General features: G+C 42.7%; 11 protein-coding genes across 18 annotated transcripts; 4 read left to right on the top strand and 7 right to left on the bottom strand.

Moving 5' to 3' along the window:
• Positions 1-5622: 5622 nt before the first annotated feature.
• Positions 5623-7358, bottom strand: srrd (SRR1 domain containing). The gene is made up of 6 exons (XM_034541833.1): positions 7099-7358; positions 6973-7013; positions 6613-6803; positions 6429-6527; positions 6041-6192; positions 5623-5954 (listed from the first exon to the last, which is right to left on the bottom strand). Exons 1-6 carry the CDS (start codon positions 7239-7241, stop codon positions 5714-5716), a joined length of 867 nt encoding a protein of 288 aa, XP_034397724.1. The 5' UTR covers positions 7242-7358; the 3' UTR covers positions 5623-5713.
• A 44-nt stretch (positions 7359-7402) lies between these two features.
• On the top strand, positions 7403-12824 carry tfip11 (tuftelin interacting protein 11). 2 transcript variants are annotated; one of them, XM_034542415.1, is made up of 15 exons: positions 7403-7489; positions 8508-8715; positions 8955-9126; positions 9204-9360; positions 9466-9593; positions 9719-9880; positions 10028-10219; positions 10329-10508; positions 10624-10758; positions 10836-10939; positions 11065-11233; positions 11358-11601; positions 11734-11876; positions 12011-12176; positions 12318-12824. In XM_034542415.1, exons 2-15 carry the CDS (start codon positions 8510-8512, stop codon positions 12662-12664), a joined length of 2505 nt encoding a protein of 834 aa, XP_034398306.1. In that variant the 5' UTR covers positions 7403-7489; positions 8508-8509; the 3' UTR covers positions 12665-12824. The 2 variants fall into 2 exon arrangements, with proteins under 2 accessions (XP_034398306.1, XP_034398305.1); XM_034542414.1 differs by lacking the exon at positions 7403-7489 and adding an exon at positions 7830-8028.
• A 414-nt stretch (positions 12825-13238) lies between these two features.
• On the top strand, positions 13239-19951 carry thoc5 (THO complex 5). The gene is made up of 20 exons (XM_034542371.1): positions 13239-13359; positions 13603-13703; positions 14259-14402; positions 14620-14733; positions 15107-15204; positions 15339-15485; positions 15593-15707; positions 15972-16104; positions 16193-16270; positions 16420-16463; positions 17182-17281; positions 17996-18104; positions 18256-18357; positions 18442-18538; positions 18627-18738; positions 18829-18932; positions 19038-19125; positions 19218-19333; positions 19450-19640; positions 19744-19951. Exons 2-20 carry the CDS (start codon positions 13605-13607, stop codon positions 19805-19807), a joined length of 2055 nt encoding a protein of 684 aa, XP_034398262.1. The 5' UTR covers positions 13239-13359; positions 13603-13604; the 3' UTR covers positions 19808-19951.
• A 1123-nt stretch (positions 19952-21074) lies between these two features.
• LOC117736766 (neurofilament heavy polypeptide-like) lies at positions 21075-25886 on the bottom strand. 2 transcript variants are annotated; one of them, XM_034542308.1, is made up of 5 exons: positions 25113-25886; positions 23605-23804; positions 23361-23485; positions 22707-23263; positions 21099-22628 (listed from the first exon to the last, which is right to left on the bottom strand). In XM_034542308.1, the coding sequence occupies exons 1-5, from the start codon at positions 25861-25863 to the stop codon at positions 21697-21699; spliced, it is 2565 nt and encodes an 854-aa protein (XP_034398199.1). In that variant the 5' UTR covers positions 25864-25886; the 3' UTR covers positions 21099-21696. The 2 variants fall into 2 exon arrangements, with proteins under 2 accessions (XP_034398197.1, XP_034398199.1); XM_034542306.1 differs by having other exon boundaries at positions 21075-23263.
• Positions 25887-28310: 2424 nt separating this feature from the next.
• On the top strand, positions 28311-34397 carry fancg (FA complementation group G). Of its 4 annotated transcripts, none has more exons than XM_034542692.1 (14): positions 28311-28461; positions 29138-29240; positions 29405-29530; positions 29616-29788; positions 30381-30528; positions 30837-30967; positions 31066-31212; positions 31383-31543; positions 31665-31731; positions 31885-32204; positions 32290-32330; positions 32587-32760; positions 33180-33294; positions 34024-34397. In XM_034542692.1, the coding sequence occupies exons 1-14, from the start codon at positions 28393-28395 to the stop codon at positions 34124-34126; spliced, it is 1878 nt and encodes a 625-aa protein (XP_034398583.1). In that variant the 5' UTR covers positions 28311-28392; the 3' UTR covers positions 34127-34397. The 4 variants fall into 4 exon arrangements, with proteins under 4 accessions (XP_034398583.1, XP_034398582.1, XP_034398584.1 ...); XM_034542691.1 differs by having other exon boundaries at positions 29135-29240; XM_034542693.1 differs by lacking the exon at positions 29138-29240.
• Positions 34398-34765: 368 nt separating this feature from the next.
• On the top strand, positions 34766-42700 carry vcp (valosin containing protein). Its single transcript, XM_034541148.1, has 17 exons — positions 34766-35014; positions 36439-36550; positions 36694-36866; positions 36947-37089; positions 37207-37337; positions 37421-37552; positions 37933-38035; positions 38451-38584; positions 38839-38974; positions 39754-39866; positions 40131-40295; positions 40393-40515; positions 40619-40831; positions 40986-41294; positions 41471-41626; positions 41732-41886; positions 42143-42700. The coding sequence occupies exons 1-17, from the start codon at positions 34998-35000 to the stop codon at positions 42246-42248; spliced, it is 2421 nt and encodes an 806-aa protein (XP_034397039.1). The 5' UTR covers positions 34766-34997; the 3' UTR covers positions 42249-42700.
• akr1a1a (aldo-keto reductase family 1, member A1a (aldehyde reductase)) lies at positions 42623-45741 on the bottom strand. Its single transcript, XM_034541150.1, has 8 exons — positions 45619-45741; positions 45398-45517; positions 44924-45075; positions 44154-44349; positions 43997-44046; positions 43749-43898; positions 43496-43655; positions 42623-43217 (listed from the first exon to the last, which is right to left on the bottom strand). The coding sequence occupies exons 1-8, from the start codon at positions 45697-45699 to the stop codon at positions 43155-43157; spliced, it is 972 nt and encodes a 323-aa protein (XP_034397041.1). The 5' UTR covers positions 45700-45741; the 3' UTR covers positions 42623-43154.
• A 1263-nt stretch (positions 45742-47004) lies between these two features.
• On the bottom strand, positions 47005-57793 carry dnajb5 (DnaJ heat shock protein family (Hsp40) member B5). Of its 2 annotated transcripts, XM_034540601.1 has the most exons (5): positions 55529-57793; positions 55037-55267; positions 53806-54093; positions 52437-53092; positions 47005-49205 (listed from the first exon to the last, which is right to left on the bottom strand). In XM_034540601.1, exons 3-5 carry the CDS (start codon positions 54014-54016, stop codon positions 48972-48974), a joined length of 1101 nt encoding a protein of 366 aa, XP_034396492.1. In that variant the 5' UTR covers positions 54017-54093; positions 55037-55267; positions 55529-57793; the 3' UTR covers positions 47005-48971. The 2 variants fall into 2 exon arrangements, with proteins under 2 accessions (XP_034396492.1, XP_034396493.1); XM_034540602.1 differs by lacking the exon at positions 55037-55267.
• A 1132-nt stretch (positions 57794-58925) lies between these two features.
• epg5 (ectopic P-granules autophagy protein 5 homolog (C. elegans)) lies at positions 58926-77900 on the bottom strand. 2 transcript variants are annotated; one of them, XM_034540598.1, is made up of 45 exons: positions 77261-77900; positions 76191-76820; positions 75710-75970; positions 75407-75605; positions 75165-75280; positions 74933-75040; positions 74783-74856; positions 74524-74632; positions 74131-74245; positions 73907-74057; positions 73670-73831; positions 73424-73581; positions 73104-73255; positions 72768-72908; positions 72486-72647; positions 72278-72400; positions 71924-72186; positions 71701-71841; positions 71460-71604; positions 70896-71093; positions 70406-70513; positions 70187-70309; positions 68199-68365; positions 67861-68097; positions 67616-67739; positions 67329-67473; positions 67038-67209; positions 66717-66879; positions 66399-66541; positions 66150-66306; positions 65720-65914; positions 65410-65623; positions 64758-64942; positions 64420-64627; positions 64255-64330; positions 63752-63852; positions 63476-63651; positions 62662-62886; positions 62369-62578; positions 61250-61394; positions 60913-61155; positions 60378-60591; positions 60069-60287; positions 59855-59969; positions 58926-59763 (listed from the first exon to the last, which is right to left on the bottom strand). In XM_034540598.1, exons 1-45 carry the CDS (start codon positions 77312-77314, stop codon positions 59581-59583), a joined length of 7710 nt encoding a protein of 2569 aa, XP_034396489.1. In that variant the 5' UTR covers positions 77315-77900; the 3' UTR covers positions 58926-59580. The 2 variants fall into 2 exon arrangements, with proteins under 2 accessions (XP_034396489.1, XP_034396490.1); XM_034540599.1 differs by having other exon boundaries at positions 75165-75277.
• A 1987-nt stretch (positions 77901-79887) lies between these two features.
• Positions 79888-83646, bottom strand: LOC117735924 (protein limb expression 1-like). The gene is made up of 7 exons (XM_034540843.1): positions 83617-83646; positions 83362-83437; positions 82682-82887; positions 81697-81837; positions 81505-81600; positions 80413-80490; positions 79888-80298 (listed from the first exon to the last, which is right to left on the bottom strand). Exons 1-7 carry the CDS (start codon positions 83644-83646, stop codon positions 79888-79890), a joined length of 1038 nt encoding a protein of 345 aa, XP_034396734.1.
• A 1019-nt stretch (positions 83647-84665) lies between these two features.
• Positions 84666-88987, bottom strand: riok2 (RIO kinase 2 (yeast)). The gene is made up of 10 exons (XM_034542507.1): positions 88795-88987; positions 87937-88075; positions 87725-87841; positions 87099-87274; positions 86925-87013; positions 86617-86808; positions 86423-86515; positions 85791-86228; positions 85408-85507; positions 84666-85025 (listed from the first exon to the last, which is right to left on the bottom strand). The coding sequence occupies exons 1-10, from the start codon at positions 88858-88860 to the stop codon at positions 84864-84866; spliced, it is 1572 nt and encodes a 523-aa protein (XP_034398398.1). The 5' UTR covers positions 88861-88987; the 3' UTR covers positions 84666-84863.
• Positions 88988-105430: the final 16443 nt, after the last annotated feature.

Genomic DNA, 105430 nt, shown 5'->3' with positions numbered 1-105430 from the left:
ACGAAGGTGGTTTACAAATGTCTCTGTTAATAATTACTATAATACTAAATATTAAAACCAGTCTACTATTATTTATGGTAAGTCCAGTATGTAGTCCAGTATTGTCATGTGCTCCTCAGAAAATAGACATGAGGGACTGATGTTCTACTCCCTAAGAACTTAAAGGCAGCGTGGAGGTGTTGCAATGTTGCTTTGGCTGTCGACCATAAGCTATGTCAAAAAAATTCCTGAGTGTCTTGTGAAAAAGAAAAAAAATTAAATAAAACATTGAAAGCCACTTTTGTGCGATTATAACATATTTATATGTGCGATTATAACATATTTCTATAAACATTCACAAACAGAAGCAGAAATTAGATTAATGGTTTCGCGAGATAAACCTTAAGGAACACATAAACTGTTTTTCAATTTTTTTATTCGGTTAGTCTTTACAGACTACTCTTTTTTTTTTTGCGGAGGGAACACACTACACAGGTCTATAGTTTATAAGCATGTGAAATGTGAAAACATGGAATGGTAAATCAGCTCGCCATTTCATATCCATCATGCAACTCGTAGGCGTCAAATTCGCATACGTCCACGAATGTGGCGTCTCTTTACCAAAGCTTAAAGAGTCTTTGATTTGACCTCCATGCAGCGTCACGGCCACATTCCTCACACACGACTCATTACATGTAATATCTGTAAGATAAATGTACAGGTTGTAGCGTCAGAGATAAAACATTTTTTTTTAAAAGGTCTGCTACTCTTTTGAAAGACATCCAGGATTGGTCACTGTCATGTGGTACATTTATTGTCAGGTATTTAATCAGCCATTGAAGCAGTTGTCACGTGGACACTAGATGTCGCTGTAGACTACCATGTGAACGACATGTCAAAACAAACACACGAGTTTTACTGTAACTGGGCTTGTCGTACGTCACGTGGTCCCTGTCTGAACTCATGATTGAAAAGGAGAATGTTAATTTCACACATGTGTAACAGTGCCTGCATGACGAGTTATTTAGGGGCAATTCACTGCTACCATCCTATCAGGCTGATGTTACAGTCGGTCTGTAGTCACCTCAATTTGTTATTTAAAATATTCTTTACATTTTTTGTCTTGTAAAATGAATGCTGTTTCCAAGACAAGGCTGTTTATTGGATGTCAGAGTGTCTTTAGCCCACTTATCAAAGAAACTGGAATGAGGGAGAAAAAGAAAGAGTCCTCTTAGATTTTTCATAATGTTAAATAACATCCAGGTATATAAACATATTATAGTAAGAAGTTGTGAAAGGTTTACATCTCAGCTTCATGTATATAGGCTGTAGACCAGTGGTCACCAACCTTTTTAAGCCCAAGATCCCTGACCTCTGCCTTGGTGACAGGCAAGATCTCCCTATTGAGGCGTTGAGAGAAAAAAACTGTTCAGACTGTACTTACAACTTGAGGCTTTTTATTTGGCCTAATTTTAATTGAATAAAATCAAACACTTTGGTCCAGCTTTCAAATTGATGTGACCAAGAACACACTAAATGACTTAATTTCAGTGCAACATAAAAAGGAAATTATTTGTTAACCGCACACAATATGAACAAGAAAAAACACATTTGCAATGAGCAGGCTGGATGAACTATATTAACTGTTGTATTTATCAACTGAAGTTACAACACAATACTGACAAACGGGTTGGCGACCACTGGTGTATAGTGTATGTGTATAGTGTATGTGTATAGTGTATAGTGTATGTGTCTGTGTATAGTGTCTGTGTATAGTGTATTGTGTATAGTGTATGTGTATGTGTATAGTGTATAGTGTATGTGTCTGTGTATAGTGTCTGTGTATTGTGTGTGTGTCTGTGTATGTGTATAGTGTCTGTGTATAGTGTGTAGTGTTTGTGTCTGTGTATAGTGTCTGTGTATAGTGTGTGTGTATAGTGTATGTGTATAGTGTATAGTGTATGTGTCTGTGTATAGTGTATTGTGTATAGTGTATGTGTATGTGTATAGTGTATTGTGTATAGTGTATGTGTATGTGTATAGTGTATAGTGTATGTGTCTGTGTATAGTGTCTGTGTATTGTGTATAGTGTATGTGTCTGTGTATAGTGTATGTGTCTGTTTATGTGTATAGTGTCTGTGTATAGTGTGTAGTGTTTGTGTCTGTGTATAGTGTCTGTGTATAGTGTGTGTGTATAGTGTATGTGTCTGTGTATAGTGTCTGTGTATAGTGTATGTGTCTGTGTATGTGTATAGTGTCTGTGTATAGTGTGTAGTGTTTGTGTCTGTGTATAGTGTCTGTGTATAGTGTATTGTGTATAGTGTATGTGTATGTGTATAGTGTCTGTGTATAGTGTATGTGTATAGTGTCTGTGTATTGTAGTGTATGTGTATGTGTCTGTGTATAGTGTCTGTGTATAGTGTATTGTGTATAGTGTATGTGTATGTGTATAGTGTCTGTGTATTGTAGTGTATAGTGTATGTGTCTGTGTATAGTGTATGTGTCTGTGTATGTGTATAGTGTCTGTGTATAGTGTGTAGTGTTTGTGTCTGTGTCTGTGTATAGTGTCTGTGTATAGTGTGTGTGTATAGTGTATGTGTCTGTGTATGTGTATAGTGTCTGTGTATAGTGTGTAGTGTTTGTGTCTGTGTATGTGTATAGTGTCTGTGTATAGTGTATAGTGTATAGTGTATAGTGTATGTGTCTGTGTATAGTGTCTGTGTATAGTGTGTAGTGTTTGTGTCTGTGTATGTGTATAGTGTCTGTGTATAGTGTATAGTGTATAGTGTATGTGTCTGTGTATGTGTATAGTGTCTGTGTATAGTGTGTAGTGTTTGTGTCTGTGTATAGTGTCTGTGTATAGTGTATTGTGTATAGTGTATGTGTATGTGTATAGTGTCTGTGTATATTGTATGTGTATAGTGTCTGTGTATTGTAGTGTATGTGTATAGTGGCTGTGTATAGTGTATTGTGTATAGTGTATTGTGTATAGTGTACATGTATGTGTCTGTGTATAGTGTCTATTGTGTATAGTGTATAGTGTATTGTGTTTGTGTATTGTGTCTGTGTATTGTGTTTGTGTATTGTGTCTGTGTATTGTGTTTGTGTATTGTGTCTGTGTATTGTGTATAGTGTATTGTGTATTGTGTATTGTGAATGTGTATGTGTCTGTATTCTTGCACTCTGGAGCCGACAATCATGGTTATGCCCAAAAGCAAAGAGGTTTTTGTGATAAGTGTCTAAACCACAAACATGTATATTAGCATTATGTGGTCAAGATACAATATAAAGATAGAGATGAGATTAAGCCGCTGTGGAAGGAATTTGATGTTGAACTGATTTACCAGAGAAAAGATGCACATTCCACTTTCTCTTTTCCTCCTTTGTGGATAACAGAGATCACTGCCTCGCTCCAAGATGGAGGCTTGTTGTCATAGTTTAAAGTTGTATTGCAGGCCTTAAGATGGCTTGGTAATAACTCAAATCGAAATGCCTTAAACCACTCTGAAGGAAGGCTGTCCGGACCGGGTGACTTATTTGCTTTACGCCTGCTGATGGCGCTGTTTCGTTCTGTCTCAGTTATCGCTGCTGTTAATATCTGATTTTGTTCTTAATAAACAGGGAGGTTGAGGGAATTGAGGAAATCTTTAATTTGTTGTTTGCCTTCTAGTTGTGTATATAGAGATTTGTAATAAATAATTAATCTTATAATGTATAGTTTTAGAAACTGGATCCCTTCTTTTGTATAGTGTGCTATCCACTCGTGGTTGTTGCAGCTTTCTTGCCAGAAGTTTCATAATAAATATTATAGAATATTTTTTATTTGTTGTTATTTCCTGCAATTATAATATATTTATTTTGTTCGGGACTTTCTTAATTTTGGTCAACAAATTTGTCTTTTGTTCTCTTTTATGTTGTGTCTCAAAATCCTTTAATTCTTTATTACGGTTTAGTAGTCGTAAAATTGCACAGAAAGATATAATTCTCCCCCTGATGACCACTTTTAAGACGTTGCTATAGCTGAATCAACCTCCCCTTTATAATTTTTTTTTTTTTTTTTTCTGTGTCATTTTTTATTTCCTGTCTCATTTGGGTCTTAAATTGCAGGTTGTACCTATGTTTAACCTCCACATAACCAGTGCATATACTAATATGCACTGTGCATGACAGGTGCATGATCAGATGAATCAATACTTTCAATATCACAGCTGTGCATTCTATGGCGATCTGTCTTTAGCACAAATAAATAGTCTATCCTTGAGTATGTATCATGGGGGCATGAGTAAAATGTATAATCACGGCCTGGTGGTTAGAAGCCTCTCCAGAGACCTAATATGCAGATCTCCCATTAGAACACTCATTTATATGAAACGATGTAGTTAGTGGTGACATGTTTTGATGAATATAGTTTGGGGTTAAGATGGATATACCAATCTCCCCCACATATGACAATTCCTGGGGCCCCTATCAAATGTCTTTCTGTAAAAAACAAAACCGGGGGGGGAGTGGCGGGGGTATGTTACATAAAGTTATTGTAACGCCATCTATTTTTACAGAGACTACTATATATCTCCCCTCTTTCTCTGTTACCTTTGAAACTAATTCAAATGATACTTTTTGTGATATTAAAATTGCTACGTCTCTCCTACGGCCTGATTTATAAGATGAATAATATACCCTTGAAAACCCCATTCTCTTTAATTGTTCATGTTCTGATGGGTTGAGGAGGGTATCACTCAGGAATCTGTTACAACCTATCTGCATTTCTGAGGAGAAGCATGAGTGTCCTGTCGTGGGGGATCATCGCCTTCTGAATTTCTGGGGTGTATCCTTGTATCGACAGTGGTGGTTTTTCACGCTGATGATACAGTTACTGATGTGCACACAAAGAACAAAGAACAAGCTGCACTTAAGCTCACATCCACAATGACAAATGCAACTAAATGGCTTTCAGATTCCTGCCTTCACCTGAATGTTAAAAAGACTGTATGTTCTTCACAAAGAGGGCTTGCAAATATGATAAAATCACTGTGATTGTATCATCTCACATAGGTCAAGCTCTTTTAGCGAATCTGCATTTTCTGTGAATTCAGCTAACTCGTGGAATGCTCTTCCATCACACATACTCACAAAAAACACATACAAAACATTCAAACATTGCCTTAAGGAATGGCTTGTTGCCAATCAGGTGTGAAGCATTAATGTATCCTCTGTCCTGCTTGTTTGTTTGGTGTATATGTGCTCATACTGTAAGTACACTTTTCTTTTGCTTATATGTGAATTGTTTTTGTCCATACGTCACTGTGTCTATCGATGAATCTTAGTTGCGTTTTGTTATTGGAAATGTTGTAATTTCTGGCTGCCTTAAAAAAAATCTGGCCTGGGACAGCAGATGAAAATTAGCCTCTCTGGCTAACACTGGCTCACTTACAGGTTTACTGTTGATTGGTGTGCATTGTCCCTGTAAAATAAACAATAACTTTAAAAAAAGTGTGCCAGTGGTAAAGACAAAACACAAGAGAGGAGCAGCGAAACAAGGATGGGCCCTTCAGGCAGAACCAGTACTGGATGCTCAACAGTCCCTTTTGCTCCCAAATAAGACCTTAAAACAAACTACCGTGATAGTATCACAAGATTCAAGCCTCAATTTAAAGAAGGACTCATTTATTTAGAAACAAAATGCAGATAAAATAGAAACAGTAGAAAACATGAAGTAAAATGTCCATTTCCTGTATCAGCTCTGTGTTTCCCTCTGGATTATCTCCAAATCAGAGCAGTGTTGGTACTGTGGTTCAGGCGGCTCTGCCCAGGTGGATTGTGGGAGTCTTTTAAGGTTGCTGGTGGGAAAGGTGATTACTGCAGTGTCACTGAAGACGTCAATCAGACGGGATGGACAGGGCAGCTGTCTCTCCTCACACACAGACACTGCCTGAGTAATGTAGCTGTAGTCACGCTTGAACTCTCTGTCAACAGTTCTGTTGGGACGACAGACAGAAAACATCACCTCTGCCCTCCTCCACTTTAATAAATATCATCTCCCTCATTTTTGTCTTATACTAACCTGTCCATCAAGCCATTGAAGCTGTTTCCAATGATTCTCATCAGAGGAAGATGTTGCACACTCCAATTCTTCCACAAAAGGTTGTTGTACAGGGCTTTCCCACAATGCATCAGGTAAAAGAGCGTGGACTTAGTCGCCAGACACTTCCCCTCCTGCACAATACAGTGAGAGAGAAAGCACTGATTTCCTACCTTACCAGTAAACTGCGGCGACCTGAAACTTGCTTGAGATAAGTCACGTTAGGTTCTTTATTGTTGTAAGTTAATCCACTTGGCAGTACTGTTACGGGTTTGTAAACACACAACAGCATGTGCACTATTCATTTGTTCTCCATGCAGTATATCTGCTTACTGTTTTTTGTTTTTTTTACTTTTTGCCAACAACTGACCTCATTCTCTGTGAGTACAGTCAGACCCAGCTCTCTCAAAACAGCCATCTCTCCAGATGAGAAAGCAGGATCGTAAACAGAGCAGTCCTTCAGTGGAACCTAAAGCAGTGACACACAGGTCAGAAAATGAATAGGATCTCATTGAGACGGTTTCTTATCTCGTTGGATAAAAATATTCTCGAACCTGTCCTGCGTCCAGCAGCAGCAGTAACATGGCAAGCTGGAAGCGAGCTGACACACAGGAGGAAAAGGAGCCAAGGCCATAACACACACACTGTTGACACAGTCTGCCATCTTTGGTGCTCCCCAGCTGGTCTGCGGTGCCCTCGGTGTCCTTGTTCTCTGGAGGGTTTGATAAGGCTGAGGATGCTGCCTCTAAAGACAAGAGTACTGAAAGGGTCACTAAATGATTCCACAAACGAACAAAATGGGTATTAATAACGCCACTTGTCCAACTTACTCACACAATATGTATTAATAACGCCACTTGTCCAGCTTACTCACACAATATGTATTAATAACGCCACTTGTCCAGTTTACTCACTTTTCCAATCTTGCCAAAATTCCTCGCATCTTAGCTCAGACCTACAGAGTGGGAGGATGAGCATAATGACTGAACTCCGCATTAAACATAAATACTTATCCAGGAGACTGCTGCATAACTTCTTACACGGTGTCTCGTATTCGTTTCACAGACTTCCCGATATCCAGCTGCTCCTGGCTGCATGTTGAGGGCACCTGAAGGGATTTGGATTTCCGCGCTGCACCTTTTCGTCTCCGGGCCACCTGCCACTCCTCTCCGGGGTCCGACATATATGCTATTTCACAGTTGCCTCATGTATACATGAGCAGACATGTGACAAAATAAAAATATTCTATCGACAAAGTTCTTATAAGTGCAGCCAAGGGTTGTCGAGTCTGAGACCAATAGGACTGTTTTGAGTGTAACACACGCAGATCCTTTTCCGGTGTCATGAAAATGAGGTAGACTACTAGATGAGTTTCCCTGCATTAACCTCGTAGAATCAGTGGACATTTGAAGTTCAGCCTGACAAACACTGGTACATGCTTGAATTTAAACTGAAATGCTTTAAAAATGTTGTTTTGCCACCTGCCATTAATCAAAAAAACTAAACAACATGTAATCATATTCTAAATTGGTTTGTTATGTTCCGTGAGATTGAGGCATATTTACGCCTACATTTACTAACGTACGCCAGTGATGAGGACATGCTGCAGGGCTCTCTTTATTTTTCATAAAGATCCAGGATATATTGTAAAATATAGCTCTTTTTGTTTTTTTGTCATGTTTATTTAAAAACCCCTGGTGTAACACCCTGCGGTACCGTAGTGGGGCAGTAAAGATTGTATACGTTGGTTTGCGATTCTCCATTAAATCAGAGACGAGCAAGAAGCGCAGCAGCGGAGGTCTTCGTGGTATCAGGGTACAACGTTTGGTGCAACACCCGCAGTTACGTCGTCAACCGGATGTACTTGTGTGTTCGTAAAACATGGTGTGAAACGAATACGACAGTTTAACTTTCATTACTGCCACAGAGGAATTAACGTATAGCTGATTTCCGGATAACGAACGTTTCAGGTGAGTTATAGAAAACCGTGTTTCCATTATTCCCAACACGCACGCAGGCAAAGCGAGCCGTTGAACTACGTCAGCTAACGTGAGCTAGTGAATGGTGTACGAGCTTGCCTTCACATTGTGTTCCCTCCACAGAGGCAGATCTTTGTAGGTCCATGTGACGCTAGTTGTTCAGGATTGTTAACGAAAAGTGCGTTAATAGTGTTTCATAACCAGCCAGCTATTTGAGATGATGCTGTTTGCATCTTACTTTGAGTTAAAATACGAGCTAAATTGTTGTTGACTTTATATCTGGGCCAGATACAATGACCACGTGACCACAGCTAACGTTATAAATAAAACTTAAAAGACAAACCAAATTTACAGGATGAGAAAAATCAAGGAACCTCAACTCGTAGACGTCTTTGCGAGCTTTTAGCCACCTCTCGTGGCTTTCATCAGGACTTTAACCGCCTTGGTACTTTGTTTATTGTGATGTCCAGAGATGTCCATGTCCCATCTTTATGGGAAGAGAGAGGAGGAAGAAGATGGTGTTGAGGTGGAGAGCTTTGAGGTGACAGACTGGGACCTGGCCAATGAGTTCAATCCAGACCGTCGCAGACACAGGCAGACCAAGGACCAGGCGACCTATGGCATCTGGGCTGACAAGGACTCAGACGAGGACGAGAGGCCTAGCTTCGGAGGCAAGAAGTAAGGCATGGGTTTATTTCTGTTGCTGCCCCGATGCTCCTGTTGTGGTACTTTAATCAGCTCCCAACCATAACCGTAATTCCAACCAGTTATCTTTGCTACGTCTAACCTAAACCCTAACTCGAATGGGGGAAACATAAATCTTAACGGGGCAAAATATCAATATGAACACCAACTCCTGTATTTCTAAACAATTTTTCAACAAAATTGTAAATCGTTTGTGTTTTGTTTTTTTCGAGATCTAAAGATTACAGTGCTCCAGTAAACTTTGTGAGTGCTGGTCTGCGTAAGGCTGCAGCTGAGGAAAAACGGCAACAGCAAAAAGAAGAAGGAGGCTCTGATGACTCTGAGGATGATGGTCCTTCAGCACCTCCCCCTCCTCGCAGCACTGCTCCCCAAAAACTTCAGATGGTAAATTGTGTTTTATTTTATTTACCCATTGCAGTCTCACAGTATATTTTTTTTAAACAATGTATTATTTTTTCTAGGGTAATTTCCGGGGTAGCCAGTCCCAGAGGTTTGCAGGTGGCATACAGTCTGGTAAAGGCATCGGTAACTGGGAGAAGCACACAAAGGGAATTGGACAAAAACTTCTGCAGAAAATGGGCTACCAACCAGGCAAAGGCCTGGGCAAGAATGCTCAAGGTGGGTCTGAGGAGACTTTGTTGTAAACGTTTAGTAAAAGTATTTTTACAAGATTTTCAGACTAGACTTGATATACTCTGATTTTACACCCTCTTATTAATGCAGGTATTATAAACCCCATTGAGGCAAAGCTTCGTAAAGGCAAGGGAGCAGTGGGTGCTTATGGCAACGAGCGAACACAGCAGAGTCTTCAGGACTTTCCTGTGGTTGATTCAGAGGAAGAGGAGGAAAAGGTAAAAAGTGTTGTAGGAAGAAGAAAAAAAACTCCTATTTTTCCAGCTACACTCTCTGTTAGACCAAATTACATAAGTGATATTGTAGTCAATAACATTTTTTGGACATTATTCTCAATGTGTAGGAGTTTCAGAAGGAGCTAGGCCAGTGGCGTAAGGATCCTGCAGGGTCTGTAGGAAAGAAGAAACCCAAGTACTCCTACAGAACCGTAGACGAGCTGAAGGCTAAAGGCAAGCTGGCAGGGCGCAGTACAGTGGCGTCAGCTGGAGAGTTGGCACAGGTCAAGGTATGTTTGCAAAGTGTTTTATTAGCACTCCTTTGCGTCTGTCTTACAGGAATGATATCAGGGCACTTTTGAATTGTGTAATCAAATGGTCGGCTGCCATTTTTGTTTCTGAATCTTATTTTTCCTCATAACCGTTTCCATCTTCAGGTAATCGATATGACTGGAAGAGAACAAAAGGTTTATTACAGTTACAGTCAAATGTCCAACAAGCACAGTGTTCCAGACGAAGCTCCACCAAGCTTGTCCACTCAGGATCAGAAGGGATCTGGCTTTGCTCTCCCTGAACTCGAACATAACCTGCAGCTACTGATAGACCTCACAGAACAGGACATATTACAGGTATAAAGGAACCCCAAAAATATCTGACAACTCTGTACCCCTCTGCTGCTTCTTCTTCCACATACTGACACGCTGTCTCTTTTGCAATCTTATTTTCCACCTCCTGTAGTCCACCAGACGTCTGCAGCATGAAAAGGATGTAGTTGTGTCTCTGAGCCACGAGTCACGAGCACTTCAGAGCAGACTGGAGGCAGAGAAAGATGCCATTCAGAGAATTGAGGCCGTACTTGCATTGGTGCAGCGTTTTCCTTCTGGGGAGATGGCGCCTGGGGAGGCACCCACCCTGCAGGTATACAGTGAACACACAAAGACAAACCACAACAGTTATCAGGCTGTTTCAGTTAGTTAGTCCTTGCTCTGTTATTACATCCATATTGTGATTGTTTTTCCTTCTCTCTTTTCAGGAGTGCGCACAGATCTTTGAGACTTTACAAACAGACTATTATGAAGAATACAAGATTATGGGATTGGCAGACTTAGCCGTAGCTGTTGTTCAACCATTACTCAAAGATAAACTTCACTCTTGGGACCCGCTGAAGGTATGCTTTAGTAACTTTATACTTAAGCTTATCATTGATAAGCTACCACTCTTCAGACCGTTTTTTCATTATTTCAGGACAGCTCTTATTGTCTGGAAGACATCGGTCAGTGGAGAGCAATCCTCGAATCTAGAGAGCTCCATAGCAGTGCCCCAGATTCAAACATGGACCCTTACCACAGGTCATTTTAAACCCACAAACTAAGCTGTCCTCACATATTTACACAATTTATTTATACTAGCAAGGTGTTAAAGCTTATTTTTGATGTATGTTTGGGACATGTGCGTCCTGTCTTTGTCGGTCCAGACTGTTGTGGGAAGTGTGGATCCCAGTGATGCGGCCCTGTGTGTCAGGCTGGCAGCCTCGTATAGTTGGGCCTATGGTGGACTGCGTGGAAGTGTGGGCTCCTCTTCTCCCCCTGTGGATCCTGGAATACCTGATGGAGCAGTTGATCTTACCCCGGCTACAGCGAGAGGCAAGATGCATCTCCACTTAAAGACACACTTACTTAGATGTAGAGAAAATCATGTGTTTGTGATCATTTTACATTTGTGGATAATTGGCTTCTACATAGCGATCTGTTTTCATTCATTTGATAGGTGGATAATTGGAACCCTTTAACTGACACAGTCCCCATCCACTCCTGGATCCATCCTTGGCTGCCTTTGCTCCAATCACGTCTAGAGCCTCTTTACCCACCAATCAGGAGCAAACTATCCAATGCCTTGCAGCGATGGCATCCCAGTGACACTTCAGCCCGCCTCATCCTGCAGCCTTGGAAAGATGTTTTCACACCAGGTGCATGGGAGGCCTTCATGGTGAAAAATATCATCCCTAAACTCGGTATGTTTTTATCAGCCTTAAGTATAGCAAGGTAGTTGAAGAAAATGTATTTTCCCTGTAGTCTTTTCCTTACATGTCTCTCATTTTTACACTGGTTTCTCTTCATCTGATTACTTCTGTGCCTCTCCTCAGCTCTGTGTCTGGAGGAGCTGGTTATTAACCCTCACCAGCAGCAGATGGAGCCATTTAACTGGGTGATGGACTGGGAGGGCATGCTGTCCCCCTCCAGCCTTGTGTCCCTGCTGGACAAAAACTTCTTTACGAAGTGGTTGCAGGTCAGTTAATATACTTCCACAGAAAAGTAAATAACATGCACTTAACCGCATTTAATTATTGTATATATTAAATTGTATGAAATGTTTTGTTTTTGTAACTTTGGTTATATGTGTTTGGGTTTGGGTTATTTTAGGTCCTGTGTTCATGGTTGAGCAACAGTCCTAACTATGAGGAAATCACTAAATGGTACCTGGGCTGGAAAAGCATGTTTAGTGACAACTTGTTGTCGCAGCCGCTCATTAAAGAGAAATTCAACGAAGCTCTGGACATCATGAACCGCGCAGTGTCTTCGGGCATGGGTTAGTATTAATACAGTCTCAGAAAATAAACATATAAAACCAATTGAACAACATTCCTCTTTAATATTATGATAATGCTGCCATTTTTTCCTCTGCTGCAACATAACATACTACAGCACTCTTTATTTTTCATATCCACAGGTGGATATATGCAACCTGGTGCACGGGAGAATATTGCCTATCTAACACAGACCGAGAGACGAAAGGACTTTCAGTATGAAGCGATGCAGGAGCGCAGAGATGCCGAGAGTGTGGCTCACAGAGGCATCAGTGCTGGTGTGCCGACTAATTTTAAAGATCTTATCCAGACTAAGGCAGAGGAGAACAACATTGTCTTTATGCCCTTAGTAGCCAAACGGCACGAGGGAAAACAGCTGTACACGTTTGGGCGTATCGTCATCTACATAGACAGAGGGGTTGTTTTTGTGCAAGGAGAGAAGACTTGGGTGCCCATGTCTTTGCAGAGTCTGATAGATATGGCCAAGTGAGGGTGGACTGACTGATTCTTGGTTCTGTTATGCTTTAAACTGCATTGTTAGAGCAAACGTTTGTTTTTTAGGTTACTTCAGTATGCAGATCCTTGTCAGATGTGTCTTTGTACTTTCTTAAAGTGTCACTAGAACTTTGAATAAATACATTTAGAATGTATGTGGCCTGTTTTTTTTTTGTTTTAATCAGATGTAAAATGTTCAAGCACTGTACTTATACTTTTAGGGTTCATATGGGATGTATGTGATATTAGTTGGTTTTCAGAAGGTTTTGCATTTAACAGACATGGCACTTTCCTCTACCTACACTACTTTAACTTTAAATGATTATGGTTTTATAATTGTACTGTACCTTTTTATAAACGTTCAAAGTTGGTGTATCTTAAAGAGGACACAAGTGTGTGTGTGTATATGTGTATATATATATATATATATGTATATATATATATTTTTTTTTTTTAAGAGTAGTGCGTTTTTTTTTTCTTCATGAATTGCATTATAGGTTATTTTCTTTAAAGTAAGTGGAGTGCAGCTGCTGGTTTTTCTTTCTAGCCACTAGGAGCTTTTTGTCAAAGCAGGGCTTCCGTCCCTCTTCGGCGACTTGAGGTTTACCGAAGTAGCTAACGTCAGTAACGTTACATGTGCATTTGCGCACGATTTCTTTTTAAAAGCAGACGTAGTTTTTCAACGAGCAGGTATGTGGCTATTTATACACATTAGATCACACATTCAATACATTGACGGTTATGTAACTATGTTTGGACAGCTGCCTTTATGAGCCGACAAGCTAACAACCGTTAGCCAATGAGCTAACCTTAGTCAGATGGCGGAGAGCTAACGTTAGCTAGCATGCTAATCGAGAAACACTGGGCACGTTACGTGACTAGCTAGCTAACGGTTTATCGTATTACGCCTTTATGTTCACGGTCTTTATTCAGACATGTCGTCGGACGCCCTGAAGAAGCGAAAGTCCAAGGTTATCCGAAGTGAAGGAGGAACCCCAGAGATGAAGCGAGGTCGCGGAGAGGGAGAACCGCAGGTAACGAGGGTCACTGGGGCCAAAGTTTCCTGTCAGCAGCAGAAATACGCCTCAACAACGTCAATGAAGCCGAGATACAGAAATAAAAACGGTTTAACCAGTTTGTTTTTAAATTTAAACAACGTGAGACGCGGATATACAAACGTTTGGGACTTGATCAACTCCAACGAGTTACATTATTCACATCTTTCACTGTGTTTGTGTGTGTGTGTGAGATTGCGAGATTGGTTCTGTTTGTGTGATTTGGATGAAGGTATTCATGTGATTTGAAACGCAGAACTCTTGTTTGGCTTGATGTACCACTATGTCTAAGCACTAACTGTATATTGTTACCAATCAGATACAATAACATAATGAGTTATCAATGTTGATGTGTGTTCAAGTTCAGAGTGTGGGACCTGACTTAACTCAGTCACTCACCACTAGTTGTGATGTATTCAGCACTTTCACCCACAGCACGAAGAAGAGTGGGATCAAGTTGAAGCATGATCGACAGTGGTGTGATCAACTGTATATTGATGTCGGGTTTTCTTTTTTTAATTTTAAATTGTCTAGGATGTGCGTGTGTACAGTGAGGAGGTGGAGCTGGATGGCAGGGACCCTGAGCAGGACTTCCTGCAGTACAAAGAGTCCTGTGAAGGTTTGGCCACACTCATGAGTGAGATCCAGGAGCTGAAAGCCAATGGAGCCAAAGAGGGTGTAAGAATCAAACATCTAAGATAGTACGCACATCCAAATGACTCATTATAGACTGTTTTCATAGTCAGTTTTTGTCAGACTAGTTACACTCATCAAAGTGATAAGTCATGACCACAGTCATTTATACATGATAAATCAAATACATCACAACATCGTATATTTGATTCTGTGTCTACACCACAATGATGAAGTCTAACTAGTTTTTGTCTGTTCTCAGTGTGCTGAGGTCGAGCAGAGACGTATGCAGAGCTGCATCCACTTCATGAATCTAAAAAAGCTGAATCGTCTGGCTCATATGCGACTAAAGAGAGGCAGAGACCAGACACACGAGGTAACTCCCACGCAACTTTCAAAGGCTGTCCAACTTCCCTAAGATATTAAAGAAAATACCAGCCTTGCTTAAGTTCACTCCATTTCCTTTATTTACTACATTTACTTTTGTGCTGATGAGGAAAGGCAAGTTGAACACCATGAACGTTGTTTCTACTTTTAACACCTAACTGCAGTAGCTGCCACTGTCAGCAGATAAAACCTATCAACCCTCGGGTTTGTTTTCATTTGGACTTCATTAAACCATTTTCTCATCATGCTTATTGATCCTTGTTCTTATTGAGTCCTGGTTTCTGATTATTGGCATGTATTTATTTCCAGGGTCACCTGGGTTGTGTTTGTAAACCAACCGTAACCACCTTTTTTTTCTTCAGGCAAAGCAGAGAGTGGATGTGCTGCACCTTCAGTTACAGAACCTGCTGTATGAAGTTATGCATCTTCAGAAGGAGATCAGCAAGTGTCTGGAGTTCAAGTTAGTACAAAATATATCCTTCGACTTGAGGTCAAGCAAAATGACTACCCATGAAAATATGCTGAAGTTTAACCATTTTTATATACAACAAATATAGTTGAAGAAATATTTTAACATGCCTTTCCCTGATCCAGGTCTAAGCATGAGGAAATAGACTTGGTGCCTGAGGAAGAGTTTTACCACGAGGCACCACAGGACATTTCCAGGCCTCAGCTCACAAAAAATGATCCTCACCAACTCACACTGGCACGACTGGACTGGGAGCTTGAACAGCGGAAGAGGTATGCAAACATGCTCAAAATATTAGTGGCATGTTGCGGTGAAAACAAAAGAGTTTTAATCATTCGGGAGTATATAGCAGCGGTTAAAAGTTTGTGTTTGGATACAGATTGGCAGAGAAATACAAGGAGTCACAGACTACAAAGGAGAAGATCCAGAAGAGCATCGAGGTGAAGAAGGAACATCTGACAAGCTTGCAGCCAGGACTCAATGCCATCATGCAGGTATTAATGAAATGTAATATATAAAAACTGTTTTGGAGCCATATTACAGAGGTTTTGATGGGACCACACGATCACTCCGTCTTTGTTGCAATTGCAACAGCTTGGGGTATTGATTTTTAAAGTGTTAAAGCATGTTTTATTGTTCATTTATTATATTGACTGCTTAATTTCTTTCTTCGTTGAGGTCTTAACGGCTTTAACACCAATAGACCTCACATATGGACCCCTTGAATGACGATATGATTCCTGCACTCTCTTTGCCAGGCCTCTATCCCAGTGCAGGAGTACCTGTCCATGCCTTTTGAACAGGCTCAGATTCGGACAGAGGTTGCCCGCCACCTGCCTCCACCTCTCTATGTCCTGTTTGTTCAAGCTAATGCCTATGGCCAGGCCTGTGGTAAGTCGTCAATAGAGGAACACCAAGTAGAGTTTATTCATGAGATATAAGCCCTGATTGTCATGATTTAATTTTGTTTCCATGTCAGACAAGAACCTGTGTATCTCAATAAGTGGTGATGTGGATGAGGCCAAGGCCCTGTCCAAACCTCCAGAAGATTCCCAGGGTACAAACACTACTTTACATGCATACACTTAGCTTTGATCTGCAGTTCATCTTCGGTTTTACTCAATGCTGCTTAATATTTCAAGATGTTGAAATGATTTGTGAGTGATTCATCTCTAACATCTCCAATCTTGTCCGGATTTCCTCCAGATGATGAGAGTGACTCAGATGCAGAGGAGGAGCAGGAGAAAACGGTGAGGCTTTACTCCCAACACACACATAACGTATACTAATTAATACCCTCAGGTCAGTGAGTTTAACGATTTATTAATATACCCATCTTTGCAACGGAAGGACAAATTGTCCCAGCTGTCACGCGTTGTGGTCTGGCGGGTTGGCGTGTGGCCGCAATCGATCGCTTCCTCCTTCCCGACGAGTGCCAGCAGGGGGATTTGGGGAAATATTTGCCAAGAATGGCTAGGTGACTGTAACCTGAGCCCACATAAGACATGCACACTCGGCACCAGACCAGTGCTGTCTGTTGGGATGTTTCTCTAGTGAACTAAATGTGTTGTTTGAAGAAAATTTGTTTTGTTGCAACCTCTGTCTGGCATATCTGCATATGGCTTTATTGTCCACCTCAGTGGAAATCAGTCTTTTGCTCCTCCCAATTACAAGGTACATTCACTTCACACAACACATAATTTAATGCATACAAATATACAATAGTGCAAACGGGCCGGTAGCAGCAAATGCGCTATATAAACAATAGAAGAGAGCAAGATGCCTTCCAGCTTTTTCATTTGAACTGTTCCCTTCTTTTATCTATAACAATAGAAGTCAATATCATGTTTCAACTGGAAAAATATATAATATGCCAATTGTTTTTCTAATTTATTTGATATGTCAAACATGCACTTTTCCTTGCTTTCTTTATCTTCATCTCTTTTTTGTCTTGCTTTTTATTGACAGAAGAGAAGAAGGCCAACTACAGGTGGCCAGCTGGATGACAAAAGACGAGAGATGCTGAAAAGGCACCCTCTGTCCCTCTGCTTAGACCTCAAGTGTAAAGGTAACTCATTCTACAGTTCTACTTCACATTTATAGTGTCTGCACAAAATATATCTGTGGATTTTGTTGCACATTTACTAGTCATCTGTAATGTATCAATAGCTGTGCTGTATTTTGTGGTAACTCTCCACCTACCAGAGAGAAAGTAAGCTGACCCAGTCTGCTATGATGTCATGACATTATTTGACCCTTGTGTTCCCTCTGCTGGCAGTAAAAGGAATAGTGACTAAAGATGATAGGGAGATCTGCATTGCAGACGTAACTCTACCTAAAGTCGGAGGAGGGAGAGGGAGAGAAAGATGCTTGCATCATTGTGGGTCTGCAGCACCTACAATATGCTGTAAGCTGATTTTCTCATCACCAGTCGCTCTCTAACCTCTGCTTGTGTTTCTACTGGTTCTCTCTCCCCAGTCTTCACTGCTGCCAGCTGCAGCAGTCAGTTTACTGCAGTACAAGCAAAAGGTGTCAGGGAGTGTCAGTGTCACTGTGATTGCAGAGTGGAGCGTGAAAGATGACCATCAGCAGAGTGTGTATCCCCTGGGTGCTGTTAGCTGCCGTCAAGACCACACCCTGTTATTGTTCATCAATGCGCTGCAGTTCAAAGAAAACCCTGGTGGACGGTCACTGGGAGGATTAATAGAAAGAGGGGGATGGAGAGTATCGAGCCAGTAATGGATCAGTTAATCACCGTGTGTTATCCATCATGTCTCCTCAGATGACAGCATCCTCCATCTCTACTTCTACTACCTGATGAATCTGAACATTATGACCGTCAAGACCAAGGTCTCCACCTCCACAGACCTCACCACAGCCATCAGTGCAGGGTGTGTGTGTGTATTTTATCATCTTTGTCTATTGCTTGTGTTGTTTGTAAAATGTGTGTTAAGATGGATGCCTTGTCTACTGCCTGGTCTAAATACAGTAACCTGGACCTGTGTCCCTGAGAGGAAAGTCTAATGATGTCTTCTTTTGCAGGGACCTGCTGAAATCAGACACTCTACTCAGCTGTCTCTACACCAGCGACCAGGGACAAGAAACACCCAATCCAGCTAATCGCTACCAGTTTGATAAAGTCGGGTGAGGATGTCAAGTAATTAAAGGAAATGAGAAGATATTAAGCGAATCACAAGCCAGCAGAATTAACCAATGATTTCCTATTAGGATTGTTTCCTTTGCTGATTATGTGGAGGATCTGGGCCATCCCTACATGTGGGTTCAGAGTCTAGGAGGACTAAATTTTCCCAAAGATCCTTCTGAGGTGTGTGTTGAAATCTAGTATTATCCCACATGAGCACAGGTTCTGCATGTTACAGCCTCATCATGGTGGTGTATATATGTTTTTCCAGGGTGTACGTGTTGGCAGTTCTCTGAGTGCCAGCCACATGGAGAGCACCATGAAGCTGCTGAGGGGACGACTCCTGTCCCGCTTGGCTTTGCACAAACAGTTTGCCTCTCTAGGTACATTATTTTGTAAACAACCACACATCAAATACTCCTGAAGAAGAGATGGGGCATTTTGCCTGAGTTTGTTTGTGCTCCTGTCCTCAGAGCACAGCATCATCCCGGTCTCCAGTGAGTGTCAGAACCTCTTTCCAGCCAAGATCCTTTCGCGTTTAGCTCGCTGGACCACGACCACTCACCAGGAGTACATGGTATGCACACACACACACACACACACACACACACACACACAGCCCTGTTTTAAAAGCAAACAATACTCTTAGTGCAGGACATGTCTCACTGATCTTTCTTGGTAGGATCTGCCATATACTCGTCATGTGACTGCTGCTGGGCTAGCAAATGAGACTGACCTGTACTTCATGGCTGTGGTGGAAAGGGGCACAGGTAAAATACTAGCACTCATGATAGAATTGGCCATTATTTATACATTGATTTTTATGTGTCTCTTATAACACACCATCTTTTTTCTTCCTCAGCTCGCATCCAGGCCGCTGTGGTAATGAATCCCCGTTACCCAGAAATCTCTCCTCTTTTCTCCCTCTCCCTCAGCTGGAAGGGAGAGCGAAGTGGACGCACCGATGACAACCTTCGAGTATGAGCATTTTTCAATATTGATCAGTGTTTCATACGCTTGTGCTCTGTTGATGCACACGCTCATTTTACATCTAGATATTTCAGGCTCTAGCTGACTCATCTTTTCGTTTTTAGGCCATGGAGAGCGAGGTCAATGTGTTCAAAAATGAACTGCAGGGGCCACGACCAGGACACCAGCTCCTGACCAATCAGTTTTTACGCCTGTGTGTCTGCCTCGATGTGTATTTGGAGACTGAAATACAAGATGATAGTGTGGAGGGACCACAAGAGTTTCCCAGAGAAAAGATGTGTCTGCGCACTGTCAGGTACACAATCACAAGAAGCTATTAGTAGACACAATGTGGTCAGAAGACAACTTGGTATCTGAATAGATTTACTGTATCTCTGACATCTCATTCTTTGTCTCAGGGGTCCAAATCGTCTGAAGCCATTCAAGTACAACCACCCTCAGGGCTTCTTCAGTCACCGCTAGAATGGTCCATGTGATTCTCAATGCTGTGCTTCACAACTGTAACTTCCTTAAGCTTATCTTTGTGGCTCTTTGACACAAAGTATTCATTTTTAAAAGTCTTTTTACCTGTTTGAAAATAAAAAAACACCATGTTATTTTCTTGAATGAGTGTGTGTCTGGTCTATTTTAAGGTTATGTTGCACCCAGGCTTTGTTGTGCACTCCAAATGTAGTTGTATGTAGCAAAGATATCACTCATTTTCTTGCACATTGGAGTGCTGAATCCAGACATCCATGCCTCAAAGACTTATGGATGTATGTCATTGGAAGAAGCCACTGGGGCTGATTACTAGTTGAGTTATTGCAATCAGGGACTTCTACTTTCAGAAGTTTCACTTTTTTTTAAATTATATATATATATATATTTTTTTTATCTCATTCTTTTAAACACATTTACTTAAATTAAGGGGGTGTTTGATTTAATCTTTACCATCAAAATTACTTTTAATTGGAAAAATCAATATTATGTTTAAAGAGCACATTTAAATTGAAACCAGAGAGCTTGGCTCTACAACTTTATTTCCCAAAGCCTATCGAAAGCTGAAGTGACTAGAGACAAAGATATTTGTCGCTTCCACTATTTGTATTTTGTGACGTGGTGGATGATCCCATTAAAACAAATTCATCTATCACATGAAAGCAGATTGGATGCAAAGAGAACCCTGAAATCCTGCCAGGAGACAAATCCTTCCAAAGTCTGTCAAATGTCAGAACTGTATCCAACAAAAGATGATGAAATGCTTTGCTAACCGGCTGCTGCACTTGTTAATACCCCATATCAAAAAATGCAGCTACACATTTTCTGTGTAAGAATAAATCATGGCAAAGAAGGACAGGATTTTGTATGGTTTCAAAAGTGAAGGCCTGTTCTGTATTGTGGTACCGGATGGTGTTGAGTCCGTCTTCAGTGTGTGAACTTTCCTCTTTGGTGTGAGGCAGAGCTGGAAATAAAGAGGCAAAAGTGAGTCTCTTCTGTAGAAGCAAGCACACCGCTCCTGATTTATACATGAGTGTGGTCTCTGGGACGTGAGGACGGGTGCAGTGGCTGCTCCGCCTCCTCAGCCGCAATGCAGTGCAGTTAATCGCAGCATTTCCCTTTTAGGCCTCACGCCGTATATGATTACTCTCCACACTTCGCCTTCATAAATCCTTACTTGAGGTCAATAGATTGTTTTTGTGTGTGTTTTTTGCAGAAGTAAACAGATTCGCCCAAAAGCCTTTTGTGTTTGATTTTTCATTCTTTATTTATCTGTTTCATATTGCATATTCTCAGCAGTTTATACATAACACATATTCATCATTGTCCTAGCATTGCAGACCAAAAGAGTGAGACGCTGCAGTTCACCTGTCGGGAAAAGCTGCATTAAGGTGCACAACAAGCAAAATTCAAGTCTGTCTTTCTGATGTATCTGTAAATATAATATATAGACATTTGTATCTCCTTAAATATACGTTTTTATATTCAATATCTGTCACAATCTTTAGCCTGACATTATTTTGACATCTGTACCCTTGAAGGCGTGTGTAGCAGTCCCTGTCAGCGGGATTCATTTTAAATGCACTTGTTATTCATTAAGGGCAGTTGTCACATTCAGGTAAAGAGTTAAGAGCATTCTGCATTCACTACAGTCATACATCAGAAGCATCAGGGGTGTGTAATGGCCATACTTAGGGACCACGGGTTATTTGCTACAGAAATCACTATTGCTCACATACCGTCACCTGCTTTGCTTTGGACATTAAAGCGCTGTCTGAGCAGCTGGGTATATCCAGCCCCTTTCTCCTGCTCCTCATCCTCCCCTCCTCCTCCATAGTTCTTTGGCATCTCCACCTCTTCGTGCCTTGTCAGTCTCACTTCTTGGCCTTCTCTTCCTTGCTCTCCTTTGACTCTGTGCCAGAAGATTTCTCTGCCTTCCCTTCCTCCTTTACCTCCTTACTCTCTTCTTTGCTTGCTTCCTTTGTTGCCTCTGGCTTCTTCTCATCTTTCTTGCTCTCAGTTTTCTCAGGTTCACTTTTAGGTGCAGACTTCTCCTCTGGATTCTTCTCCTCCTTCTTGTCCTCTGTTTTTCCGGGCTCTGCCTTAGCGGCAGGCTTCGGCTCTGGCTCGGCCTTCTCTGACTTAGGAGCAGAGGGTTTCTCCTCCTTGGCAAGGAGAGCACTCTCTTTAGGCTCAGACTTGGGGGCTGGTTTGTCCTCTGAGGGCTTGCTGGGAGCAGCTGGTTTCGAAGCATCATCCATCTTTGGCACTTCATCTTCCTTGCTCTCTTTCTTTGTATCAGCTTTGTCTGCCTTCTCTGGCTCTTTATCCTTGGGCTCTTTCTTCTCCTCCTTCACAGGTTGTTCTTTCTCCTTCTTCTCCTCTTTGACAGGCTGAGGCTTCTCCTCTTTTTGCTCCTCTTTAGGTGTGTCTTTGGCAGCGGCAGGCTGGGCCTTCTCTTTCTCTGGTGACTTTGGTTCAGGGGTCTTGGGACGAGGAGATTTAGATTCAGGGGATTTACTGGGTGGGGACTTTGACTCATCTCCTGCCGGGGACTTTGACACAGGGGACTTTGACACAAGTGACTTTGACTCATCTCCCACCGGGGACTTTGACACAGGGGACTTTGACACAAGTGACTTTGACTCATCTCCTGCTGGAGACTTTGACACAGGGGACTTTGACTCATCTCCTGCTGGAGACTTTGACACAGGTGACTTTGACTCATCTCCTGCTGGAGATTTTGACACAGGGGACTTTGACTCATCTCCCACCGGGGACTTTGACACAGGGGACTTTGACTCATCTCCTGCTGGAGACTTTGACACAGGGGACTTTGACTCATCTCCCACCGGGGACTTTGACACAGGGGACTTTGACTCATCTCCTGCTGGAGACTTTGACACAGGTGACTTAGCCGGTGATTTGGGCATCGGGGATTTGGCTGCTGGGGATTTTGGTGGGGATTTAGAGACGGGTGATTTGACAGCAGGAGATTTAGGCAGAGGGGACGCAGCCTTTGCTGGAGATTTGGATTTCTCTTCCTCACCTGCATCTTCTTCCTCACCCTTCTCCTCTCCCTCCTGAACTGTCTCCTCATCCTTCTCCTCTCCCTTTTCTTCCTCCTTCTCTTCTTCTCCCTCTCCCTCTCCTTCCTCCTCCTTATCTTCTCCTTCCTCAACTTCTTCCTCTTCTTCTTTGGTTTCCTCGCCTTCTTCTTCTTCCTCTTCCTCTTCTTCTTCTTTCTCTTCCTCCTCGTCCTCTTCATCTGCATCCTCTGTCACCTCTGTCACCTGGGTCTCATCTGTCTGTTCCTCCACTATGACTGTATCTGAGATCTCCTCTCCTTTCACTTTCAAGTGGGAAGAGATTCTGCTCTCCAGGTAAGAGTACGGACCTCCTCCTGACAAAAAGCGATTCTCCTCTCCCTCCAGTAACTTCCTGTTTTAAAAGACAAAAGACACGCAGTCAGCAAACATAACTTTTTGTCATTACGAAGCCAAAACATTATTTTAATTATGTGTAAACTCTGACCAACCTATAAGCAGCAATCTCAATATCTAAAGCCATCTTCACATTCAGCAGTGCCTGATATTCTTTCAGCTGGCTGGCCATCTCCCATTTGGTGGTTTTCAGCTCATTGTCCAGCTGGTTGATGGTCTCCTGCAAAACAATAATGTAGCCTTACAGGTCAAATGTCATACAGATGGTATAAAGGAAAGTGCAATTATTGTGGTGTTCCCTTGTGTGGGATAAATGAAATGTTTGTGTTAATTCCCTGCCTGTAGGGAGTTGAGGTCATCGTGGTGTCTGTCTTCATTTTCCATACACTGCCTCTCCAGTGAATCCTTGGTTCCCCGAAGGGTCTCCAGCTCAATCGTGCGGCTCTGGAGCTGACGGCGGTAGTCTATGATCTCCTCCTGGCTTCCACGAATTGCACCTTGGTTGGACCTAGCGGCTTCAGACAGACGCTCCATACGCACTGCAGATATTGCATACAAAAGAATGTATTTAGAAGTCACCTTTGCTGTCTTATACCGTTGAGTAGCTTACAGTATGTCCAAAGACTCAAAGTTTGATGTGACTGTCGAGATGAATTCTGCATTCTTACTCGTTCATAGTTTGTCCATTTGTCTTTCCATTCTATAGTTCCTGAGACATTTGACATGTGTCCTCAGAGAGTCTCTACTGGCAGCCTGAGTAACCTTGGCAGTGTCCATCTGTCATTCAGTAGTCTGACTCAGCTCCCTCCCTCCTCCATGTTTGAATGAGCCACACTGCTGCAGTCAGCTGGACACCACACAGGAAGGTCATTCAGTGTGCACCTTTCACTGGTTATCAAGTCAGCATGTAAATGTGCAGCAAGGGTAAATCTATAGTTCATTAAGTTCTGCGACACGCAGCTCAGATAAAACCCTTCTTGGCCTTTACAGTTGTTGATTGTGTGTTTGTGTTGTAACACAAAGGTCAGTATAATCGTAAAGAGGATTCTCACAGGGCTTCATCTATCATCTATCCGTCATGTCTACTTGTATAGCTTAGCCTACTTCCATTTTTAGTGAACTCCAATTGCCACATCAGAAAGGATGCCGTGTCTGCTCACAAACAGTGACCTTGACCGTTTCTATTCGTAGAGGTTCAGAGAAACCCACTGTAATGCAGTCAGAGTGCAAATTAATCATAGTCTCCTCTCTGTGTGACACCTCTCTCCTGCAGTGGTAGCCTAAAATACAAATTATCATTATGCGACAGCGATGCACCCGCAGAAAGGTCCACTGGTTGAATTATTGATTAATGGAAATAGCCTACGGATCTCTGTGCATTTTATAATCACAGTATCTACCTTGACTTACTTAATTTGCCTGTAATTGGTTATTAAACGTCCTCTCTTCAGTTAAAGTTTGCAATATGGTAGGTTGGTGGGATAAAAGTTACCAGATCTGTTAATCTGAAGAGATTTAGAAGTCAGCATACTTAATAATAATAATAATAATAATAATAATAATAATAATAATAATACTTCGAATTTATATAGCGCTTTTCTAGATAGTCAAATATGCTTAATAGCTTGAGTGTCGATGGTCTCATCAAAAATGACATGCCCCTTGTAACCCTGATATGATATACTCATTCACTTTAAATCATATAAAGCTGGGCTACAATGAATTTAAAAGTCCCAGGGATGACTATAGACTTCAGCACCACGGACAGAGAACATGCACGATGCTGCACACGGAAGTTTCAATGTGTTTAGTTTACTTTAAACTTTTCCCTTGTTCACCCAACTCACCGTTGAACCATTCCTCCGCGTGAGTTGAGCTCTTGGATGCGTGACCGTCCAGCTGCGCGCGGATCTCTCGCAGTGCGCCGGTGACGTCCGTCTTGAGAGCGTCTCGCATGTCGAAGCTCACCTGCGCGCCATGAATCTGCTCGAGGAGCTCCGCCACTTCTTCCTCGTGGTTCTTCTTCAGGAAAACAGCCTCCTCCTCCAGGGCACACAGCTTCTTGTCCAGCTCCATCCGCGCCAGCCGGCACTCATCGACGTACTTTTTCATGGTGCGCGCGGCAGCCTCCACCTCTTCCCGGTTGCGCGCCTCATCATCCATCTTGACCCGCAGGTGCTGGATGTCTTCCTCCAGGTGTTCGTGCTCCAGAGTTGCACGTGTCTTCTCCCCGGTCAGCTGCTGCAGGAGACCCCTCAGGTCGCCCAGCTCTCGCTCGTAGTGCTCCCCAACGGAGGCGCGCCCCGCCTGGCTTTGCCGCAGAGCTGCCGCTTCCGCCTCCAAGTTGCGGTTGTGCATCTCCAGGTTGCGCACCTTGTCGATGTAGCCGGCGAACCGGTCGTTCAGAGTCTGCAGAATCTCCTTCTCGTTCCTCCGTGTCATGTCGCCATTGAAGGTGTCCAAGCCGTCCACGGAGGGTGGCTGGCTGTAGTTGAGGCGGCGGCGCTGGGAGTGAAAGCCGCTGGAGGACACGGCGGCAGGCCGAGCCTTGCGGTACGAAGTCGGGCCGAAGAGGTGGTGGTCTACCGTGAAACTCATGTTGGCTGGGCCGGATGAGAAGTGACTGCAGCAGGAACGAGTGCGCCGGCTTTATATAGGAGGGAGGGAGAAACTCACTAGTCAGCACCAGGACACACTCCTTTTAAAGAGATATCTGCCTGCGCAGGAATATATTGAATCAGTGTAGTTAAGGATGAGTTGTAATTTTTACTGAAGATGTTAATAAGGTGCGTTTCATCAAAGCAACCAAGCGAAATAATGGTTTTATAGCATGTAAAACATGTTCGAACATCAGTTTGAACTTCATTTAAGACATTTTGTGTACAAATACACTTGAAATAATATTACTGCGTTAAGTGATGAAGACATGCGTCATTTTAGGCATATTCCATACTGTCAATTACTATTTCTCTTTTTATAAACAGCCAATATCAAGTATACTTTTTCAATATGTTACACATTTGAAGACGTGCATTTATACTTTGGGTATGCAGTGGCTAAAATCTGTGTGAACTGATTGTGTGCACTGTTCTACTGATACTCTGTAGCTACTGCTGCAGTGTGAGTTTGCAGATCCAGCCAACCCCCCCAGGAGTGAACTGCTGGGCCATTGACAGACCCTCCCTTTCCCTCTCTTATTACAAAACACACACACAAGGTTTGTTTCTCCCGATATACTTGAAACATTACTTTTAATCTCTTTCTTCTTCTTTTTGTTGCGGCAGAGTACACAAATCTCCAAATGTGCACATCCTTTGGCAGCAGCATTAGCATGTGCACTGACATACGGTGATAAAGCACTCACACACAACCAAACTGAACTGCCTCTGCTGATCTAAAGAGATGTCTGTTCTCAAACAAGACCAGTTCTGAGGAGCACATATTTATTATTAAAATTTAGGGTGAGTGAGTTTACTCTGCAGGCCTTAAAGGAGCATAAACAGTGAATATGCCTTTCCCTTGAGACACATATTGAAGGCAAGACGGTTCAGCACACAGTCATTATGCTGTATCAGCCATTCTTCCTCCCTGTGAACACATGTGTTGTCAGCCCAATGACACCCAGGGGACTGCGTGACACTCAAGGCCCTATAGCCTGCATGTCCTCCAGCAATCAAGTCTGTTTAAGGTGCTAACATCTTATTTCTAATGTGAAACACATTACATTTTATCATTATATTTCTGAAATTTCTTAAACAGCGTGCAACATGTTAGTTTGCTATTAGCTAAATATGTAGAGTTCCAGTGGGATTTGCACCACATCTCACATGTTCAGCGGGACTGGGGGCCATGCGGGACAGAAATAACATGCTTCACATCCCCTCCCTCCACCAGCTTCATGTTTAATAAATAAGGGTAAGAGAGCAGAGTAGCCAGAATTCAGTTGTGATGTTATCAGGATCTTATTTACAGCATAGCTCGTGTTCCTCAATCCCTTGTTATTTGAACCAACAATAAGCAGCTGAAGTCTACAGAAAAGAAACTTCCTGTGTTAGAATATACCTGCGGGAGAATAATCTCAAACATGGGACACATTTGAGGTTTTATAAGTGAGAGTGCAAGAGTATATTCATAATCAAAATAGTGTTACCATGATGCTACCATGATGCAATTCATCACAGTAACAAGTTTGAAGTCCTACCATGTGAATGGCATTGGCAGAGGGACAGCATAAAAGGAGATGGGAGGCTCCTGCTATGTAATGACCTTGTCCTCGAAAGGATGGATGGACAGAGGGGAGACAGAGAGATGGAAAATACCGGGATCGACGTAAAGGAAAATGTCAAAAAACGTGAAACCCTTCCAAAAGGGGAAAAAGACGTCCAGAGCCCGCGACGAAAAACATGTTTTGTGTACATGCTTGTGTGTGCACGCCTGTAGCTGCACGTGTGTGAGAGTACATTGTGGAGCAGTGGTCAGGACTTTTCCTTGTTTGTCCATCGTGGTAATTTTACCGCTTTCTGTGATTTAAGACAATGAAAGAAAGAAGGAGCCGGGTGGTTGTGATGAAGACAGGCGATGGAGGTTGCAGTCAGGGAACAAGATGGTGCACTAACAGGGGGGGGGGAGGGGGGGAGGGGCCTGATAGAGGGATGAAAGGACAGGACTGAAATTGGGTGAGAAAAGAGAGAGTCACCTTGGGAGGGACAACTAGAAAAATGGCTGTCCTGGCAGTCTTAGGGATGACTCTGCAGCAATACAATTACACTCTTGGTTTGTGTGCACTTGCTTGGTGCTGAATACATTAAGGTGGTGCAATTTGTTGTGTCTGTATTTCTTTTTAAGGGCTACAAAGGGAATGACGAAACACAAACGGCAGAAGCACTTCACAGTTTCCAGAACACAAGTAAAATTAGCTCTGTCACAGCACCACCTGCCGGACAGCTAGCAGACTGATGGTGTAGTTTCCTGATTTAACCACAGGGGGCAACACAGCCCCACTGCGCTGCACTAAACTCCCTCATGTTTACTTCCTGTGTTAGATAGCTCCCTTTTGACCAAACGAGGGAAAGTTCAAATCAAACACCACGACCTTTTTCACAAAGCAGCGATATAAGATCTGATCAAATGCATCAAGCACTGTCTTTATTAGATAGATGGATCCAGGAAAACAACGAGTTGGTAAACAAGTGGAAGGTACGTTAGCAGAGTGTTTTCATACGTGTTTTAACGCGAGACTCTTATCTGACTCACGTTAATAAATAGACTACCTAATGTATATTTGTGGGGTCATTTCTATTAACAGATTGTCCTCTACTAATTGGTGTATTTATTATTTTAGCTGAACAAAAAATACCAGAGGTAGGAGAGGCATCCATATCTTTCCATTTAAAGTTAATATGGCAATACCATCGTATAACAACGCCTTAATTCAAAGAGTATTGAAAGTAACATGTACATCCAATATACAAATTAAAAGTAGTTCTTATCTAGAATAGCCTCTCTCCATAAATATCACACGCTATTTAATTATTATTATTATTACGGATGTATTAACATGTAAGCAGTATTTTAATGTTGTAGGTGGTTGAGATGGAGCTGATTTTAACTAATGTATATACTGCTGAGTAATGCTATTTATATGTATCAATTAAATACCGTTCATCCTATGTTTTGCATGTACAATATTTTTTGAGAAGTAACTTAAAACTTTATCTGATAGATGTTATGGAGTAAAAAGTACTCTTAGTATTTACCTAAATTATAGTGTAGTAGCAATATGATGTAAGTAAAGTATGAGTACCTTTTAATTTGTACTTAAGAGTACTTAAGTAAAGTTTCCAGTTTGCTTTCACTTCATTGTTTCAAGCAGCAAGAAGCAGGAGGCGATGCGTCGACCCGAGACAAGAACCAGAACCACACCCGTCTGATATGGTGTTCCTCTGAGTTTCACAAACTTTTAATCAAAATCCAAGGTGCTCCATCTCTTTTATAATGATCACTTCAACTTATTTTGGAGTAGTGGGATTTGATTGTAGCCACACTCGGAGGTCTTCAGGAACTCATGTGATGAGGCTTCACTTGGGCGGAGAGTTTAGCTGTTACCTTTATGCGTCCTTTCCTTTCCCCTCTCCTGCAGGTATCCCTCCTATTGCAGATCACACACGGGTGGAGCTGACAGTGGTGTACAATGCCTGTGTGTGCTCCATTGCTCGGTCTCAGTTCTCAGAAGCTGAGCTGCTCCTCACACAAGCCACAGAGAGACGTACGGAGGACCATACATTCAGTTTTATATTAGTTTGAAGGATCGCTCAACTCTGACTTTACCAGACTGTGCTTGTCCTCTACAGTTCTACAGATGAAAGGAGATGGCTCTGTTGCTTCAGACCCTTCGGAGTTTTGGAGAACAGCTCTCAAATCACTGGGAAACACAGCTTTGAATGCCTGTGTAATGAACCTTCTCTGTCTGCAGTGGGCAATATGGCTGGCTACATGCCAGCTGAAAACTATACAGGGATTTCAAGTAAGATGTTGTGTTTAGTCTGTGTTCCCTCACTTATTTGGTGTGGTTTAAAGGAACTGCATTTGTTTAGGCTAATAAGGTGGTTGTGATCTGTCCAATGTGGACCAAACAACTGGACTTAGTCCTCCTAAAACAAAGGATCACAGTTAGCAGTCCGCTTCCAAGTGAACTCCACCATGTTTTGTTTGTGATGTAACCAGTGAGAAGGCTATGTGATATGGATATGCTCATTATATATGTATAAATTAAAAAGCTACTCATCATGTTGGTATTCAGACCATGATGTCTACATATCATGTACCTTGTTATTCATGAGACAAATGCCTCACAGCAACTACCATACCAAGTGTAGTTGGTGCCATTTACCTTTTATATTCCAATCCCATAAATACCTTGAATATGTTGTGCTTTTGTTTGTTTGAAGAAATACATTACAAAATGCAAACTTTATTCAATGGAAGTGCAATTTCCCTCAATATCTCTTTTCCTGTCTCTGCCTGCAAAATGTATATTTGCCGGCATTCAACAGTGTCCAGGCAAACAACTGTGTGGGATACTGTAAAACTATACTTTATTATTTCCTGTGATGCAGGATGAGCTGTTCTCTGTGTTTGAGGCACTTGGAGTTTGGGGTGCGGAGTCGAGCGTGCCAAGGAGCGAGTCTTCTGACGTTCTTCTACTGGTGATGGACCAAAGAAGGCTTATTGAATTATTGAAGATCTGTACCTTCATTGCCCAAGGTCAGCAACATTCATGTTTTACATTAACCCATATTGAGGGAAAAGATTCAGTTAGCTATGACCAGATTAATATATTATATGAAGCTTAAGCAAAGTCTTTATTTTTGTTAAATACATATTTCTCCTTAGTCTAATATATTCACTTTCTTGCACCTATTCTATTGCCACCAAGAGAGAAATGAGGCACACAAACTCAGCACAGGAACGATTTTATCTGACTCCTAGCATTTATATTATTTCGTAATTAATAATGATATAATAAAACTAATAATTTAGTAGTAATGCTGTCCTCTGTATGTTTCATGAAGGTGCAGAAAGATTGAGTGAGGGCCAGAGTTCAGAAGCGCTGCCTGGTCTGCAGACAGCTTCCTCCCTGCCTGCTCCCAGAACCCTGATCGCATACACACACCTCCTCTCAGGCTCCTGCCTTGCCCATATGGTACACAGCTGAGTCTCGACAAACGGAACAGAAACGGAATATGAACTTCTATTATTCATTGGCATGCAGTGAGAATGTGTGTTTATTGTTGTCTCCAGAGCCGCCCTCAGATGGCCTTGCAGTGTTACAGGATGGCACTGGAGACAGACCCCCGGTGTGTGTGTGCTTTGTACCGGAGCATGCTTATTTACCGCCAGCTTGGCAACACACAGGCTGAGATACAAGCTCTTCGTTTGCTCCACTCTGTGAGTACCACAGAGCAAAAAGATGCAGAATGTCTGTTAAATGTGTCTTCATGTTTTGTCTTGTAGAATTAAATACATTAGTGTTCTTGTTAGAAATATATATACATATATGTAGAGCTAGAGCTCAGAAGGTGAGCACACTAAACCATGAAGCCTCTCTTGTCCCACAGACTTTAATGTTGCCCTCTACCACAGAGTCTGCTCTGGCTGCTACTCATCTCCTCCCTCCGTCCTTACTGCTGCGCAGCCAATCACTGAGCAGCCTGCTCTTAGTTCCCTCTGCCCTCTCCGTCCTTCACAGTCTTGCCCTGAAGTGTGTGCTCCATGAGAGGTGAGAAGAAAGATCTGTTACTGGCACCTCACCACTGCTAAAACCCAGAAGACGGACATGGAGATGAGAGCAATGGACACAGTGCACATTGTATTTGTTAAATGTGTGCTTTTCCTTTCAGAGTGTCTGAGGGTGTGGAACATTATTTGGACCTGCTGGCTACACTTCACTCAGAAGATCAACATGGAGTAAGATGGAAAACAAACACGCAACATTATTCATGAGCTTTGGATATTTTTATATTTATATTTATATATGCATGTCATAATGTGTTTGTCCCACGGAAGAATACCTTATTGATACATTAATTGACTTCTGTTTGCCATATACCGCCATCTCAGGTCCATGCTGAGGGTTCTCCCCTTCCCAAGTTGCCTGAGCTCTACCTGCAGGCTGGTGCTGCCTTGCTCATGGCCCGACGGGCCGCTGATTGCATGGCGCTGTGCGATGAAGTCATCACTACGGCACTGGAGCTGCTGCCTGAGAAAGTAGTGTTGGAAGAGCAGCCGGAGGAGAAGTGTGAGGCTGAGACCAGGGCTCTGTGTGCTGAGGGTGGAGATAGGGTGGGGATGCTGCTCTGGGTGGGTGCTGCCTACCTCCTCCAGGGTCACTGCCACACTCACCTGAGGGACTGGAAACAAGCTGTGACTCACTACACAAGGTATGTCAAAGGAAATTGCTCATAATTCCTAAAAACTAATGACATAAATAAAGCCAGACACACAAGACTCTGCTCTGCATTACAGGTGTTTCAACCTGCTGGTGAAGGTGCATTTTAAAAAGAGAGGTGAGTACTTTACTGACTTTTTAAAAATACTTTGGAGAGAAATTTCCCTTTTTACACAGCCTGCAGCAGTGATATTCAACTTGCAGCCTGCAGCCCAGATGGGGTGCTGGGTGGGTCGCTGACCATTTTCTAAGTCACGAATAAGTCAAGTAATAAGCAGTGGGGATTTATTTTGTACTTTCAATGTAAATAAAGTGCCAGAGTACATACAAAAAGGATCAAAATAGACTAATGTTTGTTGTTTGTTTAATTACAGGTTGCCAACCACAGATTCCCAGTACAGACATGGTGGGAATGCAGGGAACAGATCTGTGTATCCTCCAGAGGTTAAAGGGGCTTTCACTAGCTGGAAGGGGCATCAGCTTAACCCAGACAGACCAACTGAGAGAGGCACTGAGAGACCTGCAGCTCAGCATGCAGGCATTCCCAGGTAAACGCCACAGCTGTAACCTAGCCTACAATGTAACGGTATTAATGTCAATGCACAAAGTCAGTTACGGTCAGTCATATGGACTTTAGTGCTCTACTTGAGAATTATGAACAGTGTTTATCTGTAATGTTCGTTCAAAATGGGTTGGTAATCACAGTACAGCAGAAGGGTCTAAATGAATGTGACACTAATTTTCCACAAATCATATCTGTTCTTTTATGAGGAGTAGATGGTTAATACATGTTTACTGAAACTACAATGTTCACATCTTATCTTTCAGGTTTTTACACACCTATAGTTCTGCACATGTATGAGCCAAGACCTGTGTCAATTTGACATGAATGTACCGTAGAACTGTAGTTAATCTGTATTTGGTTTACGTGGTCCTTTGTGTATTAATGCTGCATGTACTGTCTCAGAGTGCACAGGTGCAGGGCTGTGGTGTGGTGAGGTGCTGTGGAGGCTTGGCAGGAGACGGGAGGCGGTAGCTTGTTGGGAAAAGACCTGGAACTTCACCCCACAATCCTCAGTACAGTAAGACATTGATGTTTTTATATTCACTGTCCTTGCTAATGTTGTGGTTTAAAGTGTACAGTATGTGCACACTTCACTCCTGTCCACACAAAATGCATCTCCGGTGACCTGGTTACACGTGTACAGCTCGAAATACAGGTGTGAATGTGCCCAAAACTGGAGAATGGGATGAACGCGGATACATCCCCAACCATGCTTAAGAGGTTTTTTGCTCAACTTAATGTGCATAAAAGACAAATGCTAAAACAGCTCTCTTTTTTCACATCTTACAACCAAAATGCATGATTTGTGGTGGTGGTTTACCAGAATATTATTCTGATTATATTCCACTGTACCTACAATATATATTAATAAGAACACTAGAGATTTTAACTGTAGGTTGATCCATCACAGAGGGACTACTATAATGTCCACTAGCTGTTTGGTCAAGATTGCCTAAGCAGAGGACACACTTTCCTACAGATGAAGTCATATATGAATAGGGAGGCTAAGACCTGGTTACAAGTTGTTATACAAACTGCATTTGAATCGCATTCTGATGCCACATATGAACTGGAGTCTGTCACATTTGGATCTAGATACAATCCGATAAGATGCTGATTTAAGATACTAGTTTGGTCAAGACTAAGCCACTAGTTGTTTAATCAGTCTCTCACTGTTGTGAAGCACATTTACTATGGTTTGATGTTAATGCTCTTTTTTTACTGGTTTATGCCCTCTGTTTTGCAGGAGTCTATCGGTGTACCTACAGGAACCTCAGTCTGGCCCTTTGTTGGACTCCACAGAGCTGCGCCGCAGAATACAGGACGTTGGTTCTACCGTGTCAGTCTAGAGAGACAAAAGAAGAATACCCTAACGCTTACTGAACAGGAGCAACTGTCTCTGGCCTGTGAACTGAAAGCCATGCACACAACCAACATGTATCTACTGGGACAGTGAAATAAAGCATCTGGAAAGGGCGTACAGTGTTTGAGACTGAGAACAATGTGGGTGGTAAACCTAGCAGGTGGTTTATGGATGAAATGAACATTACTTGACATACTGTAGTTTGGTCACTGAGGGTCTGGCTTGTAAAAAATAAATTGTGTATTTTGGAAAGGAAAGAGTACTCAAGACTTTAACATTAATAAATAATGTTCAAGGTAATGCACAATACATAGTACTTCAGAAGATACATACAATAAGCTGTGATGCTGCTCTAAAACGCCTTTTTATATCGATGAATCGATTGTATGGAATGCTCCTCCAAATATAATGCACAAATTAATTCGCACTGTTCTTTAGACATATACTGTTATGATCACCAGTAAAAGCCAAAATTCATGTTTATACAATGCTTCAATAACAACGCGGTGCAAATGTATTGGATGACATAGGTTTGGTGACAGGCTTCTTGACCAATAAGAGAGAAGTTGTTGAAAATAGGAACCTCCTACTAATTTATAACTGGCCAAATTGCCAAAATATTCTTGATGACTTGAGACTCCAGCATCTATCATTGGTTGCCGAAACTGATGGCCGGCCTTCAGCCAATCAGAAGGCCGGATGCATGCGGCTCTTGGTATAATTGTAAAGAAGGGCACGGAAACTGCTGCTCTTTCGTGTGAAATTACAGGGAACGCTCAGTAACGAGAACCGGCTAAGCCTCTGAAACATTTAGCTAGCATTTCTTTATTTATTAATAGTAATCCAGGTGGACGACCATGGCTTCGGGAGGGGAGTAAGTAAAAACGTCTTTCAGTCCTATTAAAATGCGGATTTTTGAACAATGGATGCCAGCGAATGCTTTTTAAAGACCAACGTCAGAACAGAATACGTGAGTTTATAGAAGTTAGCTCAGCTGCTAACACAGGAGAGCTAACGGGGTCAGTTACTTCAGCCTCCGCAGTTTGGTCTGTGGGTTGAATAACAACGAATCCACTGACAGTTGGACGTTATCCCGACGGATTGTTGACGATCATCGTCCACAGGGTTGCCGCCGCGGGCCGGTTCACCGTTTTAAACGAGCCGGCTGCGGGACGGAGAAGTGACAAAGCGCAGTCATCGCTGTCGTGTTTGGATGCTAACATTAGCGTAGCATTGCTGTCAAGGCCAAAGCCGTCCGCCGTCACACCAACAGGCTGGCCTTCTGTGTTGATAGTGTTCAGCTGGGTTCACATGTAACTGGATCAAACCAGAATATTAGTAGGTTAACTGGTCTAAACTCTGTTAACTGGCTACCGGTTACACGAGAGGACACGTTGACGCCTCCAGACGGAAGCCTCTCCGCCACCGAGCTAGCTTCTAGCAGCTAACAGCTAGCGGCTCATTCTACATGGACTTGTTTTGTTGCTTAACGGTCGTGAATTGACACATTTTATCATCCACGGTGCTCGTGTCGCTAGTTTCTCTTCAGTCACGGCTGCGTTGTGCCGCCAGTCTGTCTGTAGAGCAACCAGCCCAGTTAAGTTGGCTGTTAAAGTTGTTTCAGTTCTTTTGCTGTGTCATCTGCTCGTTAGCTGGTCGGATAGCGTTAGCACGCTAGCAACATGAAAGAGAAAATACAAAACCGATTCTAGACTTCTCTGGAAACTGTTTCAAACGCAACGTTGACCATACGTCAGGTTTTGGCAATATTCGGAATGTACCCACAGTGAGGCACACTGCCCTGGTTATTGTCTTCTTTCACGTACGTTAACTGCAATACATAATTACGTATTCTTAGTTATTTATAATAATAATAATAATAAACACACTAGAATATTGGGTTTCTAGACTTGACTATCTCATTTATAATATGATGCAATTCTTATTCCTCATTGTGCTCATATAGCTAAAAATTGAGACAATACAGTAAAATGGCAATTACCAATACAGTACACAAACGGTGCTGTAATGATGCAGTTAAAGCTGTGTGGGTAAGAAGTTCAGACATTGAGCCCCTTCACACAGAAAGCTGTCCTGCAAAGTGTTTCCAATTCTAATTTTTCATTTGTTGTTGTATAGTGATGTTGGCTTTCTGTACACATTATTTTCCTATTATACAATTAATTACTAACTTCAGTAGCTTGTTTGTTGTAGGACCTGCATGAGACCGTGCAGTTGCACAATAAGTTACATTGTTTGATTGAAAACTTTTTGTTAACCTTTTTTTTTCTTTTATAGATCCAAAAATGATGATCTAGCCACTGCAATTCTGAAACAAAAGAGCAGACCCAACAGACTGATTGTTGATGAGTCCATCAATGAAGACAATAGTGTGGTCTCTCTCTCTCAGGTAGACATTCAGATGGAATATATCTACACACTCTAACCCCTATGATCTCTAGTGATAAATTAAGTTAATATCTGTCATCTTGATGTTTTAAATGTAATAACATTGAATTGCACAAACAAATTATTGTTTAATGCCGCTTTAAGACCAAGATGGACGAGCTGCAGCTCTTCCGTGGAGACACAGTGCTGATGAAGGGAAAGAAGAGGCGGGAGACTGTCTGCATTGTGCTGTCAGATGACACCTGTTCCGATGAAAAGGTTCGCATGAACAGGGTGGTCCGCAACAATCTGAGGGTCAGACTGGGTGATGTCATCAGGTGGGGCAAATCATACACTTCTTTCTTTCCACAACCCTTTTAGAAAAATGAAGTGGTTTTAAATCTAATATCTCATGCAGCATTCAGCCATGTCCTGATGTGAAGTATGGAAAGAGGATCCATGTCCTCCCAATAGATGACACAGTAGAAGGAATTACTGGCAACTTGTTTGAGGTCTACCTTAAGCCATACTTTCTGGAGGCTTACAGGCCCATCCGCAAAGGTGAGTAAAAAAATGTAATTGTCAGAACAAATATTTATTTTGACCTGGCTGATCAAATGTTTTAATGAATGACATTTGCCTCTCGTGGTAGAATAACAGTTCTTTTACCGTGTGAAGGTGATATTTTCTTGGTCAGAGGAGGCATGCGTGCTGTGGAGTTCAAGGTGGTAGAGACTGACCCCTCTCCCTACTGCATCGTTGCTCCTGATACAGTCATCCACTGTGAGGGAGAGCCAATCCGGAGAGAGGTGGGCGTCTTGTACACACAATGCATGGGTTAATATCTACCAAAAATAAATGGCATTTGAACGTCTTGTGTTTGAACATGCAGGATGAGGAAGAGTCCCTGAACGAGGTGGGCTATGATGATATTGGAGGTGTGAGGAAGCAATTGGCTCAGATCAAAGAGATGGTGGAGCTGCCTCTTAGACACCCTGCACTGTTTAAGGCCATTGGAGTCAAGGTAAGGCAACAAGCATACACATCTGGTTTTCATTGTACAATTTAAAGTGAGTCTTACATTTTTACAAAAAAATTCATCCATCTTTAATTTTGACACATGCACGATGTGCTACAATAAGCAGGAATAACGTACAAATATGGACTAACTTTAGCCATATATTGTTGTATAACTGACATTATTGAGGCACTTGAGTCTTCTACACATATTCTGCTATGTTTAGTCTATGTATTTGTATTTATTTAGTAATACATTTTTCAAGTGTTAAATCACAAAGTAAACACAATGCATGGACATGTATGTTAGCTGCTTTTTGTTTTGTTTGACTTACTCTGTTAGTGTAGTGGTGTTGTTATTAAGGTATTCATTCCCCCCCCTTACAGCCCCCACGTGGAATCCTTCTATATGGACCCCCCGGAACCGGAAAGACTTTGATTGCCAGAGCTGTGGCCAATGAAACTGGAGCTTTCTTCTTCCTCATTAATGGTCTGAACTCCCACCTGTTTATCTTCTATAGAGACTGATTCCAAGTCATTTAAAGATAATACTGTGTTGCTCCCTGACAGACTCCTTTTGTAGTTGGTTATGTCATTACACTCGCCTCTTCAGAACCATCTAAGAAACAACAGAGCTTTACGGAATAAATTCTTATCAGCTAGCTTCAAGGAGTGCAATCCGCATTTGTAAACTACGATTGTAAAAATAGGTGTCATCTCCTAAAGTACTGGTTCAGTTAGGAAAGTTCTATTGCATAGTCAATACTCAGTTTGTCCTTGCTTGCCTGTATGCATGTGTCTTTTACACACTAGAGTGGTTTTATCTTGTGATTTGTACATATTTCAATATAGTGTATACAGTCACTGTTTCCTCTGAAATGAACATGCTTGGCTTTCTGTTTTAGGTCCTGAGATCATGAGTAAGCTGGCAGGAGAGAGCGAGAGTAACCTGAGAAAGGCCTTCGAGGAAGCTGAGAAGAATGCTCCTGCCATCATCTTTATTGATGAGCTTGACGCAATCGCTCCTAAGAGAGAGAAGGTGAGTGGCAAGAAAGGAAAACTAAATGTATATCTGAATAACAGTACAGTGCCTGTTGATTTACATGTTTGTTTGTTTTTGCTCCAGAACATGGAACCAATTTTTTTCTTTTAGACGTTTTTGTGCACTTTGTGATGTCGCACTCCTGATCACTTGCCAACATGCTAAAATGTTGTCCAGACACTAATGTCTAGATAATGTTTTATAATTGTGATTTGTATAGCAACTATGCATGTGTTTATTTTTTTTATTAGACTCATGGAGAAGTGGAAAGGCGCATTGTTTCCCAGCTGCTGACTCTTATGGACGGCCTGAAACAAAGAGCTCATGTGATCGTCATGGCTGCCACCAACAGACCCAACAGCATTGACCCAGCTCTCAGGAGATTTGGTAAATGATCTGTTTTAAACATGTGTTCAGTTACTGCATAAGTTGACTGATATTAGTCCCTTTTTAAATATTGGATTGAACAGTAGTTATTTTTTTACAACCTGGCAAAGCGCTTGGCTTGCCAACAGCATGCCTGTATGTAAGATCAATAAATCAGTCTAAATATGTTAAAATTGCAAAATAGCTTTGGCTTTAGAGAATTTTTTGTCTAGAGGCCTTTATTGTGGCATGTGTATGTCTTATATTCACAGTAACAGTGTGATCGATGTAGCAGAATCCTCTTCATCTCCAACAAATTCAAATTTAACAATGGCATCACCCATCAAGTGGAGTTGAGCACCTGAGAACTGTCACTAAAATAGACCGAAAGTTCTTGTATTTTATACAACCTGGAGCTGCTCTGTGCCTGGTTCACTAAAAAGCATGTTGCGATATCACTAATTTAATTTAAAACTGCTGACTTCTGTTTATTATTTGGCTCTGCAATTCAATATGAGGTCAGTTTCTCACATCGCTGTGCAGTTTTAAAGGCATTTAATGGGATGTTTCTCACAGCCTTGACAAATGGTTAGAATCGAATCTTGCCTATTCATACCCTGTTCCTGTAAAAAAAATAAAAAATGTATTTATGCAACTCGTGTACAATTTGAGATACTACTGCTGCCACATCATTCGAGAGGAGGCAATAAGTAATAATAATTCCTGCAGACTGCCGGATTGCTCTTAGTCTGTTTCAGTTGGAACTAATAATCGTGTGTTTGAACCTCCTCCACCTCTAGGGCGTTTTGATAGGGAAGTGGACATTGGCATTCCTGACGCCACCGGCAGGTTGGAAATACTCCAGATTCACACCAAGAACATGAAACTGGCTGACGATGTTGACTTGGAGCAGGTCTGTTCACAGAATTGTTTTCTTCTCGTGCGGTGACGTAACTCACTGCTTTATGGGTCACGTCATGGGCTTATCACTTTTATTGCTTCTAACTACCAAGTAAAACTACAAAAGAAATTGCATCTATTTACTGACATGGAATCTGACAAAATGTAACTATTTAATTTGACGTCTCGATAGCAGTGTTCATGGTTATACTCAATGAACTATTGTGTAGGATACTGGACAGAAAGTAATATTGTGCTCTCTGTATCGTGTCTGTAGGTAGCCAATGAGACCCATGGACACGTGGGGGCAGATCTGGCTGCTCTCTGCTCTGAGGCTGCCCTGCAGGCCATCAGGAAGAAGATGGACCTGATCGACCTTGAGGATGAGACTATTGATGCTGAAGTCATGAACTCACTTGCTGTCACTATGGATGACTTCAAGGTAAGGGCTGTGATATGATATTTAGTGTATATGATGAAAGTAATCCATTTTCAATTGGCTTGTGAGTTTTACCATCACGATCAACGCTGTCTTACAGTGGGCCCTGAGCCAGAGCAATCCATCTGCACTGAGGGAGACCGTTGTTGAGGTTCCCAACATCACCTGGGAGGACATCGGAGGTCTGGATGATGTCAAGAGGGAGCTGCAGGAGTTGGTGCAGGTATGAACCTCTTCCAGTAGGAATATCATGTGTGACATGGATGTATCACAAACTGTAAAATTAGAATGTTTTCTTACTGCATTTTTCTTCCCCTCAAATTTAGTACCCAGTTGAGCACCCAGACAAGTTCCTCAAGTTTGGCATGACCCCATCCAAGGGTGTGCTGTTCTATGGTCCCCCTGGTTGCGGTAAGACTCTGTTGGCCAAAGCCATTGCCAACGAGTGCCAGGCAAATTTCATCTCCATCAAAGGACCTGAGCTGCTCACCATGTGGTTTGGAGAGTCTGAGGCCAATGTCAGAGAGATCTTTGACAAGGTAAGAACGTTGTTGGTGTCTGGCATAGAACAAAAGATAAATAGTCTGAATTATTAATGAGTGGAACAACTGCATCCTTAATGTTTGAAACTAATTTCAATCTCCACAATTCATGTCTAAAATGAAAACCATTGTATGTGTCTGACATTTCCAGGCTCGTCAAGCAGCCCCATGCGTCCTCTTCTTTGATGAGCTGGACTCCATAGCCAAGGCCCGTGGTGGCAATGTGGGAGATGGTGGCGGAGCAGCCGATCGCGTCATCAACCAGATCCTGACCGAGATGGACGGCATGTCTAGTAAGAAGAATGTCTTCATCATTGGAGCCACAAACAGACCAGACATCATCGACCCGGCCATCCTCAGACCTGGCCGTCTGGATCAGCTCATCTACATTCCCCTGCCCGACGAGAAGAGCAGGATGAGCATCCTGAAAGCCAACCTCCGCAAGAGCCCCATCAGCAAGGTGACAGTGCTTGCTTCTTAGATCAAGTGTTTTTAAAATACTCCCAAGTTTATAAAGTTTGCTCATGAACCCCGTGAAGAAAACATATTCGGATTTGAATATTCTTCATCGGCATTGAATCGGAAGAAAATAAAAAAAATTATATTTCTAAACTTATACTTTGTTTTTTTCGATAGGATGTGGACTTGGACTACTTGGCAAAGATGACCAATGGCTTCTCTGGAGCAGATCTTACAGAGATCTGCCAGCGGGCATGTAAGCTGGCCATCAGAGAGTGCATCGAGAATGAGATCCGTAGAGAGAGGGAGCGGCAGACCAACCCGTCGGCTATGGTCAGTGCTTGTTCTGTCCCCTGGAAGAGGATCTGCATACTGTTACTGCCTCAGATATTTTGCAATTCTCTAACTCTATCATATATATATTATTATTTTTTATAGGAGGTGGAAGAGGAGGATCCTGTGCCAGAGATCAGGAAAGACCACTTTGAGGAGGCAATGCGATTTGCTCGTCGCTCCGTCAGTGATAATGACATCCGCAAATATGAGATGTTTGCTCAGACACTGCAGCAGAGCCGAGGCTTTGGCAGCTTCAGGTACATTTTATATTGGCCTGAGTGTTGCTAGCCATGTATTTAAGTCTTCTGTCTCTCGTGGCATTAGAAATAACCTGCATGTTTAATATGTTTGTAAATAGCTTTGTCATATAAGCCATGGCATTTACCTAAAGTCACTGAATAGAAAAGATGGTTATTGCATAACATTTTAATTGCTAAAAAAACCAAAACAGAAACCCTTGCCATATCATCGAATAACCTCTCTACAAAAATGGAAAACGTCTTTCTCTTCCAGGTTTCCCTCCAGTGCTTCAGGCGGCAGTGGTCCGAGCCACGGCGCAGGAGGAACTGGCAGTGGTCCAGTGTTCAATGAAGACAACGACGATGACCTTTATGGATAAATGTACACTGCCCCACAGTGGTCAGTATCGGGATCACACCTGTACAAATTCTCACCAGATTCCAAATTTTTAGGACTTTGTGCTTCTTTCATGTGTTCCTGTTTTTTGTATGACTTCCCTTGGAGAAAGCATGTAGCCGCTTGGTTTGCCCTGGCTTTGATGTGGGTGGGGATAAGGGGAGGATGTTGGAAATGGAAGGTGAGTGACTGATGCAGATTAGGGAGGGGGGGGGGGGGGGGGAATGTTATTGAGTGGCCTCATTCTCAGTATATCACAAACTACATGAATGGCTTTAGTGATGGGATTATATGCTAGACTATAAGAAAGAAAAGAAAAAAACATATTGCTTATGACTTCCTCTTTTTTTTTTTTTTAATAAACAGTAGCATATAACGTATTACAAATTTGTCAAGGTTATGTTGAAAATAAAATCTCACAAAATGGAAGTGTTATCAGTGTCGTTTGAAACTTTTTTGATACAGAGTTCATTTACGTTCTGATTTAAAGAATTTGCAAATTTTACAGTAGAGACGGATGAGTCACAATAGTTATACACTTAATACTACCGAACAATGAATGACACGGTCTTGATTTAAATTCATTGATCAGAAGTGCATTTTTAGAAGGTTTAACCTTCTGCAGGTGTTCAATGATTTTCCATTCACTATGAAACGTGAAGGGATCAAAGTTATTTAGCTATTCTGCAGTTATGTTACTGATCATAGTGTTTGTTGTCTGAAAAGTCATTTTTCTTCTTTGGAAAAACTTAATTTAAGCACTTCTAAAAATGTACTCTTTAATATTATTAAATCAAGTCAACATGATTTTTGATTTAGTTTTGGATATTTGTTTTAGTCAGTGTTTGACATGTCTTCAGAAAAATATCTTGCATTCCTTGATTGTAGATCATTGATCATTGAAGGGAAAATGTGGGTGCTCTGCATCTCTCCACACTCTCTTGCCGTCCCTCTGTAAACGGAATAGAAAAGACCGAGTTAGTTGTGCTCACATTATAGCTATTTGAGGATTTGTTCACAACATGGAAAATAGTGCAGCTTTCTCAGGAAGAGTATCCACTGCTTATCAGACTCATGGGGATCTAAAAACAGGCTGTCAGCCATGCGGCGTCATTTGAGTCTACAGCAGTTTAGCTTTAAGTTAATTTAGGACAGGTGGCTGTGGTACGTACATAAACACAAGTCATCACTAAGGGCTTCTTGTGGAGTGTCATAAGATCAGTGATTCACCTCCACAGTTGGAACAATGAAGCGCTCATTGCGGTTGACGGTTTCAATGAGCTTCATGTCGTCTTCTGTCAGAGAAAAGTCAAACACCTGCAAGTTCTGCTGGATCCTGGAGGGAGTCACACTTTTAGGGATACACACGACTCCCCTCTGAATATTCCACCTAACAAAGGACACGGAAGATTTAAGCCAGAACGGTTGGGCTGTGAGGTCATTGTACATCTGAGTTCTTTACAGTTGAGGCTTTGAGTCTGACCTGAGTATGAGCTGGGCCGGTGTCTTCTGATATCTCTTTGCGACAGCAGCCAGTCCAGGGTCCTGGAGCACACTTGGTTCTCCAGGGGAGGCCCACGGCCGGTCCCCGCTGCCCAAAGGACTGTAGGCTGTTACACAAACTGCTAATGACCTGTGGCAGAGGTGTCTGAGCTTAATAACACAACGGCACACTATTTGATGGAATTTACCTCAAAGAAGATAACATTTGATAACTGCAGTTACACTGACCGACAGTGAGAAAGGAGATCTGCTTGAGACAAATAAGGATGGCATTCCACCTGTGGCACAATGAGACTGTTAACCAGTTTTAAGCTTATTTCTTATGTACACATTCTCTATTGTCAAAACTGTATCAAAGGTGACCTCTGAGAATGCCACATTGTACCTGGTTCACCGCAGGTTTGTGTCTGGCCATGTTGATGATGTCATCAGTCTGTCTGGCGTTGAAGTTGGACAGTCCTATAGCTTTCACTAGACCGTTGTCCACTAGGCTCTCCATGGCTGCCCAAGTATCTCTGTAGTGTGTGTCGGAGTAACAAATACTACCATCATCTCGTCGAGGCATCGGCTCCTTCCCGCGCCTAAGACATCCACATACACAAAGACTCATCAATGAATAACCTGGCTCGCTATCTGAGGGACATTTCGGTGCCTTAGTCTGGTGTCATACCACACGTGAATACACACACACACACACACACAAGTCACACTGTAATAACACGACCAGCCATGTTGTTAAGACGATGCTCGATGCTGTGTTAGACATTTGTAGCATGTGCTCTTGGAATAACAGGAAGTGAAAGTGACCATATTAAACTGTATGTGAGCAAGAACATCTTTAGGGAGAGATTTGATACAAAACTGCTGAATTTTGCTAGTGCATCCCTGTAAAGTGCCATACAAGTACAGGTTGGATTTCCCAGAGGAATGAGAGCATTAAATAAAGTCCAAAGTGAATAGTGGCGCTTTCTCTGGGAAACCCGTCTCTGTTGGGTATATTCTGCTCTCTCTTGTGCCGTTTGAAGGCCATGTCTCGGTGCTACTGGGAGCAGTGCTAAAGATAGACCCCCTTGGTTTCGGTTTGTGATTTCACTTTGATTCACACAACGCTAACCATGTGGAGACAGAATCCTGTACTTGTGTGCATCTGCTCACTGAAATGCCATGGGCCAGTGCATGAGGTACAGGTCCAAATAGGAGAGACCCAGGTGGGCCAGGCTGGTCCTGCACGCTTCCTCCACATCCTGCGGCTCATGTTTGGTGTTCCACAGTTTGGATGTTATGAACACCTCCTCTCGACGCACAGCCTGGGGGGAAGAGGATAATGGGCAAACAAGACATTCACGTTTCAATACCTGATAGTTAAAGCTAGTTTTAGATATATACGCTTGAATTGGAGACTGAGCATTGCAGGGGGATAGTTCAGCAACACTTAACATTCAGTCAATTATACCAGAAACAGAACATCTGCAGCGATGTTGACTCTGTTTGGTCTTATTGATTAAAACTGTGACATGGTTGATGGCACCAGAGCAAGTAAGTGCAGCTTGAGTTGAGATTTGTTTGGTCAACTGCTGTTTCCACGGTCAAGAATGAATTTGTGATTGAAGCTGAACGAGAGTCTCTCACCTTCCCAGGGCCGACCCTGATAGCCAGAGCCTGTCCCACCTCCTGTTCATTGGCGTATGCTGCAGCACAGTCGATGTGTCTGTACCCACAGTCCAAAGCTGCCAGCACCGCCTGCTTCACCTGCGAACACATGGACACAGACACAATCCAAATACTATTATTCTTTTCCGAAATAACAATTTCCTTAAAAACCAAAGCCTGTGGGTGTTTTCTAGTTCTACCTGTCCTGGAGCGCTCTTCCATGTGCCGAGTCCGACCAGAGGCATTTTCTGCCCTGTTGAGAGGGTCACAAAGGCGCTCATGTTTCAACCCCGAAGGACCTGACGGAGGAACGACAGACAAGTGGTGAGAGGTGGAGACTGCTATAAAACTGTCCCTGTCATTGTGACTAACTGTTAATGATTATCACTCACATCTGAATTCATTAACTCTTGCACTGCACCGTGCGTTGTGTGTACACATACACTCAAGCCTTTCACCAAGCAGGAGCCATCACATTCAGCCCACAACGCATAAAGAACATACCAGTCGGTGACCTGCTTTTTGCCATTTGTTTTGTCACTTTCTGCGTTTCAGTGGAAATATAAACCCTGTGTGAACCCAGCCTTATTACCAGAAATAGCTGATACAGGTATATGGCATTAGTCACAGCGTGGTGTCACTGCAGAACAAATCAGAGCCTTTCCATGCTTCACTAATTGTCTGCTACATCCTTACCATGTGACACACACACATACCAATCATCAACCACTGCATGTGTTTCACATGATCAGTCTCTTAACACAGATCTCCTGACCCGGCAGCACAGAGCTCTTGTTAATGCTCTAACGCTGTATAGACATTGGAGTGAATTAAAGTCTCTTTATGCTTTAGTCCAGACTTGAGTTCTGATTTGGGATCGCTCTGGTAGATGGAGCAGTGATCAGCTGTAGTTAGCTGTCCATCTGGACTTTAACATGCTGGTGAAAGTCTTCTTTTGTTGATCTATAACTCAAACTCATCGAAAAGAGCACAAAGTCCAACATATATTGCCAATGTTTGATTTGGCAGGTTTATACAAATTAGTTCCTGTCTTGGTTTCTAGGATCTGGTATCAGATCAGTTAGTTTGTTTGCATGCACATCATTATTACGTTATGCATGATCTTAACGGTATTCAGATTCCTCATCCTCTTCCTCATTATCTTCATTCCTCAACATCTCATCCACTCTATTCCATATCCACAGAGAATAAGCAGGTGTGGATATATGCATTCTGAAAAATGGCCCCTGTGACTGATATAGTATGAAATGCACATTAGAAGAGTTAAGATGTTACTGTATGTTACTGTAGCTGGTCCAGGTTGGGCTTGCTTTAAATACCATGTTAAAAGTCCAACAGAAAGATTTCTCCTTGGTGGAGAATAGTGCTTTCTAAGCATATCCCGTTTATCATCTAAAATGTTAAATCTGTAAAGTATCTATTGCTGTACATTATTTAAACATATTCATTAAGGATGAACATTTGAGGTGCACGGCAAACCAAAGTCATACATGCTAATTCTACTTGAAAGAGAAACTCAAATAACACTCTGTTAAGTTCACACATTTGGTTTATTTGTTGCCATTTTGAAAAGATCATAAATATTGTCAAATGCACATAAACAGTGACTGTTTCTCAGCAGCAGCACTTGTGCATTCGGCTCGCAGCCACAATCCAGCGTCCCCGCGAGCTCCGAGAGGCCGGACGCCCACACACTCAGACAAGTCATTCAAGTCTCTCCCGTCATCTCATAGTTTAGGCAGTACCTTTTATGACATAAAAGTGCAGTTATCAACAAGTTGCATTCAAACATTTTCTGACCTACTAGTGCTGCCTGCATAAATCATACTCACACATACATCTTATCATAGCTATAAACTACGGTAGGACGAGCTGGAGAGACCCCTGCAATTGAGACAGAGAATGTCTGCTGCAATATTACAAAACCTGTTTCCTAAACAGTGTTTTCTACTTGAAGAAACAGATGTTGAATGTACACATGTTGAGAAGCAGTTATCAAATCACAAACTGAAACCATGAAAACGAAAAGTAGACACCAAGGGGGTCTATCTTTAGCACTGCTCCCAGTAGCACCGAGACATGGCCTTCAAACGGCACAAGAGAGAGCAGAATATACCCAACAGAGACGGGTTTCCCAGAGAAAGCGCCACTATTCACTTTGGACTTTATTTAATGCTCTCATTCCTCTGGGAAATTCAACCTGTACTTGTATGGCACTTTACAGGGATGCACTAGCAAAATTCAGCAGTTTTGTATCAAATCTCTCCCTAAAGATGTTCTTGCTCACATACAGTTTAATATGGTCACTTTCACTTCCTGTTATTCCAAGAGCACATGCTACAAATGTCTAACACAGCATCGAGCATCGTCTTAACAACATGGCTGGTCGTGTTATTACAATGTGACTTGTGTGTGTGTGTGTGTGTGTGTGTGTGTGTGTATTCACGTGTGGTATGACACCAGACTAAGGCACCGAAATGTCCCTCAGATAGCGAGCCAGGTTATTCATTGATGAGTCTTTGTGTATGTGGATGTCTTAGGCGCGGGAAGGAGCCGATGCCTCGACGAGATGATGGTAGTATTTGTTACTCCGACACACACTACAGAGATACTTGGGCAGCCATGGAGAGCCTAGTGGACAACGGTCTAGTGAAAGCTATAGGACTGTCCAACTATGTGTGTGTGTTCACATGTGTGGTATGACACCAGACTAAGGCACCTAAATGTCCCTCAGATAGCGAGCCAGGCTATTCAGGTCAGAAGGGAAAGCACCCATGTCTTGTGCAGATTGTATTATCCAAGCTTACACTGCTGTTATTGTACGTGATTGTCATTCCTAGATTTTAAAATGCAGCTGAGATACGCTAATATACGTGGGACTCAAAGTGCGCTGTGGCATTAAAACGTATCAGATTACAATTGATTTGAGCGGAGATCTTACTAAACACACATCAAGCAGGATGCTTTATCAGACTGAAAACAAGTGTGGGGGGGTGTATGTTAAAACCGGGGTTTGCACTGAGCACACTGAAGCTGCTGGTACACTCAAGGTAAAAATAAATAAACCCATTTGAAACTTCCTCTGTAAAAGAAAATCGTGGAAAAATCCAATCGTAAAAAGACGAGGATCAAAGAGTTGGACAGCATATAAAATCACTGATAAATCCGTAAAAAACAGAGTTAAGAAAAGACTGGTAAAAGCCATGATTGTGCTGAGCCCATCCTCACCACCGCTCCGCTGCTCAAGTGTGTGTGTGTGTGTGTGTGTGTGTGTGTGTGTGTGTGCACTTGGGCCAAAACAAACAAATAGTCACATCCTGATACTGCCATTTGTCCAGGCATTCTTTCTTCATCCTCCCACGATGAAGTTCCTGCAAACAACAGCATCTGTTCAGCGCTGCGTGCATTAACTCAAGACATGGAGATTGGAAGTTGGGATGGGGAACTACAATGAGGGTCAACATTTGAGTATCAACGGTTGGTTTTCTGGGTTTGGGGCCATTCAGTCTGGAGGGGTTGGCGGTGAGTCTTCCTATGACTGTGGGAGGTGTTGTCTGATTATCTCTCTGGACTGAGGGGGAATCCTGTCAGGAAAACGAACAGAAAATTCCACAATGAGGTCACCGCGCTGTGATGGGTTCTTGGGGAAAGGCAGGCCTTCCCCTCTGAATCGCTTCACCGTCCCCGGCTTGATGATGTCATGACAGGGCAGCGAGATGATGCGGTTTTCCAGCGTGGGAATGCTAACTGTGCAGCCACACAACGCCTGCAGAAGAGGAGATTGAGAGGGTTATTAACATCTTGAGTATGAAGTATGAATATGACTTCATGTTCCCATGAACTAAAAACTTCAGTTTATCTTCTCTTACTATGTCAACCTAACAAGTCAAACTTCATGTTTTGTGTGTGTGAGAGAGAGAGAGAGAGAAAGTAGCTGTACCAGTTAAGTATCAACTGCAGCACTGTGGGGTACATAACAGCATTCAGAACAGAAAACATGACTTGGCAGTGGAATCGTTTTCTTTGTGTCTTTGTGTGTGTGTGTGTGTGTGTGTGTGTGTGTGAGTGAGTGTGAGTGTGAGTGTGAGAGAAAGAGAGAGAGAGAGAGAGAGTTGGAGGGGTTACACATTGCACAGGGTACTAATTTTAGCAACGTTCTCATGGCCGGGGCTAATGAAGTGAGGGAGGAATCGGCTGAGCTTGTAAATAGTTGGAGGGCTTGTCAAATGGGCTGGCAGGACGAGGGGAGAGATACACACATACACACACACACACACACACACACACACTAAGCCTCACCTTCTTATCACAAGGACTGATGATATCTAATCAGAGCGTAGAGAATGCTAAACTAACCATGGAGACCTGAGTTTATCACGACTTCGCAGGCTTTCCTGTGAGCATCACTCGCCAGATTTGCGCTGAATAGAATAAATATTTAAATCCACAACTCAGTGAATGAACATCCTGGTGAATGAAATACTTTTCTTATATAATGGATTTCTAAGCAACTGTTACAGAACAATTTACGGCACAAAATAAGGAAAGTGAATAAATACTATGAAGGTGTGAAGAAAGGAAGAAGGAGAGCCATTGTGGATCATCTAAAAAAGTTTTTTTTTTTTTAAAAGAATGATAGTGAGAGAACCCGAAAAGTCTCCAAAACATACCAACACTACATACCAATCGTCTCAATGCAACCAGCCTCTCATGATCTGTCTAAGTTTCCTTTCAAACAGGGACAGCCCTAAAAAGGGACGGGCCTAAACAGGGACGGTTGTAGTTCAGTCAAGCCGAGCAGCTGCTTCAGAGGACAGACGAGGACAGTTTTCCAGCCATGACATCAGCCTCCTTTTCCTCACAACATACATTAGGAGGATATTTAGCCAGTGACTGTGATGGAGACTCGTGCTCATCCTCTTGTTCTGAACAGCTCCATTCACTAACATGAGTCTTACACACAGAGACAGGTTGCCATGACGCTTGGCACACACTGCCAGCTGATCTGAGGGCCCAATGATTGCATAAGCCTCAGCTCAGACAACTTAGCTCTAGACACACAGACACAGACACACACACACACACACACACACACTGTGGTTTTGCTTTATTTGCGAAATTTGTAGATTCTAATTCCCAAGGGCATAGCCTGACATCAACCATTTCTGTTGCATCCTTAACTCATCAGTTCTGATCAGCTTCTTTTGGACAAGTTCGAAGTGTCCTTTATAATCCAGTGTGTCTTCACAAGGCTGCGGCCTGTGAATTCAGTCTACAGGAATACTGGTTGTTATTGCTGTATTTAATTTAACAGACAGGAGTGAACACATGATTGCTAAAAAAATGCACATGCTACTTTACTCCGACTGATTCAATGTCTGCTAAAATGTTGGATGAATAGTACTTTATAGTTTCTAATTTGCCTTCAGAGCCCAACAGTACAGTTAGCACCTATGGGTGTTTTGCTGCTGAGCTAAGTGCTGACAAGAGCTCAAAAAGCACTCCGACAGACTATACCACCACACTGCAGAGGCATCATTAAATTAATGCCAAAAAGAGCCAGAATAAAGATCCACATATTGGTCGGTTTCAGGGAAATCAATGTGTCAAATTCCTGCTTTGCTCTCTAACTGCTTCTGACTGCTGTCACGGTGAAGACATTGCAGGGATGCAAGTTGCCTCTAGCAGAGTCTCCCAGGAGTTTAAAGCTCGGTCAAATGGGTTTGGCAGCACAAAATGAAGCTGCTCATCCAGGCATGCTGCAGACAGGGTCCAAAACTGACCAACCAAATAGCAGTGGAATCAGACAGCAGTCGAAATAAGAATTGGAATATCAGTTCTTATTTGCTTTGGATACTGAATCATCTGACCCACTTCCCTAATATCTATATTATATATTCCCCAGATACCCCCCTCCCCCCTAGCTGCACTAGACTTAAGTCTCTTATCTGGCTGCCGTAGGACCGAGGCCTAAGCTGAGGGAGCTCTGCAGTGCAAACTTAATTATTGTGCAGGGTCGATTAAGGGACATCTCCTGTTTAATGCCACTTAATAAACTCCAATGTTCTCTTGTTAACTAGGCTGCCTTCATCGATGCTCTTTGTGTAGGCACTCTTGTTTACCAGTGAATTACTTCTGTAGAGTCGGTGCTGCTTTTAGAACTGCTCAAAATTGGTTTGAGTGGAGAACAAACAACTCCCCTGACATCTCCAGCTCTTTGAGAACACCTGCCATTAGGCCGGCCATGAGGAGCGCAGGACAGTGAGTGGCAGCGCTATTAGAAACATTAAAGCTTGTGTAATTCACAGACAGTTCAGAGCTGTGCTGGACCCGATGCCCTCGCAGGAGCGGCTAATTAAATGTCCTGCCAGTCACAGTAATAGCAGCCTGGATAGTCACACTGCAATCCATCTTTAACCGAGTGTGTTTGCAAATAAGCTAGAAGATTCAAAAGTGTGTGCGTGTGCGTGCATGCTTATTCCTCTGTGCAGCTTTATGTGTGCCTGCTTGCATGTGTGTTTATGGATATATATTCGTATAGCAGTGCAGAACAAGTGAGGACGATGGCTCTATGCCGGTCACACGAGGACACCAAATTCCCGCTGCTTCTCTCGCACTGCAGCGACAGAGATTCTGCAGTTCACTGATCTTGCTCTCCAGCAACACGCATACATACAGACTCACTCTTCACACTGTTTTATATATGACCACCCACCCAGGACATTATCCTACCATATGAGTTACAGTCACACCTCATCCATCGTTTGCCCAGGTTGAGTGACAAGAATGATACAAAGAAAAGGACTGGAATATTCATCAAAGCCTTTGCAGCTCCATGAATACATTCAATATCTGCCTAGTTTGCTCTACTGGGAATCAAACTCCCAACCTCAGCAGCATCATCTGCTCATACATGCAGAACTGTGACAAAGAGAGAGGACTGAAGATAGACAGAAGAGAGTAGAGAGATAGGTTAGATGAAAAGGGACGGACGCACCTCTTTTAGACTGATCTTGCAGTTAAAAATGATATTTGAACCGTCTCTCTTGAAGTGGACGTGCCCTTTGTCTTTAAGCAAAAAGGCTATGTCGGCAGGAATGTTCTCCGGGGTCTCGTCCCCCTCCTTTGGGAAGGTGATCTTGGTCCCCTCCTTCCATCCCTTCTTTATCATAATGTTAAGGATCTTGTCCTCTGTCCTCATGCTGCGACCATCTGGGTTCAGCCTGCGGCGGGTGATCTTCATGCGCTTGGTGCAGCCATGGAAGATCTCTTCCAGAGAGACCTTCAGCTCATGGACCACCGGAGGGTCCTGGTGCTTTCGCCCAGTCCCCAGGCGCTCTGACGGCACCCCCCTCCTCCTGCGGCCCTCCCCTGGGAAGCTGTTGTTCACCCCCCCTGGAAAGCCGAACTGTCTCCCAATATGAGCGAAGGGGTCATCCTCATCCACGTCCATCTCCTGCTCTGCATCATGGTCGTTGTGGAAGGAGAAACCGTTAGAGCGACTGTGGCTGCGGTTGGAGCCAAAAAACATGTCGAAAGGGTTAGAGCCTCCAAAGAAGGAGGCAAAAGTGGCATGGGGGTCTCCATGGAAGGTGTAGTGGTACGTTGAGCTGCCAGGAGCACCTGAAGAGCTACTGCATCCTGTCCTCAAACCTGAGAGAGAAAGGAGAGAGAAGAACATGAGTCCCCAGGTGCACACACACACACTCTAATACCTACTATGCTGACCAACACACATCAATATGATGTCAGAAGCCAGACACAGGACAATGTTCAGAAAAGACTGTGTGTGGGCAACAGCAGGGAGAAGAGCGCAGCCCACGTGAATGGGAAAAATCCCACAGCACCACTGATCTTCCAACAGTGCTGGAGGTGTGGAGGAACTTATCAAATACCAGGTCACTCCATACAACACACTCACACAAGTACATCTTTCCAACAGAGACTCATGCCCAAAACTCCTACAAATGCAAACTGCAGCAGCCGCATCTATTCATATCTCAACCACGTAATGATCTTAAGCCATCTGTCTGTCAGTACACACACACACACACACATACACACACACGAGCAGCTGAGCTATATCTATAAGATATTAGAGCCCGTAAGTGCTGTAGACCATCACACACACACATGTGTGCACTTAAACACAAACAAAGAGAACATTGAAGAGACACAGTATCATTACTTCAGTGATTGAAGCCCTCCACTGTGATATATGATGTTGAGCTATTTTATTAGCGTAATACATCATAATGCCTGTTTAACATATAGCCTGCACTCTCTGAATGCTTTCATTCAATGAACCTAGACAGACACAGACAGACAGATAGGATCGAACCCAGAAAGGACCCCTCCCTCCTCACCTTCCTCTCCTAGCTGGTCATAGACAACCCTCTTCTTGGGGTCACTGAGTACCTCATAGGCCTCTGCAATCTCCTTGAACTTATCCTCAGCGTTGGCATCCTTGTTCTTGTCAGGGTGGAAGCGCAGCGCCATGCGCCGGTACGCCTTCTTGATCTCCTCCTCGTTGGAGCCCTTGGGGATGCCCAGGGTCTTGTAGTAGTCCTTCCCCATAGCTGCACACACGCATACACTTTCAGGATTGGGACTCCCCCCGCTCCCCACTCTTCAGCTCAGGCGGTGATCAGTCACTGGTGAGATAGAAGGTTACTGTTAGTCTGTTGGTTGGTCCAGCATCCGCCGGAGGACTGTTAAAGACTATATATATATATATATATATATATATATATATATATATATATATATATATATATATATATATATATATATATATATATATGTGTGTGTGTGTGTGTGTGTCCTGACAGAGGTGCAGAGTGCACTCAAGAGCTCTTATTCAGGTCTTTACTGTGAAATCTATTTGGTGATAGTTGAGAATGGGAACATCGAGTGCTGGTTGTACTATCTGTTGCTATGGGGGATGTGGTTGCTGTGCCGATGTATTCCAGTGAAGGGATCCCCTTCAACTGATTTATCAACGGTCTTCTCCCTCAGCTCAGACTGGCAGGTAGCATGCAGACAATGCATGTGTTTCACGTGCACTTATTTTTAAATGTGATTTTGTGTAATAAATACATTTGACAAAGCTATTGGCTGATCCTGCAGATGATCTGCCCCCAGATCTGTTAAAGCAGCTGGAGACACACGACCTGTCAGACAGCAGGTTGACAGCTTCACTGAGACACTGCGGTGGCAGGACACATCTCTGACCGAGAGAGAGAGCACAAGTCCACGAACAGCCCCGATACTTCCCACACATTATAATGATCTGGTTGTACTAGTCTCTTTTGGACAAAGACCTAGCCGGTTCTCTATTACAGTACATATAACACACAATGTTAAAACCCGACTAGTCACCAACACACTCTCATTTACACCAAATATTGGTTTGTACCGAGTGATAAACCCGAGATATCCCCATGTTAACTAACCCACACAATGAAAAGGAAATGTTAGTGAAGGAACCAGGTTCAAAGACGGTACACGAGATCGTGGGCAACGCGAACATATAGGACTCAGATAATGATACAAAAGGAGAATAACATAAAATAAATGAAAGAAAAAAAGCCCTACCAGAATGCTCAACAATATCTTGTCTCCCTCTCTCCCTCAGTCTGGTGCTCTGCCTGCCGCCCGGCACTGCTGGACGTCCTTATACATTGACGTCAGGAGGATCACGCTCTGAAATAACCGGTGACCAAACACTGAGGCGCATCTGACGTCTCACTGGAAAACCTCGGACAACTGCCCGTCCAGCCTGCCAAAGACTACATCCATCAACTAAATGAAGCAGCACTGAACTCACTGCGAACGGGATTCAGAGAGAAAAACAAAAACAAAGGAGGGGAAAGTTCATCGTCTTGTGATCGCGCCATGAATACCCATCATTTAAAAATCACATGCAACTTATTAAACAAGGCTGCAATGCGAGTTTACAAACAGCTATACTTCCTAATCACGGTTGGTAAATTGGTCGACTCCCCATCCATCTTCATGACCCCCCCCCCCCGGTCCGATCCCCCTGGTGTAAAATCTGCTCCAAAAACAAGAGATTGGTTTCCTCACCGAGCCCGCTGCTTTTTGTCCGATCGATACTGATCCAGTCCGTGTGTGAAGGATCCGTTTACAGTCTGGAGGGCAACGCCAGCCCCCAACCAGGGGGGCTCTTTGTTCAAGGTCTGCTCACAAACACACTCAGCACTCACACTGAGTTACATGTAAGGTGAAGTTAGATGTATGTATAATAATTAGAAACTAGTGGCTTTGCTTTGCTATTCTCCTCTTGCCAGATGTAGCAGGCATGGCCGAGGATGTGCAGGTAACAGTCTGCCTGGGTTGAGTTGGTATAAACACTGAGTCATGTGATGACTCCATATGCACACAAACGCATCACACACAAACAAGATCTTCTATCTTTGTAAAGACCTAAGATGTCACATCCTACTTTCTACATAACTAAACTCTAAAATCACCCCATACGTTAACCCTTTCCTGAACTCTGCAGTGCCCCCAAAATAACAACAATTTGACCTTTGTGCTACAGCACCTCACCCCAACTGAGATCAAACCCAGGGACGCTGTGAGGCATTCTGGCACTGACTTTGAAATGTCCTTAACGCTAAACCTTGAAAGTAACCTCAGAATGAACTCTGTGCAGGGTGTTTTTTTACACTACACACTAGTGGAAGAGAAGTCTTAAACCTTTTAACATGGAACCCCTCTTGAAGGCAATAAAGAAGGATCCAACTGAAGACCCTTATAAGTTGATATTCCCAGCTTATTCCCAAACAAATATTCAATTCAAATATTAGAAACCAGTGGTGAGACAGGAGCTACTGGGCCTCGTTCTGAGACCGGTTGGGAATCCCACCGTGATGCTACACCTCAACCTAACCATACTTTCAACAGTAACCCTCTTCCCACAATCCAGATACAAACCAAAATGATGAACTTCTTTCCAAAAATGCTCTATGTTTTTTGTTTTCCTTCATTGTAGGGAGAAAGCGTGTATCCTGAAGGCCAAGTGTTCTCTCTGTTCACCACTGTTCCAAGCAGATCAACAAGCAGCCTACCAGCGTCCTAAAAAAATCACACTTATAAATTACAGCACCGGGCGGCGGAGGTCTGAGTCATTATTGATGACCTTTACCGTTAAGTAGGTACTGTCAGCGGCACGAAGTTGCTCCGTTGGGTCAAGGCGAGAGAGAGAAAGAGAAAGAAATAAAGACTAATTTAAGCTTGAGTCATCACTCCCCACTGGACTGGGGAGGCGGTGAGAGAAAAGTTGGTTTCTCATTTGGTCTGACACACAAATACAAACACATTCCTTTGTGTCCAGCTGAGTGTGTGCTTTGGCAGCAGGGAGGGACCTCAGGCCAGTGCAGCTGTCCCAGAAGAGCAACTGCTCAGCAGTGGAGTGTTATTCATGCAAGTTCAGCCTGTGATTGACACCGAGACATGTACACATGGTTATACAATAAACGTACTTGTTTCTGTCAGAAGTTCTCATTACGTGTCTGGTTTCTGAGAATGTAATCCCATTCCTGCGATCGGCACAGTGTGTTTGTTTTATGTGTGGAGCCTAATTGCCAATGATGACCGAGGACAGCTGAGCCGCCACATGCGGCTCTGATTGCTGAGACTGTACGCAAACAGTCTAGGAACAACTTTTTCTGAGCGGATGCAGGGTTTCCATGGTGACGCAGGAATCTGCCAGACAGTGATGTGTCTGCCAGGAATACTCTGTCTCAGCAATGGGTCCTCTAATCATGTGTATATGTAGTGGTGTGTGTGTGTGTGAGAGCATGGGGTGGAGCTAATGCTTGAGAGCAAGCAGATACATAAATATTGCCTCCCACAGTGACCCCCACCAACTGAGCTGAGAGACGGGACAGCAGAAGGCCGATGACACGGCAATAGTTGACAGACGGGTTCACAGAAAATACGAGATGCCATTTGAGTGTGAAGAGGAGGCAGCGATAAGCGCCTGTAAGCATCTCCCACCTCCTCTCTCACAGCCTCAGAACAACCCGTCCTTTCCACCTCCTCTTTCACTTCAACCCTTCCTGTAACCATAGAGACCACCGTTGCCTGAAGAGAGATTTTCTCCCAGACAGATTTGGTGGTGTTAAATGAGGATGCTGGATGTATTCGTGCACACAAAAGCACAACGCTCAATTTATAGACCCCCTACTGAACAATCCTCATTCAACTGGGGACATGTTCTGTACCTTCGGACAGAAAGAACAACAGGATGCGGATGACAATTCAATTACTAAGACACAGTACGTGCTTGTCATAACAGGCTTCTTAGATGAGCAGGCTTTGATTTCAGTTTGACCATCTGCAGCATTATGCATGGAGAATGCAGACTGTAAGACAGTTTTGTTGTGGAGGTTACACAATGTATCCTGTGTAGCTGTCTGGACTTTTATGTCTCTCTCACAGTTTCCTTACAGCTCGATTCAGAAAGCCGTTATGTGTCCCTCCACGTCCAGGGAGCGCAGATCAGTCTTCCTGCTCTCAGAGGCTCCATGTACTACATATGGTCCCCGATCACTGAGTTAGTAAGTACCATCTGTGAAACATTCAGTTCCCTTTATTGAACTTAGCTGTGTCTCCTTTGTGCAGCCAAGCCCTGTAGCTTCCTCCTCCAGCAGCCCTGCAGACCCATTCCTGATCACTGACTCATAAAAAAGAAATGCTTTTGACATTAACACTCACCACATAACACAGGCAATAAGGCACGCTTCAGGCCGCAGAAGCGCAGCATGATTATTATTGAGATGGCACAGAGCAACAGAAGTGGTGAACTGATGATGCCAATTAAAATGTGAAAACTGTTGGACGTACAGCGCAGTGTGGCGGTCAGATCAATCTGAATTACAATTGGCCTTTGTCCTCACTTGACTAACACATTTGTTTATATATGGTGTTGGAAATATCCAGAAATGTCTCTGTGTAAACATTGAGTGCCGGTGTTCTCATATCCTGGGCTCAGATATACAGGTACTGAAATCACTGTTGACGTCATACAGGTACTGAAATACCTGAAAGTGTACTGAATGGAACATTAAAAAAAAAAAAAAATCTTTTGCAAATGTTGCGTTTGATTGTCGGTGGAAGCAAAATAATAAATAAAAAGGAGTCTCCCGGAAGAACCTGTCTGTAAATGTTGTAATGGTAACGTATGGTAACTTGGGAGACCGGACCCCTTTAACATAAAGGTCAGTTATATAAACTCTCACTGACGACAGGTCCTCACCATCTATATAGTCTCAGACAACATGACACTCCAGGTCTTAGTGAGACCAACAGCATCAGTATTACAGTGCGCACACTACTTTATAAGGAAGCCACGTAGCGTGGGACTTTGTAAGTGGTGCTTAGTGGACCTTCTAGTGCATGTGCTTATTCAGGCTGCAGTCTTTGTGCCCAACACAGAGAGATGAAACAACTGCAGTACATGGTCAACACGGTTTAAGCGAGCAAATTAAAATAACATCTCTTTGGCAAAAACAAGGAAAGCACTTTAAGCTGAACATAAACACAATACTAATACGAATGTCTGTTCCTAAAGATGATCACTTCATACAAAACAGCCCCTGTATTCATCTGTACGTGTACAGCATCTACGAATGAGAGATTGTAGCTAGATGCTAGCATCAACAGCCCAGTATTGAATTCTGCTTCAATAAATATGTGCAACTTTCTCTCAAATCAAGAAGAGAACAGAAGGATTGAAGACCAACAGGCAAGTTATATAAAGAGCAACAAGGCATACACACGAGAGAAGAAAGCAAAGTGCGAGTAAAGTTTAGAGGTTAGCACATAACATTTCTTATGGCCGACTGGTTTTCTGACCCTTCATTAAAGATTACCAGTCACAAAGTATTCTTTTACAAAATGCACATCAAGCTCTGATGAACTGCCAGCGTCCGTCACACAAAGACCTCGCTGATGAGACATGTCGCTCTCGCAATTCAATGTTACTACTTGAAAACGTTGTGCTCCAGAAAGATGTTCTCTCTACAGAACAGAGGTCAACTGTCACTGTATTTGCTGCAGACAAGACAAACGTCAACTTGGATCTCCAGCAGTGTCAGGTTAAGTCACGGTTAACGGATAATGTGTAGGTATCTGAGGTCAGGGTATAGGAGGTTGGCTAGCAGGGCCAGCAGTCGCGGTCCATCTCTGAGACAGTGTCCTGGGTAGCGGATGAACTGGACAGATTTATTCACAGATTCCTCCAACTCGGAGTACTGCTTATTGCTGGACATGGCCTCCAACACCCCCAACATCTGCATCCACAGAAAACACGAGAAATAAAAGTTATTTTTAAAAAGATAAATGTAGATAACAAAATGAAAACACTGTATATTTGTTGCATACTTGCTGTGCTTTCGCAGAGAGCTGCAAGTCGCTGGTGGGTTGGAGTCGAAGCTCGTTCTCTGATGGCATCTGGATTGACATGAATGCTCCCAGACTGCGTACAACCACCCTGAACCTAGATGTACATTAGACATGAATTAAAAGGAGGGTTATCAACAATGATGAATACATATTTTAGTGTGTTCATTGGCGACGGAAATGCATGTGAGCTTACCTATTAGAAACAGGAGACCTCTTCCCCAGGCCGATTGCTCCCAACAATCCAGAGTTAAGTCTTTCTTCTCCCAGCTGAAGCAGCCTGGTTTGCAACCTCAACAGACCCATGACGACTCCTGACACTTCAGTCTGTCCCGCCTGCGGCTTCAGATGCTCCGCTGACAGACTCAACGCTTTGTGCCACCACAGAAACAGCTTGGCTTCATCACCTGGACCACTGGACACACCAAAGCACACATGCCGACATGCTAAATGGACTTTTCAAAAGCCATACCAAGCAACTAAATGAGAGAGTGAGGGGTCAAACCTGGGGAACACTTGATTGGTCCATGTGTTAATTAAAGCCAGAGTCCTCCTCTCATTGGCTGCTGTGTATTCAGAGTTGAGACGCTGCAGGATGAAGGCGTAGAGCGTCAGGAAGCTGCCCCCTGATTGGCTCTCAGAAAGGAAGTCATCCACTGTGAGCTCAGGCACCTGCAGCGATGCCAACACAGGACCCCAACCTACAGACTCCTCCTCCGCTGAAACAAAAACACAGATAGTGGAAAAGAAATACTAACTAACCAACTTTTTGGAAAAATTGGCCAACTTGCAACTTGTATGAGTAGAGGACCGGCAGTAAAACAAAATCTAACAAAAGCTCTGGACTTAAATGTCTAACTTATGTAAGATGATGTGTGTACATCATACTAAAATGTGCATGGGTATGCATGTGTGCAGGACATATCTACAAGAGGAGAATGCTTTAGTGCTTTTCTTTTACTGTAACAGTGAGCAGTAAACTGTACAAGCTTTCCCAAAAAAAGTAGTTGCAATTCTCTGTTAAATAATACTTTGGTTACCGTGGTTGAAGTACGCTGTAATGCATGCCTCCATGATCCTCGTCATGTGCCGCACTGATGCAAGACAGCGGGAGCAAGCTGTGAGGAGAGGCAGAATAGGGAAGCCCCTCCCCTTCCTGTCCAGCCAGATAATGACATGAGCAGCAAGAGCCTCGCCTGTTGAGACACCAACCCCATTCAGAAGAGCCAGAGCTTCGCTGAACAGACTGCAGAACGCCATGTGCCTCTGCTCCAAACCCGTCTCTGGAGATGAAAAGAGAAGGAAGTGGTACAACCAAAGTGATGAAAGGATTCATTACTGATGGTTGATGTTGAGGAAGCAAGGAGGACGACTCGCCTGGTGGGTTGAATGTGACGACGCTCTCCAGAAGAGACTCCAGCTGAGCCTCCAGGCTGCTGAGGCTGATGCTGCCTCCCTGCTCCAGGGTCACCAAAGACTGCACGCACCAGCACACATACGCTCCCGCCTTCAGTGTCTCCTCCTGACAGAAGGAAAGTAACACAGATTAAAGTGTTTGTTTGGGTCAATGCTGTACAGATATGGATAAAGAAATATATGCATTACTTTCTCATTTAGAATATATTGTGCACATTATAAGAGATATTCACAGTATGTGTCACCAAACTAAGAGCTCCTGTCCCCCAAAACAGTTTAATTGTCAAGCATTACAGATTTTGACTGATTCTTACCAAAAGAAATACATTAATACTTTTCTGATATTTAACATTTTATTGATTTATGATGGAATGATTGCATCTAGTTTCCAATTTCTTTCATTCATATTTTAGCTATACTCTGTTGTACCTACAGTATGCTTGCCAGTTTATGTTTAGGGAGTTGAAATACACAACAGAGTAAAGAAAATACATTGCTGGATCTTCTGTGTCCAGTAAAGCGTATAAGTGCATTTTGCCATAGTGTTTAAGATTACCTTCTGCTGCTCTACGTCCACAGCAACTGTCATGATTTAAGTGATACATTTACGTAATTTGGCTGAGTGATACAGAGCTGGCAAAGAAAACTGAATTGTTTAAGTCTAAATTTAATACGGATGTTCCAAGCCTCCCACTTTCACACAAGATGTATCTGCCTGGGGCAGAGTAGATAAAGGAGACACATTCATCTTTATAAACTTCAACATAAGGGCTCCTCTGTAGAATACAGCCATTCAATGTCAAGCATACTGTATCTAGTATCTCCATTCATCCTATCAATCAACTGTAAGCTGATATCTTACATCAATACGAAATCATTGCCACGTATGTTTTGTCATTTTTCTGGGCTTGAAACCTTGACTGAGCTGCCACCTACTACATACAGAGCTTACATGTAGGAGATTAAACCAACTTTAAAGTACTGTAGCTATAATAAATCAATTTAGACCTTAAGAGGTTTATGATGCCTCCATAAATCTGGGATTTGACTTTTAAAACAAACAGGTTTGTATTGTCCCACCCTGTGTGGAACTTCTTGAGGGAGGGGCCGGAGCCCAGCAGCACTACGCAGAGATTTCAACAGCAGCTGAAGCGCAGAATCAGCACTGAGCAGCAAGGAGGGCGGGTAGTGGGTGCCGACATATCCCAGAATGCCCTGGTATGAGGACAGGTCCAGTTGGTGCCAGGGTAGGGAGGTGGATTGGACCAATAGACTGAGTAGAGGGGAGTCCTGGAGGTTGAGGAGGAAACAAATTAATGAAGAAGGGACAAGAGGACTGACAGTGATTGGAAAACTAAATATTCTGGATTTACCTGCTGACTCAGGATTTGTTCCTCCTTTGCCAGAAAAACTAGCATGTATAGGAGATAGACTAACATGGTGTGTGACTCCTTCTGAGTACCCGTGTCTTGTAGAGTTGGATATGTTGTCATGGTGGGAGGTGTTTGCAATTGGTCACTTAGGACACTGACCCAGTTGACTTTGCATAACACTTCACCCAGAAAGAGGAAGCAACTCTTGGGACTTCCTCTCTCCACCTGCAGGCACAGGAAGGAGAGACACTTATCAATGACCTGAATACAAAACTAGAAAAGTATTGTATCTTAACTGACTGTGCTCAGAATATGTTTTACGTTTGTCTATTTGTTTGAGACCTACTTCATGCAAGATGCACATTCATCGCTAATCCAGTTATCGTGAAAGGAATCAGATTATCCTAAATATAAATACATGTATCTTATTCAATTTTGGAGGCACAAAGAAATAATAGTGAATTATACATAATGACAAGACTTACTGCAGGAAAATAACATATTGGTAAACGTGTCAATGGTTTAATTTTTGGTAAGCTTTCCCATTCATGGATAAGCGATAATAAGCAGCATTTTTGTTTGAATTAAATTATATGTTTAAAACTGTGCAGCTTCTATACAGCAGCCTCTCAAGAGCCATGTGGGTATTGAACGGCTGGAGCTTGTTTCCAGGAACAGAGAAGTCAAGCTAATAATAGGAGCTACTGTAGGGGGTCAAAGACGAGGTCTCAAATTAACAAGCTCCCCTGTGTCATGCGTGTCTAGACAAGTGTGCAGTTTTGGGGGTCGGCAGTCGAAGAGCAGAGTGTCTCACATTGAATAGTTGCTCCATCAGCTGAGTGTCAGGGTGCAGGTGTCTCCAAGGCAGGCTGCGGAGGTGTGTGTGGTACAGGTAGAGAAGGTGCTCGGGTGTATGGGGAGAGGTGCAGTTCTCACAGTAGTGCATCATACACAGCCACAGTGCACCTCTCTGGCCGGGGAGCAGACAATCTGAAACACACGCACACAGACAAAGTTTGAAATAACTTGCAATAACAGTGCAGATGAAAACACTCACTCATGCGTGACCACAGGACTGCTGGGTACCCACCTCTGAACTTGTGATACAGCATGTCAGTGAGTTGAACATACAGGCCAACCAGACATCCTGCTGCACTTGCGTCCGTCTCCAGCCAGGGGTAACACTTGAGACTGAGACAAAGAAACACAGATGTTGACATCTTCTTTGTTTTTAATTTTCCTTTCCCTGGAAAGCACTAAACTGCTCTCTATATGCATCAACCAGAAGAATCACAGTAAAAACCTCTGGCCCGATGAGAGACTTCATTGTGACTTGGCAAAGTTCCAACTAAATAAATATCTATTGTGGTTTTTTGTCTTGTTTGTGGTTCATTTTGTGTGCTTCGGAGATAAATAAATCCAACTGTTGCTTCACTCATCATGTTAATCTACTATCCACCTGCAAAAAAGGGGCAAACAACATCTGGAAAAAATTATGGCATGTGAATATTTGATTTGCTGTCCTCTGGGAGTCTGTGCTCATATCTGTTCCCCCGTCATTTAAAACGAGAACTGAGGGTGTTGGATGCTTACCCGCCATCATCAGTGTCCAGAGGAAAGATCCAAGGCTTAAATAACTTGACAATCTTACTGTGCAGGTCCTGCAGAGCTGTGAAAGTGCAAGATAAAGGTCACTTTCATACTGACGGAAACAACCTGTATTACGGTCCTCAATATGCGCTGACAATTGGTGGTTACCTTTCATTATTTTGCCGCTGCCCACTGACTCTCTGGCACAGCCGCTGAGCTGCACGTTGATTAGACAACCAGCCAAATGTTCCCAGAAGGAAACCACCTCACTGATGTAGGGAGTCCAGGTTGAGTAGAGGCCAAAGCTACGGAGGTTTGGCTTACTGAGACGGCTCCGCAGGAAGTAATCACTCAGCCAAATAACTGTCTCATCCACCTGTTGTAAACCAATGAAATCAGACAGCCTTGTTGGATACATAATTCATGTTTAAGCATCATATAATATAGTGAGACAGACAGGATCACATTTTTCCAAGAATCTGTACAACAATACCAACAGTAGTTACCTGCTGAAGGGAGAGGCTGATGGAGGGCCTGTAGGAAGAAGCTGGAGATGTGACAGCACGGCCAGAGACAGTGGTGTTGAGTGCTAGTTCAGTTTTGCTTTTAGTATTGTGGGATGGAGGTAAGCAGCCCAGCACTCGCAGAGTCACCTTCCAGCAATCAGGATTCAGTAACTGGTTTGAGGAGCCTGGTAAGGTTTAGAAATGCCTTTGTTTGTCAAAGTGGTTGCAAATCAAACGCCTAAATCCAATATTCTTGAAATAAAAATACTATATAAAAATTTTAGACTCTGAATTTGCACACACATTTTATCTCATGGAGGACCTAAACTCTGTCTTGATAAAACTAAAAAACACTTGTGTGACGAGCTGATTCAGTAGCTTGATGGAATGATTCAGTTTTGTTAATTAATTAAATCTCCTTTTGTTAGGGAGATGAGTAGGAGGCAACCTTTCAGAAGGATGAATGTGTTTTGATGAATCACTTAAATGAACAACAAGAGGACTAATTGCTCTAAATTGTATTACCAACCAATGTTTAACATAAAAATCAAAGACCAAAAAATTAAAAGCTGCTGTTCATGCAAGTCTTTGCAAGGTAGTGTGCAGTTCAATGTGGACACACACTCTCTCTCTCTCTCTCTCTCTTTCTTACTGGTCATAAGCAGACGCAAGCAGTCACTGTAGTGATCGGGAAAACGGTGGCGTAAAATCCAGGTCCAGTGTTTGGTGAAAAGGTGAAAAGGTGTGAGAAGTTCTGGCTCAGGGTCTCGGCCACAGACGCAGAGAGCTCCATGGACCAACTCCAGCAAACGGGTTCTCTCCGAAAACACAGGATGGGCTTCATTCAGCCACTGAGACAAATCAAACTAGACAGAGAGAGGTCAAAGTGGTTTACTCTAACTGTACTGGCTTTAGGCATTTATCAAATGTCTTCACTGTGTTGCATCTGTGTCAAAGCCAACCTTTGTGAGCAGCATGAAAATGACATCAGCACTGTCCAGGTGTAAGGATGTCACTACATCTTGGTAGAGAAAGACGAGCTGACTGGGTGCTGAATTGGGAGTGAAGAAGGGGGAAATGAGTGAGCAAAGATGCCTCTGCTCCAGGATTGTCTTCAGGACACAACCACATTCCTCTGCATTTCCCTGGATAAACACCTGGACACAGGACAAGAGTACAAAGCAATTCAAGCAAGCTTCATTCCTTTAAGGGGTAAAACGAGAGTGAACCTGCCCCTGTTAGCAATCAATTAGTCGCAGCTGTGTCCTGCTGTGTTCAGGAATCAAGCAGGGTTAATCTAACCCATAGATATTTACTCAGGGCTTGATATAAATCTACTGCCATTTGTGTGTGTGTGTGTGTGTGTGTGTGTGTGTGTGTGTGCATGCGCACCTGTCCCAGTATCTCCACACACGAGGACAGGTACTGCCGTGTTGGGGGATGCCGCAGTGTGTCTTCACACACAAAGGAGACCACCCGGTAGAAGGCAGACACCCCGACATGCTTCACGGCTGATGATTTCTGTGCCTTGTACATATTCACCAGAGCCCTGGGCACAACACATGCATCAGTCAAAATGTATTGTGATGTTGTGCATGTTTTTTTCTTTTCTTTAAATCAGCACCCTCCGTTTAAACTGACGTAATAAAGTTCTCTGTGTGGACAGCAGCCTGGGCCAGGCTTTGAGGTGGAGGAGCCATGGCGTCGGCTTGAAGCTTCTTGACGTCCCGACGCAGTGACGTTATCTGAGTCTGCACTGCCTCCTTCCTCTGGACACACTCGCACTACGCAGTTATGGAGACCACAAGCAAAGACATTAATATATAACAGCAAACACATTATGAATATATATATATATATATATATATATATATATATATATATATATATATATATATATATATATATATATATATATTATGTTCAAAATGTGGCTAGTGGCTGGTTGAGTGGTCTTACAGTGACAGTGATGTTTGCGGGTCCCTGGCACGGCTGCCCACCCTTCCCTTTACACTCCAGGGCCATGGTGACTTGCTCTGGTTGGTTCTTGTACAGTAGAGGAAGGCTCTCCAGCAGCTCCTGCTCCATCGCCACCTGCTGGGCTTCACGTGCAACTGCAATCCTGACACCAAGATGAACAAGTGTTTCCTAATCACAGCGTAATTTGATTTTTGTTTTCATGTGTGGTTTATATGAGTACAAACGGGTGTGTGCATTTCTGTGAATGCACGTGTGCCACTGATGATGAAATGTTTTAATGTTTATATGAACTCCATGTACCTGGCCTGCTCCTGCAGGATGCTAAGGTCCTTCTGCAGCAGTTCAGCAGCAGCTTTAGAGTCCGTAAGGCAGGTGGTGGGGACTTCAGCTACTGGTGCCTTACGCTGCCGCAGCTCTGGAGCTGGATGGGGGACTGGGTGCTTCTGCAGGTTGGATAGGATACGATCCCTTGCTGCACACAGAGAGACACAAAAGCACAACATTGAAACTAGTAACTCCCAAAGAAGAAAAAGGTCAACTTTCATGTTGACCATTGAAGTGAACCATTTTGGATCCATTTTGGATCAATACCATTGTTGAGGCTGGTGTAGTCAGTGAAGCCGGGGTGTTGGACTTGCAAGAAGATCGGCTCACTCTGCACCTTTTCCCACAGAGAGAGAACCTCTCTCTCCTCATACTGCAGACGCTCCTGGTCCACATACTCCAGCCACAGTTCCTACAGCAAAACACGACAACAAAAATTTAAATGCAAAGAGCTACATAATGTACCACTCCACAATGACATTCGACAAGCCTTTTACAATTACTGTACCACATAATTGACATTACAAAATGTAAACACACAAAGATAAACCCACCTGCTGCCGCTGCATGATCTGTGCCAGTCTGTGTGGTTCATACTTGGGAGGAAGAGAAGGAAGGTACACTTCCTGCTTCTGCAGAGTCTCATCATCCAACCATATGGCAAATACACCAAACAACCTGTATGCAACCAATGAGCAGATATCTGAGAGCCTGTTACCACACTAATGGCTGCTACTACCTGCCAAATAGCAAGGAGGAATGAATTTTGAGTGAACACATCAGTGCATCAGTGACCTACCTGACCAGCTCTGTGTGTAGCTGAGGAGAGGTGAGGTAAGGGGGCCGGGGATTTTCGGGGCTTTCGTCACTCTGGCTGTCTGATGAAGGGGTGTGTGCTGGGGGCACCCTGAGGGCCTGGCTGGCAGCATGGTGGAAGTCAGACACCTCCTGTATTCTCTGTCTCAGGTCTCTGAGTAAAGCAGCCTGGGAAGAGGCCTGGAAGAACCTTCTGCCGATACATCCACCTGCAACCAGCCTGATGGACAACACAACGAGAGACAAGGTGCCTTCACGGGGATTCTGCGTTATTCCTTGTTTCTCTGGCTAGGGATAGCACTGTGTGTGTGAGCATCATACCCATACTCAGGTCCTGGTTGTCTGAAGTACAGCTGTAGGAACTTCTGCCACACCAGGGGAAGGAGGGGGTGGTCTAAAGGCGTGGCTAAGGCCTGACACGCCCATCGGTACACCTGCAGTCGCTGCAGAGATGGTGCTACTGGCAACTTCAGCCTCTGCTGGGCATTCTGGTTCAGACACAGACACACTGTTAACACCATCTACGTACAGCAGTAGACCAGACTGCTAAACATTCTATGGCACTGACCGTTGACTTTGTAAGTACGTTTAGTTACAACTCATCTCACAAATATCGGATTACGCTAATGTTTTATATCAGCTAGCATTCAAAACTATTCTTCTACCTCTTAATATAGTTTATAATTGACTATGCCAATTCATTCTTGTCTGTCCTTTCATAAACCATTTTGTACAATGTATGACACTCTAGTGAAAGCTGGTGTGACGGGCCATTTCGACATGTCATGGGTGTAATTAATAACATTAATCATGTCCTTGCTCCATTTAGACCCTGCATGTTGGCTTACTGGAATGGTTGTGACATACATAACAGGACTATACTAACTTGTATTCATTACACTTGTGTTTACATTGCTATGATATGTCATGTTTTCTAGTCTCAGTCAAGATTCAAGCTGCAGCTTTCTGAACCTTTTGAAGACTTATTACTATTGCTTGCTTTAAAAAGTTTTAAAATGCCAATAACGAATGAAACGGTCAGGTTTGAAAGCAGTTTTTTGCTGACAGCATGACTGAAGAAAAGCCTGAAAATGTGCAGGTCCTGAGTTTGTCACTGTGTCAAACCGCACTAATTAGTTAATTTCAATCACCTGTGTCTGTCTAGCAGCAATCAAAGGTTGCCATGGTGATGGTAACTGCTAAGTGACTCCTCTTCAGCCCTAGTGTCAAAAACCGCAAACTGTACATTTGATTCCATCATTATGTCTGCAAGCAGTGCAATAATTCCTACATTTTGACAAGAAGTTATGTATGAAGAGTGGAAATGGGAGCAAGATTTTAACGCTCCTCTCCAGCTGTGGTGTGTCAACCGATTTTAAACTCAGATAAGGTCTGAAAACAACCTCAAATGCAAACTGTGATAATTCAAAAAAATAAAGATATTGAAAAGATATATTGATATTGAAACTTCTGCTTTAATAGTTCAACATATTGGAACCTGTTAAACGATCAAATGAATTCTGTAACAAAAAAAATGTGGACGCAAAGTAGAGCATGTTTCAAAGGATTTGACGATTTTCTCCAACGAGTTAAATTGTAAAAATGTGAAATTGTCTTTAAAGGAGCTGAACATTTTGATATTCCAATGGTTTCTGTAGCAGAACAACATACAGAAATAGAAGTTTAAGAATAAATATTTGGATCACAACAGAGCAGCCATGTTGACATGTCATTGCAGTGTAAACACAGGTGGAATGAACGGCGCCTCGTCTGGAAAGTGGAGGAGAGCAGAAGGCAGCAGCAGGGGGCGTAACGTTTTCAGCCGCCTTCAAAGAATAAACAGGAAATCCATTCTGGAGGCTATTTGTAGTTTGCAGACCTCTTTCAGATTTATTCATAAGTTTAAGAATATATGAATATATATATATATATATATATATATATATATATATATATATATATATATATGGAAATGTGCGTGTATCTGCATTGGATTTATTCTTTTTCTGACCACATGTGCATGACGTCAGAGCAGGTTGGGATTAAGCCGGACACTAATCTAACTAGCATGCATTGTGCGGTGGTCGCCGGCAGTCGATTCTGCGCAGGACCGGCTCATCTCGAAAGAGCCCAATAACTATGTTGCCATTCTATTCAGTGTGTCACAGTCATTCCAGTGAGCCAACATGCACAATACCAGCATAATTGTACAACATGTTGTCCTCCACTAACTGTGTCCTGTATTGTGAAACCTTTTTCTAAATGCTACATTGACATCTCAACGAATGTAAAGCTTTGTGTCTGTATACCTTTAAGGCTTGTTCTGGGGAAATGTTGGGCTCTGACAGGAGCTCATGTTCAATACAGCGTCTCAGCTGGGAATCCTCCTCAAACATGCCCTCCATATTCAGCACTTGCCAGGCAAACCAAACCTACAAAACACACAGACAACACCTGTCATGAATGAGGACATTAATAATATGATCACGAGTAATTGCACATTTCTTTAGTGCTTTAGAGACCCTCACCTCCGCACTCAGGGATTGGCCCTCTATGAATGAGGGTGTGGCATTTCCAGCAATCCAGCTAACCAGAGAGGAGAGCAGACCTTGTTCTCCATGGTAACCCAAGGCATTCTGCATGAGGTTTAACAATTGTGAAATTTACAGCTATTGTTGGTGACACTGCTTACTCGGTGGTCCTAGCTCACTGGAGTTTTCCTGAAGGAAACATTTTACTGGTGATTCATCGTTCAAGTACACTTTCAGAATATAATGTCTCATGATCAGTTCTCTCACAGAATGAACTAGAATTCATAGCTTAAAGGGGAAAAAAGTTCAGCATCCCTCACCACCAAGCTCCTGCTCTTACTGTAATGTGCAACCCATTAATGTTAATGTTAAATGTATCTTTAAAATGTTACTGAAGGCTGTTTGCAGTGCTAAATTCAGCATCTACACTTGTGAGACCTAAAGAGTCCATAAATAATACAAACATCAATCATGACTTAGTAAATACCTTATGCTCTTGGTACAGATGTTTCTGCACACATTCCTCCTGAATGCGTTTGAATGCCGCACAGCAGAGCTGATCCATGAGGAACAGGACAGTTTTGTCCCGATACCACAGGTTCTGCTGAGTCAAGATCCTCACCCAGAACTCCAACACCGCTGCAGCACCGACACGACCGGGCTGTGAGCTCTCCACCACGTGGCTCTGGAAGATACAACACACATATTTATACATGTTCTCTTTGAAAAAGATGTATGGGAGAAAACAACGTAATGATTTCACAAGACATTGTTGCTTTAAAATGTAAGCTATCATTTGTATTTATTGCGTGTGCTTTTTTTAACAAATCTTGAGGAAATGTTTTGAGATTAAAACCTATTTATACTGTATAACATGCAGTTTATCTTGTGCATATGGTACCAACATTGTTTCTGGGTAAAATTCCAGTGCCTATACTTTTGATATTAGTGACACCTACGGACATAAACAATGTAAAGACTTTACAGTCGGTTTCTGTGACGGCTGAAGTGTGGCAATACATCTTTACAATAAAAGGTTGTCGTGACGGACCTGAATGACACTGTTCAGATGTCGGACAATGTCTCCATAATTGGTTCCTGTGAGCAGTGGTGCGACCCGGTGAGTGACCTGCTGTGTCACACCTTGAGGACACACGCTGTCGTACTGCAAGAACAACTGGATACAACTTACAAACCTGCAATTAACAGAGGGAAGAATAATTTAGGTGGTGGCAATAAGGTGGCTGCTACAATAACTATATTATTGGCTGTGTGTGATGGATGCATCTTACTGAGAGTTATTGAGCAGGTAGAAGCTGAGAGGGTAGGTTGGGGGTAGGATGTTGTCCAGAAGATGCACCGCAGCTCTCAGATGGCGAGATTGTATCAGACTCTTCAACAACTCGACTCCATCAGTGCAAAAGTGTTCAAGACTAGAAAAACGCAAGAGAAGATCTCAATTCAAATTCCATGTAGAAATCAACCACAAATATCAGGCACCGTGTGGGTACACACCTATGGCCCACTGTCGTCATGGCAATGGATAGGTAGCATCCAATAGGGATGCCTGCTTTTACAGCCCTGATAACAGAGTGCATGCTGGGAGAGTGTGTAAGCTCTGGAGGTGGGTTGGACGCCAAAGCGGGGACCGACCAGGCTCCTTTAGGGTTCTGTGCATTGCCATGGAGTTTCAGCCTTAGCAACAATTGCCAAGCCCAATGACTAAAGGATGCTTCAGGAGAAACGCCCAAACGAAGGACACTGGCCAGGTAAGACACCTAAAGGGAGAGGATAAGAGAGAGAAAGATGGAAAAACAAGCCATGGTGCATGGTGGACGAAACATCTGCGAGGAAGGAGAGGTTCATCACCTGTTTGATTCCCTCTGATATGAGGCCACTGTACGGTTTGTCAGTGAGGTACTTTTGATAGGCTTCAGCCACCAGCAGAGCCACTTCACTGTGGAGAGATGACGACAAGGCCAAGGAGCCATCCTGCAAGAGGAAACAGGTTTACCTACAAACCCACAATTGCACTCATGATATCTAGACACATACTTTTCAATGAATCAGCGGCTACCTGTGTGTAACCCCAGTTAAGACCCTCCAGTATGACGCAAGCCAGCCGGTTCTCCACAGCAGACAGAGGATGTTGGAGCAGCCAGGCTCCGATCACACATATTTCTTCTGGCCGTGGCCGCCACAGACTCAAAGGCAGCTCTTTGCACAAGTACAGAGCCACCTAACACACCAGAAGCCAAATGTTCACACAGACAAAACAAAGTCAGAGCTGAATGACAAATAAGATTCTTGCCTCTCAATGTAGACAACCGTTAAGTCTTTATTGAATAGCAATACTAACCATTCCCACAGTTTGTATGGTCTCCCTCAGTCTCTCCAGGAGCACAGATATAACGTAGGGATGGGCTGTTGCTATGGCAGCCAGCAACTCTCTCCCCACCTTAGAGTAAGTTTCTCTGGTAGTCACACTAACATAAGACACCTGGAGCAGAGATAAGAGGAGATGTAAAAGAACAAGGTACTGTATGTCGTCTATCAAAGGGACCAGGTGGATTACTTTGGTCCTCTTTATGAAACACAGTATATAGTATCTGAGTATTCAGTAGCTATGTTTGACATCTAAATCACTCTACATATTTACATCCCTCTTCTAGTGTATTCCTTGTGCAACGCATACCTGGTACATCAGCAGAGTTATGGTTGTGATGAATGCAGGGTCAGAGTGCTGAGTCGGTGTGGCCATGTGTGCTAGTGCGGTGAGGAGGGAGATGCCATCAGAGCTGTTCACTTCACAAAGCCAGTGCTCAAACCTCTCTTGGTGTTCTGGGTCTGCAACAGACACATACAAATTTAATATGATGGTGGCAATTATCAACATCAGACTGATAAGAATAACTTATCATATAATATTTTTTTTAGCCTGGTTTTACAATCCCAACGCAATACCAAGTGTCTTGGTAATTGAGATGTGTGCAGGTTAGAAGCATATGCTGGTACCTCCAAGAGCCTGAATGCAGGAGCGCGTGTCAGTAGCAGTGCCGAATGTTTCCGGTTCTGCCGTCTCTGCGCACTGCATAACATAAAGGACCCTCCACAGCATAGAGCTGGACAGAGTCCCATATGGCATCTCTGACATAAACAACCAAATTCCCAACCTGTAAGAGACAACCACAGAAAACAAATGTAAAGTCATATAAATAAATTATTCCCAGTTAAAATGGAAACTTGAATCCAATTCCTCACCGTTTGTTTCTGAGTACATGTAACACAGCTCTCAGGAAGAGATTGTCATATTCCAGTTGCAGTTTGTCCAAAGACAAAGAGTATGCTTGAGAGCTGGATCCAGCAGCACCAGTTACACTCATATACTGGGCCCAGTGATCACTGACATAGCACACCGTCATTCTGATGGAAAAAATAGGATTATTTAATGTTAAATACTGTATGTATAGTTTGACTGTATATTATTGGTGCACTGACCGTATGATGTGTCCTATTCGTTTAACTAGCTGTCTGTATCGTGCTCTGTTGTAGGTTTGAAGACCAAGAGACAGAATCTCAATGAGTGAGGAGGCAAAAGCAAAAACACGCATCATCTTCTGACTGGAACAGGCCTTGGGTTGATACACACCTGGAAGGAAAGTGGTATGTTAGTTCATTCAGTGAGTGATGCAGACCAACAGACGGCAGACAGGCTCTCGCACCCTGCTTGCTCATCCCCAGCATGTGTGCATAGAGCTGCTGGAAGGGAAACTGGGTCAGCAGGGAGATCAGATCCTCCTCACAGAGCAGCAACCAGCTGCTATCTGGGTCCTCATCCTAAACACAGAGAAAAGAAATGCAGTTGGAGGCTCAATGACATAACACATAACAGCATCACAATCAGTGAAGGAAAACCAAACGGATACTTCATGGCAAATCCAGTTTTTATTTTAAACTTTATTTTGATTAACAATAGTACCTATCACATATATACCCACAACTGAAATTGTCCATCATATGAACTTTGCCCTATTTTTTTAAAGATAATTCTTGGTTTTCAAAGCGTTTTGTTTGTTTACTGAAAATACATTCAGTCATGGCCCATTTAAACATACCTCCTCTCCCGCTTCATCAACTAGTGTCCAGTTCCCAGACTCAGGTCCGGAAGCTGCTGAGCTCTGGCTCTCACATGGCTTCAGATGACCCAGAAACTCTGCACGGTGTCTGAGTCAAAACACAGAAGCCACCACCGGTTAGAGATGTTGGGTTGTTAGACCCTAAAAGGATGGACACTCATGGAAAACCAAAGACTTAGAGGCGCAGTGCAGAGTTCACGGTCAGTGATCAAGTAGCTTAAGGGTCTCTGGTATTTACCCTGAAGGCGACATTAAGACGGCCAGAGCTTGCATAAAGGGCAGCACTCCACAGGTGTTCCCCCAAACCTGAATCTGAGGCAGAAAAGACAACTCCAGTCACTATGTACAACCATTGCCATGACAACATTAAATGATGTCTCTTACTAACCTGAAGGAAGGATGCAGCCCACTTTCCAACCCCAGCAGGACAGCATAGAAGATGACACAGCAGGTACAGGTGCTCTCCTGACCCTCCCACATGCAGCAGGACTGCCACCTGGAGAATTGACCAGAACCATGTCAGTAAACACAACACAACAACACCTCAACCAAAGGAACATGGAGCAAGAAAAGTGGTGCAGTGAGTGTGTGTGTGTGTGTGTGTGTGTGTGTCTGTGTACCAATCTCTCCAGCCAGTGATGGATGTCTGTCTGGAACTGTGTGTCATCCAGGACTCTACGTGTGAAGCTAAACAGGACACTGATGGCCTCTTTCAAGGCGCTGCTAGAACAATCTGCTAACAAAAATATAGACACCGCTGATGAAAGGTCTGTACTTCACAGTAGTATTATGCATGAGAGGCATGTTTGTAACAGGCATGTTACAGCCACTCCATGGCATGTAGAATGTATACGTCTCTCACCTTTCAGTAGACGATACAAGTATGATTCCACCTGGAGGCGTGACAGCAGAGCAGTGTACGCATGCAGCGCCACCTTCTGATGGAGCAGTTCACTGCGAGCTTCAAACAGTCTCCTCAGCTCCGCCAGCACACTCTGACTGAACTCTGCCTGCTGGAAGCGGTGGTACCGACAGACCTTAGACTGATCTGCACACACACCCTGCAGGGAAGGGATTACATTGACGGTGTGAATACAGCAGAAGACTATGAGTTCATAGTTTTCTCTACACACTGTATTTCTGCTTTTTGTTTTAACCGCCACACCTGAAGAGTAAGCTGTTCATCTCTGAAGCTCCAGAGTCGATTCTGTGTGCTCTTGCAGTCGGAGGACTGTGTATGTAGCAGTGTGTGAGATTGGGTCAGCTGTCGACGACAGCGCCAGTAATTCTGCAGAAGTTCGGTCAGTTCGTGGTTCTCCTGTCGGGCTAGAGCACAGAACTGGGCAGCACACACTTCAACACCCTCTAACAAAGCTCGCAAACCTCCACCGGGCTCCAAAGCACTCAGCTCCTCCAGCGAGAACGGCTGCAGAACAAAAAACAGGAGATGATTTCACACGTTAATACATGTGTATATGTAAGGACACAATGACTTCCGTCACATAATAACTATGTTATTATCTAGGTCGGGCCAAAATTGCCAAAATAAAATATCAGAATATTTGAATGTTTATACACTAATATGATGTTTGGGGATGACAAACTAATAATCTAATTTATTGTTATCTCTTGGTCTATAAGATTACCTGAATTTCTGGAGCCGTCTTGGGTAATTCTGGGTAGAGTTTGCTTCTAGAAAGTTCTGCTACAGAATCCACAGGTTGCAAACTTGGGGGGGAAGATTCCTGCTCAGGAAGCGCCAACACTGCAGGTCCCTTTCCCCTATTTTTCACAGCTTCCTCGCAGAGCTGTATCACAGAGCCCTCCTCCAGTGTTGGGAGAGAGGGGTACAGTGCAGGGGCACTTGGGGAATTTGAGATCTGAAACTGAGTTGAAACCCACAGCTGATTCCAAGACTGTGTATCTTTTTCAAACTCAGTGGTCTGTGCTGTAACTTTAAGCTCAGCCCCATGAGCTGCCACCTCTCCGTCCTCCTCTTCCTCGTCTTTTGACTCTGATAGAGGCACTGTATCCTGTGATGTCTGAGGTGACAGTAAAGTCTCAGTTAACACTGACGTGGATAAAGTATGTGATGAGGAAGTCTGCTGTGTCTCACAGGGAAGAACTGAAGGCTGTGTTGTGGTCTCAGAGGGATGCTCATGATATGGCAGACTAAGGGGGATGTCGGTGAAGCCAGAGGTGGAGGCCTCATCAGACACAGCGGAGGGAGCTGTGGCTCTTTTGTCTTCCTCTGCCTGCTTCGGCTTCCTAACCAGCTGAAAACATAAAACAACAATCAGCGAAAACAACATGATTAACAACTCAGTATATGCAGTAGCTACATGTGACAAATGGCATGTGACTAAAGCACAAACACAATGACATATGAGGCAAAACTCTCAGCCCACTGTCCTATTAGGATTAGCTCCATTATTTAAATATTAAATGAAAGAGCTTATTTATATGTGGATGATGGCCCTTTATGTTTGGTGTCCATGTTATACAGCTTTTTAAGTTTCCTCCTAACGTCTGAAGACACGTATGTTGGATTGGACTCTGTAAATATGCCTCCGTTGTGAGGAGTGTCTTCATAACTGCGTCGCCTTGTGATTGACACGGGTAGACTTGTCCTGCCTCCCCTGCAATTACTGTTGAAATATAGGCTTTCCACCTGTGTGACCTCAAAAGAAGATATATTAAAGACTTGTTTAATCACCTGAGATTTTCCGCTGGTTTTTGCTTTGGTCTTCTTTGGTCTCGCAGCCTCCATCTTTAATGTCTGCTCTCTTCAACTTGTTCCACCTACCGAGACCCTCGACATGCAGCTGACTGAGATGTCTCCGGATGGAAACGATGCGGATCGACTGACATCAAACAGTCCTCACGTGTAAACTAGACGCACACAAACAGCAAGCGGTAGCTGGATTAGAAAGCGAGGTCTATCGTGTGATAAGCAGCGAGTGGCTGGCTGTGTTGACGAGATAAACACTTGCCACGGGCTGTAAACAAAGAACTGCGTGGAGAAACGTCCCTGTCGGAGGATAGCAAGGCAACGGCTAGCATGTATGTTAGCGTAGACACAATATCTAGAGAAAACATGTTCGTAAAAACGAAACCAGTCCCTGCTGATTAAACTCCACGTCGCTAACGTACACAACTGAAGACGCGTTGCAAAGGCTCAACTCGGCTAACGCCAAAGCTTTCAGTTCGTTATTAAGTCATTTATTTACCAGCCGCTCTATGTTTTCGGTTGTGTTGCTCACGTGATCAAAATAAGACGTTAACACGTCTGCTGGTCAGCTGTCATTTTTGTTTTGTTTGTTACAGGAATTTCGCAATCGCAGTCACGTGACAACTCCACCTCTCTACGGAAAGTCAGAGAGCCCAAACTGTATATTATACAGTCTACGAAGACCATAAACACAACTGAAAACATCACTGGCTTTCTGAAAGGTAACACGAGTTACGGATCAACGTCACTCTTGAAGGTCTGAGACCCGCAGCTCCTTTAAATCCAGATTGAAGACTTTTCTGTTTGCTGTTGCCTTTAATTGAACCAGATTCATGGATATCAATCAATTTCAGCATCTCAATAGGCCCCTACTGCATTTTATTTATTTAAGTGCACTGCAACTTTTAATCTATTTCTTGCTTTTTGACTGTTTTAAAAAATATTTTAATGAGTTTTCTTTTGCATTATGCTTTGATGTTTTTAATGGTTTTATGTGAAGCACTTTGAATTGAAATGTGCTATACAAATAAAATTGCCTTGACTTGCAGTGCTTCCCAAAATGTGTTTAAATAATATATGTATTGGCATACAGACAACAGTTAAGTATGAGGTTAAACCAGCATTGTTTTCGTTACTCAAAATCATCACAGACATTTTCGATACCTATTCAAGAGGTGTGAACTGGGTTCTTGAAGATGTCACAATGACTTGTAGTAACTATTACTGACATTAGGATCTTAAAACATGTTTTGTAATACAAGACAGTACATGTGGCTGGCAAATGCAATTACACTGACTTACTATATACTGTACTTCCAAATGAGATGCTCATTATCTTCCTCAAGTGGGATGGGTGGGTTGGTTAGTCAAATGTAAAACGTGTCATTAATATCAAGATATCTTTTCCAAGAGAAAGATAAAATCATGACATGTCAGCCACACGAATAAACAGTCCTCCCCACTGCAGAGTTGGTGTAATGAACCTTGAGAGATAATCGATCCTGTCATCTGGTGTCATGATTGTTTACTTTGATCTCAACAAAGGTGACTATACAAGATAACTAAACAGTTAAAAAGTAATCTAATTACACTGCAAATAATCATTTCTCAACCGTAGTCTGTAATAGACTTTAAAAAGCACCTAACCATTTCTAGCAGTGTTCATATGAAGGCACATACAGGTCATGAGTCACATAAAAAAAACATTTATTTACAATTGTATACTACAATGATAATAAAGAAACAAACAAATCCCTTTAAATTGCTTTCCCTCCCACTGCTCAACCAAACCAAAGATAATTGAATGTTCTAAGCCTGTGGACATTTAATCACAAGGAACATATTAAGTGCTAGTTCTTATAATTACAGCCGCTGTTGACGTGACCAGCCATCCAAATCTCTTTGATACATACCAGATTGTTTTCCAATCCAGCTGCTCTATGACATTATCAAATAAATGTGTTTCACAACTCTAACAAACTCTCATTCATAGCATCCAGCCATCACGTCATGCAACACGACACACAGTCAGTCAGTATCCTGAATCGCCCTCGCAAGTCATTTCGATTTAGGAAACCGACATGCCAGATGACATGCAGGAGAAAGGATGAGTGAGGCAGTGAGAAGTACTAAATTGCTGGTAGATGAAGCAGTTCATAGGCTAAATATATAGTTTTAAAATCCTGCATTTTAAGTTACAGGTGACATTGTGTATCCTAAAAAACTAACAAAAAGACTGCTGCTCTCTGTACAAAAAAATATAAATGGTCATTGCTACAGTTCAGCTACATCCTGACTATTAATTGTAATCATTTGTATGCTGTTTGTCTTGTGGTTCAAGTTGAAAATACATTACACACATGTTAAGTTCTATGATAATTTATATTTAATACGGCGATAACATTATTTCTACACTATTTAACACAATTATTCTTACTCTCGTGATTACAGAACTCTTTTTACAGAAAACCTGAAGAAAATGACAATGTTTTACCAAAGAGACGTAAAATCTCCAGTGGCAGAGTTTTAGCTCATTCACACACGTTTTATTGTCCATCTTCTACCTTCTGCTTCAATCTATTTAAGTCTACTGTGAGCCCGGTGAAGGACTGCTAGGAGGCTGTGTGTTTGCGAAAGGTTTGACAGGCTGTTTGCTTTGTGTTTTTATGGAGGGTCGGTGAAGGACTGCAGGGTGGGGTTATCTGGACTTCTGTGTCCTGGCTGTATAAGGTTTGCAAAGGAAGTTGTTCTTGCTTGTATGTGTGACCCGGTGCCTCGCTGAAGGCGTCAGGTGTGTGGTGAATGTATGCTTGACTCAGAGCCAAACTGAGTATCTCAGTCTTTTCCTTGTAGAAGCGCAGCTCTATGCCGCGACGGCGAGCCAACACCAGCTCCCTCTGCACCACCTGCAGCTCTTCCCCGAGTCGCCCCGGTGACCTCTGCTCCCGTCCGAGCCAATCCAGAGCCATGCTGCTGCGTATATACTCATCAAATCCTCGCTGAGAGTAATAGGAAATCACACTCTGAGGGGGAGCAAAGAACATAAGCAATCATCAGAATGTAGCAGCAGATGTACTGATGCTTTGTTACAGCTAGCTGAAACCAGGGATGATATATGGCCTTGGCAAGACCTGTACCTGTCGAGAGCACCGCCTTTCCCTCAGAGCCTTCAGTGTCCCATTCCACTGCAACAACTGGAAAATTGTCATCATCTCCTACAAAGGGAAAGAGGGGGAGAAAGTGGGTGAGAAGGAGAGAGAGAGAGAGAGAGAGAAAGTATTGTACAATCCCAAGAGTAATGACTTGAATAACAAACCCAAACATCCAGCTCTGTGTACATAATTCTGACAAAGATAATATATTATCAAGGTATTTCTTGAGCTCACACCATAACTGTGGATGATTGGTTTGAAAGGATTTTGTAAATCTCTTTGCAGCAGGTAGGTTTCACTCGGATTTATAAAACACTGTCTCACTGACCAGCTGCCAAGTGTTAAGAGCAAGTGTCATTAGTGTTACACATAGAGAGTCTATATATTAACTGAAATTGACCTAATGAGACACAGATGGAAAACATAACACACAGGTTGTCTGGGGTTGAAGTCCATGTTGTATCTGTGTGTCTGTTTCCAGCTTTGCATCGGCACCGTTACTTGTTTATGATTCTGTATGACTTCCAAGATAACACCTCCTTTATTGACTGCATGTATATATCTATTTATCACTGATGCTGAGTGTATGTATGTGTGTGAATACATTTCCTTGTGTGTATGTACAGGTGCGCACAAATCGAGGTGTGTATATTACTTGGAAGCTCTTTAGCAGGAATGACAATGGGCCCATTTCATCCTGCTAACCACCCTCTTACTGCAGACGTATGTATATTTACACAAAGGTAGACATATTAGATGTTACCGTGACTCCCTGCCGGGGAGTGAGATGGCATTGGAATAAATGAGCAAAACCATTCTAGGGGGAGAACAATGGAGGGTGGGATAACCCCCAGTGGCTGTGATTCTTGTCATGTTTGTCTTAATAATTCCTAATTGTGTAAAATAATACTGATTTAATTGGGGTCCAATTATAAATAGACAATTTAAGATCCCTTAGCAGCAAAGTACCCCTTTTCTAAGCCTGAATCCTTTGAAGTAAATAGATTTTTCTTGCAATTACCACATGATTTATGAGCACGGCTAGGAGAAAAATAGGTTTGGGCTTTTTTGTCTTACCTGAAACTCCAGCATTGTCTTTCCTACGTGGGAGTGGAGCAGCAAACTGTAGGTTCCTATGCTGGTGCTTGAGTCATAAGCATCTTCTACAGAGACCTTTACAGAGACAACAGTGCAGGTCAACATTCATGTTGCGACTAAATTCTTGTAATAAAAATGAAATGCTGCGCGTTTGCACTGGTTCACACTCACAGCACTGTCTGCGGCCGCCTGCTGCAAACTCTGAGTGATGAACTGAGGGTTGATGCGTCGACACGGCAGTTCGTTCACAAGTGAGTTCATCAGCGCCACACGGGCTGCATCCCGCCGAGCTTCTGCCTGAGTCTCACACACCTGTGGATGAGGAGACGATGAACACAACGGGTTAAGATGTCAGAAAGAGGGCAAAAAGAAGTGAAACGTTTTCAATTCAAACAGAAGTTTCTGGGTCTGCTGATACAGTATATGTGAGCTGAGGGTTGACTGATTTGAATGAACAATTCGGTCTGTAAACCGGTGCCCACTCTTCGTCAAGTTATGATGATTTTACACTTCATTAAAGCTAATCATGGGATCAGACCTCAGTTCCTCAATGAGATTAGAACATAAGAGGCATTCACAGATAACCAATCACATGCCTTCTCTGAGCTGGGGGCTGCTGTCTGGGCCCAAATGAGCCCATTGAGAGGCATTATTGGATTTAAACAGCACACCATCAATTTAAATACACCGTAAGAAAGTGTTTGTGAATGTGTGTTTATCCCTACTAAATGACCTTCAAGTGTTGTTTGTAAGCTCTTACCTCTGATACGAAAGTTAATGTAAGACAACAAATACTTTTGGTCAGAAAACAGTTTGTGTGAATCAGGGGCTGTTTTATTACTGTATCATTTAGTTTAGATATTCTGTGCTGCTGCAGAACAATTAAGAGAGGAAATTGCAGATTAAACTGTATTATTACTATGTTTGTAAGTTTAGTAAATACTAGTTCATTTGAAACTATAGCCACACAAACCGTTTATATAGTATAACAAGCTATAGTGTTTTTTTAAAATTACATTTACACGTTTATTTTTGGTCAAGTGCGTGTACTTCCACCGTCATGGAGGACAACTGGTGGGTCATTGACACGGGTCAGGCATGTCAGATAACTAAGTGTGGAAATCCTGCCAGTCAGCACAGATGATGATAAATGCACCTTATAGTTGCCGAAGCAGCTTCCTCCTGGCAGGGTGACGTAGCAGACATATGGAGGACCGGGGGACGGGGCCGACTCGTACAGCAGCAGGCTCTCTCTGTGGATGGCCGGGCCCCCAACAGAACCATCGGATTCACTGGAGGAACCATTTAACTGGCCGGTCTGCCTCTGCTCCCAGAAGTTATGGAGCATGGCCACTACATTCACTGCACACATGTAATAAGGACACATGTCTGAGTTTAATTTGTAAAATATTTCTATATATATTACTCTTCTGTGTTATCATCCCATGTTTCTTTGATCTCGCTCTGAGTAAACCTGTAAGAATACAAATGTTAACGGAAATATAAAAGGTAGATATCTCTACATCAGCATTCCCAGACAATGTTTATGTATACAAAATCAGCATTTTGTAACGCGTTGAGCTTCTTCTGACCCTGAAATAGGTTTGAAAGTATCCTGCGTCCTTCTCTTTGTACCAAACGATTGGCTGCGGCTCATGCAGTCTATGGCAGCAGGGATACAAAGACGGACACTTTTTGAAGGACTACTTTTCAAGAAATATAACAAAGTAATGAGAAAACAATTGGTTACAATAGTTATAACTGTTTGATTCTTTGATCTAAAACAAAAAGTCTATTTCCTGTCGAAAGCTACATTAAAGCTCCTCAGTTACTCACAGTCTTTGGTGTTGGGGTCAGTCTCACTCTGTGACAGGTATGACATGATGCTCTCCTCCACCTCCACTTCGCTCATCTTTATTCAGTGTTTACTTCCACAGCGGCCTCAAATAAAGTCAGTCCACTTTTTTCTCATCAAGATAATCCATCAAAACGGCACACATGACGTTAGAAATGAGCAACCACCTCCGCCACCACAGCTCAGGATGGGAACGTCACAAGGAATGAACTCGAAATGTGAAAGCCCCTCTGTACTCTCCCCATCTCCTCCTCCCGTGTGAACATCCCACCAGGGTTTTTTTTTTTAAGCGGACCACCTTTGTCACCCTCGCTGCCAATTAGCTCAGAGGGCCCCTCACTCTTTCTATACACACACACACACACACACACACACACACACACACAGAGAGGTGCAGAGCTGGAATGCTGGGCCTCTCCCCTCCGGCCATGCAGCTGGCTAATCCCTGAACAGAGTTGGACAGTCAGAGACCTGCACAAAGTTGCCAAGTTAAACCACAGATGGCACAATGTACCACCTCCAGGAACAGGAATAATATGAATTTGTGGAAGGGATATTACTGGATGCTTCTTTTTATATAAAATACCCTCAGTTCCCACCATGTTAGGGACAATTCTATCCAACATGAAGTGCATAACATGTGTGGGGGTGGGATACTTTTGACTTCACACACTAATTTGAGACCAGAGCCCAGGGTCTGAGCTCCATTCAACCACTTCAATATGAATGCCCATTGTTCAAGTCTGAATTCACCCGCTCTCTGAAAGCCTCTTACATATAAATGAACCAAATTCTTAGGAAGGTTCTGGTTTCTTAGCTCCTAAGTCCTCTTCTTTCAGATATCTTGCCTCAGTTGAGTTTTGTCAGCGTCACAGCGTTGGGAGTATGCGTCCCCATTTCATGCTGAAGTGTTGGTGTTCTGGAGCACTCTACGTTTCTGATTGGTTGCTGGGAAGGTGGAGATAGCAATCTATTCAAGCTACAATAATAGTTTGGAGATCTTTGAATAGACTTGAGAATAAACAAGCGTTTCATTAACTTGCCTTCCATTTGATTCTTACACTCCAATTAGTCTCTCAGTCAGCCGGATACCCACAACTAAACTAATGGAAACGTTACTTAATAGATTTCTATCTTTTGTTTCCATTATGTTAATATGCAAGCATAAACTAAGAATATGTTCACTTGACTACCAAGCATGTTTAGCAGTCACGTCAGAATTAATAATTGTTTTCCTCATTTCTTAAAACTATTCTTTTGAATAAACACAGAAAAACACCCCTCATTAGTAATTTAAAAGGTTTATTTATCAATCATACAGCTTCATTATAAGGAGTCGATATTTAAATGACACCGAATGCATAGTTTTATCTCTTCCTTTGTGTATTTCATACAACATGACCATACCGACCATACAACATGAATGGTAACCAGAAAAAAAAAAAAACATGTTGACGCAAATTTAGTCTTTCCATCTCTGCAGTTATCCCCAGAAGGAGGCACAATCTACACTCGACTTGATGTTACTTTGGTTCTCTCTCCTGGTTTCGGTCACCAAGTTGGCTTCTCCTTTCTGCAGACGTCTCCTCTGTGCAGCCTTCTGCTGTTTGGTGAGCTGCATCCGCACCTTCTGACGGACGATCTCCTGCAGGACACACGAAAACCACGACAGCTGGTTACTACAGATGAATGTACAGACGCACGTCTGTCGCTGCAAGGCAGACACAACAGTATGCAGACGTTTTGTTTCCGCTTATAGTCAACCGTCAAATTCTTTGACAAATTGAAGAATTTTAACACCAATTGAACCACCATATGAAAGATCTTTAGCAGCACCTACAGGACATTTCAGTTCCTTTCAAAACTAAATTATTAGGATTGCTACATTTAGTAAAGTGTCCAAACTTTCAAGTGATCACACCTGACCTGTTTGTATTTATTTTATAATGACACTGTATGAGTGTGTGGCGCCGTCAACTTCACGCTTGAAAACGGCAGACAGCTGTGTGTGTCGGTGTTTTTCTTACCGGTGGTATTGTGGAGCAGCCCCCTATGCTGCCCACTGTACCCTCACTGTCTGTCCTCATCCTCCTGTGATCTGCCATGTGGAGAAGACTGTCCGAGTCTCTGCAGGAGAAAACACACAAACAACCCAATTGCTATTATGGCAAAACAAAAACAGTAAATCACTCTATAATGTACATGTATAATGTTTTTAACATCCTTGCTTAATTTGATGCAAATTGTGCTATATTTTATTCTCTGAAAGTTATCGACCAGGCATTCGTATTAACAGACATAAAATGATTTGTTGGCTCTCTAGCACAGCTGCATGTGCAGTGTTCAAACTTTATATCATCTTATCAAATGTGTTTCATATTAGATATTGGATTATGAGAACTGTGTTTACCTGAAGGGTTTGAACTCTTTGTTGGAGGTAGAAAGGTCTGCCAGCTCTGGACACTCATCCTTTGCCTCATTCAACTCTTCCTCCAAGTTCTTATCTGGCTCTTCATCACTTCTTGCTGTAGATGTGGTCTCAATTTCTTTTTGTTCTTCCCCTTTTTCACTCTTGTTCTCCTCATTTTGGATGTCTGCAGGCGAGTCGTTGACTTTCAGACCTTCTAGTTCCAGCAGTGCATGCTTATATTCCTCCAAGTGCACACTGTCTTCTTCTTTTTCGAGCTCCTCGTCTGTTTCCTCTTCACCATCCTCGTCCTCTTCTTCCTCTTCCTCATCATCATCGTCTTCCTCCTCGGGTCCAGCTGGGTCTAGCAATGCACCGTCTCTCTCCAGGTCTTTGGTGAAGCCGCTAGCTGAGACGTTGACATCTAGAGAACAAGACCGCCTGTAGGAATAAACAGTGACAACAAAAGATCATTTAAGACTTGCTTTTCACTTCGAAATAACGATAGGATAAAAAAAACCCACTTAAACAACATTCAAGTGAATAAAATCCAGTTGTTTAATTGTATAACACAGAGCAACTGTCATTGTATGTCAGGGGTTTTATTGCAACTGAACATAACTATGCGTACACACCGTATGTCTTTGAAGGTTGGAAAGAGCTCGCTTTCGTACTGGTATCGTCTGGCAAAGAAATCTCTGATACATTTGACATCTCTGTCAAAATACCTAGAATCAAAGTTAGGAAAAGTGAGAAACAGAGAAATATTTGACTGTTTTAATAATCTACGATGTTTGTTCATTCTCAATTTTATAACGGAGACACCAACCATTCGGCATTGACATGTGAGGTGGACACCATTTGAGGGAAGTCAATCATAGTTATGTGGTCCTGGTCGTCCAGCATGAGGTTGAACTCGTTAAAGTCTCCATGAATCAGGCCGTGATTGGCCAGTTTGACTATGAGCTCCATGAACTCATTGTACAGGGAAGATGGATCCTGCAGCTTATGCACCTGACACCTGAAAGACAACAATACACAGTAAATGATATAAGGGACACAGAGTAGGAAATGTGTGCTATTTCTATCACTAAAGTGATATATAAAGCAAGAAAGAATGATGGCTTGTTTACATACAATGGATATCCATTGATGAGCTCCATCACAACAGCATGTCTGTTATAGTCTACAGGTTTGGGAACAGGAAAGCCACGATCATACAACGCCTGAAAAATTTGGAGAAGACATTTTAGTAATTGCTGCCAACATTTTCTTTCTATTCTACATAACTTCTCTGATTTGTTCCATTACCTTCATGTAGGCAAACTCCTTCATGGCAGACAGGCGAGAGAGATATAGCCAGGACATGTTCTTCCTGTGTTGGTGGTAATCTCTCTTGTTCTTCAGGTTCCTGAAGGAGGTACGACCTAATCTGTGAAGCTTCAGAGCGTACTGCTCGTCGTTCGGACTTGCCACAATATATATATCTACAGGAAGTGAGCACAAACAAATATTTCTATGAACAAGAGAGTTTCTCACATTGTCCAAGCAGTCTGGGAAACTGACAGAGAAGTCATTTACATCAACTTTTGGGGAAACATTACACAAACAGTTAGTTAAATGGACTTATCAGTATTTCTTTATAGTTATTATGGGTAAAAATGTATAGCCACATTTTTCCAGTGATTTGTACCGGAAAAAAAATTTAATCACAAGAGGGACGAAAAAATAGTTTAAAATGATGTTATATTGTATTGTCTGTTAATAAAACATATTTTAATGCTATGATTTTATTTCATTCTAAGTGCTAGGTCTACTATTTACAAACAAAGTCTAAATATTCAACACCATCTCACACTCATGCCATTAAATTTGACAGAATCACACAGGCCAAACGAGAGGTGGCTATGTGAACATATGCAGACTTTGTTTCTTACCTGACTCTTTACCCACACCAATCTGGTTGCCAACTGAAATGAGAACTTCTCTGGAGCAGAAGGTCTTCAGAGCCAAGTAGTCATATCCTCCATTGTTCAACCTGTAACCTTGCACAGCTGAAATCAACAGACATGATACATTAGAAATATGACCTACATGTACTATGTCCACCAAGACTAGTAAGTTCAGCGAGCATTGTATATTTTCTTACTCTTGGAGCGCTCATACGCCACGAGTTTGTGTTTGACAAGCTCTCTGAGGACCTTGTTGCAGCCACCGTGTTTGAGGCTCGCTATGGAGGCCAGGAGACTCACTGGAACAATCTCATGGTTCTTCATCCCCATCTCAACCTGTGTGCGGGAAAGTTCACAGGAAGAATCAGATCAGAGTGCTGCAATTCAAGCCTCGTAACAGCAATAGTGCTGCAAAATTTAATTGACATGAAATGAGCACTGATTGATGAGACCGTGGCTTGGGATTTTAAATATAGTAATATGACGACATAATTTGAGGCATTTGACTGATCTTACTCTAAGGTTGATTTAATGGTCACAGTGAGCGCTACTGTGTGTCTCAGTGGCATACTGTTGTCTTTTTATGCAAGAATACAGTAAACGTCAGTTTAGTTCAAATGACCTGTTAATATGCAGCTTAGCAAGCTTGGTTTGTCTAACACAAACCGCTGAAACCTAAGACTTACGGTCTGTTGTCCCCCATCACTTAACCATACGCTAACACTAGTGAAAGAGGAAGGGTTATGCTCCCTTTCTGCCCCTTCAAGGAAAATGAGCGAGGAAGTATTGTTTGAAGATGGACTTCACAATGTGAACCTCTCTCAACTTTCTAGAATGACAACACGGACAAAACGTGCATGCGACGTTAAGTAGCCGTGTGATACCCCGAATATGAGTTAATGTCAGAACAAGTTGATGTAACGTTAACTGTTGGGCTAACTGCTAGCTAACTATGTAGGTTAATGTAGCGTTAGCTCGCGACGGGCTGGTTAATATGGTTGTTTAGTTAGCCTAGCACAGCCGGTGAGCTTAGCTGACGTTAGCTCGCTACTTACCGCTGTGAGGACTCGGAAGTCATCTCGAGATAAGTATCTCAACACCACGACGTTCAGCTTCCCCATGTCTCAACCAGATAACGTGTGTTACTATTACTATTTAGGCTAAGTCGTCCACATTTCTAGTAAACACACGTGTAAGTCGGAAGTGAGGGGAACGGAATGCCGTCACTTCCGGTTTACGTTCGACGACGTCATCCTGACATACCAGCACCAGATACAATACAACATACTTTTACAAAATCTATGAATCATAGATTTTGTAAAATTATGTTTTTAATTATCTTTCTTTATTATCATTATGATAATAAAGAAAGGTTTGAGCGTGGGCACGGAGCAATAAAACAACAGATATAATTAACATCATATACAGTAATGGGCTGTATATGATCATATACAATATCGTCTATCTTCAGTGGTGGGTTTAAGTAGTTCCACTTGCGCTTTTAGATTAGATTATATATCCTGGATATTCATTACTGATATCAGCAACATCACTTTGCCCAGTTAAAGCTCTATTTTAAGATATCTGTAAGTACATTGTAACTTATCAAAACTTTAGATATCCTTTATTAAATTGACTAGTGAGATTCAAATTACGTTTACCATTCATGTGAATGTAGTTTTTCATTACACATATCTACAGTTCAGTTGAAGATATCTGCAACTATTACGAATAGTTGTAATTGCAGTTTCAGTCATTATTCAAGTTCAAGATTAAATGAAGATTAAATTAGTCAGAATGATGTTATAGATCTATCTTGAACATCTTTTATGTTTAGTGCATAGAGTTTGGGAACATTAAGAAGTTCTTTGCATCACTTCGGCCAGTTTTGCAGGGGTCTGATCAGCCAGATTAAATGAAAACCCCCTCAAGTGTGCAGGGTCTTTCAATCAAAACCGTGTCTTTTGATTGCACTAGTCACCAATGGCAGACAGTGTGGAGAGAAAAGAGGCCTTTGTTACAGCAGACCTTTTGCCAAACACACAGGTGTAAATAATAAAAGGAATGATGGCCAAATTCCATTTAGCTGCTTTAGTTTCAGACTCCTGGTATTGTGCATGGTGGCTGGCTGTCACTGCCATGGCAAAGCACAATTACCTGTGTTTTTCCTTATATGACAAGTCATTATGTCTGCTGTGAAAAAGACTTATGGATGAGTTATGGAGGATTATTATGGGGGTATTCTTTGGATGTTTGACTATGTTCTAAACATTTTATTTATTGTGAATGTGTTAGATATTATTGAGCTTGTTTAGCTTTTGTGTAGTTTTACTGTATTTTGTAATCGTGATTGATCAGCAGTGTGAGTCCAAGAGTGTGAGTCCCTCGGGGAGAATAAAGTGTATTATATCTATAATTAAAAAAATATATCTAAAGTAATTCTACAGGAATCACTGCATTATCCCAATGAAATGAGAAGGTTGTGTGTGTGTGTGTGTGTGTGTGTGTGTGTGTGTGTGTGTGTGTGTGTGTGTGTGTGTGTGCGAAAGAGAGAGAAGGAATTAAAATGATTAAAATGATTTAACACCGGGTCTCTGTTGCCATAGCAGCTGGATTATATGCATTCGGTGGGCAGGTAGGTTCTAAACAGAGTGTTTACTCAGGACTGCCGTGACAGACAGCACTCTGTTCTCCTCTCAGCCACACACACACACACACACACACACACACACATACACACACACACACACACACACACACACACACACACACACACACACAAAGTGAGCGCTCCACTTCCACAGGCTGTGTTGACTCAGTAGAATTCCTCCATTGGTTTATTCAACATTCTGCGGTTCAGCAAGTGCCTGTGTCCAAAGAGAGGTCAGACATGCTCTGTGTGTGTCTGTGTGTGTGTGAACAAAATCAAGCAGAGGTGTTTTAATGACCTTTGTGTTATATAACATAGATCCTATGAATTGGCTCTTTTATTAGTAATCAATTTACTCTAAAACCTTGTAGGTAAATTACCCAAATGAAATGTGTGTAGAGAGCGCAGTGAGACAATGAGCTCTGTGTGAGTCACTCAGTGTCTTTAAGTGCTCTGCAGATCTCGTGAATGTTTGTTTCAAACAGTTATTCACACTCTCCACACATGGTCGTATGATAACTCAGAGCTGTCTGTTATCTTGTGTCACTACTACTGTGCTGTGTGCTTTAACAGGTGTGTCTTGGTTGTAATCTGAACAAAATAACAGTGACATATTCCAATATAATGCATTCTAATGAAACACCACCATATTCTATTCATTTCCGTCTCACTGCAGCAGGAAACTGGATTTGCAGGATTCATCCAAACATACGTAGACATTTTACATAATAAAGTCAACTTCTATGTATGTCATCCTGTTAAATTGCATTACGTTAGATTGTTCTGGTTAAGTTAACAGTTTTAATACAAAACAAAAATGGTTTGTTATGAAGGAATTCACAGCAGAAAATGTTTTTGCAATTCATGCAGTTCTTAAAGCAGACACTAGATGGCGCTGTGACACAAGTTTACTGGAGCTGCCTTTTGTCTCATATCGACCTTTTGTTGTCTCTGGTTTAATTCCTCCTGTGTGTGCACCTGGCCTTTTGTCTGAACTGAAGTGTCTTTGTGATATTATGCAGACACAGTGTTCTGTACGGGACCAGGCCTCTGATTACAGGGTGAGTGTAAGAGGGCAGTGACATTGTTGGCCTGAGAGTGTTAACTGAACCACTGGGTTTGTTATTTCACCATATTGCTCTGTTCCACATTGTGAAAAATAGAGATGTTTTTCAGCTGAAAGTCTTCATAGCAAAACACGATTGGAAACGATTGACTCTCATATATGCTGCTTATGTAATTCAATTCAAATTGTTAATGCATGCAATCAATTCATCTGACCTACCTCGGACCGACATGCTTAAAAAATAATTGAAATGTATAATCCGAATGATCAATGGATTTACTATATGCTACTTAATTACTCTGCTTCTATTATTATAAATATTTTGATTCTCAATAAGCGGATTTAAATTTTTTTTATTTCGTTCCATGCTGAACGCAAATAAGAGCACATGATAACTCTCAGCCTTTATTGGTTAATGACCAACGCTGGTTTTGATATGATTATCAAATAGGATACACTATTTTAACGGTTTAGAGTCTAAAGTCTACATAGATTTGATTGTTTCGGCTGATAGGCTGAAGGTGTTTTACTGATAAAACTTATAGTTTGCTCCTCTGGCTCTCAGCAGCAGCAGAGTTTTGAGGCAGAAGTTCTTGTTAAACAGCCCCAGACGGACGGGCGCAGTCATCGGTTCCACTGAGGCCGGACAGTTACTAACTCACAAGCACGGGCCGGAGTGACCGATGGTGTGTGCGCTCAGATGTAGACGGGAGTGGAGGAGAGAGTGGACCCGCCTGTGTGTGGAATTATCTGGAACGTGGCGGAACAGCCATTCCTGCTTGCACGTGCCCCAAAGCACAGACAGACAGACACACACACACACACACACACACACACACACACACACACACGCACACGCGCGCGCACACACACACACACACACACACACACACACACACACACACACACGCACACACACTCTTCTTTCCAGATGTGTGCAAGGGAACATTTTGCAATGCTTCAACACTAAGCAGCTCTCTCAGTGCTCATACCACTCCATATTTTACTTTGCCACAGTTTCGGTGTTATAGAATCCCATACATCTAATAAAAAAGTGGCCATATGTTTTGAGACAGATTCACCATCACCTTGTGGGTTTATGTGAACACTGGTGTGATCCCACTGTTTTTCAGATGAATTGTTTAAATGTGATGACCCCATCCATTTTCTGTGTGTGAAGGACTGACTATCCTCAATGGACCTGCAGCAAATCGGGATCCTTTGATTAGAAATTAATGAGCCCCTCGTTAGCGTAAGATGAAAGTGAGAGCTAGATAGGTCAAAGTGATGAAAGGACCTTTGACATACCGACTGAAGTGAAGTGATCTCTACATTTGATGTACACATAGTGTATCAAAGCTACTAGCCCTTCCCCCTATTATTTCATTCACATGAAGAAAGAAATTGCTTCTCATGTTTTAATAATACATAAAAGCTAAAAAAAAAAAAGTGGTAGCTTATCTATACTCCCAATATCTATGGGACTATTTCAACAATAGGTTGCATATGTATGAAATATGTATTTTACAGGATAATCACACAACTGAGAATACCCAACCGACCTCTGAACAGCAGACGATAATAGTCATGCTGTTTATATCGTTTACTTCTGCACACTTTTGAACATGTAATGCATCTTTGTAAATAAAGGAAAAAAGGTTTTCCAAAATGTTTGAAAAGGTTATTTGTTCATGTCAGTACCGTCTCTTGGTGTTTGAATTTTCCTTCCCTGTGTTGCTGGTTGTCAACGTGGGATCACGGGCGACTGGCCCACAGAGGATGTCGGCTCCACAGACAGACATAAACAATGTTGTGGGTAAAACACATATATACACAACAGCACACACTCACGGTGTCAGCCTGTTAAATTGCTTTCTTGTTGTTTTCCAGCGTTAAGCTTCAGGGAGAGAGTGCTAAATTGAGGCAGGAATTGGAGAAGCTTAGGTAAGTCTCCAACAACAAGCGTGGGCTTTGTTCCGAGGGTATCATCGCTGTGCCTTTAGCCAGCTGCTCTGTGTTTGGAAACATCACATTTGATTAGATTAGAGCAGAGGAGAGATCTACTTACTCTGCCTGTTCTGCTGCAAGTCTCCGAAACAATAATCTGCTCTCAGGTGCTGGTATGAGGAGCAAGTAAACGAGGGCCTGAGGAGAAATATGAGAAGGGAAGGCATAACCTGCTCCAAGCCCAGCTGATACAGCTGATACACACACATCCAGAAACGATTATTTGCCTCAATTAGCTCTTTATGTGTTCATATTCTCTCTTTTCTGGAGTTGTAGTTCTTATATGTGTTGCAGTGTGGATGTGGATGAAGCCTTGATCAACACCACCACCAACAGCACACAGTGAATACAGACACATAATAGATGCAGGCAGTTTTACAGTTTTCAGCTTTTACAGTAGAATTATTCAGATAATATTTTGGCACAAACTGTATGCAGGATGTGTAAGTAAAAGGACTATACATGTGCATGGTAATCTATTACCAATGCCTCTACAACAGGGTAAGATATACACACACGTTTATGTACTATGTAAATATATGGACGTGGATCAGTTTGTGCAACACTTGCGCCCTCGTTTTAAAGCCATGTTTGATTGAATATTTGTTTGTGTATATGTGTTTGGCCTGGCAATTTATGTGGAAGCGTTCGCCTGTATGTAAGTATACAGTACATGATTTAACTGCCTCTCGGACTGAGCCGACTAGACCTGCTGAATTGTGCTCCACTGTCAGGCAGTTTGGCTCTGCACAAGAATAACAAGATACTTGGAGGGCATGTTTACAAAGAGATAAAGACTAGTTGGCAACACAGTGTGTACACAGTGCCACATCCAGTGTAATTCTGATAAGATGCTGTTTAAATGTCATTCTTTAAGAAGTGTGTGATTTATCTGTGCGTGTGCATGACCAGCAAGCTGGACTTCCCTTTTAGCTTCAGTGGTACATACCAAACCCCCCAAAAGGTTAGTAATCAGGATTTCTTTTATTTCGCTTAGCACATAATCTCATTAAGTAAAGAGAAAGTGGGTTTGTTCTTCTTGTACTTCTCTTCATTTTTTGAGTGAGGATGTTGGCGCCTTTGAGCAAGTCCTCACATCTTTACATGTCTTGTCTCAGGTTATGACTTGGCTTCAGGGTTTAAATTAGGCTGATGTTAAAGATTAGACGATTTGTATTTTTACTGGGAGCCACATCCTGGATCTATTTCATGGTCGCGTGCAGTGACTTGTTTGAGTCTTTTCATCACTGTGAGGTTCAGGCAATCAGGGGAGACGCCAGGAAGTCATTGTGCCTGGCCAATAAACAGTGCTTGCACATAACTCCTCTAAAAACCATAAACCAATGTTTTTAGGGATTACAAAAACAGGATAACATGCTAATTTGTGAGCTTTAGCTGTGCTTTATGACAGAGCTGGAGTAGCTGCTTTCCCTTGTTTTTTGCATCAAATAAAAGAATGATATCAATCTTCTCTTTTAACCCCGCTAACAGGGCAAATAAGGGCATTTCTGAGAAATGGGGTACTATTCCTTTAAGGTTATGTATGTAGTTGTGAGGAATAAAGAATGGCTGCAGTCAATTAAATGTCCTCACAAAAATGTTAAGACAAATCCATGCTTGTGTGTTTTTGCGTGTAAGTGACGTTCATGTGTGTATGTGAAAATAAGAGGGATGCAACATTGGACCTTCCCAGATAATAACATGCCACAGTGATAGAGAATGCTGCTAACTAACAGCAGTTCACAGATGATCCTCTCCATCACACACACACACACACACACACACACACACACACACACACACACACACACACACACACACACACACACACAGCCCTTGCTTGTCAGACCCTTGTAATGGGATCACACCGCGCAGGTGCAAATATGTACTCACACACAAAGGTACAACCACCCACACACTCACATATCATCTAGACTAGAGGCTAAACATGGCAGTGTATCACTGGAACAGGAAAGCTGCTCTTTATCTCAAAGGTTGCTGTTGTTCAGGTCATCAGATAGCAGCTACATCTTGTGTGTGTGTGTGTGTGTGTGTGTGTGTGCACACATTTGAGTGCATCTGTGTGTCTAGTTTAATAGCATTAACTCCTGCAAGCGTGAAATGAGACAGTGTCCCACTATCTGTCTTGAAGAGCAGGTCTGAGTGGCTGAAATAAACTGATGGATCAAGCAGACTTCCAGTCAGATGAGTCCGTTCTAAAGGAAACGGTGCTGGTGACAGTAGGGAGACATCTCAAAGTGTACCAAAAAAAAATCCCTGTCCCTATTATATTCTGTCCTTAATAGTAATTTGTCACTTGATAGCTTGTTGTTTTTTGGTTGCACGTTCATCTCAAAGGGAATGCTGCGGATGACAGATTTCTGATTGCTAAGAAAGGCTTCCCTCAGCTTCAACGTCTTTAGGTTGTTGGTTTAGTCTTTGTGAAAGTGATACTATAGTCACCATGCAGCCGTTAATCAAATGCATGTCAGCACTTCATTGTGTTTTCCTGTTCATTTTTAGACTGGTAGAAAAAAGGCATTTTGTGTGAAATTGTTTTGCAGCGTTAGAAAATGTAAACACAAGCTTGTTAGATTCTCATGAACTCAAACAAATGCTGGGAAAATCTTCTAGATTGTCCTGACAGCAGTCTTGGCTAGCGATCAATGAGATTACTTCATAAAACCCTGAACATGTTGTCTAAGCCTCGCCTGCAGGTCATTGGGCTTGCTGCCTGCGATAACTGCCAGAAATAGTAGATATCTGACTATTTGCAGAACATCTTTGGGGCCTTTCGAAGCTCACTTGTTGTGTCCGTCTTCCAGTTCTGCCGCAGCTGTTGCCTTGGGAGAAGTGAAATAACACACACACACATTTTACACACAGTCATCGAGACTGTGCATCACAGTAATCACACCGCAAGGGATGCCGGGTAATTTGGTTAAAGATGTCAGGAACGTAAATCACCTCCAATCAGCCCTGCTCTCTCATTGGTCAATACGGCCACCTCCAGAAGAACTTCATTGGTCACTCGTCCACCCGGCTGTCTCTCTAGGTCTTGTACTATTCAGCTGTTGCTTACCAGGACACTTTGGTTATGAGACTCAATTCAAGCTCCAGTATGACAATCAAAATCAAAACAACATAACTCGACATGACCGAGCCATTTCATGAGAGTAGAGAGGGACAGAGGTGTGTTTCCCCTCAAGGAATAATTCAACAGTATTTTATTGGTTTTCTTGCCGAGACTGAGATGAGAAGATTGATATCACTCTCACGTGTATTTAATCAACCAGCAGCAGGATATAACATGTTATCAGTGAGCTTTGGACCCAGCCTGGCTTTCCAGTGCTGTGATGAGCTAATGTAGGATGTAGCTTCATATTTAGCGCAGCTCATCAGTTATCAACTGTTAAGTGGAGCAGAGAAGTCAGGGACCTAACATCACAATAAAAACAGTATAGATAATTGTTTTAAATTCACTGTGCGTGTTAACTTTTTTTAATTGCTGTGCCACTTTAGCTGCTGCAAGATGTAGATATTTTTTCAATTTCAAACAAATTTCCTCACTCTCAATTTGGAGAACAGCGGTAAGATTGCGAAGCAGTTTTCTTACTTACGATGCAAATATTGAATTAAATATTGAAACTAATTGTACTCTCTGCCATATGTTTCACATTATAAAACCGGTGGTGGAAAAGTTTCAACTGCCTGACTGGAGGCTTTCTGGAGTGTAGTGGAATGGTGGGAGAAGGCTTGTCACCTGCGTACGTGCACGCACGCACGCACACACACACACACACACACACACACACACACACACACACACACACACACACACACACACACACACACACACACACACACAGAGAGACACACACACACACACACACACACACACACAGAGAGGCTTGAATCCAGACTTAATGATTGCACATCTCACAGCATTTTCAATTTTTTTCTCTCCCCTCGGGCAAGGACCTTCATCACCCCACTGACCATTGATTGGGACGATACAGAGCATTAATAAATTAAAGAAGTGCACGTTGCCAATAGACACAAGACACACGCACAGGTTTGACATTCCGAGCTCGTCAAACTGAGTGTTGGGTGAATGTTGACAGGGGCAGCGGAGGGGATGGACAGTGAAAGGAGCATACAAATGAACAGCCACCCACGGGGAAAAATCCTCCCACCTTGGATGTTCACTGCACAGGGAACGCTCTGTGTGAGACTGCGTTTTTCAATAAATATTCCTGGTATGTGTCTATGTGGTAGTGTACACTCTCTGTAAGAGGTGCTATGTGGAGTGGTAGAAATGCAGTGAAAGAAGAGATGCTGTGTGTGTGTGTGTGTGTGCCCTGTCCAGGTGGATGTATTCTAGGTCAGGCTGTTTGTCAGAGCTGAGACCAGATCGATGTGACTCTAATCTAAGGCAGTATGATTTGATTGATTACCTCATATTCTGAGGCCGTGCACATAGACCTCCACCGGGTGTGATGGACACATACGCACACACACACACACACACACACACACACACACACACACACACACACACACACTGTGGTCAGTTCACCCAAGCAAAAGAATAGATTGGGATGAAATGAAATAAAAGCAGATTGGTTTTGCTGGGAACAAGGTTGGACAGTCCATCCAAGCAGGTCAGGAAAGATGATGGGAGCAGAAAATGTTCATTGATACCATCTTTCATGTGTGAGGTGTCGATGTGTTTGTGTGGAGGGATTATTTTTTTCTGAAAATTGGTTTTCCTTAGCGGCATTGGCTGTGCTATTTCTTGTCTGCGTTTGTAGTAATGTAAATGTGAGGGTGCGCGACTGGAGGAGTGTGTTAAATGAGCGGAGCAGAGCTGCTTGAACCCTATAGCGTGGCAGGGTCTTTGCATAATTGTCCATGTTTGAAATGTTAACAACACCTGTAGGCTACGTTAAAGTGGATCTGCTCGTAAGTGAATCAAAGGAGATAGCGATGTGTGCATATCATTGTGGGTGTGTTTTCGTTTTACTTGGTTAGTGTAGGTGTGTGTGTGTGTGTGTGTGTGTGTGTCTTTAAATGTTTTTTTACACACTTTGGCTTCAGCCTCTCCTCATTGACATGCATGGTATCAGCAGCCTCATTTGAACTATCGGTAACGGGCTTTGCTGTGTGTTTGTCTGCTGGGTTGTACTTCCCCGTCTTTCCTAAAAACGTATCGTTGGGAAATTCCGTACGCCTCATCCTCTGAGTCTTTCTCATTTTCATCGAGGAATAGAGCCTTCATATTTCCACTTAAAGTAAATGCTAACTTTTATTACTACGATGTTGATACCAAAGTTGTAATTTAACGCTAAGCAATATTCTTATGTTAAAAGCAAAGAAAGCAAATAATCATATTTTTAGTAGGAGGAATAATACGGTCATTAATTGATTTTGTGTAGCCCAAAATCACAAATCACAAATCTGGCTGGAGGGCTTTACACTTTTTACACATATGACATTCTCTATCTGAGAAACCTCACATCGGCACAGGAAAAACTTCCCTTTTACGGGGGAGAAAAAAAGGAAGAAACCTTATGGAGAGCAACAGAGGGGGATCCCCCTCCCAGGATGGACAGAAGTGCAATAGATACACAAAGCATATGACATAAATGATTAATATATTGAGAGTAGTGAGCAGAATAATGATGGAAACATCTTGACTACTAATAATAACAGCAGCAGTGGATATAATTGAATAATAATAATAAAAGCAGTAATGGTATCAGTAATAGTAATGTGAGTAATAATTATAATGGAGGGCCACGGCAGGAGGCACGACCACGGTCCAGATATAACATGATCCATGTTAACCTGTGAGATGGGGAAGCCGACAGACACCGGGGAAGAAGCCAAGTTAGTAATGTGCATTAATGGGACACTAATTAATAGAAAGGGAGACAGAGAAGAGGAGAGAGGAGCTCAGTGTATCCTAAGATGTCCCCCAGCAGCCTAGGCATATAGTAGCATATCTAGGGGCTGGACCAGGGCAAATCTGAGCCAGCCCTAACTATAAGCACTATCGAAGAGTCTTAAGTCTACTCTTAAATGTGGTGACTGCCCCCGAACTGAAGGTGGAAGCTGGTTCCACAGAAGAGGAGCTTGATAACTGAAGGCTCTGGCTCCCATCCTATCTTTTGAGACTCTAGGCACAACAAGTTGCCCCGCATTCAACTTTTGCCTAATGGCGTACACTTCGGTAGTAAGAATGTAAAAGTTATGAGATAATGGTTGGGCGTGAAAGACTAAGAACCAGACTTTTAAAATGAGTTAGTTTAATTTATAATATCATATACAATAATTTACTAATACAGGTTTAGATGACAGAGATCTGATATATAAGAGTTCACATTTAATTATCCTATTTTGTTGCCCTGTTGCAATGGTGGCGTGAACCTTTATTAAGTTATTTAGGGGCAAACACAGTCTCTACTGGGTTTTGCGTGGGGGAACCGCTCTTATGGAAGCGCAGAGAAGTGTGTCAGACTGCAACTCTGCTTCCTGGTCTGAACTCTGGGTTGTCCTGGATTAGGTCCACGAATAAACCGTATATGAATGCTGAGTCTAACTGAGTAGAAAATTGTGCTCCAACAGTCAAACTACACCTTTGTTGTTCCGTTTACTCACCTGTAAAAAGCAAGGTTTGCATTTGTCTACTTGTAATTGTGTTCAGGTGAGCACATCCCAAGACCTCACTATGCCCTGGGGAATATCTCTACAACACAGACACTCTTACACTTTGATGTGTGTTGAGGTCGGATGGAGAGCATTAGCCTCCAGTATGTCAGTTGCAAAGTCTTTCAATTGGATCTTGTTTCTCTTCCTTTTTTAGTCAAACAAATCTAATCACATGCTCTTTCCTTCATCACTTTCAAGGTTACATTGATGCCTTTCATCTTTCCTCGTAGAACTATGCAGAGTCTCTTCTGTGACTGTATTTAAATACATTCTGGACTTCAAACACAGCATCCCAAGAATCCTAACACAGCTCAGGTTCAGGCCTAGCCCCTGAGGTGGACTATGAGCGTCTCTTGGTCTAAATACACACCTCCTAGTCTGCGCTGTAGTGGTCCAGTCCCTCTCAGCCTCACAGGAGCACACATGCAAACACACAACTGAACACAGATAAGGCCCCTCTGCTGGATCTATCACAGTCAGTTTCCCTTGCCAAATGTGTGAACCACTCCCTGTCTGTCCCCAACACTTTCTCTCTCTCTCTTTCTCTCTCTGTGACTCCCCTCTTCCCCCCTTTTGAACCTGCCTCGATGGCTCCATATTGTCGTTTTATCTCTCTCCCACTTCTCCCCCTCCCATCCGTCACTCAGCCTCCATTGCACCATGGGAGGAGGAGGATGGTGCTTCATGTTGTGCCCGGGTTTGCCTCTCTGAAATAACTGTGTGTGTGTCTGTGCGCTTGCATGAAGGCATGAAAGAGAGAGAGGGGGAACATCTGAAAACACCATTAGAGACCAGGTGTCCTTCCATCTGTGCGGATCACAGTTACCTTTTTCGTCACTCTGTCGCACCCATCCTGTCCTTACACAACTTCCGTCTTCACAGAGACATCCGCTACAGGGCAGCATGACACTACTGAAATGACATCATGCAAATGTGAAAATGAGCAAAATCCACGGAAAAGGGGAGGATAGGTCCAAAGAGGAGGGGTGGTGTTAAAGAGAAGAAAAGGGGAAAGCCAGATGGAGGAACTGACAGAGGCAGAGAGTTAAGGAACAAAAGAAAGAACAAGACAATAAAGGATGCTACGGAGGGAAAATAACCAGTGTTTACAAGGATTCAGATGAAAAAGAACAACAAAGAGGTTTTATGTAGAAGTAGATATTAGTATTTGAATAAAGAAATGGGGTAAAAATATTCAGGGAAAGTGGGATGCAGGGGAATAGAAATGGGGCAAAGGCATTGGTTCGGTCACCACTGCTGATACACATGCCATTTTATACGGTGTTTGATGTATGTGTAAGTGTGTGTGTGCATCTCAGTAGAGCCAGGGGAGCCTATATAGTTCAGGCTCACCATTAAAACATGTCTAAGGGCTGCAAGAGGCAGCTGAGCCTCTCCCAGGGGAGGACACCTTACTGCCTGGATGGATGGACAGATTCTATGAATGTTCACAGGGATACATGGATGGATGAGTGGTACTCAGATGTTAAACTGGATTGTCAGGTGGACAGACTGATGTATAGATAGAGATGTCCACCTGTAGATGAATGGAGAAACATGCCGTTTACTAAATATTAAGCTTCAAAACAGATGTCAGTGTGGTCTCAGTAGGCAGGAATTGTCAGAATAGCTGTCATTCACAAGGCAGCAATGTCAGAAATACACAATGCTCACTGTAGCAGCCTAACCGGAAATGAGAGTGGCAGGCTTTGTGGTGATAAGTAGTCGTTGAGGAGTTGTTGTTTTTTGCTTTGCACTTTCTAAGAGATCAATATATGTGCAGACAAACATTTTGTATTTTCTCAGCGTTTGTAGTTCCTTTATGTGGCATGTTGGGGTTTTTCCTCTGTTCAGTCACGTTGGACATCAGTAGACAGTTATTCACAATTGCTCATTGCACAATTTTGTCTCCAAGACCAATTTTAGAACGGCAGGTATAAACAGGTTGCCTCTACTATAATACATTAATCAGCAAACAGACCTAATATTATTATTTATGAGGGATTTCTTTAGGGGTTTGGGGGAAAGGCTTAATATTTATCTATCTATCCATTATGACCTTTGTGTTTTGGATCAGTGACTGACATCAATACAACTGTTCTCTCTGTGTGGGGGTATTACAGTCGCTCTGTCCCAAAGAGCCCCATTACCTGCTCAGCTATCATTCATGTCAACCCACACACATCACATCACCTTTCTTCAGCCCTTGTAAAATATGACCAAGCACTAATAATGATGTTGTTTGTTGTTATTCAATACCTCCTCTTATCTGACATGTGTGTCTGTGTTGTCAGATATGTTGTGTGTCTTTTCTGATTTACTGATGGCCTCTGGTTCAGCTTAGGCAATTAAAGGCTTCCTGTCAATATTTGATACAAACCAGTCAGACAGACCATTGTGGGCTTTGTCTGCCTCTCAGGAACCAAAAAGTACTTGAAATGCTTTAATCGGTGTAGGTGAAGCTATGCTGGGCTGGTTTAACGGGTCTTCCAGCTGATTTAGCAGTTTACAGTATAGTTTACAAATCAGCACTGCTATACCTGGAAGTATAGCACTGAGATGAGAAAAAATGGTGCACATGCACATTTGTCACACTAGTAACCATGGTTACAATGACATACTTTCCCCCCCAACAATGGCAGTCGGGTACTTGACCCACTTTTTTGCCCCATATGTAAAAGGGTGGCAAAGTCTCTCCTGCAATCACCAACCTCGGAGCATCATGGTACGACACGAGCTGCTCGCCTCAGAATCGCGTCTAACATCTCAAGACTCCCTGCAGCTCCGGGTCACCCGGAGGCCAGCCAATCGGAGGGCTTGTACTAAAGTCCTCGCAAGACCCCCCCTGGCAGTACCAAGAAGCATAACAGTGTATCATCTTAATCAGACAGACATCTGGAGAGAGTGAGTCTGGAGCTCCTACAGTCATCCGTCCTACCTCGGTGGTTTTATGAATGGTGTAAATATCTGTTCTGTTGCCCCTTGTGTCAAACACAACACCGTATTTGATCTGGATTATGCGCATTAGGGAGTAAAAGGCAGAAATAAGAGTTAAGTCTTGCTGTCTCTCTGTCTTTGTCCCTCAGAGCTGATTTAAGGAAACAAACAGCACTTAGAAGCTATGAGCTCTTTAGTCAGGCATCTGGATGTATCAGCTCAACCATGCGTGTTGTGTGTATTTGTTGTGTGAGTGTATGTGTGTGTCTGTGGGTCTGATTGAATGCATAATTCTGTGTGATGTGCTGTAGCAGGCACCTGCTGGTGCACTTTTATGGGACTGACCTCACAGACACACTCTCGCTGCGCTCCAGAGGCAGGTTTAGTGCACTCAGTATGTTGGTGGTAGTGGGATGGAAAAATGGTCCATGTAGCCTGAAGCAGAACTGTTTGTTTTATTTGCCACCTTTGTACAAACAGGTTCCCTCATTCACTGTTGTGGACACACATTGTTTCTTTTTTTGAAATTGCATTGTTGTTTGAGGGGTTTCTGTGCTGATTTAGCATTGACCTTTACGATAACATTGTCAAACGCAATATGGACAGTTCAGGATCAATACTGATGAGAACCCGAGATATTGTCTTTTTTACTCTGAACATTCTTCTTCCTTGATGAAGGTGTGTTGTAGTAGTCGCAGCTAATGTAACCTCAGAGTGCTGGCCTCAAACAGAGTTGTGGAGCAGACTACAGAGGTCTGGTAAGCTCGCTACACTTTTACACCACAAGCCCAGATATATCACATCTCGTTCAGCTCTCTTTGGAGCGACCAAAAGCTTGACATAACTTTTTCCACATGTACTGCCCAAGACCGGTAGACTATGAAGTGTAAAATCTGGGGAGTTCCCCTTTAAAGTTTGCTGCATCAATAACCGATTTGTCCTTATCTGTGTTTGACATCCAATCAAATTCATTGGGAATTTGATTGGATTTGCAATTGTTTTCCTATTCGGTAAAGCTTTAATGAAAACATTTGTCGTGAAAATATGCCCTGCAGCAACCACATGGGACCAATCCCTGCAATTAAAAATTCCATCATGGGGGACAGAAAATTAATTGATGGAATCTATTTGTAATTTAATTAATTAACACAATTTGAATACAGCAATTTAAAAAAAAGGATAAGATAAGCTTTGAAAAAAGCATTATTTATAGGACCAGTAGTTTTTTAAATGAATGCACACAGGTAGAAACAGATCGATGAATCCCGACTTCTTTATTAAAATTGTGCACAATTAATACATTCAGTGTTGGTAATTAGTATTGGACATATTTTGTAAATCGTATTTGCATACTAAGATGCATTGTATTTGTAAAACATAGTGTAGTTATTTGTTTATCCCGATTCGTAAGCCTTCCCAAAGGCTAATAGCGACAATTTGGTGACAGTTTCCTTTCCAAAAGTCTGTCACTCAGTGGATCAGAGAGACCACAGCGACATGTTTCTCCTGCTCTGTTGTCATCCTGAGATGTGGCCTCTGGAACATTGCACTGCCCTTCCTTTAGCCCATCTGTCTTCCTGAGCCTCCTCTTTACTTCTTCAGTCCTCTCACCTCAAGCTTTTATCCAACCCTGGTTCAGCTCTTCTTTCCTCCCCTCTCCTCAAATTCTCCCCCTGTCTGCTTCCCTTTCTTCCTCTACCTCTATCCTCTTCCATTGGTTGTCTGAGACTCTTTCATTGCTGTCTTCCGTCTGACAGCCTCAGAAAGGAAACACAAGAGAGGGTAGAAGATGGAGGCAGAGAGATAAAACAGAAAAAAAGTCCTACTTTTTTACCCTTCCTTCCTTTCCTGTCCTCTCTTTTGCTTAATGTTTGAAGGAGCTTTTATTCCACAAATTCTCTGCGCTCTCATGAATAACACATGAGCATCAGCGGCAAACTCTCCCTTTTGCTTTATCCCCACCCTATTTTGCTCTCTCACACACACACTCACACACACGCACACGCACACACACAGATACGCACTCTCTCTCACACACTTCACTCACAGATGGCCTGGTCCAGGTCATTTCCTCTGTGGATAACTAGATTTATCAGTCTGTTGTGTTCTGTTGTTCTGACAGATCTGTTTATGGACAGAAAAAGGCAAACAGCCAGCTAATAAACTCCACAGTGTGTTTGCGTGTGCTTACGTCTGCGCGTGTGTGTGTGCGTGTAGGTTTATGTGTGTGTGTGTGTATTTGTGCGTGTGTATAGATCCTCAAGGACTTTTACGTCTGCAGCAGCAGACCCCTGCTGATGATCACACTTCCCCTACA

Source organism: Cyclopterus lumpus, chromosome 9 (genome assembly GCF_009769545.1).
Source record: "Cyclopterus lumpus isolate fCycLum1 chromosome 9, fCycLum1.pri, whole genome shotgun sequence".
NCBI classification, from domain to species: domain Eukaryota; kingdom Metazoa; phylum Chordata; class Actinopteri; order Perciformes; family Cyclopteridae; genus Cyclopterus; species Cyclopterus lumpus.
The sequence above is the reverse complement of the archived record's forward strand: the minus strand, read 5'-3'. Positions and strand labels throughout refer to the sequence as shown.

Bases quoted from the DNA above. Each gene is read 5' to 3' on its own strand.
- LOC117735924 (XM_034540843.1), bottom strand. From the start codon at position 83,646: ATGTTCACACGGGAGGAGGAGATGGGGAGA. The intron at 83,438-83,616 runs GTACAGAGGGGC...CACTGAATAAAG, and splicing joins GGGAGGAGGAGATGGGGAGA to ATGAGCGAAGTGGAGGTGGA. The intron at 81,601-81,696 runs GTGAGTGTGAAC...GTCTCTGTAAAG, and splicing joins AGGCGGCCGCAGACAGTGCT to GTCTCTGTAGAAGATGCTTA.
- LOC117736766 (XM_034542306.1), bottom strand. From the start codon at position 25,863: ATGAGTTTCACGGTAGACCACCACCTCTTCGGCCCGACTTCGTACCGC. The intron at 23,486-23,604 runs GCAGGGAATTAA...ATTGTTTTGCAG, and splicing joins ATGACCTCAACTCCCTACAG to GAGACCATCAACCAGCTGGA. The intron at 23,264-23,360 runs GTTGGTCAGAGT...CTTTTAAAACAG, and splicing joins ATTGAGATTGCTGCTTATAG to GAAGTTACTGGAGGGAGAGG.
- thoc5 (XM_034542371.1), top strand. From the start codon at position 13,605: ATGTCGTCGGACGCCCTGAAGAAGCGAAAGTCCAAGGTTATCCGAAGT. The intron at 16,464-17,181 runs GTGAGGCTTTAC...TTTTATTGACAG, and splicing joins AGGAGGAGCAGGAGAAAACG to AAGAGAAGAAGGCCAACTAC. The intron at 19,334-19,449 runs GTATGAGCATTT...TTTCGTTTTTAG, and splicing joins GCACCGATGACAACCTTCGA to GCCATGGAGAGCGAGGTCAA.
- srrd (XM_034541833.1), bottom strand. From the start codon at position 7,241: ATGTCGGACCCCGGAGAGGAGTGGCAGGTGGCCCGGAGACGAAAAGGT. The intron at 7,014-7,098 runs GTAAGAAGTTAT...CCCACTCTGTAG, and splicing joins AAACGAATACGAGACACCGT to GTCTGAGCTAAGATGCGAGG. The intron at 6,804-6,972 runs GTGAGTAAACTG...TCTTGTCTTTAG, and splicing joins ATTTTGGCAAGATTGGAAAA to AGGCAGCATCCTCAGCCTTA.
- fancg (XM_034542691.1), top strand. From the start codon at position 28,393: ATGCATCAAGCACTGTCTTTATTAGATAGATGGATCCAGGAAAACAAC. The intron at 29,531-29,615 runs GTACGGAGGACC...TGTCCTCTACAG, and splicing joins CACACAAGCCACAGAGAGAC to TTCTACAGATGAAAGGAGAT. The intron at 30,968-31,065 runs GTACACAGCTGA...TGTTGTCTCCAG, and splicing joins GCTCCTGCCTTGCCCATATG to AGCCGCCCTCAGATGGCCTT.
- epg5 (XM_034540598.1), bottom strand. From the start codon at position 77,314: ATGGAGGCTGCGAGACCAAAGAAGACCAAAGCAAAAACCAGCGGAAAA. The intron at 74,633-74,782 runs GTAAATACCAGA...GTTTTGACTCAG, and splicing joins GTCTTAATGTCGCCTTCAGG to ACACCGTGCAGAGTTTCTGG. The intron at 66,307-66,398 runs GTCAGTTTAAAC...TGTTGTGCCCAG, and splicing joins CACACAGAGAACTTTATTAC to GGCTCTGGTGAATATGTACA.
- dnajb5 (XM_034540601.1), bottom strand. From the start codon at position 54,016: ATGGGGAAGGACTACTACAAGACCCTGGGCATCCCCAAGGGCTCCAAC. The intron at 53,093-53,805 runs GTGAGGAGGGAG...TTTCTCTCTCAG, and splicing joins TGACCAGCTAGGAGAGGAAG to GTTTGAGGACAGGATGCAGT. The intron at 49,206-52,436 runs GTGCGTCCGTCC...CCTCTTCTGCAG, and splicing joins GCAAGATCAGTCTAAAAGAG to GCGTTGTGTGGCTGCACAGT.
- akr1a1a (XM_034541150.1), bottom strand. From the start codon at position 45,699: ATGAGCGCCTTTGTGACCCTCTCAACAGGGCAGAAAATGCCTCTGGTC. The intron at 45,518-45,618 runs GTAGAACTAGAA...ATGTGTTCGCAG, and splicing joins GGAAGAGCGCTCCAGGACAG to GTGAAGCAGGCGGTGCTGGC. The intron at 43,899-43,996 runs GTCAGTGTAACT...CCTCTGCCACAG, and splicing joins GATCTCCTTTCTCACTGTCG to GTCATTAGCAGTTTGTGTAA.
- tfip11 (XM_034542415.1), top strand. From the start codon at position 8,510: ATGTCCATGTCCCATCTTTATGGGAAGAGAGAGGAGGAAGAAGATGGT. The intron at 9,127-9,203 runs GTAAATTGTGTT...TATTTTTTCTAG, and splicing joins CTCCCCAAAAACTTCAGATG to GGTAATTTCCGGGGTAGCCA. The intron at 11,234-11,357 runs GCAAGATGCATC...TTCATTTGATAG, and splicing joins TACCCCGGCTACAGCGAGAG to GTGGATAATTGGAACCCTTT.
- riok2 (XM_034542507.1), bottom strand. From the start codon at position 88,860: ATGGGGAAGCTGAACGTCGTGGTGTTGAGATACTTATCTCGAGATGAC. The intron at 87,275-87,724 runs GTAAGAAACAAA...CACTTCCTGTAG, and splicing joins TGGTGTGGGTAAAGAGTCAG to ATATATATATTGTGGCAAGT. The intron at 85,508-85,790 runs GTAAACACAGTT...TTTCTCCTGCAG, and splicing joins AAAGAGTTCAAACCCTTCAG to AGACTCGGACAGTCTTCTCC.
- vcp (XM_034541148.1), top strand. The intron at 37,553-37,932 runs GTAAGGCAACAA...CCCCCCTTACAG, and splicing joins TTAAGGCCATTGGAGTCAAG to CCCCCACGTGGAATCCTTCT. The intron at 39,867-40,130 runs GTCTGTTCACAG...TCGTGTCTGTAG, and splicing joins ACGATGTTGACTTGGAGCAG to GTAGCCAATGAGACCCATGG.